The sequence below is a fragment of the Nicotiana tabacum genome, chromosome 12 (genome assembly GCF_000715075.1).
Source record: "Nicotiana tabacum cultivar K326 chromosome 12, ASM71507v2, whole genome shotgun sequence".
Taxonomy (NCBI): domain Eukaryota; kingdom Viridiplantae; phylum Streptophyta; class Magnoliopsida; order Solanales; family Solanaceae; genus Nicotiana; species Nicotiana tabacum.
This window is the reverse complement of record NC_134091.1, coordinates 58851986-58996164: the sequence shown is the minus strand read 5'-3', so window position 1 is coordinate 58996164 and position 144179 is coordinate 58851986. Positions and strand designations below refer to the sequence as shown.

Genomic DNA, 144179 nt, shown 5'->3' with positions numbered 1-144179 from the left:
ACTTGAATGCGAAGGTCACTGGTCCCAAGCCTCCCCGAATGTGACCGCTACTTTGTGAATGCAAAGAACAACATCACCCAGTCCCCAAATCCTTTATCACGAACGCGAGGGTCCTTCCGCGTTCAAGAAGAAGGAAACCAGAACATCACACCAACAATTTTGGACCTAGCTCTGGGTGATCCAAAATGCACCCGAGCCCCCCGAGAGCCCGCCCAAATACACCAACAAGTCCATAACCATATTACGGCCTGTTCGAACTCTCAGAACACGTAAAACAATGACAAAACTAAGAATCACACTCCAAAACCAAATTAAATCAACTTATGAACTTCAAACTTCTCAACTAGCTCCGAACACGTCGAATTATACTTCGACTACTCGGAATAATACCAAATTTTGCATGGAAGTCATAAATTACCATACGGAACTATTCCTAGGCTCAGAATCTTAAACAGAACTCGATAACTCTAAAGTCTACTCCAAACCAAATTTAAATAGAAAACCTTCAATGAACCAACTTCTAACATTAAGCGCCGAAATGCTCCCGGATCACCCAAAACCCGATCCAAACACATGCCCAAGTCCAAAATCATCATACCAATCTATTGGAACCATAAAATCACACTTTCAAGGTTGTTTACTCAAAATGTTGACTCAAGTCAAACTTGGCCATCATAGGCCACTATTAATGAACTAAGTATTCCGATTTTAACCCGAAACCTTTCAAACCTAAACCAACCATCCGACAAGTCATAAAACAGTAAAAGCACATATGGGAGGTATTAATTAGGGGAATAGTGTTCTAGAAAGAAAAATGACCGATCGGGTCGTTACATTCTCCACCTCTTAAAAAAATCTTCATCCTTGAACGAGTCTAGAATCATACCTGGAGTGCTGAATAAGTGCGGATATATGCTCCGCATGTCCTATTCGCTCACCAAAGTCGCTTACTCGATTGGTTGACTCCTCCACTAGACCTTTACCGTAGAAATCTTCTTGGACCTCAACTACCGAACCTGCTTGTCAACAATAGCAATTGGCTCCTCCTCATAACCAAAGCTCTCATTTAGCTAAACCATACTAAAATCTAACACATGCGACCTGTAAGTATGGTACTTCCGGAGCATAGACACATGGAAGACCATATGAACTCCCGATAGACTGGGAGGTAAAGCAAGCTCATAAGTGTAACGACCCGACCGGTCGTTTTGAGAATTTGCATCCTGGTCTTTCAGTGAATTAAGGTCTCGAGCAGTTTTGTATTATGTATTATGATGTGCATGTGTGGTCGAGTTCGGATTTTGGATAATTCAGGATTGTTTTGGAAGAAGAATTCTTGCTTTAGAAGCTTAAGTGGTAAGAGTTGACCGGAGTTTGATTTTTGTGTAGACGACCCTAGAATGGAGTTTTGATGATTCAAATAGCTTTGTATGGTGATTTTGGACTTAGTTCTTAGCTCTGTAAGCTGATTTTTGTGTAGACGACCCTGTAGTTCTATGCGTTTGCGTGGGGAGTAATGCGATCACGAAGTGTATCTGGTGACGCTGAGGAGTTACTCATTACGTTTTCCAGTTGGTCATCGCGTTCGTGAAGCTTGGGAGAATATTGGTCAACGCGTTCACGTTCCTACTGTGGCGATCGCGTAGAGTTAGAGCTGGAGGGGCGTCATGAGATTTGTCTATCGCATTTGTGAGTCTAGAGACACATTCGCATAGTTCAGTTGAGCTGGTGAGTCGCATTTGCGAGCTGCTTATCGCGTTCGCCTAATGTCTTTTGGCAGCTTATGATTTTGTGCTTCACGATCGTGAAGCTTGTTCCGCGATCGCAAAGGGGAACACCTAGGCATCAGATATTAATTTCCAAAATCGAGGGTTTTGTTCCATTTTTTATATTTTGAGCTAGAGACCTCGAACTTGAACGATTTTTGAGGAATTCTTCACCTGTTGGTTTGGGGTAAGTGTTCTCTACCCAAATTTGATTTTATTTTACGATTCCATCTTTATTTTTATCATTAAATTAGTGGTTTGAGATCGGGAAAAATGGGAATTCTATGAAAACTTTCAAAAATATTAAATGATGATTTGAAGGACGAATTGATGTCGAAGCACAGTGTTTGACTTTTTAGTTTTTATTAAAGATCGAAGCTTTATTATCCGTAATTGTTTTCTATGATTCTTATTTATGATATTAAGTTATTTTGGTTAAATTTGAACCGTCCGGAGGTTGTTTCATCCAAGAAGGTCATTTTAGAGTATTGGTCTAGCTTCCTTGAGGTAAGTATCTTGCCTAACTTTATGTGGGGGAACTACCCCGTAGGATTTGAGACGTTTGTGTTATTTGTGTTCTGTAAAAGTCGTGTACGCGAGGTGACGAGTACATACTCGGGCTTATATGTGGAAAATTGACCGGCTTAGACTCTTAGACTTCTGTCATGTGATTATTTGGAATTATTAGCGCATGTTATATCTTTTAAATCGTCATGTCTACTATGACATGCTTTATTTAAAGTTACATGTCACATTCTTTACTTGTCGAGTTTGCTCTTATATGCTTTATTGGGAGTTGTTATCACTTTGTGTCATTATGTGATTTCTTTTAATGTGGAGTTACTCTTAGTTGAAATTTGTCGTCACATGATATCTTTTATTGTCGGGTTTCCCTCATCCATTTAGATGTAGTACTAGTTTGTGTTATCTTTCTCATTGTTAGCCTAATTCATACACTAGAGTCTGAAGTTGTGCCATTCCATGGAAGTACTATTACTATCGAGGTTATCCTTCAATTAATTGGAATTGAAGTTATCGAGAGTCATTAATCTATTCTAATCAAAGTTGTGTTTAAAGATGGGTATTGTTCCTTGTTGATTTACTTATCTGTCATTTTGTTGTTATTCAGATTTTGTATACGTTGTGTTGAGCCGTGAGTTATTTATTATGAAAATATTGATATTGTTGAATCTTTGGAAAGGTTGTGGCCTACGGGCACTTGTGATACGAGTTGATATGTTGTGTTGTTGTGATGATAGCACATGTGATTTTGTTGTGTGGTTTGGTTGTTGTTATGCCAAGAATAAGGGTGGCATTCTACCGTTGTTGTTATGCGATGAATAAGGGTGGTATTTTACCGTTGTTGTTATGCAGAGTATAAGGGTGGCATTTCACCGTTGTTATGTTGGGCATAAGGGTGGCATCTCACTATTGTTGAATGTACGGAGTGATATGGGTGGCTATTGTGTTATTGTCCGGGCGGAGCGATAAGGGTGGCTATTATACAGAGTGATACAGGTGGCTATAGGAGAGATAAGAGTGGCTAATGATAATATCAGGGCGGAGTGATACGGGTGGCTATCAGAGAGATAAGGGTGGAAATGTCAGGTATGATATGTGATGGTCAAAGACATTGTGTTGGTGATTTTCATGTGATGGTGTGTTCTTCCTCGTGTTTTTCATACACCTTACGTGATTTGCTTTGTTGTCTCCATGAACTATTCGATGTATACACCGTAGCATGCCACTTATACTAGCTCAGGAGTTTGAAACTTGACATTTATTGATCATGCCATGTATCCTTGTATTATCTGTTTCCATATTGATATTGAGCCTGTGATCATGCCGGCCGGATTATGATTTGGAGCCTGTGATCATGCCGGCCGGATTATGATTTGGAGCCTGTGATCATGCCGGCCGGATTATGATTTGGAGCCTGTGATCATACCGGGCTGATTGTGATTTGAGCCTGTGATCATGTTGGACAGATTATGAATTGGAGCCTGTGATCATACCGGGCGGATTGTGATTGTGAGCCTGTGACCATGCCGGGTGGATTGTGAATGTGAGCATATGATCATGTCGGGCGGATTGAGATTGTGGCACGTGAGTTGTCCGTACGGTTGTGATGCAAGATGTGGGCACGAGGAGCCGTGAGTATATGATGGTGGGTCGAGACCCGTGACCTGTGACTATGAGATGAGGTACCGTGGAGTGATTTCAATGCGAAACATGTGGTAGAACGACTTGATTAATCGATTGTCCTTTGTGCTTCCTTATTTGATTTTGATGACACTTCACGGTGTTCTTATTATTTTACTGTTTATATCACTTATTGGTTCTTGTTAGCATTTATTGTTTTCCCACTTTCTGTTATTAGTATTATACTTCTATACTGTATATGCTATTTTGTCTAGTGAGAGTCTTGACTTGTAACTCGCCACTACTCCACCGAGGTTAGTGTTGATGCTTACTGGGTATCGACCGTGGTGTTCTCATATTACACTTCTGCACATTGTTTGTGCAGATCCAAGTACTTCAGAATCTGTTGGTTGTTAGATAGCGGATCAGATACTATTTTGGAGACTTCAAGGTATACATGTCGTTACGTTCGCAGGCCTCGCAGTCACCTTCAGAAGTTATTTTTTTTACAATTTATTTCTATTCCTGAACAATTGTACTTAGAGATTTTTTAGTGAACTCAGTAGAGCTTATGACTTGTACTACCGGTTTTGGGATTGTAAGCTTTGTATAGAAATTTCTATTTCATATCTAATAGTTGTTGGTTGAATTTTGCTATTAATTCAGTAAGTGTTAGGCTTACCTAGTCTTAGTGACTAGGTGCCATCACGACATCCTACAGAGGGAAATTGGGGTCGTGACAATAAGCAACCTCCCCAACTCGCCTCAACACCTCAAATGGGCCAAAAAACCTTGGGCTCAACTTTCCCTTCTTCCCGAACCTCATGATACCCTTCATCGCCCGAGACTTTCAAGAGAACCTTCTCGCCCACCATAAATGATAAATCATGCGCCTTCTGATCAGAGTAACTCTTCTGTCTGGACTATGCTGTGCGAAGCCACTCTTGGATCAACTTTACCTTCTCCAAGACATCCTTCACTAAATCGGTGCCATATAACCTAGCCTTGCCGGGATCAAACTATCCGATGGGAGAACAACATCGCCCCATATAAAGCCTCAAATGGAGCCATCTCAATGCTGGACTGATAACTGTTGTTATAAGCAAACTCGGCCAAAGGCAAGAATTGGTCCAACTGCCCTCCGAAGTCAATCACAAACACCCTGAGCATATCCTCTAGAATCTGAACTGCCTGCTCCGACTTCCCGTCGGTCTGCGGATGAAAGGTTATGCTAATCCTTACTCGGGTGTCTAACTCGCTCTGTACTGCTCTCCAGAAATGCGAAGTGGACTGAGGGCCTCTATCTAAAATGATGGAAATAGGCACACCATGAAATCGGACAATCTCCTGAATGTAAATCTGGGCCAATCTCTCTGAAGAGTATGTAGTTACAATTGGAATAAAGTGTGTCGACTTGGTCAGCCTGTCAACAATGACCCAAACAGCATCAAACTTTCTCAATGTACGCGACAACCCAACTACAAAGTCCATAGTGATCTGGTCCCATTTCCACTCCGGTATAACCATCTGCTGGAGTAGGCCACCTTTTCTCTGGTGCTCATACTTATCCTGCTGGAAATTTAGACACCTCGCTACATACTCAACTATGTCCTTCTTCATCCGTCTCCACCAATAATGCTGCCTCAGATCGTGATTCATCTTCGTAGCACCTAGATGAATAGAATACCGAGAAGTGTGTGCCTCCTCTAGAATCTTCTCCCTCAAGCTATCAACATTAGGAACACATAGGTGACCCTGGAGTCGCAGAACACCATTCTCGCCGATAGTAAACTCCTTGACACCACCCTATAGTATCGTCTCTCTAAGAACCAGAAGGTGCGGATCATCGTACAGACAAGCCTTGATCTACTTAAATAATGAAAACTGATCCATAACACATGCAAGAACTCGACTGGGCTCTGAAATATCCAGCCTCACAAGTCTGTTAGCTAAGGACTGAATGTCCAAAGCCAATGGCCTCTCCTCTACTGAAATAAATTCCAAACTACCCATACTCTCGGCCTTTCTGCTCAAGGAATCTGCAACCACATTCGCCTTGTCCGGATGGTAAAGGATGGTAATATCATAGTCCTTTAGTAACTCAAGCCACCTGCACTGCCTCAAATTAAGATCCCTCTGCTTAAATAAATGTTTCAAACTACGATGATCGGTGTAAACTTCACAGGACACCCCATAAAGATAATGCCTCTAGATCTTGAGAGCATGAACTATCGCAGCCAACTCCAAATCATGTATGGGGTAATTCTTCTCGTAGGATTCAGCTGACGTGAAGCATATTCAATAACTCGCTCCTCCTGCATCAATACACAACTTAAGCCAATGCGTGAAGCATCGCAATACACTGTATACATTCCTGAACCGGAAGGCAACACTAACATTGGTGATGTAGTCAATGCTGTCTTGAGCTTCTGAAAGCTCACCTCGCAATCATCGGACCATCGAAACGAAGCACCCTTCTAAGTCTATCTAGTCAAAGGTGCTGCAATAGATAAGAAGCCCTCCACAAACTGACGATAATAACCTACTAACCCCAAGAATCTCTTGATCTCGCTCGCTATAGTAGGATGAGGCCAACTCTGGACTGTCTCGATCTTCCTGGGATGTGCCTTAATACCCTCACCTGACACAACATGTCCCAAGAATGTCACATAATCTAACCAGAACTCGCACTTGGAGAACTTAACATATAGCTTCTGTTCCCGCAACGTCTGAAGCACAACTCCCAAATGTTGCTCATGCTCCTTCATACTACGCGACTAGATTAATATGTCATCAATGAAGACAATGACAAATGAGTCAAGATATGGACTGAACACTGGGTTCATCAAATCCATAAATGTCGCGGGGGCATTGGTCAAGCCGAAAGACATCACTAGAAACTCACAGTGGCCATATCTAGTCCGAAAAGTCGTCTTTGGAACATCTGAAGCACGAATCTTCAGCTGATGAAACCCAGATCTCAAGTCGATCTTAGAGAACACCCTGGCACCCTGCAACTGGTCAAATAAATCATCAATACGCGGCAACGGGTACTTGTTCTTAATGGTAACTTTATTCAACTGGCGGTAATCAATGTACATCCGCGTGCTCCCATCCTTCTTCTTCACAAATAACATCGGTGCACCCCAAGGAGACACACTCGGCCTGATGAACCCCTCCACTAGAAACTCCTCAAGTTGTTCCTTCAACTCTTTCAACTCTTTCCGAGCCATGCGGTATAATAGAATAGAGATAGGCTGGGTACCTTGCACCAAATCAAGACAGAAAACGATATCACGATCTGGTGGCATGCCTGGTAAATTAGAAGAAAACACATCAGAGAACTCCCGCACCACAGGCACTGAATCAATCGTAGGAGTCTCAACAGCAGTATCTCGAACATAATCCAAATAAGCCAAACAACCCTTCTCGACCATATGTCGAGCCTTCAAGAAAGAGATAACCCGACTAGATGCACTGATAGATGAACCCCTCTACTCCAATATAGGCAACTCTGGCATTGCCAAGCTAACAATCTTGGTGTTGCAATCAAGAATGGCATAATATGGAGACAACCAGTCCATGCTCAAGATGACCTCAAAGTCGATCATGTCGAGCAACAGAAGATCCGCTCTGGTCTCACAATCACAGAATATCACAATACAGGACCGGTAAACCCGATCCACAACAATAGAATTTTCCACTAGCATGGACACATATACAGGAGCACCCAAGGACTCACGAGAGATATCTAGATAATGAGAAAATAGATAAGAAAGATATGAAATATGTAGACCCTAGATCAAATAGTACTGAAGCATCCCTACCGCAAACAGAAATAATATCTATAATCACGACATCTGAGGCTACTGCATCTGGTCTGGATGGGAAGGAATATAACCTAGTTGGAGTGCCACCTGATTGGGCTCTACCTCTAGGGAGACCCTACCCACCTGTCCTCTGCCTCTGGTAGGCCGGACGGCCGGTGCGGTAGCTGGTATGATAATCATAAGCTGATAGCCCTGCTGGCCTGGCTGCACTACCTTGCCCCAAAACCTGGGGCAAGATCTCCTCATGTGACCAAGCTCCCCGCACTCATAGCAACCTCTCAGTGTGAAAAATGACTGGCCTTGAGTATAACCCTACGGACCTCAATACTCGCTGGAAGAACCCTGAATAGCCGGTGGATGGTAGGAGCTCTCTGGAATGGCATTGAAATAGGGTCGTACTGGTGCATCCCGAGAAGGTAGTGGTGCTGAATAAGTGGGTCTATTGGACTGAACCCTAAAAAATTGACCTCTGCCCCCAGATGGGGCGATGCTGAATCCTTCAGAATGTCGAGGCTTCTTCTTCCCCATCGTATACAATCGGCTCTGGTTGGGGATACGCTCAATCTGCCTAGCTATCTCCATAACCTGCTCGTAAGGAATCCCCATCTCTACCTATCGGGCTATAGTAACTAGAATACCATAATGCTAGCTCGCAACAAACCTTCGCACTCTCTCTGCATCGATGGGGAGTATCATAAGTGCATGGCGGGACAACTCATAAAACCTCGCCTCGTAATGGGTCACAGACATCTGACCCTGCTGGAGCTGCTCGAACTGACCCCGTAGCTCTTCCCTCTGAGAGGGTGGAATATATCTCTCCATAAAGAGACGTGTGAACTGATCCCAGGTCAAGGGAGGCCAACCCGCTAGTCTGCTAAGAAGATAAGACTGCTCCTATCTACGGGCCCTGCCCTCCAACTTTAATGTGGTGAAGTACACCCCGTTGGACTCCAATACCCTCATGTTGTGTAGCCTATCTCTGCAACGGTCAATAAAATCCTTGGGGTCCTCATGTCGTTCACCGCAAATGATAGGAGGATGTAGTCTGGTCCATCTACCCAACAACTTATGCGGCTCGACGGTCGCATCTAGTCTAGGCTCCGGTATAGCCGCTGCAACTGGCTGGGCTCTGCCCCATAGGTAGGGCACCTGGGGTGTGACATACAGCAGCAGCGTGCCCTGGAGCCTAAGCACTAGGGGTTGGTGTTCCCTCTCCTGCCTGAGATGTGGCTGGGTCCGCTGGAAATAAACCATCCTGCATCATAGAATCCATGAACTGCATCATACGGCCCATGACCTCTTGAAATCCTAGCGCAGACGTGAAATATACCGGGACTGGCTCAACTTCGGGCACCTCGCCCAGCTCTTTAATGACAGGATCCTACACTAGATCCCTGGTGGTACGATGAGAGCAACTCTAGGATGCCCTCATCCTCTAGCAGGAGCTGGAGCTCTCCCCCTGCCTCTACCTCGGCCTCTAGCAACAGGGGGAGCAACTCCTCCACCACCGGGTACATCTACCGCACACGTTCTCATTATCTGTGAGAGATTAAGAGAGAGATACTTAGCACAACATCAATTGCATGATAGGATATGAAAGAAGAGAAGTTTCCTAACATCCTATAGCCTCTCGAAGATAAGTACGGACGTCTCCGCACTGACCTGCGAGACTCTATTAGGACCGCTCATGACTTGTGAAACCTATGTGAACCTTGAGCTCTGATACCAAGTTGTCACGACCCAATTTCCACTGTAGGCCGTGATGGCACCCACCGTCGTCGTTAGGCAAGCGAACAATGAACTACCCATTTTATTTCTCATTTTAATATTTTGAAAGTCTTTGATTTTCATTTAGTAAGAAAACAAATAGTAAGAAAGCGTAGTAATGTAAAGCATAAACCAAACGGGAAATGAAGATAGTGAATTTAATAATCAAAACCCATGAGTGTCTACTAGAATTTCCAAAATCCGGTGTCACAAGTGCACGTGCATCTAGTAGAATATACAAAAATATCTAAGAACTACTGTCTGAAATAAAATAGACGGAAATGATAAAACATAACAAGAGAAGGCTCCGGATGCTGCAGAACGCAGCATGAGAAGCAGCTCATCACTAAGCCTCCGGGTAATGCGAATGCGCGCCTGGACGAACTCCAGATGTACATGCCTCAGAACATGCACAATATGTGCAGAAGTATAGCGTGAGTATATAAACACGTGTATCCAGTAAGTATCTAGTCTAACCTCGAAGAAGTAGTGATGAGGGTTCGACATCAACATTTACTAGTGGGCAATATACATAATGTTCAAGAATATTTAATGGCATGAAATACAACATCAAGAATAGAATAAGAGGCAATAATTAAATGATATTTTAACAAAATAACAATTAAAAGTCCCCAAATATCATATGCAAATCTCAACAAGTAAGGGCTCAACAAGTATTTATAAATTCTCAAGTCATGAAAGACATATCAAGTATAATCGGACTCCGGGTAACAACATGCACGAGTTATGCCGAGGTCGTACGACCCGATCCATAATAATCATGTACATACACTAACGAGGTCGTACGACCTGATCCATGGATGCATCCTATAATATATATAACTATTGACGAGGCATTCTGCCCGATCCACATGAATAGAAAAACTCTTCGGATTACGAATTATGTATTTGCAACTTTAAAGTAAACCCATAAAAGAATATAAATTTTCATCAATGATTAAATATTTCCGCCAAATCTCTAAGGAATGAAGCTCGATTTAACATCATCTTTAACCAAATTTTACTTATTAATTCAAGCAATTAAATTAGCAAATTGAGTTTAAATAGTGCAAGTAATATCATAATAAAGACTTATGTATACGCGGACATAACATGAATTTTTAGCTACGAACGGACTCTCGTCACTTTGTGCTTACGTAGCACCCACAACTAGTAGCAAATAACAAATTTAAATACCTATGGGCTAAATTTCCTCTTACAAGGTTAGGTAAGACACTTACCTCGTTCCCAAGTCCACTTTCCGGTCCGAAAATTACTCTAAAAGCCTCAAATCGGTGCCGATTAATCCAAAATTAGCCAAAGTTAGTACAAACTAATCAATATTTTCTCGAAAGTTCATAATTTAACTATTGGAGTGATTACCCAACCCAATTTGCAATATTCCTAAAATTCACCCCCAGACCCACATGCCCGGATTTTAAAAATTTTTGTAAATAATTGCTACCCATAACCTCAAGAACACTAATATATAATTTTTACTCAATTCCATAACTAATTTCGTGGTCTGATCTCATTTTTATCAAAACCTAGATTTTTCAACAACATACTAAAATTTCTACAATTTTCATGTTAAGATCTACCCATAATCTAGGTATTAAACTCGCATTGTGTAGAATACACTTAACTAAAGATTCTAGGTAAAAATACCTCTCTAAAAGGCTCCAAAATCGGCCAACAAATGAGAGAAATGAACAAAATGCCAAAATCCTGATTTTTATTAAGTCACTGCCCAGGTCTGCCTTCTTCGCAATCGCGGACAAGCCCTCGCGATCACGAAGGAAAAACTCATGAATCTAGGAAAAGGCTTCTTCGCTATCGCGAGAAGACACTCGCGAACGCGATGCACTGAGCCGTCCACTCATCGCGAATGCGTGCCTCCACTCGTGAACGCGAAAGGCAACTGAGTTGTCCAGGCCCAGGTCTTCTACGCGAACGCGACGAGTCAACCGCGAACGCAAAGTCCACTAGTCCCAAGCCTCTACGAACGAGACTCCTACTTTGCTAACACGAAGAACAACATCACCCAGTCCCCAAATCTTACATTGCGAACGCGAGGGTCCTTCCGCATTCGTGAAGTAGGAAACCAGAACATCACACCAGTAGTTTTGGACTTAGCTCCGGGTGGTCCGAAACGCACCCGAGCCCCTCGGGACCCCGCCAACATACACCAACAAGTCCATAACCATAATACGGACATGCTCGAACTCTCGGAATACGTAAAACAATGACGAAACGAAGGATCGCACCCCAAAACCAAATTGAATCAACTTATGAACTTCAAACTTCTCAACTAGCTCCGAACACGTTGAATTATACTTTGACTACTCGGAATAATACTAAATTTTGCGTGAAAGTCATAAATTACCATACGGAACTATTCCTAGGCTCAGAATCTTAAACAGAACTCGATAACTCCAAAGTCTACTCCAAACCAAATTTAAAGAACTAGAAAACCTTCAATGAACCAACTTCCAACATTAAGCGCCGAAATGCTCCCGGATCACCCGAAACCCGATCCGAACACACGCCCAAGTCCAAAATCACCATATGCTATTGGAATGATCAAATCTCGGTTCTGAGGTCATTTACTCAAAATGTTTACTCAAGTCAATCTTGGCCATCATAGGCCACTATTAAGGAACTAAGTGTTTCGATTTCAACCCGAACTCTTCCAAACCTAAAGCAACCATCCCCGCAAGTCATAAAATAATAAAAGTACATATGGAAAGTCTTAATTAGGGGAACGTGGTTATAGAAAGTAAAACGACCAGTCGAGTCGTTACATGATTATAATAATTTATCATCCAAGTACAAACAAAAAGAAGTTCTAAAGAAAAAAAAAGTACCAAACAGAGAGTTTTTTTTTTTTTTTTTTTTGCAAAATAGGTGCTATGGGATGGGAAGGTGTTTGATTAAGCATGTTTCACACTTTAAAATTTCTAGTTTTATAAAAAAAAAAAAAAGGAGGGTCAGTAATCAAAAGGGCTTTTAAACTTTAAATTATCAAAAACTTACTAATGAAATTAAGATTAAGAGTATGTTAATAGTCAAAGAACTGAAGAAGAGTCTCAAACTCTTAGTTGCCAAAGAACTAAAGAAGAGTCTCAAACTCTTAGCTGTCATTGTCGAGATGGTGTCAAAGTAATTGTTGAAGAAGGTTCAGAAGGATTTGTATTTTTCTATTTGTGGAGCGATAAGTTACAATTTGAGGCTTTTAAATTTAAGGGAGGGATTTGAAAAGGAATAAAATTAATTAAATTGACGATTATGTATTAGTAGTAAACTATAATTGAATTCAAAAAAAGAAAAAAGTAAAAAATAAAGTAGTTTGCTATTAAATATAATAGAAAGGAGGAGAAAAAGGAATTACAATAGAAAGAAGGAGAAAAAAGAACTAAAATAAAAAGGAGGAGAAAAAGGAACTAAAATAGAAAGAAGGAGAAGACGCTGAAAACAGATGAAACTAAAGCGCCCCATGCAACCACCTCTGCCATTCGCCTTTTTCGTTTCTGGTGTCGCAAGTAAAATATTTGAGGGGTCGATATATAAGATTTTTGTCGAGGTTAACGGGTTCTGTGATCCCTCAATCCGCAACGTAGGTCCGTCTCTCGGTATTTTAGAATGATTACTTTTAAAAATGCACTAGTTTACAAAATTAGATGGGAAGGTTAGGAGCTATAGCTATCCGCTAATCCATTCTTGACAAATATGATCAGTTATTCGATGAGGCAGCAAATGCGACCAACAGTCATAGGGTATCACTTGTTTGGTAGATGCATAAGCAAAAGAATTCATATTGTCATTACTATAGACTGATTATAAATATGAGTATTTAATTTGCCGATGATTGGTTGTCACAATTAATTAATCAACCACTTTTGTTTTGCAAAATCTTACGAGAGAATGAAAATAAACAAATACATAAGGCAATGAATATATAAGAAGAGCAACAATGGAATAAATCTGATGTCCTCATCTTGATTGGGAGATCCTTCTGTGCTAAGGGTGTACCTAGCTAGGGATAAGGTCATATCTTAATACGACTACTGCTCCATATATGTGCTTCATCCTAAACAGGGGCTGATTCATGATTTAAATTATATGGGTTCAATTTTAAGGTTTTTAACATTGAACCAATTATATTTTTAAAGTTATGGGTTCATATCTATTATTTTTACAATTTTAATAAAATTTTACATACAAATTTTTACTCCGCGTCAAAAGTTATGGGTTCAGTTAAACTCGTAGTCAATAGACTACATCCGCCTCTGATACTAAAATGTTCCTTTATTTAGAATTTTTTTAGTTAGAAGGAGAGAAGGGGGGGAATAAATTTTTTAATTAAGAGAATTGTTTTACAAGATTTTTGACCTTTTCTTTTATACAAGATTTGACTTTGAAGAAAGAAAATAAAAGACATTGCGTAAGGCTATAAAGGAGGCCTAATCTAAGACAATCCACGATTTCTTTCGGCCTCTTTTTTTGGTATATTTATATGTTATTCAGAATTTATTGGTGTGATTAATTCAAAATTGTGTTGCACAGGATTCAACGCTTTCTATATACCAATAGTCTTTTAACCTAAGAAGCTTCCATTTGATATCATTAATTAAGAGCGAAGGAATCTTATCTATCCGTGATTTTTCTTCCAATGAAATTACCGGTAGAATATTTTTCCAATGAAAAACTAAAAAAGCATCTAATCATGTGTTAGGAATTTCTCAATAATGATCCCTGATTCATGAATTTGTAGCTGGCTGATGAACTGCAGACGGAAGGCTGACCAAAACAATGAAATATATAAAATACTAATAATTTTTCAGGTGAGATAAGGAATCAAAGTCTAAATACCATCACTACACTACAAGGAATTTTCACATAGAGACAAAACTTAATGTCCATTTTCATACCGAAATCAGGAGCAGATATCATGTAATTCTATAATTGTCTATATTTTAATGAACTATATAATTGTTTTGTCAAACTCAGCATCTTTATATTCTCTAAAGGGAAGCTTTTGGTTCATTAATTGGGACCTTGACTCTTGCTCTATTAATAAAATAAAATAATTATATTAAGCCAAAAATTCTTTAAGCATTGTAATTTCAGTTTGCATATTCACTTTCTTGGTATCCAACCAAGGATACGATGGATTTAACGAATTCTAACACCATAGCATATTCTTTTAGTGATTTTGTTGTCGTTAATGGTTGATGTATCTAGATGCTCATTGCCACAGTTCATTTTTTTTAATAGAAAAAGATCAAACTTGTCTTTACTCTTACCCTATGATAAAATATCTTATGCCGATGGATCTGTTTTCTGTAATAACCGGTATCTAAACGATAAATGATTAATATCCAAACACTAGATATTTTTATCTAGCTCTTTTTTCCTTTTTGCGAGAAACGAGAAAGTTGTAGAAGTACAACCTGTTTGGATTGTTATTTTTCGTTGATTCATAATATATCATCTGACATTGTATTATTATATATACATATATTATGTGGTGTTAAAATAGTATTTAATAAATTATATATATATTGTTTAATAACATTTCTTGTATGGTCATGACCTATAGTTGGACTTGGATGGCCTAATTACAATTCTATTGCATCCAAACATGGATGACGGGAAGAACAATGAGATGAAAGTGGAGAATATTTTATGGTATGGTGCTCTGCTCTCCTAGTCAAAACCTCCAATCACTTATTTTCAATCCAAAACGGAAAGTTCCCTCAATAACTTGTCTTCCATAACTAGACAAGAATTTCACTTTGAACATTATTCAATCAAGTTTCTTAAGGTTAAGAAAAACTTGTTTGGTATCCGTGTTACTATAATAAATAACGAAATAGTAATCTTTCTGAAATAGTAAATAGAAACAGAAAGTTAGTAGTAATTGAAAGTCGAAATAATATCTGAAAAAATTAATTTCGGAATAAATCGAGCCCACTAAATACACAATGTGTCCTTAAAGAAATTATTCCCCTCAAGTACCCGAGTTACTGGAATATTATCCTCCCAGAATAGAACGATTTAACTCACTGGTGTATTGGTACCAAAAATCATTGTGTCAGCGAACCACTCAACGGTAGTAAATCACACTGAAATAGATTTGTGCAGAAGAAGAAGAAGTCTTGAAGTTCAGAAAATTCATAAGGAATCGGATCACGCACGGATCCGGTTCGGGTTTGATATTTGGCTAATTTAATTTATTTTATAAAATAATTAAAGAAATTTTGTCCAAAAAGATTAACCAATCAATCATTGACCGAAGCCAAAGCCGAAGCCGAAGTCAAGTGACGACGACGGCACGAGACTTGCCTTCTTCTTAATTCTTTAAGAGCTAGAAGAAGAACAATTGTATATATACCCATTAAAAGTCTTTTCTTCCTCTAATATGAGACAATGTCCCTTTGTCAAGGAGAAAAATTTAAATATTTTATTTTTACTCCATTTCCCATTCACTCTTTATTTTGAGTTAACCAAGCTTAAACCCAGCAAAACTTGCATCATACAAGAGCATGGCAAAAATTAACGGATTCCTCTCGCAACACCAATTCTACTTGCTTCATGATCATAATTTTTGTTCTCCTATATATATGGACTCATTCTTGATGAGTCATGTCTGTGAATTCAAATATTGCTTCATCATAATATAGTGGCATATGTCATATAAAATGCATGTGCAGTAGAAGTATTCAGAAGCGGATCTACGATTTAAAGTCTATGTGATTTAACCTTTAAGATTTTTAAAATTGAACACATAATATTTTAAAAATTATGGATTTATACCTACTATTTTTACAATTTTAATAAATAGTTACACATAAAGTTATACTTCGGGTAAGTACTAATGGAGTAATAGAGAATATATTGCATAGCAAATGTATCCAAAAATCATGGGCAATTTTTTTGGTCAAGTTATATATATCTTTTATGTTTTTTAATCCACACCAAACCTCTTCCTTTTCTCTTATCTCCCCCCACCCAACCCCCCGTTTTGGCATCTTTTTCGCTTACTGTTAGCCCCTTCTCCACCCTCCCAAAAGAAAGTCAAAAAAAGAAATAAGAATATTGAGAAAAGTTAGATAATCTCTAGAATTTTCCCCATGTTCATCTAGTTTAACATATTCAAGCTTTTCCAAAACCTCTTCTAAAATAAGGAACAAAAAACTGGTTAGGAGAATTTGGAGATAAAGCCAAATGGATAAGACAATCGATGGAGTTTTCTTAGGTTATTTCGAGGGTGGGGGTGGCGTAGGGGGAGGGCTGCTTGTAGATAATAAAAACAAAAAAAACAATATGGACAGATATTTGTTCCAATAGTATAAGTACTTCTTCGACAAAGATTCTCCATATTCATAGTTGTTAGTAAGATTTCATTGACCAATATTTTCTTGAAATATTAAAAGCATGTACAGCTCACCTATATTTTTCGCCAAAGGCTAATTGACGGAAAAAAACAAAGTGTTCTGGAGATTCTTTTCTCACTTCCTCTATTCAGCTCCTTGTTATATTTCCTGTACTATGTTGTTATTCAATCGGAATATTTTACTTTTTTCTTTGGTAATGGAGCCTTTTTTTTTAAAAGAGAGACTAAAATCAAACAGAGAATCCCAGCCAAAGTTTGCTCAATGGACGGCGACTTCACAAGGGTAATGGCTCGATATGTACGTTGGGCTTTCAGCCATATATTCTTAACACTGGTTTTTTCGTCCGCCACACTCTTTTAAAATTTCGACTATAGATTTCGTGTGCGGGTAAAATCGGGGTAATGTTACCCTCGATTCCCCAATAAGAAAATGGGAGGGAAGCACGGTCCGACGCAACTACAAGCAAGGCCGAAGGATCCCTCGTGTTAGAACTCGGGAGGAGTGAACGATGCATCTGGGATCGGGCACGACAGAATAACGGACCCAGACCAAGAAAAGTATTCGAGACCACGGGAAAAGGAGAAACGGTTGGGTATGACAAGTGAGGAGCTGTAATATTCGCACTCAACCGGATATTACGCTGCAAGTCTCGTCCGGTATCAACTGCGGATCGACATTATCGAAAAAAGAAATTTTTTTTTACCTTATTTAGACTTATATTAGGATTAAAATATCCCTGCTATATAAAAGGGAGAATTTCTTCATTTTAACACACTGTTGAAACGCATATCAAAGAAATAAAAGTTTATTTTTTTCTTCTAGCTATCATTCAAAGTGTTCTTCAACTATTCTCTTCTTTAATTGCAACCGAGCCCATATCGAGGGTCTGATCGAGGTCGAGTTTTCAGTGTTCAACTTAAGACTAGGCTTGATCGTCGCGTTATGATTGGTTTGATCGTTCATTCTCTCTTTGATTTAATTACTTGTTGTTCTTAGATCATTCGTATTGAATTAAATCACGTATCCTTTATACCGCATACAAATTTAATTGTTACTCATTTTTAAGAGTAAACAGTTTGGCGCCCACCGTGGGGAAAAGGATAATAGTATTGATTTGATATGAATCTCTATAACACTCCCTATTTTACACTTGTTCTTTGAAGTTTTGAATTCAGGTTAACCTAAGGATGTCAAATTTTCAGTTTTCTCACTTGAACGTTGACATCGAGTCAGGCCACCATGGCGAGAACAATAACGTGGTACCTAGCAACGATGTGCTCCTACTGATCCCAATGGTGTCCTAGCTGCCGACCTAGTCGACACTAACTCACAGGTTGTCATCAACATCAATCTGCCAACTGACCCTATAAACAACGTTGGTCACCCCAACCATCGGCTCGAGAAGCGCCCGAAGGTGAAGGTGAAGGTGATGGGGTGAGCTTGCAGTTGATTTTCGAAATGTTGCAAGCTGAACAAGCGGCAATAGCGCAGTTGCAAACCCAGAGTCATGCCCCTAACATGGTCGAGCCCGAGCGGACCAGGGAAAACACTCGAAGGGATGAACAAGTTGTCGTGGAACTGGATGAATTCGGGCCCGGGGAAACTTCTGAGGTGATGAAGATGCTCGAAGCATTGACAAAGCGAGTGGAGTCTGGCGATCAAATCCTGGGAGCACCCCCAATATTGAAGGGGTCGGACTCCAAAAAGTTCATTCAGAAGCCTTTCCCCCCGAGCGCGGCACCGAAGCCGATCCCGAAGAGGTTTCGAATGCCAGACATTCCCAAGTATAATAAGACCGCGGATCCAAACGAGCATGTAACCTCCTATACATGCGCAAACTAGGGGAATGACCTGGAAGACGACGATATCGAGTCGGTGTTGTTGAACAAATTTAGGAAAACCTTCTCCAAATGAGCAATGATATGGTATCACAACTTGCCTCCAAATTCAATTGACTCGTTTGCTATGCTTGCAGATGATTTTTTAAAGGCCTATGCCGGTGCCATCAAGGTCGACACGAGGAAGTCGGACCTTTTCAAAGTCAAGCAAAGGGATAACGAGATGCTTAGGGAGTTCGTATCAACGTTCTAGTTGGAACAGATAGATTTGCCCCGATTGCGGATGATTGGGCTGTTCAGGCATTTACTCAAGGGCTCAACCCTCGAAATTCCCTGGCTTCTCAGCAATTAAAGCAAAACTTGGTAGAGTACCCGGCGGTCACATAGGTCGACGTCCATAACAGGTATCAATCAAAGATTAGAGTCGAGGATGATCAGCTTAGGGCCCCTTTGGGGTCTGTTTACCCCAATAGAACAAATGACAGATCTAAGAGAATTATCAATCAGGAGCCAAGGCTATTCCGAGATCGATACCATCCGTACGGTGCAGATCGGATGGGAAACGGATTCGGGCGCCACCCGACAAGGAGCGACAAGAGAAATGATCAAGGACAGAGCAGCTTGGGCCTGTTGAGCAAAAGCGATTTTGACAGGTCGCTCGGGGATAGGGAAGCACCGAGATTATCGGAGTATATGTCACGACCCAAAATTTCACCATAGGCGTCGTGATGGTACTTAGTCTCTAAGACTAGGTAAGTCGATTACAATTTTATTTCGAGCCATTTTAAAAAAAAATATAATTATAACAACCTCCCAAGACTGGTAATACAGAGTCATGAACTCTAACTTAATACATGCAATGATCTCAAGGATCGAATATACAATACTATTCAAATAAGAGTTGATAGTACAATATAATAGAAAGACTCCAAGGGACTACGATGACCAAGCAGTCCTACCTTGAATCCTTGCGATCACACTCTAATATCTACCCGAATCTGATATCTCCAATACCTTGTGTCACACCTCCTTTTTCCCGAAGGGATAGGAGAGTTTTTCCAATTAAAGTGATATTAATCTAAATGGGATTATTCATTTAGTTCAGAGTCACCATTTGGAATATTTTTGTGGTGTCCCAAGTCACCGGTTTATTTTAAATCCCAAATCGAGAAAATTTGACTCTGTTTTACGGTCCACGAACACAACAGACCGGGTAAGAAATTCTGTTAATGCGGAAGAAGGTGTGAGACACTCCTGAGTTTTGTGATTTTAGCACGGTCGCTCAACTATTAATAATTGGCCTAATTATCTGATTTAATACATGTTTAAAACCTATTGTGCATTTTTAACCTTTTAAACCGCTTTTAGTATTTATGGAATTATCTATGGAACAAGTCGCAGTGTCGCGCACTCGTTTGTTTTTGTACATATTGCAAATCGCGCCACGTAAAATGCACCCGCGATTTACAACATGTTTATTTTATTATTATTCGAAGTTGTAAGGTCGAGTCACGTGAAACACACGCTTGAATTGGGGATTTTGTATCATGACTATGCTACGGGAACCGTACCAATAGTCATAATTTATTATTAAACGTGCCTAAAGCAAACTACGGTGTTCATGATTTTTCAAAAAAATTAATTTGAGATTATTAAAGGTCACACAATATAGCTAAGAACTGTTGGAGTCAATATTTGATTTGCGCACATGATTATGTGCGTTCAAATTAATACAAATTAATTCCAGGTAAGGTGTTTGGGCCTCCAATTGAGCCCATCAATATAGGTGATTGAATAAATTGAAAAGTGAATTAAAACAAAGTAAATCTGCTAATTGCAAGAATAGAGGTAATCACTATCAATCATACAATTTGTCAAATTTAGTCATGAATCTCAAAATGACGAAATCCAGGTCTAAGCCTTGATCATTTTGCATAAAAAATAATTACTACTACAATTAAAGTAATCAATAAACTCCTTTTATACAAATCAAAATATTTATGTAAGCATCATTACTAAAGAATCAACACAGTAACCAATTCAGAGCTATGACTAAGTCTTTATACCACCAAATGTCATAAGAAATCTTCCTACTACCTTCAGTAGCCTCCTGCCCTTTTATCTGTTGATAAGAATCAATCTCAAATTTTGAAAATGAGTGGTTTTAAGCTTGAAATGGCCAAATAACACAGCTACAATTCTAATTGAAAACAACACATAGATTATCTTTAGTAGGCATCAAATTTCGATCTACTTCAACATTTTTATATATTTTTGAAACATGGAACAAACTAATAGATCCCATTAAGACAGATGATTATCAATAGCACATAGACTAGTTCATGAATGATTTTGTACTGATTTTACCAGAGAAATTAATGAACATAAATAGTCATTAAAAAAAAGACAAAGATAGAGCAGATAACAATGTAACACAAGGATAAGGTATGGAGTTGAGTATAACCATGAAAACAAATATTCAGATCTTCATTTACAATCTCGAAGAGAATCATAAGTGAGAATTAACATACCTAAAAGCAATAACTAAGCAGCAGTTAATCAAGCAAGGTCTAGGATTCCCAAATTCAACAGCAGCAGGGAAAATCAACAGGATCGAGTCAGCAAACAGCAACTCTAAAGCTTGAAAATCTTTTGACAATCCCAGAAAACTACCACCTAAGTATGCTGAAATTCCAAACATCTTTTCTCCTTCTTCTTTTTTCCTTCTTTATTTTTTTGTATTTTTCAAATCGAAACTTTTGAGAGTATTTTTCCTCAGAAGAAATCAGTATCAGATGAAAAGAAAAGTTTGAAAATTTGTCCAGAAGATGAGTGAAAAATTTGTGTGAGATTGATAGAGTAAGGGAGTGTGTGGATGCAGATGAGCGAATGAAGAAGGAGATGGGTGGCGGCTAGGGTTCTTTGAGTGTGAGGGGTCTATTCTTAGAGAGGAAGAAGGATGCTAGGGTTTCTTGAGGGAAGGAGGTGGGGGGGTCTCTTTCCAAAGAGGATTGGGATTTAGGGGCATTTTAGTGAGGGGTAAAGGGCAATTGGACCAGGCGGGTCGGGTATACGAGTCGTTGGACCGGGTTGCTGGGCTGGGCAAAATTGTGAGGTAAATGGGCTGCTGATAAACTTTTGTCCTAGTTGAGATAAATCTTTTAAACAAAACCTTTCTCTTTTCTTTTCTTTATTTTTCTTGATTTTCTTTTATTTTAAATCCTAACCAAATTAATTAAAACCTAAATTAAGTCCTAAATCAAATCTAATTTGTGTTGAAATTATTTTTGACTTTTTAGGAGTAATTTCCTATGTGGGGCAAACATTAGGTGCTCACAGCTGAGCCTCTTTGCTCGAAAATATGAAGAGTTTTTGGGCAAAGATTAAGTGAGCAATCATGAATAATTTTTGCCCGTTTGATATTCCATGGGAAGCATTTTGAAAAAGTTGATCGAACCTTGCTTCGGAGGTTGCCTACACATCCTTGGTTATAAATGAATCAGGTTAGTGTAGTTCTGGATGTTTTGGTAGCTGGGACTTCCAGGAAGCTGTGATTTCACTGTTGTTGCTGCTGTTTACTGCTTGCTGAGCTTCTTATTACACCAAAGTTAAAATAAAAAAGACTAACTAAGCCTATCAACTATGAGTTACAAGATTCCTATATATGAGTCTTTTAAAGCTTGATCTTGAGTCTTGGCTGGTTCTTCACGCTGACACTGATCCAAATCTTGATGCTTGCTAGCTGCAGGTGCTAGTTCATTCTTCTTCAGCTTTTCGGGTCAAGACGGGACATGCAAAGCTTGTGACTTCAGTCATGTCTTGAGTAATCCATATCTTTTCTCCGCTTATACACTTTGAATTCACTTCTTTTCCTTTTCTTTTATCCATTTTAGACTGAGACTTTTTTTGGTCATCTCGAACTATATGCCCCGAGGTATAACATGGTCATGCACCAAAACAAATAAACGAACGAAATTGTTCTGCCCCAGTTTTTACTAGGAATATTTCGTGAGTTATTTGTAACAAAACTCTACACTACTTGATTATTGAAAGCAATAAAAGGTCGGGAATGGTGTACTAGGAGAAAACAGAGACTAGGGAGTGGAGACGCTATGCTTAAAATAAAAGCAATCAGGGAGTGGAGACCCTATATTGAAAAAACGACTAGGGAGTGGAGACCCTTTGTCGAAAATAAAATCAATTAGGGAGTGGAGACCCTATGTCTAAAATAAAATCAACTAGGGAGTGGAGATCCTATGTTGGAAAAGCGACTAGGGAGTGGAGACCCTATGTCTAAAATAAAATCAACTAGGGAATGGAGAACCTATGTTGAAAAAAAGACTAGGGAGTGGAGACCCTATGTCTAAAATATTATCAACTAGGGAGTAGGGATCCTATGTTGGAAAAGAGACTAGGGAGTGGAACCGCCTCATAGTCTCAAAAGTAAATATGTAGGGAGAACTCCTAAGGGACCGCCTCGTAGTCTCAAAAGTAAATGTGCAGGGAGAACTCCCGAGGAACCGCCTCGTAGTCTCAAAAGTAAATATGCACGGAGAACTCCCGAGGAACCGCCTAACCGCCTCATAGTCTCAAAAGTAAATGTGCAGGGAGAACTTCCCAGGAACCGCCTCGTAGTCTCAAATGCAAATATGCAGGGAGAACTCCCTAGGAACCGCTCGTAGTCTCAAAAGTAAATATACAGCTCAAATCGATAGATACAATAATTAACAGAAAAAATATTTTACAGTTAAGACTGATAAATATCAAGGAAAAAATAGGAAATCAATTAGGCATATTGCACAGAGTTCAAATAAGCAGTTAAAGCACGTAGACATGGGGTATTAGACTGAACAGGATAACTACACATATTGGAATAGCTCAATTAAGACTCAAAAAGAGACTAATATTCATTTAAACGGTATAACTTCCAATTTAAGGAAAAACAGGTTGCTACTCAGTAAAATAAATTGGGTTTTACAACAATAGCCCGTGTACGTATTCGTCACCTCACGTACACGGCTCTCACATATCACAACAGTTTCAAATCCTAAGGGGATTTCTCCCACACAAGGTTAGGCAAGCCACTTACCTCGAACCAATCTCAATCAATTAGTGACAATGCCTTTTCCACGAATATCCGACTCCGAATGGCCCAAATCTAGCCAAAATAAATTACATACCATAAATACAACTATAAGAAATTAATCTAATTAATGAAATCAAGACTTTAACAAAAATTTCAAAATCCGTCCTAAAAGATCGACCCGAGCCCACGTCTCGGAATCGGGCAAAAATTACAAACTCTGAAAGCCCATTCACTCAGGATTCCAACCCTACCAAATTTATCAAAATCTGACCTCAAATGACCACTCAAAACTCAAAATCAAACTCTTCAAATCCCTAGCCTCAAACTCCCAAATTCCACCTTAAATACATACTAACTAGGTGGAAAAATAAATGGGAAGCAAGATTATTGATCAAAAATAAGCACAATACACTTACCTCACGAAATCCCTCAAACATGCTCTCATGAAATCGCCAAACCCGAGCTCAAAATGATGAAAATGAGCAAAAATCGCGAACCCTTGCATTTAAGTGTTCTGTCCAGCATTTCCGCATCTGCGGACCTCTAGTCGCACCTGCGGAAATTCCATCATATGTGCGGAAATGAATTAAAGGGACTGGATCTGCATCGGCGAGCAATGGGTTGCACCTGCGTGCCCACTCCTGCGGAATTCCTCCGCTTCTGCAATCCCTCAAGCCCTAGTCCCTTCCGTTTCTGCGCTCCATCTTTCGCATTTGCGGCTGCGCAGATGCGGTTATACCTCCGCACCTGCGACCTCAGGCCTCTTCCTTCTAAACCGCACCTGCGTCCATTGGCTCGCTTCTGCGGGCTCGCACCTGCGGTCAATGTTGCGCAGGTGCGCTTACACCAGGTACAGCAGCTTCAGCTATTCTTCCAAAACCAAATTTGATTCGTTAACCATCCAAAATCAACCCGAGGCCCTAGGGATCTCAACCAAACATATCCACTAGTCCTAAATCACTATACGGACTTAGTCAAGCCCTCAAATCATATCAAACAATGCTAAAAGTACGAATCACCCTCCAATTCAAACTTAATGAACTTGAAACTTTAAATTTCGACAACTGATGCCGAAGCCTACCAAACCACGTCCGGTTGACCTCAAATTTTGTACACAAATCATAATTGACATTATGGACCTATTCCAACTTTCGAAATCGAAATCCGACCCCGATATCAAAAAGTCCACTACAGGTCAAAATCTCCAAAATTTTGACTTTTACCATTTCAAGCCTAAATCAGCTAGAGATCTCAAAAACACAATTCGGACACGCCCCTAAGTCTAAAATCACCCAACGGAGCTAACAAAACCGACGGAACTCTATTACGGAGTCTTCTTCACACAGTTTGGACTACGGTCAAAATCCTAAAACTTAAGCTTTTATTTTTAGGGACTAAGTGTCCCAAGATACTCCTAAACCAAAAACAAGACCTCCCGGCAAGTCACATAAGCAGAAAAAGGTACGGGGAAAACAATAAACAGGGGATCAGGACTATTACTCTCAAAATGACCGGCCGGGTCATTACAGAACTATTATAACATCTGCCCCAGTTTCACTTTTGGGGGAATTTAGATTTTTATTTTGGTGTGACTGAACCCTAGAGAGAGTCTGCCTACGTATCCTTTCGGAATCAAGTCAAACGTAGTTCAAGGAACATGAACTGTTTTGATTTTTGTTTTGTTTTCTTTTTCTTCTATTTTCTCTTCTTCTTCTTTTTTTCTTTTTCTTCTTTTCTTATTATTTTTTTTCCTTCTTTGTTTTGTTTTTCTTCTTTTTTTTTCTTTCTTGTTTCTTTTTTTTTTAATAACATCTTAGGGTAATCAAAGAAAGGTAACCGACTCAAAAGGGTTAGTAAAAGGGTTAATGATGTTTGGATAGCAAGAATGAAAGCCTTCGTCATCCCAATCAGAGAATATTAATGCCACATCGAGGGTCAAACATAGTACTTTTTGACTGCATCCGCGTTGACAGTTGTTTCAGGGACATTTCCTTTAATGCTTCCTAGGTACAACGCTCTCTTTTGCAGTACTCTCGTTACAATGTATAGACCTTTCCAATTTGGAGCCAATTTTTCATTAGCTTCTTCATGAGGTGGGAGGATACGTCTCAGAATGAGTTGTCCTATTTCAAATTTCATGGGCCGCACTTTCTTGTTGTAGACACGGGCCATTCTTTGTTGGTACAACCACCCGTGGCAAACTACGGCCAATCATTTTTCATCAATCAGTGTCAATTGTTCTAATCAGTTCTTGACCCAATATCCTCAATCTCGGCTTCAACAATGATCCGGAGAGAGGGAATTTCAACTTCTTCCGATTTCATTGGGACTTGGCTTAGGCCTATTGTTCCAATTCTTTGTTTATTTTCTCACAAGCCTTATCTTTAACATATTTTGCTTATTGATTCATTATTTCGAGGTCTGACAACGTTTTAGGATCTAGGCATGAAGTCCGCAAATATGTCATGTTATTAAAATCTACATTAACAGAATTGAAAAGAGAATAAGAAAGGTGACAAAATTAAGAAAAGAGACATTCGTTAACGATGAAATATTAATTTTATTTATTTGATTTTTTAAAGATAGAACGGTTTACATCAGAAAGAAAAGCAGTGAAGTAAAACATCCTGATTAAACCCTAAAATAATCCGGATGCTGAAGAGATAGCAAGACCGGCTACCGAGACTCCCATCTGACAGAGAACCTTTCGGGTTTGGCGTCGTTTTTCGGTTTCTCTTCTGCCTCGACAATGCTACTGTGGCTTTCAATGTTGGATCATCAATTCTTAAACTGCCCTTTTGAGGGTCCAACAGTCCTCTGTATCATGTCCTACTACTCCAGAGTGGTATTCACATCTAGCATCAGCTTAGTGCGAGGGGGACTCGGGGTTTGGCCGGTTCGGGACCACTGGCTGTATCAAACCTAGCATGATTAGCCTTTGGAACAAACTCGAATATGATTCACCAATAGGGGTGAACAGCCTCCTAGAAGGCACTCTTGGCGAGGAATATTTTGTTGGGGATTATAAGGAGCTTGGTATGAACATGCATTTCTGGGAGGTGGAGCTCAGTTTTGTGGATAATGCTGTGGTTGTGGGTAAGGTTGCACGTTCATCACCGCGTATGCAGCATCATGATGAGGGTAACAATGTTGTGGGACCCTAGGAAGTATATATAATTGGTTGAATCACCTGCAGGCCCCCTCGAGCTTGAAGCCATCATGGCTCCCTCTTCTCTCCCGTTTTTGTTTATCAAAATCGCCGAACCATTCACAACAACATGTGATGTGGCCTTAAAGGCAGCATGACTTAAGATTCAGCCCATTTTTAAACCATTTTCGATCATCTCCCCAATTTTGATAGCCTCGGCGAACGGATTACCCATAGCGGACATCATGTTCTGGAATTAGTCCGCCTCTTGGGCCTGTAGGAAGACCATAACCATTTCTTCTTCGTCCATTTGAGGCTTTACCCCGGCGTTTTGCTCTCGCCATTTGACACCATATTCACGGAAACTTTCTGCAGTTTTTTTTGTCAAACTGGACACAAAATTCTCTTTTTGGATTTTTCACTCTTGCTTTCTTTTTTTTTTCGCTATTTATTTTCTTTATTATTTTTGCCACTCTTTTCTTTCTTTTTCTTTCTTCTCTTTTTATTTCTACTCGGTTTATTTGATGGCAATGATCGAATCCGATGAGGATTGCCTACGTATCATGACGCCGCATGAATCAGATTTTACGTAGTTCGGGAAGATCGGGAATAGACTAACCCATTTTTCTTTTTCTTCTTTTTATAAAGATTTAAATATTATTTTTTTGAGTTTTTTTATATTTTTTTTTGGAATTTTGAATTGAATTTTTTTTTAAAAGAAGAAATTTTAAAGAAGGAAGAAAATATTTTGGATTTTGATTTGAAAATTTTTTTATCTCTTTTTTTTAATCGAATGAATGAATTCGGAAAAGAAGAAAAATATTTTTGTATATAGTTTTTCTCTGGATTTTCTAAGGAAAGAATTCCTTAGAAAATATGACTTCGGTTAGTTTTGACACAACAAGAAAATATGAATTTTAAAAATATTGGCTTATTTTGAAATGACTTTTATTTCTCTTTTTGTTTTTCAAAATTTCGGCAGAGTTTCAGGATTTTTCAAATACCTGAATTTTTCAGAATCGGGTAAATTTTCTCTCTCCTACCTCACTCTTGTTTTTTTCTTGATTTTCTTTCCCTACTCTAGAAGCCGGTCAAAATGCAAGCCGAAACAAACAAATGCACAAGTAGCACGTAAAATGTATCAGGATGGTCTTTTAATTTGGGTACACCTGTCCTAAACGGACCCAACCCCTGTGTTGAGTCTCCAAAGTCAAATGCACATGATGCAAACAAATGTACCTACGAGGGATCCGGCATGAGCCTATGTTATTCTAAGTTTAAAAATATGGGTGTATTATTCTAGACCTGGCTTATCCGAGCGTACAATTCGAGCCGGAGGGGGGGGAGGGGAGGGGGTAACGTACCGGGTACCAAAAGGCCATCCGACTTTGTAACTGATCTGATTCTCGTTCTAAATTAGGGTATGACACTATTAGAGAAAAAAATCACGCCAGCGTGCACTTCCCAGAAGATTTAGAAGACTCAGAGAGAAGAAGGGTTCCATAACAGTTTTATATACAGTTCACAGAATATCAAAGCGGTAAAAAGAGACAATTAGCACATTAGGCCCAAACATGTAAAATCAGATAATAACAAAAGCCAAATATGACAGTTATTCTAAGCTCGAATTCTGAACCCTGAACCAGAGATTCTGGGTTCGATCCCCAGCAGAGTAGCTAGAGCTGTCACACCTCTTTTTTCCCGAAGGGATAGGGGAGTTTTTCAGTTAAAGTGACATTAATCGAAATGGGATTATTCATTTACTTCAGACTCACCACTTGGAATATTTTTGTGGTGTCCCAAGTCACCGGTTTGTTTTAAATCCCAAATCGAGAAAATTTGACTCTGTTTTACGGTCCGCGAACACAACAGATCGGGTAAGGAATTTTGTTAACCCGGGAGAAGGTGTGAGGCACTCCCAAGTTCCGTAGTTTTAGCACGATCGCTCAACTATTAATAATTGGCCTAATTATCTGATTTAATACATGTTTAAAACCTATTGTGCATTTTTAACCTTTTAAACCGCTTTTAGTATTTATGAAGTTATTTCTGGAACAAGTCGCAATGTCGCGCACTCGTTTGTTTTTGTACGTATTGCGAATCGCGCCACGTGTAACACATCCGTGATTTACAACATGTTTATTTTATTATTATTCGAAGTTGTAAGGTCGAGTCACGTGAAACGCATGCTGGAATTGAGGATTATGTATCATGACTATGACATGGTAACCGGACCCATAGTCACGATTTATTATTAAACGTGCCTAAAGCAAACTATGATGTTCATGATTTTCCTAAAACAATAATTTGAGATTATTGAAGGTCACGCAATGTGGCTAAGAACTGTTGGAGTCAATATTTGATTTGCACACATGATTATGTGCGTTCAAATTAATGCCAGGTAAGGTGCTTGGGCCCCCAATTGAGCCCATCAATATAGGAGATTGAATAAATTGAAAAGTGAATTTAAAATAAAGTAAATCTGCTAATTGCAAGAATAGAAGTAATCATTATCAATCATACAATTTGTCAAATTTAGTCATGAATCTCAAAATGACGAAATCCAGGCCTAAGCCTTGATCATTTTGCATAAAAAATAGTTACTACTACAATTAAAGTAATCAATAAACTCCTTTTATACAAATCAAAACATTTATGAGCATCATTACTAAAGAATCAACACAGTAACCAATTCAGAGCTATGACTAAGTCCTTATACCACCAAACGTCATAAGAAAACTTCCTACTACCTTTAGTAGCCTCCTGCCCTTTTATCTGTTTATAGGAATCAATCTCAAATTTTGAAAATGAGTGGTTTTAAGCTTGAAATGGCCAAATACCACAACTACCATTCTAATTGAAAACAACACATAGATTAACCTTAGTAGGCATCAAATTTCGATGTACTTCAACATTTTTATACATTTTTAAAACATGGAACAAACTAATAGATTCCATTAAGACAGATGATTATCAATAGCACATAGACTAGTTCATGAATGATTTTTTATTCATTTTACCAGAGAAACAAGTGAACAGAAATAGTCATTAAAAGAAAGACAAAGATAGAGCAGATATGATAATGTAACACAAGGATAAGGCATGGAGTTGAACTAAAATTTCTACAATTTTTATGTTAAGATCTATCATAATCTATGTATTAAACTCGCATTGTGTAGAATACACTTAACTAAACATGCTAGGTGAAAATACCTCTCTAAAAAGCTCCAAAATCGGCCAACAAATGAGAGAAATGAACAAAAGGCCAAAATCCTGATTTTTATTAAGTCACTGCCCAGGTCTGCCTTCTTCGCAATCGCGGACATGCCCTCGTGATCACGAAGGCAAAACTCACGAACCCAGGAAAAGTCTTCTTCGCTATCGCGAGAAGACACTCGCGAACGCGATGCACTGAGCCATCCACTCATCGCGAACGCGTGCCTCCACTCGTGAACGTGAAAGGCAACTGAGTTGTCTAGGCCCAAGCCTTCTACGCGAACGCAACGAGTCAACCGTGAACGCAAATGCCACTGGTCCTAAGCCTCCACGAACGAGACTCCTACTTCGCTAACACGAAGAAAAACATCACCCAGTCCCCAAATCCTACATCGCGAACGTGAGGGTCCTTCCGCATTCATGAAGAAAGAAACCAGAACATCACACCAGCAGTTTTGGACTTAGTTCCGGGTGATCCGAAACGCACCCGAGCCCTTCGGGACACCGCCAAAATGCACCAACAAGTCCATAACCATAATACGGACATGCTCGAACTCTCGGAATACGTAAAATAATGACGAAACTAAAAATCACACCCAAAACCAAATTGAATCAACTTATGAACTTCAAACTTCTCAACTAGCTCTGAACACGTCGAATTATACTTAGACTACTCGGAATAATATCAAATTTTGCGTGGAAGTTATAAATCATCATACGGAACTATTCCTAGGCTCAGAATCTTAAACAGAACTCAATAACTCCAAAGTCTTACCCAAACCAAATTTAAAGAACTGAAAAACCTTCAATGAACCAACTTCTAACATTAAGCACTTAAATGCTCCCGGGTCACCCGAAACCCGATCCGAACACACGCCCAAGTCCAAAATCACCATATGAATCTATTGGAATCATTAAAACTCGGTTCTGAGGTCATTTACTCAAAATGTTGACTCAATTCAATCTTGGCCATCATAGGCCACTATTAAGGAACTAAGTCTTCCGATTTCAACCCGAACCATTCCAAACCTAAACCAACTATCCCCACAAGTCATAAAATAATAAAAGTACATATGAAAAGTCTTAATTAGGGAAACGTGGTTGTAGAAAGTAAAACGACCAGTTGGGTCATTACATGATTATAATGACTTACCATCCAAGTACAAACAAAAAGAGGTTCTAAAGAAAAAGAAAGTACCAAACATAGAGAATTTTATTTTTGCAAAAGAGGTGCTATGGGATGGGAAGGTGTTTGATTAAGCATATTTCATACTTTAAAATTTCTAGTTTTTTAATAATAAAAAAGGGGTCAGTAATCAAAAGGGCTTTTAAACTTTAAATTATCAAAAAATTACTAATGAAATTAAGATTAAGAGTATGTTAATAGTCAAAGAACTGAAGAAGAGCCTCAAACTCATAGTTGCCAAAGAACTAAAGAAGAGTCTCAAACTCTTAGCTACCATTGTCGAGATGGTGTCAAAGTAATTGTTGAAGAAGGTTCAGAAGGATTTGTATTTTTCTATTTGTAGAGCGATAAGTTACAATTTGAGACTTTTAAATTTAAGGGAGGGATTTGGAAAGGAATAAAATTAATTAAATTGACAATTATGTATTAGCAGTAAACTATAATTGAATTCAAAAAAAGAAAAAAAGTAAAAAATAAAGTAGTTTGCTATTAAATATAATAAAAAGGAGGATAAAAAGGAACTATAATAGAAAGGAGGAGAAAAAAAAACTAAAATAGAAAGGTGGAGAAAAAGGAACTTGTCACGACCCCAAATTAACCCTCCGTAAGGTGTCATGATGGCACCTAGTCTTTACGACTAGGTAAGCCTAATGTTGCAAAAAATATAAAGAAATACAACATTTTAAAGATAAAAAATATATTATAAATATCCAAGAGTAGTACCACTCGGCATATACAAAATAATTTTTCAAGACCCGGAATATCACTAGGTCACAAGCTGCTATAATCTATGTAGCTCTATACAAAAGTCTGAAGATAATAAAAAAAAATCTCTAGACGAGGGAGTAGAAGGGGACTCCGAAGATCTGCAGATGCAAGCAGAGGTACCTTGAAGTCTCCTAGAATCAGCAGCAAGTACTAACCACGAGGCTGATAGCTCGCACCTGGATCTGCACACGAAAACATATGCACGGAAGGGCATGAGTACACCACAATAGTACCCAGTAAGTGCCAAGCCTAACCTCGATCGAGTAGTGACGAGGTCAGGTCAAGGCCCTACCGGAGTAAATATAATAAATTAAGCAGTAAAAGATATAAGTAGAATTTACGGTAACACAGTTAAAGAAATTTTCGAAAATTTAACAGTGAAGGGAGCCCTCGGCTCAAAACAAAGTAAACACAGTGAAAAATCTCTCGGGATACCGTCCCGTAGTTTCAAATGAATATGCAGTACATGGGGATCTCCCGGAATACGTCCGTAGTCCCAAAGTAAATATGCAACGCTGGGGGATCTCCCGAAATACGTCCGTAGTCTCAAAGTAAATATGCAGTACAGGGGGATCTCCCGGAATACGTCCGTAGTCCCAAAGTAAATATGCAGTACAGGGGAATCTCTCGGAATACGTCCGTAGTCCCAAAGTAAATATGTAGTACAGGGGGATATCCCGAAATACGTCCGTAGTCCCAATTTAAATATGCAACGCAAGATGAAATGACAGGCATGACATGGAGTTATACAATTTATACTGAGACACAAATAAGGCAAATAAGGACTTAACTGAACATGACGCACAGAATGTCAATTAGGCAGTTAAAACACGTAAGCATGATATCTCTAATGCATGGCTCTGCACAAAAATATGCAGATATGTAGTATGAGTACACCACAGTCGGTACACAGTAAGTATCAAGACTAATATCGGTGTAGTAGTGATAAGGTACAATCAAGACACTCACTAGTCAAATAACCTGTACAATATAGCATACAAAAATAATAGAAAACAAATAGTAGTGATGGCAACAATAATCAACTTGTGACATAAACAGCAAGGCAACAGGAACACCATAAATATTACTCAAACGAACAATAAACACAAGTATAGCCAATTAATCAAGTCCTTCAAAATATATATCTTTAATCTATGAGTTTTTCAAACAAAATTGTTTAGAATGTAATCCGCATAATTAAATATATCTCGAATATAATTCCTTCAAATAAATATCTTACGCATATAATTCTTTCAAATAAATATCTTTCAAATATAATCCTTTCAAGTAAATATCTTTTGAATATAATTCTTTCAAGTAAAAGTCATCATGTGACACCTCATTTAACTTTCATAGTGTGAGAAATATATTCAACATATCACATCGAATAACACGGTAATACCTTCGTGCACTTGTCTCATTCTCACCCGATATATATATATATATATATATATATATATATATATATATATATATATATATATATATATATATATATATATATATATATCAAATAATATTAATGGCAACATCCTTCGTGCATTTATCTCTTTCTCACCGTGCATACATATAATAATACTAACTAGGTGGGAGAGATACCAATAATAATAAAAGAAATAAAGTGGGAAGCACACAGGAAGCAACAATGACTACAAGACACATAGAAAATATAGGCGCACAATAACAGCTCAAGATAAAGGCATGAATGTATACATAACGAAAAGATATCATAATATAATGTATGTCTCTTGTCCTCATCTGCACGGAAACACCCTTCGTGCCATGAACATATGATAATATAGAAATGATGGCACGGGGTCACCCTTCGTGCTTTTACTCTCATCCTCACATGATAGTATAAATGAAATGGCACGACATTATCCTTCGTGCACATTAAGAATGGCACGGCATCACCCTTCGTGCTTTATACTTTTCCTCACATGATAATATAACTGAAATGGCACGGAATCACCCTTCGTGCTTTACACTCTCAAATAGCACGACATCACCCTTCGTGCTTTACACTCTCAAATGGTACGGCATCACCCTTCGTGATTTACAGTCTTTCTTATCAAGCACAAGTATATCATTAACAAGCAAGGTAGGAAGCATAAATAACATGAATGAGAGTATTTAACCGACAACACAATACAATAATTCATATCACAATTTGCCCACCTGCCACAACTAAAATGGACCTTTGGATCATTACACGCTTATGCTCAAAACACCAAACTCTTCCAAAAACTCTTTCCACATAGCTTGTAGTGTATCAACCCTAACCTTTTGTACCTAACTCCAACTGCTAAACGGTTTAAATTTATGAAAACTAAATACAAAGGTCTACAACTTTTATTTTTGGATCATTGCCAAATTCCTTATAGACTATGTGATATAAGCTGTGCAGCAGAAAGTTCTGCGATGCACATTGCCAGGCAAAATAACTGCAGTACTAGGTTTCAGTTAATCGATTATAACATTCGGTACAAATTTTCAAATGATAAATGGTTTACATTTCTGGAAACTATATCAAAGGGCTACAACTTTAATGTTCTGATCATCTCCAAATTCCTTACAGATTACTAGATATAAGCTTCCAAAGTCAGCCCTACGCAACAGAAATTTCTACGATGCACACTGCTATAGCCAAAAATCAGCAGTTAAAAATGGCCTAGAAATGGTCCGAAACTCACTCGAGCCCCTCTAGACACCGTCCGTACATACCAACAAGTCTCAAAATATATTATGGACTTAGTTGAGGCCTCAAATCACATCAAACAACACCGAATTTTGTGTTGAATTCTATATCTTGTGTCGAAACGTATCCAATCAATTCGGAATGACTTCAAATTTTGCCCAAGTCATGAATGACATAATGGAGATTTTCCAATTTTCAGAATTGAATTCCGACCCTGATATCAATAAAGTTAACTCTCGGTTAAACTTTCTAAAAATCATCCATTTTCCAACTTTCATCCTTTCAAGCCAAAATCAATTACGGACTTCCAAATAAATATCCGGACACACTCCTAAGTCCCAAAGTAAATATGCAGTACAGGGGGATATCCCGAAATACGTCTGTAATCCCAATTTAAATATGCAACGCAAGATGAAATGACAGGCATGACATGGAGTTATACAGTTTATACTGGACACAGATAAGGCAAATAAGGACTTAACTGAACATGATGCACAGAATGTCAATTAGGCAGTTAAAACACATAAGCATGATATCTCCAATACATGTCTCTGCACAAAAATATACAGATATGTAGTATGAGTACACCACAGTCGGTACACAGTAAGTATCAAGACTAACATTGGTGGAGTAGTGACAAGGTACAGTCAAGACACTCACTAGTCAAATAACCTATGCAAAATAGCATACAAAAATAATAGAAAACAAATAGCAGTGATGGCAACAATAATCAACTTGTGACATAAACAGCAAGGCAACAGAATCACCCTTCGTGCTTTACACTCTCAAATAGCACGACATCACCCTTCGTGCTTTACACTCTCAAATGGAACGGCATCACCCTTCGTGATTTACACTCTTCCTTATCAAGCACAAGTATATCATTAACAAGCAAGGTAGGAAGCATAAATAACATGAATGAGAGTATTTAACCGACAACACAATACAATAATTCATATCACAATTTGCCCAACTGTCACAACTAAAATGGACCTTTGGATCATTACATGCTTATGCTCAAAACACCAAACTCTTCCAAAAACTCTTTCCACATAGCTTGTAGTGTATCAACTCTAACCTTTTGTACCTAACTCCTAAACGGTTTAAATTTATGAAAACTAAATACAAAGGTCTACAACTTTTATTTTTGGATCATTGCCAAATTCCTTATAGATTATGAGATATAAGCTTCCAAAGTCAGCCATGTGCAGCAGAAAGTTCTGCGATGCACATTGCCAGGCAAAATAACTGCAGTACTAGGTTTCAGTTAATCGATTATAACATTCGGTACAAATTTCCAAATGATGAATGGTTTATATTTCTGGAAACTATATCAAAGGGCTACAACTTTAATGTTCTGATTATCTCCAAATTCCTTACAGATTACGAGATATAAGCTTCCAAAGTCAGCCCTACGCAGCAGAAATTTCTGCGATGCACACTGCTGTAGCCAAAAACCAGCAGTTAAAAATGGCCTAGAAATGGTCCGAAACTCACCCGATCCCCTCTAGACCCCGTCCGTACATACCAACAAGTCTCAAAACATATTATGGACTTAGTTGAGGCCTCAAATCACATCAAACAATACCGAATTGTGTGCCAAATTCTATATCTTGTGCCGAAACGCATCCAATCAATCCGGAATGACTTCAAATTTTGCATGCAAGTCATGAATGATAGAATGGAGATGTTTCAATTTTCAGAATTGAATTCCGACCCTGATATCAATAAAGTCAACTCCCGGTCAAACTTTCTAAAAATCATCCATTTTCCAACTTTCGTCATTTCAAGCCAAAATCAATTACGGACTTCCAAATAAATATTCGGATATACTCCTAAGTCCAAAATCACCATACGAAGCTATTGACACCATCAAAATTCCATTACAGAGTCATTTTCTCAAAAGTCAAACTCCAGTCAAACTTTAGAAATTCAATCTTTATAAAATCAAACCTTTTATTATTTTTTTCAAAAATTAAGGGAAAACATGCTTACGCAGCTCGGAATAACTTCAAATTTTGTAAATAAGTCATAAATATTTTTACGAAGCTGATCGAACTCTCAGAATCCAAATCGGGACCCGGTATCAACAAAAATCCAATTATGGCCAAATTTAAGAATTCTTTAAACCTTTAAATTTCTAGTTTCCGTCAAATGGCGATAATTCAAGCTAGAGACTTCCAAATTTGATTCCGGGCATACGCACAAGTCCCAAATCACGATACGTACCCACTGGAACTGTCAAAATACTAATCCGGATCCGTTTATTCAAAACATTGACCGAAATCAACTCAAATGAGTTTTAAAGGCAAAATTTCACAATTTCTTTGGTTTTTCACATATAATGTTTCGAAAAAAGATACGGATTTCACACGCAAATCGAGAAAGAATGAATGGAGATATTCGAGGTATCAAAATACATAAATGAAGGTTAAAATTAAAAATGGCATATCGAGCCATCACATTCTCCACCTCTAAAACAAACGTTCGTCCTCGAGCGTGGCAAGAATTATTCTGAGGTTATCAAATTGTTGATTTTTCTCTTACACATATACTTGCGGGTGATTATACGTCACCGCAATCGACATACGTCTGACCACACCATCTCAATTGAGATTATTTCCTTTATCCACATTTATAACTTTAAAACCAAATTTCATACACTCCAAATATTTTTAAAAAGTCTAATTTTCATATCTACGCACGGTATTAGCCTCATGCAGAGGTAGCAACTCGTACCTACGCACACATCATACATATGCCCATAACCACATCTCCGGTCTTAATAGTTGTTCATAATCAATTACAACATCATCAATTAACCTTATGTTAACAAAAATCCCGTTTCAAACATTCACCTTACTAACAACGAGACACGAGTCATGAAGACCTCATATTTATTTACCGAAATTAACGAGTCACATTTAACGCCACCTGAGCACTCACATCGTAGGCTAAAACTCAATAATTACAACACGAATATGGCTAAATATGCATAGAAAAACACAAGCAAGAATTATCAAATAAGCCTAACAGGCATGACTCCCCATTAGCACTATAGTACAAATTAAATTTCACAAAGGAAAAATTTAAAACACATAAATTTAACTACAAGGGTCTCATCCTGATATAACTTCGACCGCGGCTTGTAGCCCGGTTTAAACATATCAAATCATATTAAAATGCGAGGATACCGTCCTCAGCTCTGAATCACAAGTAATATGCACATCGTGCCAATCAAAATCTTTCCATTTTCTTCTTTAAAATAATTTCCGTTAAACAAGGTCACAACACATAATGAACCCCCATACCGGTAGCGCATATAATTTATAAATTGTAGTCAGTTATCCGGAAACTACATCAAACTCACCGTAATGAGTAACAGAAAGTCACTTTCAGCCTCACATCTCTTTTTAGTGACTAACATAAAATGATAGACATGGCTATCTCCATAGAATCTCCCAACAGGAGTAAACACATAAATAGATTATAGAATCACGAAGCTCACTCATAAGTGGAGCATAATAGGTAGACTTGCCTCGATACTCAAAACCGAATCAAGTTAAGGAAATTATTCCTTTAAAATAAATCGAGATCGTACTTGTAATGACACCATCTGATGTAGCGACGTCAGTCATACCATAGAAAATATATCAACGGGCCGGGCTTCCACCTCTAGGACGCCCTCTACCCGCATGTCCTCCACCCCGGACACTTTCTAACATCTTGGCAATTTCTACCACTAGCCGAAATGAAGTATCAGCATGTAGCTCCTGAGTCGTACAAAATTTTACGATCATAATGGAGTCCTTTAATGAATCTGTGGACTCGCTCTCTAGTTGTAGGAACCAAAGTACGAGTATGACGGGCTAACTTACCAAACCTGATGGCATATTTTGACACCGTCATGGTGTCCTGACATAAACATTCAAACTCTGTGTACCACGCATCCCGGAGAGTCTGGGGAACAAACTCTTTCAAAAAAATATCTCCGAAAATTGAGCCCATGTTAGTGGTATTGCATCGGCTGGTCCATCCTCTTCATAAACTTGCCACCATTGATACACTGCTCCTGACAGCTAAAATGTAGTAAAGGCAACTCCTCTCACTTCCACAATGCCCATGATATTTTTTTTTCTAGAAATCCCTGGGCATCCTCGGTAACTATGCCACTGAAAGTAGGTGGACTATACCTCTTAAATCTCTCTAGTCTCTTTTGTTCTTCTTTTGATAGCCCCTGGCCTGAACTCAGACTGAACGGGAATAACAGGCTGTACCGGTACTATACCCGAAACCTGACTAATGTGAACTTGTTGCTATGGAGTACGGGTAGTAGGAGTCTGAACTCCTCCCCTAATCTATGATATATTTGGCAAAACGGATATAAATCCTGCCTGAGTCAATGTAGCAAACATGTTCAAGAAATGTGCTAAAGTCTTCTAAAGTGCGGGGGTAACAACAGGTGTCTCTGGTACTTGTCCCCCAACCGGAGCTACTGGAGGCTCCTCAACTGCTACTCTGACAAGTGCTCTAACTACGACACGTGCCCTTCCTCGTCCTCTACCTTGGCTCTATTTCGGCCCCGGCCTTATGCGGCCCTAGTAGAATGCACGGGTGTCTGCTCAGCTGACCCGGTAGCGCACCTCCTCACCATACGTGAGAGAATAGAGATACAAAGGCTCAAACTCCAAAATCAATAAATTCCGCATGACAGGAATGAAAGAAGTTGAAATTTCCTAACAGTTCTGTAGCCTCTCGAAGATAAGTACAAACGTCTCCGTACCGATCCACAAGACACTACTAGACTCGTTCGTTACTCGTAAAAACTATGAACCTAGAGCACTGATACCAACTTTTCACGACCCAAAATCCCACCACATGCGTCGTGATGGCACTTAGTCTCTAAGACTAGGTAAGACGATTGCAATTTCATTTCGAACAATTTTATTTTTAACATATAATTATAACAACCTCCCAAGACTGGTAATACAAAGTCACGAACTCTAACTGAATTCATGCAATGATCTCAAAGATCGAATATACAATACTATTCGAATAAGAGTTGATAGTATAATATAATGGAAAGACTACAAGGGACTGCGATGACCAAGCAGTCCTACCTTGAATCCTTGAGATCACACTCTAATCTTTGCCCGGATCTGATATCTCCAATACCTGGCTCTGCACAAAAATATGTAGATGTGTAGTATGAGTACACCATAGTCGGTACCCAATAAGTATCAAGACTAACATCGGTGGAGTAGTGACAAGGTACAGTCAAGACACTCACTAGTCAAATAACCTGTGCAATATAGCATACAAAAATAATAGAAAATAAATAGCAGTGATGGCAACAATAATCAACTTGTGACATAAACAACAAGGCAACATGAACACCATAAATATTGCTCAAACGAATAATAAACACAAGTACAACTAATTAATCAATTCCTTCAAACTATAAATCTTTTATCTATGAGTTTTTCAAACAAAATTCTTTAGAATGTAATTTGTACAATTAAATATATCCCGAATATACTTCCTTCAAATAAATATCTTACGCATATAATTCTTTCAAATAAATATCTTTCAAATATAATTCTTTAAAGTAAATATCTTTCGAATATAATTCTTTCAAGTAAATATCTTTCGAATATAATTCTTTCAAGTAAAAGTCACCATGTGACACCTCAATTAACTTTCCTGGTATGAGAAATATATTCAACATATCATATCGCATGGACTTGCCTTACTTACTGCTTATATATATATATATATATATATATATATATATATATATATATGTAGATCAAATCAATTGGCACGGCAACACCCTTCGTGCATTTATCTCTTTCTCACCGTGCATACATATAATAGTACCAACTAGGTGGGAGAAATGCCAATAACAATAAAACAAATAAAGTGGGAGGCACACAGAAAGTAACAACGACTACAAGAAACATAAAAAACATAGGTGCACAATAACAGCTCAAGATAAAGGCATGAATGTATACACAACGAAAAGATATCACAATATAATGTATGTCTCTTGTCCTCGCCTACACCGAAACACCCTTCGTGCCATGAACATATGATAATATAAAAATAATGGCACGGCTTCACCGTTCGTACTTTTACTCTCATCCTCACATGATAATATAAATGAAATGGCACAGCATTATCCTTCGTGCACATTAAGCATGGCACGACATCACCCTTCGTGCTTTTTACTTTTTCTCACATGATAATATAACTGAAATGGCACGGCATCACCCTTCGTACTTTACACTCTCAAATGGTACGGTATCACCCTTCGTGCTTTACACTCTTCCTTACCAAGCACATGTATATCATTAACAGGAAAGGTAGGAAGCATAAATAACATCAAGAAAAGTGTTTAAACGACAACACAATACAATAATTCATATCGCAATTTGCCCACCTGCCACAACCAACTCCAAAGATACAACAAAAATCAATTAATTTCAAAGCAAATAGCCCAAGACTCCACACAATGTATATAAAACCTCAGAAACAACAATAGAGATGGAAAAGTAACTCAACATAGGACAACACCTTCTTTAATCCAAATTTGTGATAAATATATTAACGCCTCTTTTTAAGCTTATTTAATTAATTATTTGCAGATGGAAAATCTTTAATGAAATTAATTCCAAGAAATATCAAATCAAAAAACACACGAAATTCACATAAAATCCAAGTGGCAATCAACCCAAATTATCATATAAAATACAAACTCACAAACAAGGAACGAGGCATGACAAATAAAGGATTTACCATGTTCCAATAATTTTTGAATTTAATATATATGGGTGTCTACAAATTTTAAACGATATAAATTGCACATATAAACCAAGTACATACTCGTCGCCTCGCGTACATAGTTTTCAATAAAACAATTTTCAAATAAGACTCAATGCCTAAGGGGTAATTCCCCCACTCAAAGTTAGGCAAGATACTTACCTTTTTGAAGTTATGCTGATATTCCAAAATAGTCTTCTTGCTTGAATTGACCTCCGGACAGCTCAAATCTATCCAAATTGATTGTATAACTTCATTAAAATTCATCGAAAATAATTCCGGATAACAAAATGTCAACTTAAAATTTTGCATTAAAAAGTCAACGCGGGGCTTGCCTCTTAGAACCCGACATAATTTTTATGAAATCCGAACACCCATTACGATACGAGTTCAACCATACCAAATTTATCAAATTTCGATAACGAATCGACCTCCAAATCTTAAATTTTTATTTTTAAAAGATTTTACAAAAATCCTATTTTCGTCCAATTGATTCACTAATAAAAGATGAAAATAATCATGGAATCATGGAATATAATGAAAATCGAGTAGGAAACACTTACCTTAATCCATTTGGTGAAAATCCTCTCAAAATCGCCCAAATTCGAGTTCCCTAGCTCCAAAAATGTTGAAATGAGCTAAAAAATGAAACTGCCTAATAAAAATCCATTTCCAGTCACTAAAAGTCCGTTTTTCGTCATTAAAAGTCCATTTCCTGTCACTAAAGGTTCGCGTCAGAACCTGCTTGCACCAGCAATTTAATATTTTACTAAAAAGGCTCTAACTCCATCATACGAACTCAGAATTTCGACGATTCTTATTTCTATCAGTCACATATAATAATACGAACCTAGTTGTTCAATGGAAACTCAATTCAGAGCTCATTTGCTCAATGCTATACCAATTTCGCTCGTTAAACAATTAACTCATGTTTCGCGCTAAAAACACAATCGCAACTTGATGAAATTAGACCAAACATTGCAGATCATTTCTATAATTCATTATCAAACTCTCGAAAGTCTTGAAATCGAATTTCGATCTCTAAAACTAAAAATGGACCTTTGGATCATTACATGTTTATGCTCAAAATACCAAACTCTTCCAAAAACTCTTTCCATATAGCCTGTAGTGTATCAACCATAACTTTTCGTACCTAACTTTAACTGTCAAACAATTTAAATTTATGAAAACTAAATACAAAGGTCTACAACTTTTATTTTTGGATCATTGCAAAATTCCTTACAGATTACGAGATATAAACTTCCAAAGTTAGCCGTATGCAGTAGAAATTTCTGCGATGCACATTGCCAGGCAAAACAACTGCAGTACCAGGCTTCAGTTAATCAATTATAACATTAGGTACAAATGTCCAAATGATGAATGGTTTACATTTCTGGAAACTATACTAAAAGAGTTACAACTTTAATTTTTTGATCATCTCCAAATTCCTTACAGATTACGAGATATAAGCTTCCAAAATCAGCCCTACGCATCAGAAATTTCTGCGATGCACACTGCTGTAGCCAAAAGCCAGCAGTTAAAAATGGCCTAGAAATGGTCCGAAACTCACCCGAGCCCCTCGGGCCCCCATCCGTACTTATCAACAAGTCTCAAAACATATTATGGACTTAGTTGAGGTCTCAAATCACATCAAACAACACCGAATTTTGTGCTAAATTCTATATCTTGTGCCGAAACGTATCCAATCAATCCGGAATGACTTCAAATTTTGCATGCAAGTCATGAATGACATAATGGAGCTGTTCTAATTTCCAGAATTGAATTCCGACCCTGATATCAATAAAGTCAACTCCCGGTCAAACTTTTTAAAAATCATCCATTTTTTAACTTTCGCCATTTCAAGCCAAAATCAATTATGAGCTTCCAAATAAATATCCAGACACACTCCTAAGTCAAACTTTAGAAATCCAAGCTTTATAAAATCAAACATTTTATTGTTTTTTACAAAAACTAACGGAAAACGTACCTACGCACCTCAGAATAACTTCAAATTTTGTACATAAGTCATAAATATTATTACGAAGCTGATCTAACTCTCGGAATCCAAATCGGGACCCGGTATCAACAAAAATCCAATTATGGCCAAATTTAAGAATTCTTTAAATCTTTAAATTTCTAGTTTCCGTCAAATGGCGATAATTCAAGTTAGGGACTTCGAAATTTAATTCCGGAAATACGCCCAAGTCCCAAATCATGATACGGACCCATCAGAACCATCAAAACACTGATCCAGATTTGTTTGCTCAAAACATTGACCGAAGTCGACTCAAATGAGTTTTAAAGGCAAAATTTCACATTTTCTTTAGTTTTCCACATAAAAGTTTTTGAAAAAAGATACGAATTGCGCATGCAAATCGAGGACGGCTGAATGGAGCTATTCAAGGTCTCGGAATACATAAATGAAGGTTAAAATTAAAAATGACATATCGGGTCATCACAGTATAATTTCAACGTAGATGTTGCAAGTATAGTGTCGGCCATAGGACGCATCAAAGAGACCAAATGGCCTAGACCACTACAGTCCGATACCGCCCAGAGGGATCATAGCTTACTATGTAAATACCACGGTACTCACATTCATAGGACCAAAGATTGTTGGCAACTAAGAGAAGAAGTAGCTTGATTGTTCAACAATGGGCACCTTCGGGAATGCCTAAGCGAACGGGACAAAAACCACTTCAAAAATAGGGACGCCAACAAACATGTCGAATAGGAGGAGCCCCAGAATGTGATCAACATGATCATTGGGGGAGTGGATGTTCCCCAAGGGCCAATGATAAAGCGCACCAAAGATTCTATCACGAGGAAAAAATGCACCCGGGATTATGTCCTAGAAGGGGCCATCTCGTTCAGCAACGAAGACGCCGAGGGCACCATCCAGCCTCACAATGAGGCACTGGTAATATTCGTACTTATAAATAAATCTCGAGTTAAACGTGTGTTGATTGATCCAGGTAGCTCGGCCAACATCATCCGATGGAGGGTCGTATAACAATTAATACTACTAGACCAAATCATACCGGTGGTCCGGGTATTAAATGGATTAAACATGGCATGCGAGACCACGAAGGGTGAGGTGGTAAACACTACCGGGACCACCCAAGAAACAAAGTTCTACGTGATCGAGGGGGATATGAGGCACAACGCCTTGTTTGGAAGGCCATAGGTTGACAGAATGAGAGAGATGCCTTTAACCTTACATTAAACACTGAAATTTCCCACTCAGGAAGGAGTCAAAACAGTATACGAGGAAAGGCCGTCCGCGAAGGAAATGGTCGCTGTCGATGAAGTAATCCCGATGCCCACAGTTTTGACATCAAAAATCAGGTAACTGGCCGAAGAAAAGGGAACTAAAATAGCAATCAATGATACCGACCTCAACCGGGCCGAAAAAATAGGAGGAGTATGTAGCGGGCGAAGAGGATGATTATGGGACCAATGCCAAAATCTGCACAAGAAGTGCAGAGTGTAGTATGAGTACAACTGACCCCATGTACTCTGTAAGTGCCGAGCCTAACCTCGATGAAGTAGTGACGAGACTAAGGCGGGTCACTCACACTACAACCTGTACGCAACATATATATATAATAAAGGCAGAAAAGGAAATGCAGAATAGAATAAAGCAGTAAATTGCAAGAAATAACTACAACTCCAGGAACTAAGCCAACAGCGTTCGGAATTTACCAATCCTTAAGTGCAAAACAGAATACGGTAAAGCTAACACAACTCAGGGAAACATAAACACATAAGTTGTTGCGGCGCGCAACCCGATCCCACCGTACATCTCATATTCCTCCCTTATTTACTCATAATAATATAAACAAAAATGAATATATATAAAAGTGTTGTGGCGCACAACCCTATCCCACCATATCACAATATCACAATCATAGATCACCCTTATACCACCACAACAATCCACCCTTATTACACCTGTTTGCGGCGTGCAACCCGTTCCCACCGTACAATATAGATTCACCCTTATTCCACCTCAATGTATCACCCTTATTTCACCTGTTGTGGCGTTCAACCTGATCCCACCATATCAATATCAAGTACTCAGTACGCACAGTAAATTCACAATTCAAATCACAGAAACCCTTCAAAATTCCTAAATATCAAACCGAAACAAATAGGAAACTTGTACACCATGAAAGTTAGCATAGTAGTACTACACGGCGAGACTAATTCGGAATTTACAACTAAAAGGTATATATAAACCAGCATAACCAAATAGTAGGAGATTATGAAACTATGGAAAGAACTAATATCATGAATATGAGGGCACAATGACTAAGAAGTAGAAGTTAGACATGGGAACACAATTAGGGCATGTAACAATTAAGACAGGGAAAAAGATAATATAAGAAAAGCAGGAAAACAGGAAAAACGGATAATTTGGCGGCGCGTAAGCACTCGTCACCTCACATAGACGCCACTCACATGAAATTAACATGACAAATAGTCTGAGGGTTCCTAATTCCCTCAAGTCAAGGTTAGATACAACACTCACCTCGCTCCAACGACCAAACTCAAAGCTTAACCACGGCTTTTCCTTTCACACAAGCCTCTGAACTAATAGAATCTAGCAAATTACCAACCAAACGATTCAATTTAAGTCTTAGGAACTACCCATGATTGTAAAGAATTCAATTTAGGTCATTATTGAAACAAAGTCAACACCTAGGCCCGCTTGGTCCAAACCCGAAATTTGGACCAAAATCCGATTAGCCATTCACCCCCGAGCCCGGTTATGTAATTTGTTTTGGAATCCGACCTCAATTTGAGGTCTAAATCCGTAATTTACCAAATCCCTAGTTTCTACCCAAAAACTCCAAATTCCACCATGGAAACCTTAGATTTTAGGTTGAAATCTTAGAAAAAGTAGTGAAAGATTGAAAGGAAATAGATTAGAATTACTTACCAATGATTTGGGGAAGAAAGAGTCTTGGAAAAATTGCCTATAAGGTTTTAGGTTTTGAAAATTTGAAGAATGAACCAAAAATCCCATCTAAGTCATATTTTGTTCAGTTGCAGATGTCGCATTTGCGACCCGCCCGCAAATGCGATAAATCCATCGCATTTGCGAAGACTCCCACACCTCTGCAATCATCGCATTTGCGATGAAAAGTTTGCAAATGTGAACACTGACTTGACCGCAAATGCAACCCAATGATCACAAATGCGAAGAATCTCCCTCCCCGGCTCCAATCGCAAATGCGAAGCTTTGTTCGTAAATGCGAACACTGGCCTTCCGCAAATGCAACCTCATGATCGCAAATACGAACCTAGGTTGACCCATGCACACTTCGCAAATGCGAGCCTGACAGAAGATGGAAATGTTCGTAAATGCAAACTCTGATCTCATGCGAGATCAGAGGCCAGTTCCCAGAAATTGCAGACACTAGCAAATGCTCTAAGTCCAATTCACTCCGTAGCCTATCCGAAACTCACCCGAACCCTCGGGCCTCTAAACCAACTATGCACACAAGTCTAAAAACATCATATAAGCTTGCTTGATTGATCAAAAGACCAAAATAACACCTAAAAATACGAATTGAACACCAAATCAAATGAAATATTTTTCAAGAAAACTTAGAAACTTCTATTTTCATAACCGGACGTCCGAATCACGTCAAACCAACTCTGTTTCTCATCAAATTTCACAGACAAGTCAAAAATATGGTATTGGACCTATACCGGGTTTCGGAACAAAAATATGAAACCGTTATCCAAAAAGTCAAACTTTGGTCAAACATTTAAAATTCATTAAGCCTTTAACTTTCAAATTTCGACAAATTTCCGATATCTCAGGCTACGGACTTCCGAATTCGATTCCGGGCATATGCCCAATTCACGATATAGACCCACCGGGACCGTCAAAATACGAATCCGGGTCTGTTTCCTCAAAACGTTAACCGAAGTTAACTAAAGTGGATTTTAAGGCAAAATGTCATATTTTTCTCAGTTTTTAACATAAAAGCTTTCCGGAAAGACGCCCAGACTGCGCACATAAATCGATGAAGGCTAAACACATGATTTTTAAGGCTTCGGATCACAGAATTAGGTTTCAAAACAGGAGATGACCTATCAGGTCATCACATTCTCCACCTCTAAAACAACCATTCGGCCTCGAATGGACATAGAAAAGTACCTGAACTGGTGAAAAGATGGGGATATCTACTCTGCATGCCTGACTCGGACTCCCAAGTAGCTGCCTCAACGGGCAGACCTCTCCACTGCACTCGAACTGAAGGATAACTCTTAGACCTCAGTTGTCGAACCTGTCGGGCTAGAATAGCCGCCGGCTCCTCCTTGTAAGTCAAATCCTTTTCCAACTGGACAAAGCTGAAATCCAATACGTGGGACGGATCGCTGTGATACTTCAAAAGCATGGACACGTGGAATACCGGATGAACTGTTGATAACCCCAGTGGCAACGCAAGCCTGTAAGCCACCTCTCCCACTCTCTCCAAAATCTCAAAAGGTCCAATATACCTAGGGCTCAACTTGCCCTTATGTCGAACCTCATTACACCCTTCATGGGTGATATTCGGAGCAATACTCTCTTCCCGACCATGAATGCAACATCACGAACTCTGCGGTCGGCATAACTCTTTTGCCTGGACTGAGATGTGCGAAGTCGATCCTGAATAATCTTGAACTTATCCAAGGCATCCTGTACTAGGTCTGTACCCAACAACCGAGCCTCCCCCGGCTCAAACTACCCAACTGGCGACCGACACCGCCTACATATAATGCCTCATAGGGAGACATCTGAATGCTCGACTGGTAGCTGTTGTTATAAGCAAACTCTGCAAGGGGCAAGAACTGACCCCACAATCCTCTGAAGTCTATAACACATGCGCGGAGTATATCCTCCAATATATGAATAGTGCGCTCGGATTGTCCGTCCGTCTGAGGATGAAACGCTGTGCTCAACTCAACCCGCGTGCCCAACTCACGCTATAGTGCCCTTCAGAAGTGTGAGGTGAACTGTGTACCTTGGCTAGAAATGATAGACATGGGCAAACCGTGAAGACGGACGATCTCGCGAATATAAATCTCTGCTAACCGCTCCGAAGAATAGGTAACTACTACAGAAATGAAATGCGCTGACTTAGTCAGTCTGTCCATAATGACCCAAATGGCATCGAACTTCCTCTAAGTCCGTGGGAGTCCTACAACGAAATCCATAGTAATGCATTACCACTTCCACTTAGGAATCTCTATCTTCTGAAGCAAACCACCAGGTCTCTGATGCTCATACTTTACTTGCTAACAATTTAAACACCGAGCTACATAAGCAACTATATCCTTCTTTATCCTCTTCCACCAATAATGCTTCCACAAGTCCTGATACATCTTGGTGGCGCCTGGATGAATAGAATACCGGGAACTGTGGGCCTCCTCAAGAATCAACTCACAAATTCCATCCACATTAGGCACACAAACATGACCGTGCATCCTCAAAACTCCGTCATCTCCAATAGTAACTTGCTTGGCACCACTGTGCCGCATTGTGTCCCTAAGGACCAACAAATGAGGGTCGCCATACTATCGATCTCTGATGCGCTCAAACAAAGAAGACCGAGCAATTGTACAAGCTAGAACACGGCTGGGCTCTGAAATATCCAACCTCACAAACTGGTTGGCTAAAGTCTGAACATCTGATGCAAGCAGCCTCTCGCCGACTGGAATGAACGCAAGGCTGCCCATACTCGCTGCCTTTCTACTCAAGGCGTCGGCCACCACATTGGCCTTCCCGAGGTAGTACAAAATAGTCATATCATAGTCTTTCAATAGCTCCAACCACCTCATATGCCTGAAATTGAGATCCTTTTGCTTGAACAAATACTGAAGGCTCCGATGATCCGTGAAAACCTCACACGACACACCGTAAAGATAGTGCCTCCAAATCTTCAACGTATGAACAAAGGCTGCCAACTCTAAGTCATGGACAGGGTAATTCTTCTCATGAACCTTAAACTGCCACGATGCATATGAAATCACCCTGCCCTCCTGCATCAATACCGCACCGAGCCCAACACGGGATGCATCACAATATATCATATAAGATCCTGAACCTGTGGGCAACACTAACACCGGCGCTGTAGTCAAAGCAGTCTTGAGCTTCTGAAATCTCACCTCACACTTGTCTGACCATCTAAACGGGGCACCCTTCTGGGTCAACTTGGTCAATGGGGCTGCTATAGATGAAAACCCCTCCACAAATCGACGGTAATAGCCCGTCAAACCCAAGAAACTCCTTATCTCCGTAGCTGAAGTGGGTCTAGGCCAGTTCTAAACCGCCTCAATATTCTTAGGATCCACTTGAATACCCTCTGCTGATACAATGTGTGCCAAGAAAGCGATAGAATCCAACCAAAACTTGCACTTTGAAAATTTAGCATATAACTGGCTGGCTCTCAGAGTCTGAAGTACATTCCTAAGATGCTGCTCATTCTCCTATCTACTACGGGAGTAAATCAAGATATCATTAATAAACACAGTCAAAAAGGAGTCCAAATAAGGCTTGAACACTCGGTTCATCAAATCAATGAATGTTGCGGGGGCATTTATCAACCCAAAGGACATCACTAGAAACTCATAATGCCCGTATCGAGTCCGAAAAGTTGTCTTAGGGGCATCAGATGCCCTAATCCTCAATTAATGTTAGCCATATCTCAAATCAATCTTTGAAAATACCTTGGCACCCTGAAGCTGATCAAATAAGTTATCAATCCTCAGCAATGGATACTTGTTCTTGATGGTGACATTGTTCAACTGCCGATAATATATGCACATCCTCATCGATCAATCCTTCTTCTTCACAAACAACACAGGTGCACCCCAAGGCGAGACACTAGGTCTAATGAAGCCCTTATCAAGCAAATCTTGCAACTGTTTCTTCAATTCTTTCAACTCTGGCGGGGCCATACGGTATGGTGGAATAGAGATGGGCTGAGTGCCCGGAGCCAAATTAATACAGAAATCAATATCTTTGTCGGGGTGGCATCCCCGGCAGGTCTGCAGAAAACACCTCTGAAAACTCAAGAACAACTGGTACTGAATCCATGGAAGGAACCTCCGCACTAGAATCGCGAACATAAGCCAAATACGCTAGACACCCCTTCTCGACCATACGCTGAGCCTTCACATAAGAGATAACCCTACTGGTAGAATGGCCAGGAGTCCCCGTCCACTCTAATCCAGGCAAACCCGGCAAGGCTAAGGTCATTGTCTTAGTGTGACAATCCAATATAGCTTGATAAGGTGACAACCAATCCATACCCAAGATAACATCAAAATCGACCATATCGAGAAGTAGAAGATCTACACTAGTCTCAAGACTCCCAATGGTGACCACACACGAATGATAAACACAATCTACAACAATAGTATCCCCCACAGGTGTGGACACATACACATGAGCAATCAAAGAATCACGAGGCACAACCAAATATGAAGCAAAATAGGATGACACATAGGAGTAAGTAGAACCCGGATCAAATAGAACTGAAGCATCTCTACTGTAAACTAAAATAGTACGTGTAATAACAACGTCGGATGACTCAGCCTCAAGCCTGGCTGGAAAAGCATAATATCGGCGCTGGGCCCCACCACTCTGAACCACGTCCCCGGGACGGCCTCTAGCTGGTTGGCCTCCACCTCTAACGGCATGACCTCCACCTCTAATAGTCTGGCCTCTCCCTCCGGCTTCCTGACCCCTGCCTCTGGCTAGCTGAGCAGGTGGTGCAACAACTAGTGTTGGAACTATGGCACAAGAACCCTGATGCTGTGGTGGGACGCCTAATAATCTCGGACAGGTCCTCCTAATATGCCTATAACCACCACACTCGAAACATCCATCCTGATACTGTGGCTGCGGAAACTGATACTGACCCGAACGGGTTGGATGACCATGGTAATAACTCTGAATAAGAGGTGCACTGATAGGAGCTAGTGGTGCACTGTAGGCTGGCTGTCCAGAATGAGGCACATAAGGACCACGACTCCCTGAAGCACTGTGGGATACCTGAAGCGCTGAATGAAACGTCCTGGGAGGATGGCCTCTACCAAAAGCACGCTTGCCTCCCAATGAGGTACCGCTGAACTATAATGACCTGGCCGGTCGTTTTGACTATTGCAATCCCGTTCCCTATTTACTACTCAAATTGTGAATTACAATTGTTATTTGGCTTGCCAGAGTAATTGATTTGGGTTCGGTGAGGTTTTGAAATGGTTTGGAGCGCATAGTTCCAAGGTTTAGAATTTAAGTTGAAAAGGTTGACCGGATGTTAACTTATGTGTAACAACCTCGGAGAAATTTTGCTAAGAAAATTAAGGTTTGGTGGTGCCGAGGTAGATCATTGGTTGAACAATGCACCGATGTATAAAGGAAAATTTTATCGGAAATTGGTCGTTTCTGCGACCACTATGCGGTTGCAGAATCACTTTGCGGACCGCATAATGGTCGCAAAGTGGATCAGGAGAGAGGCAAGATTGAGGAAAATCTGCGGTGCACTATGCGACCGCAGACCTGTTTTGTGGTGCATTATGCAACCGCAGAACAAGTATGCGGGCCGCATAATGACCGTAGACCGGGTCAGTAACACCCAGCTTTGTAGGCCAAATTATGCGGCCGTTATGCGGACCGCATACCTGTTATGCGATCGCATAACTGCGTCAGAGCTTCCATTCTTTCTAATTTTTGACCCGACCCAACTTCGATTTATAGCTCTTGAAGCTCATTTTTTAGCCAAAAATCTGATATTTTAGAGAGAGATGAGAGCATTTTAGAGAGAGAAAGTGAAGACTTAGTGATTTATCCATCAATTCTTGTTCAATGTTTGAAGATTTCACAAGGATCTTGCTAGGGCTTCAAAGAGGTAAGAATTTCTTTCCCTAATTCTTCAATTTCGGATTTGGAGTAAAGATGGGTGATTAATAGTATGATTCTTAGGTGTAGTGTATCATATATACATACCAATAAGGTTGTGGAAAGATTGTTAAGTTCAAATGGGTAAGGATTGGGTTGAAAATGGTAGAAATCTTCATAGACTTTAATTGAAGATTTGAGGGTCGAGTTGGTGTCGGATTTTGGTGAAATGTATATGGTTGGACTCGTGGTTGGATGTGCGTTCATATTCTATAACTTTGGTCGAGTTTCGAGACGTGGGCTCTACGGGCGATTTTTGAGTTAATTTCGGGTTTTATTGGAAAAATTAGTATTTCCTTATGGAATTAATTACAATAATTTGTATTGACTGATTCGAATTAATTGTGGCTAGATACGAGGCTTTTGGAGACCAATTCTCGTGGAAAAGGCATAGCGCAATAAATAATTACATGGGTTGAGGTAAATAACAATTATAAATCTGGTCCTGAGGGTATGAAACCCCGAATTTTGGTATCATGTGATTATTTTGGAGGTGGCGCACATGCTAGGTGACGGGCGTGTGAGCGTGCATTGAGGGGATTTTGACTTGGTTCGTCCCGAGAAACTTTAAATTTGAATAATTTATTGTTATCTATATGATCTCTATGTGTTGAAGAAATTTGACTTTAAATCATGTTAGAAAATCATGCTTAGGCTGTGTTATAGTACTGTTGAGACCCGTAGAGGTCGCGTACTTGTTGAATTATTTGCTAATTGATGTCTTGTACTCAGTCATGAGTTTTTTTGCGTATTATACCACAGTCTTTCTGGATATTTGTTGATATACTATGTTATCTTTGTTTGGGCTGATCTTTGTGATCTCTGAGAGCCCGAGAGACTTGAGAGGTTGAGGACTGAGTAAGGCCGAGGTCCTGTCAGTGAGGTAAGGATATTATGGCACGTGAGTTGTCCGTGCAGGATATTATAGCAGGCGAGTTGTCCGTGCAGCACGTGAGTTTTCTGTGCAGATTATGGTGCTTGGGCTATAGGAGCCTCTCCGGAGTCTGTACACACCCCCAGTGAGCGCGAGTACCCATTAAGTGTGAGTGCTGAGGGCTGAGAGCCGAGTGGTTGAGTTGTTATGATAGGTTGAGTGGCTGTTGCCTAAGAGGCTGTACTTGCTTTACATTTGTTGTTGCATTTGGTTGCTATCTGTCATTGTTGTAAAATCTCTGAAAGAATTTATATCCGGATTACTTGGAATTAAAATGTATAAAATTGATTTGACTTGAACTGCCGGATTTGAAAGCATGTCTATTCTCTGCTGGAACGATTGAAAGTGAACTATGACTGTGTAGCTCGTCATTATCTTTAGTTCCTTAGTTATTATTGTTACTTGCTGAGTTGATTGTACTCATACTACACCTTGCACTTCGTGTGCAGATCCAGGTATTCCTGAACATAGCAGGTGTTGATCATTTCACGCAGTTCACTTTCAGGAGATTTTGAGGTAGCTGCCGTGTTCCGCAGACCTTGTCTCTCCTTCTCTATCTCCTTGTTTACTGTATTTGGTCTCAGACTATTATAGACTGTATTTTCTAGACTTGTACTCATATTATATGCTCATGTACTCAGTGACACCAGGTTTTGAGAGTGTTATATCGGAAATTTCTAGATCTTTGGTATTGTATTAAATGTTACGTTTTTAAATTTAAAGGAAATCGTGGGTTATTGATGTTGTCGGCTTGCCTAGTACTGAGATAGGCGCCATCACGATAGGTTAGGATTTTGGATCGTGACAAGTTGGTATCAGAGCATAGGTTACACAGGTCTCACGAGTCATGAGCAGGTTTAGTAGAGTCTTGCGGATCGTTACGGAAACGCATGTACTTATCTTCGAGAGGCTGCAGAAATCGTAGGAAAACTTCACTTTCTTGTGTTCCGTCGTGTGAAATTGTTGATTCCGAAAGCTAAATTTTTGTTATTCTATTCTCTCACAGATGGTGAGAACACGTACTACCGGATCGGACGGTCAGCCACCAATGCCACCAATTAGGGCCGCGAGAGGCCAGGGCCGTGGTAGAGGCCAGGGTCGAGGTAGAGGTCAAGGTGTAGCTCGTACCACAGTTGGAACAGAACCTGTAGTGCCACCAGTTGCTCCAGCTCAGGAGCAGATTCCAGATATAGCTGAGCCGACAGGATCAGCTCAGGCACTAGCTGTGCCCATTGAGATTCTAGGCCTTCAAGAGACTTTGGCCCAGATATTGGCAGCTTGCACTGGTCTAGCTCAGGTGGTTTCGGCTCAGGCCGCACCTGCCACATCTCAGGCCGGGGGAGGTACTCATATCGCTATTGCCCGTACTCCAGACTAGGTAGTACATGGACTTCAGATACCGGGGGCACTACCAGCCCATCCGGTTGTAACTACTCAGGCCCCGGTAGTTCCTATTATGGTAGATGATGAGCAGAGGAGACTTGAGAGATTTGAGAGGCTTCGACCTCCATCTTTTAGCGGTGCTGAGTCAGAGGATGCTCAAGGTTTTCTGGATAAGTATCAGTGGATGCTTCGGACAGTGGGTATTCTAGAGACCAGTGGGGTCTCATTCACTACTTTTCAGTTTTCTGGGGCTGCCTTCAGGTGGTGGGAGTCTTACGAGAGGTGTAGGCCGGTCGGTGCAGCACCCCTTACCTGGAAGCAGTTCTCCGGTCTATTCCTGGAGAAGTTCGTACCTCAGTCCCGCAGAGAGAAGTTGCGCAAACAGTTTGAGCAGCTTCGTCAGGGTGATATGTCCGTGATGCAGTATGAGATGAGATTTTTAGAATTGGCCCGTCATGCTATCTGGTTGATTCCTACAGACAAGGAAAGGATCAAGAGGTTCATAGATGGCCTCACTTTTCAGCTGCGATTACTCATGACTAGAGAGAGTGTCTGGTGCTACTTTCGACGAGGTTGTTGACATTGCTCGTCAGATTGAGATGGTTCACAGCCAGGAGCGGGTTGAAAGGGAGGCTAAGAGGCCTCGTAGTTCCGGTGATTTCAGCGGTGTTCCTTCAGGGGGTCAGTTTTACAGTGGTAGGGGCCATTCTTACAGACACGCTCAGGCGGGTCGTACAGTTCATCGTGGTGCATCAGCTAGCCACGGTGTTTACATTGCTCACTTAGGCTAGTCTTCATTCAGTGCACTACTAGCGTAGAGTTCCCATCAGGCCTTGTCCGGTCAGGCTTCTACAGGTAATTCTTCTGGTTATCAGGAGCAGCAGTTTTGTCAGAGGAGGGGTTGTTTCGAGTGCGGAGAATTGGGTCATTTCAAGAGAGATTGTCCTAGGCTGTTGAGTGGGGCTCCACAGCAGAGTTCTCGACCAACGGCACCAGCAGTTACACCACCCGCCTAACCAGCTCGGGGTGGGAGTCAGGCAACTAGGGGTCGCCCAAAAGGGGGAGGCCGATCATGTGGCGGTCAGGCCTGATTCTATACTTTTCCTGCGAGGCCAGATGTTGTTGCTTCAGATGCAGTTATCACAGGTATTGTTTCAGTGTGCCACAGCGAGGCTTCTATATTATTTGACCCTGGTTCTACTTATTCATATGTATCATCCTATTTTACTCATTATCTGGATATGCCCCGTGAGTCCTTAGTTTCATATGTTAGTGTATCAACACCGGTGGGTGATATTATTACTGCGGACCGTGTGTATTGGTCGTGTGTGGTAACTATTGGGGAATTGGAGACTAGGGTTGATCTTTTATTACTCGGTATGGTTGATTTCGATGTAATCCTGGGTATGGATTGGTTGTCTCCATGTCATGCTATTCTGGACTGTCACGCAAAAAACCGTGACATTGACGATGCCGGGGTTGCCGAAGGTTGAATGGAGGGGTTCTCTAGATCTTGTTCCTAGCAAGGTAATTTCTTATTTGAAGGCCCAACATATGGTTGGAAAGGGATGCTTGTAATATTTTGCCTTTGTGAGAGATGTTGATGCAGATACTCCTATTATTGATTCAGTACCAGTCGTGCGAGACTTTCCAGATATATTTTCTGCAGACCTACCGGGTATGCCACCCGACAGGATATTGATTTTGGTATTAACTAGGTGCAGGGCACTCGGCCCATTTCAAATCCTCCGTATCGTATGGCACCATCTGAGTTAAAAGAATTGATAGAACAACTTCAGGAACTCCTTGAAAAGTGTTTTATTAGGCCTAGTGTGTCATCTTGGGGTGCACCGGTTCTATTTGTGAAAAAGAAAGATGGTACTATGTGGATGTGCATCGATTATAGGCAGTTGAACAAAGTTACAATCAAAAATAAATATCCCTTGCCATGTATTGATGATTTATTTGACCAGTTTCAGGGAGTGAGGGTGTTCTCCAAAATTGATTTGAGATCTCGGTATCACCAGTTGAAAATTCAGGATTCGGATATTCAAAAGACGGCATTCAGAACTCGTTATGGCCACTATGAATTTCTTGTAATGTCTTTTAGGCTAACCAATGCCCTAGCAGCATTCATACACTTGATGAACAGTGTATTTCAATCATATCTTGACTCATTTGTGGTAGTATTTATTGATGATATCCGGGTGTACTCACGTAGTCAGGAGGAGCATGCACGACATTTGAGTATTGTACTACAGAGGCTAAGAGAGGAGAAACTTTATGCCAAATTCTCTAAGTGTGAGTTCTGTCTTTGTTCGTTAGTATTCTTGGGACATATAATGTCCAGTGAAGGAATTAAGGTGGATCCGAAGAAAATAGAAGCAGTTCAGAATTGGCCCAGGCCCTCTTCAGTTACTGAGATTCAGAGTTTTCTCGGCTTGGCCGGTTATTATCGTCGCTTCATGGAAGGATTCTTGTCTATTGCATCGCCTATGACTAAATTAACCCAGAAAGGTACTCAGTTTAGGTGGTCGGATGAATGTGAAAAGAGCTTTCAGAAGCTCAAGACAGCTTTGACTACAACCCCAGTATTGGTGTTGCCTACAGGTTCAGGGTCATATAATGTGACGCGTCGCGTATTGGTCTCGGCGCAGTACTTATGAAATATGGTAGGGTGATTACCTATGCATCCAGATAGTTAAAGGTACATGAGAAGAATTATCCAGTCCACGATCTTGAGTTAGCAGCTATTGTTCATGCCTTAAAAATCTGACGGCATTATTTGTACGGTGTCCAGTGTGAGCTATATACAGATCATCGGAGTCTACAACATTTGTTTAAATAGAAGGATCTTAATTTTGCGGCAGCGAAGATGGTTAGAGTTGCTTAAGGATTATGACATTACCATTCTCTACCACCCCGGAAAGGCCAATGTGGTGGCCGATGCCTTAAGTCGTAAGGCGGAGAGTTTGGGCAGCTTAGCATACTTACCGGTAGTAGAGAGGCCTTTAGCATTGGATGTTCAGGCTTTGGCCAACCAGTTTGTTAGATTGGATGTTTTCGAGCCGAATCGAGTTTTGGCTTGTGTGGTTTCTCGGTCTTCTTTATATGATCGCATCAGAGAGCGCTAGTATGATGATCCCCATCTGCTTGTCCTTAAGGACACGCTTTAGCATGGTGATGCCAAGGAAGTCACTATTGCAGATGACGGTGTATTACGGATGCAGGGTAGGCTATGTGTGCCTAATGTAGATGGTTTGTGCGAGTTGATTCTCCAGGAAAATCACGGTTCGCGGTACTCTATTCATCCAGGCGCCGCAAAAATGTATCAGGATTTGAGGCAGCACTATTGGTGGAGGCGAATGAAGAAAGATATAGTTGGGTTTGTAGCTTGGTGTTTAAATTGTCAACAGGTAAAGTACGATCATCAGAGACCGGGAGGATTACTTGAGAGACTTGAAATTCCAGAGTGGAAATGAGCGTATTACCATGGACTTCGTAGTTGGGCTTCCACGGACATTGAGGAAGTTTGATGCGGTTTGGGTGATTGTAGATCGGTTGACCAAATCCGCGCATTTTTATTCCAGTTGGTACTAATTATCCTTCGGAGCGGTTGGCTGAGATTTATATCCGCGAGATTGTTCGCCTTCACAGTGTACCAGTGTCTATCATTTCAGATCGGGGAACGCAGTTTATATCATAGTTTTGGAGGGCAGTGCAATGAGAATTGGGCACACAGGTTCAGTTGAGTACATCATTTCACCCTCAGACGGATGGACAGTCCGAGCGCACTATTTAGATATTGGAGGATATGCTACGTGCTTGTGTCATTGATTTTGGGGGTTCTTGGGATCAATTTCTGCCACTCGCAGAGTTTGCTTACAATAATAGCTACCAGTCAAGCATTCAGATGGCTCCATATGAAGCTTTATATGGGAGACGGTGTCGGTCTCCGGTGGGTTGGTTTGAGCCGGGTGAGGTTAGACTATTGGGTACTGATTTGGTTTAGGATGCTTTAGAGAAAGTTAAAGTAATTCAGGAACGGCTTCGCACGGCACAGTCTAGGCAGAAGAGTTATGCTGACAGGAAGGTTCGTGATGTTGTTCACATGATTGGGGAGAAGGTTTTGCTCAAGATTTCACCCATGAAGGGTGTGTTGAGAATCGAGAATAAGGGAAAGTTGAGCCCTCGGTATATTGGGCCTTTTGAGATATTTAAGAAAATTGGAGAAGTGGCTTTTGAACTTGCCTTGCCACCCAGTCTATTAGGTGTTCATCCAGTGTTCCATGTATCCAAGCTCCGAAAGTATGTTGGGGATCCGTCTCATATTTTGGATTTCAGTACAATGCAGCTGGACTGTAATTTGACTTATAATGTAGAGCCGGTGGCCATTGTAGACCGGCAGGTTCGAAAGTTTAGATCAAAGAACATAGCTTCAGTGAAGGTGCAGTGGAGAGACCAACCAGTCGGAGAAGCTACTTGGGAGATTGAGCAGAAGATGCGAAGCAAATATCCACATCTATTTGAGACTCCATGTATGATTCTAAGCTCATTCGAGGACGAACATTTGTTTAAGAGGGGAGAATGTAATGACCCGGCCGGTCGTTTTGACTATTGCAATCCCGTTCCCCTATTTACTGCTCAAATTGTGAATTACAATTGTTATTTGGCTTGCCGGGGTAATTGGTTTGGGTTCGGTAAGGTTTTGACATGATTTGGAGTGCTTAGTTCCAAGGTTTAGAATTTAAGTTGAAAAGGTTGAACGGATGTTAACTTATATGTAACGCCCCCGGAGAAATTTTGCTAAGGAAATTAAGGTTTGGTGGTGCCGAGGTAGATAAATTAGTACAAAGATTAAAGAAATTTCTCGAGGCGAGCTTGCTCACCGCGGTTCGGACCTTTTGGGTTGAACAATGCACCGATGTGTAAAGGAAAATTTTGTCGGAAATTGGTCATTTCTGCGACCACTATGCGGTCGCAGAATCACTCTGCGGACCGCATAATGGTCGCAAAGTGGATCAGGAGAAGGGAAAGATTGAGGAAAATCTACGGCACACTATGCGACCGCAGACCTGTTTTGCGGTGCATTATGCGATCGCAGAACAAGTATGCAGGCCGCATAATGACCGCAGACCGGGTCAGTAACGCCCAGCTTTGGAGGCCAAATTATGCGGCCGGTATTCTTTCTAATTTTTGACCCGACCCAACTTCGATTTATAGCCCTTGAAGCTCATTTTTGAACCAAAAATCTGATATTTTAGAGAGAGGTGAGAGAATTTTAGAGAGAGAAAATGAAGACTTAGTGATTTATCCATCAATTCTTGTTCAAGGTTTGAAGATTTCACAAGGATCTTGCTAGGGCTTCAAAATGGTAAGAATTTCTTTCCTTAACTCTTCAATTTCGGATTTGAAATAAAGATGGGTGATTAATAATATGATTCTTAGGTGTAGTGTATCATATATGCATAGCAATAAGGTTGTGGAAAGATTGTTAAGTTCAAATGGGTAAGGATTGGGTTGAAAATGGTAGAAATCTTCATAGACTTTAATTGAAGATTTGAGGGTCGAGTTGGTGTCGGATTTTGGTGAAATGTATATGGTTGGACTCGTGGTTGGATGTGCGTTCATATTCTATAACTTTGGTTGAGTTCCGAGACGTGGGTCCTACGGGTGATTTTTGAGTTAATTTCGGGTTTTATTGGAAAAATTAGTATTTCCTTATGGAATTAATTACAATAATTTGTATTGACTGATTCGAATTAATTGTGGCTAGATACGAGGCTTTCGGAGACCAATTCTCGTGGCAAGGGCATAGCGGAATAAATAATTACACGGGTTGAGGTAAGTAACAATTATAAATCTGGTCCTGAGGGTATGAAATCCCGGATTTTGGTATCATGTGATTATTTTGGAGGTGGCGCACATGCTAGGTGACGGGCGTGTGAGCATGCACCGAGAAGATTGTAACTTGGTCCGTCCCGGAAAACTGTAAAGTTGAATAATTTATTGTTAGCTATATGATCTCTATGTGTTGAATAAATTTGACTATAAATCATGTTATAAAATCATGCTTAGGCTATGTTATAGTACTGTTGAGACCCGTAGAGGTCGCGTACTTGTTGAATTATTTGCTAATTGATGTCTTGTACTCAGTCATGATTTTTCTTGCGTATTATACCTCAGTCTTTCTGGATATTTGTTGATATACTATGTTATCTTTGTTTGGGTGGATCTTTGTAATTTCTAAGAGCCCGAGAGATTTAAGAGGTTGAGGATTGAGTAAGGCCGAGGGCTTGTCGGTGAGGTAAGGATATTATGACACGTGAGTTATCCGTGGAGGATATTATAGCACGTGAGTTTTCCGTGCAGCACGTGAGTTATCCGTGCAGATTATGGCGCTTGGGCTATAGGAGCCCCTCCGGAGTCTGTACACACCCCCAGTGAGCGCGGGTACCTATTGAGTGTGAGTGCTGAGGGCTGAGAGCCGAGTGGTTGAGTTGTTGTGATAAGTTGAATGACTGCTGCCTGAGAGACTGTACTTGCTTTACATTTGTTGTTGCACTTGGTTGCTATCTGTCATTGTTGTAAAATCTCTGAAAGAATTTATATCCGAATTACTTAGAATTGAACTGTATAAAATTGATTTGACTTAAACTGGCGGATTTGAAAGCATGTCTATTCTCTTCTGGAACTATTGAAAGTAAACTATGACTGTGTAGCTCGTCATTATCTTCAGTTCCTTAGTTATTATTGTTACTTGCTGAGTTGGTTGTACTCATACTACACCCTGCACTTCATGTGCAGATCCAGGTGTTCCTGAATATAGCGGGTGTTGATCATTTTGCGCAGTTGACTTTCAGGAGATTTTGAGGTAGCCGACGTGTTCCGCAGACCTTGTCTCTCTTTCTCTATCTCCTTGTTTACTGTATTTGTTCTCAGACTTTTATAGATCGTATTTTCCAGACTTGTACTCACATTAGATGCTCATGTACTCAGTGACACCAGGTTTTGGGAGTGTTGTATCAGAAATTGCTAGATCTTTGGTATTGTATTAAACGTTACGTTTTTAAATTTAAAGGAAATCGTGGGTTATTGATGTTGTCGGCTTGCCTAGTACTGAGATAGGTGCCATCACGACAGGTTAGGATTTTGGGTCGTGACAACCCCCCGGAATGACGTGGTCTCTTGTCAGACCCCTGACATCCCTGAGCAAGAACCATCTCGACTCGCTTGGCGACATTGGCAGCCGCCTGAAAAGAAATCTCACTCCCAGGCTCCTTAGTCATCTGCAATCTGATAGGCTGAGCAAGTCCGTCAAGAAACCTCCTCACCCTCTCTCTCGATAGGAAGCAGAAGAAGATCATGATAGGCCAAATCCACAAAACATGTCTCATACTGGGTAACAGTCATACATCCCTGCTTGAAACACTCGAACTGACGATGATGCTCCTTTATCAATGTGATAGGAAGAAACTTCTCTAGGAAGAGCTGAGAGAACTGGTCCTAAGTAAGAGCAGGCGATCCAGGTGGTCTGGTCAACAAATAATCTCTCTATCATTTCTTGGCGGAACCAGTTATCTGAAATGCAGCAAAATCGACCCCATTGATCTCCACTATACCCATGTTCTATAGCACCTCATGAGAGCTGTCAAGATACTCCTGGGGATCCTCTCAAGAAGCACCACTGAAGTGAACTTGAAAGAGCTTGATAAACCTGTCAAATCTCCATAAAGCCTCAGAAGACATAGCTGACCCATCGACGGCCTGTGCCGCAATAATCGACTGAACTACTTCGATTGGATGAGCTGTTGGAGTCTGATACTGGGGAGCCATCTGATCCGGAGTATGGGTAGCAGGAGTTTGTGCTCCTCCTCCAGCCCGAGAGACAGCTGGTGCCATGAGGAACGCGCCAGTCTAGGCCACACTCTCCATAAGGCCCACTAAATGGACCAAAGCATCCTAAAGCAATAGGGTGGCAATGAACCCCTCCGGGACCTGAGCTGGCCCGACAGAAATAGTCTGGGCTAGAACCTCCTCGTCAATCTCTACCTGAGGCTCCACTGCTGGGGCTGCTGCTCGGGCTCTGGGCTGAGCCCTACCCCTGCCTCGGCCTCTGGCATTGCCTCGGCCTCAAATTCTGCCCCTCGTAGGAGCTTCCACTGAAGGCACTGGCTGCTGCTCAGCTAAAGATGTGGTACGTGTTCTCGCCATCTGCGAGAGAATAAGAGTAGAAGAGTTCAATTAGCATTGATAGAAGAAAAATCGCACGATAGAGAAAAGTAGAAGTTAAATTTGTTCCTAAACTTCATAGCCTCTGGAAGATAAGTACAGACGTCTCCGTACCGATCCTCCAGACTCTACTATGCCTGCTCGTGAATTGTGAGACCTAGGCAACCTAGTGCTCTGATACCAACTTGTCACGACCCGGAATTCCCACCTTTTGGGACCGTGATGGCGCCTAACATTTCACTTGCTAGGCAATCCAACGTTAGAGGATTATTAAGCCAATCATTATGCAATTCAATAAATAACAGCAAATAAGGTAAAACAAATTAAAGCTAGTACGGAATAATATAACAGCCTCAATATTTAGTACAACCCGAATTTGGAGTCACAATTCACAAACTTCTAGGATTTACTACATGTAAAAATCTGAAAGAAATACAACTGTTTGAATGAAAGAAACAGTAAAAAAATAAAAAGATAGACGGGGACTTCAAGGTCTGCGAACTCCCACAGATCTACCTTGAGTCTTCGATGAACTAGTCCGAGTTGCTACGCTTCTCGATCAGTTGGGACCAATGCCAAAATCTGCATAAGAAGTGTAGAGTGTAATATGAGTACAACCGACCCCATGTATTCTGTAAGTGCCGAGCATAACCTCAACGAAGTAGTGACGAGGCTAAGGCGGGTCACTCACACTACACCCTGTACGCAATATATATAATAAAGGAAGAAAAGGAAATGTAGAATAGAATAAAGCAGTAAATTTCAAGAAATAACTACAACTCCAGGAACTAAGCCAACATCATTCGGAATTTACCAATCCTTAAGTTCAAAAGAGAATACCGTAAAGCTAACACAGCTCAGGGAAACAAAAATACATAGGTTGTTACGGCACGCAACCCGATCCTACCGTACATCTCATATTCCTCTCTTATTTCCTCATAATAATATAAATAAAAATGAATATATATAAAAGTATTGCGGCACACAACTCGATCCCACCATATAACAATCATAGATCACCCTTATACCACCACAACAATCCACCCTTATTACACCTGTTGCGGCGTACAACCCGTTCCCACCGTACAGTATAGAATCACCCTTATTCCACCTCAATGTATCACCCTTATTTCACCTGTTGCGGCGTGCAACCCGAGCCCACCATATCAATATCAAGTACTCAGTACGCACAGTAAATTCATAATTCAAATCATAAAAACCCTTCAAAATTCCTAAACATCAAACCGAAACAAATAGGAAACTTGTACATCATGAAAGTTCACATAGTAATACTACACGGCGAGACCAATTCGGAATTTACAACTAAAAGGTACATATAAACTAGTTTAAGTAAATAGTAGGAGATTATAAAACTATGGAAAGAACTAATATCATGAACAGGTGGGAACAATGACTAAAAAGTAGCAGTTAGGCATGGGAACACAATTAGGGCATGTAACAATTAAGACAGGGAAAGAGATAATATAAGAAAAGCGGGAAAACAGGGGAAACGGGTAATATGGCGGTGTATAAGCACTCGTCCCCTCACATATATGCCGCTCATATAAAATTCACACAACAAATAGTTTGGGGGTTCCTAATTCCCTCAAGTCAAGGTTAGACACAATACTTACCTCGCTCCAACGACCAAACTCAAAACTCAACCACGACTTTTCCTTTCACACAAGCCTCCAAACCAATAGAATCTAGCAAATTACCGACCAAACGATTTAATTTAAGCCTTAGGAACTACCTACGATTGTAAAGAATTAAATTTAGGTCATTATTGAAAAAACATCAATAAAAGTCAACACCCGGGCCCGTTTGGTCCAAACCTGAAATTCAGACCAAAACCTGATTACCCATTCACTCCCGAGCCCGATTATATAATTTATTTTGGAATATGATCTCAATTTGAGGTCTAAATCCCCAATTTACCAAATCTCCAATTTACCAAATCCCTAGTTTCTACCCAAAAACCCTCAATTCCACCATGGAAACCTTAGATTTTAGGTTGAAATCTTAGATAAGGTAGTGAAAGATTGAAAGGAAATAGGTTAGAATCACTTACCAACGAGTTGGGGAAGAAAGAGTCTTCGAAAAATTGCCTATAAGGTTTTAGGTTTTGAAAATTTGAAGAATGAACCAAAAATCCCGTCTAAGTCATATTTTGTGCAGTTGCAGATGTCGCATTTGCAACCTGGGCTTCGCAAATGCGAGAAATCCATCGCATTTGCGAAGACTCCCACACCTCTGCAATCATCGCATTTGTGATGAAAAATTCGCAAATGCGAAAACTGACTTGATCGCAAATGCAAAGAATCTCCCTCCCCAGCTCCCATCGCAAATGCAAAGCTTTGTTCGCAAATGCGGACACTGGCCTTCAGCAAATGCAACCTCATGATCACAAATACGAACCTAGGCTGACCCAGTCAAAGTTCGCAAATGCGAGCCTGACAAAAGATAGAAATGTTCGCAAATGCGAACTCTGATCTCGCAAATGTGAGATCAGAGGCCAGTTCCCAGAAATTGTAGACACCAGCAAATGTTCTAAGTCCAATTCACTATGTAGTCTATCTGAAACTCACCCGAGCCCTCGGGTCTCTAAACCAACTATGCACACAAGTCTAAAAATATCATATGAACTTGCTCGCTCGATCAAAAAACCAAAATAACACCTAAAACTATGAATTGAACACCAAATCAAATGAAATGTTTTTCAAGAAAACTTTAAAACTTCTATTTTCACAACCGCACGTCTGAATCACGTTAACCCAATTCCGTTTTTCATCAAATTTTACAGACAAGTCACAAATATAGTATTGGACCTATATCGGGTTCTGAAACAAAAAAACAGACACGTTATCAGAAAAGTCAAACTTTGGTCAAATATTTCAAATTCTTTAAGCCTTTAACTTTCAAATTTTGACAAAGTCTGATATCTCGGGTTAGGGACTTTCAAATTTGATTTCGGGCATACGCCCAAGTCCCAAATCATGATACGGACCCACAGGGACCGCCAAAATACGAATCTGGGTTCATTTTCTCAAAACGTTGACCAAAGTCAACTTAAGTGGATTTTAAGGCAAAATTTTATATTTTTTTCAATTTTTAACATAAAAGCTTTCTGGAAAGACGCCTGGACTGTACACGTAAATCGAGGAAGACTAAAACACAATTTTTAAGGCTTCGGATCATAGAATTAGAATTTAAAACATAAGATGACATATCGGGTCATCGCAGGGCTAAAGAACGTCGGTGCCACGTACCAATGCCTAGTTAACCGGATGTTCAAAAACCAAATATGGAAATCAATGGAGGTTTATATTGACGATATGTTGATTAAGTCCCTTCGATCAGAGGACCATTTGAAATATTTGCAGGAAACCTTCGACATATTAAGGAAGTACAACATGAAGCTAAACCCGGAGAAGTGTACCTTCGGGTTCAGCTCGGGCAAGTTCCTCGGGTTCATGGTATATAATCAGGGAATAGAGATCAACCCAAACAAAATAAAAGCTATAGAACATATAACCATAGTTGACAATATTAAGGCGGTGCAAAGATTGACCGGGCGATAAACGCGTTGAGCCAGTTTATTTCGAGATCGACGGATAAGAGCCATTGGTTTTTCTTGTTATTGAAAATAAAAGAACGACTTCTCTTGGACCCCAGAATACCAAAAAACTTTAGAAGAACTCAAGCTATACCTGTTGAGCCCTCCCCTACTGTACACTCCGAAGGCGGACGGACAACTATACCTCTACTTGGCGGTTTTTGAGGTGGTGGTAAGTGGTGTCCTGGTCCAGAAAGAAGAAGGTACATAATTTCCTATTTATTATGTTAGTAGAACCTTAGAAAATGCCGAAACAAGGTATCCACACTTAGAAAAATTGGCACTCACCTTATTCAGCGCTTCTAGGAAATTAAAATCGTACTTTCAATGCCACCCCATATGTGACGTGACCTCATACCCATTGAGGAATGTCATGCAAAAGCCCGAGGTCTCAGGCCGATTGGCCAAATGGGCCGTAGAAATTAGCGGGTACGATATCGAGTACAAACCTCGAACCGCCATAAAACCTTAGATTTTGGCGGACTTTGTGGCTGACTTTACGCCGTCCTTGGTCCCTGAGGCCGAGAAGGAATTACTGCTCACTTCAAGGATTAACTCGGGGATCTGGACCCTATTCATGGACGGTGCTTCTAATGCGAAATGGTCCGGGCTGGCCATCGTGTTAAAACCACTTATGGGTGACATAATTAGGCAGTCTATTAGAACTGTAAAACTGACTAATAATGAAGTTGAGTATGAGACTATGATTACAGGTCTAGAACTGGATAAGAGCCTGGGGGCCGAAGTGATCGAGGCCAAATGTGACTCCCTCCTTGTCGTAAACCAAGTCAACATGACGTTTGAAGTAAAAGAGGAACGAATGCGGAGATACTTGGATAATTTGCAGGTGACCTTGCACCAATTCAAGTAATGGACTCTACAACACGTACCACGGGATCAAAATAATGAGGCCAATGCATTGGCAAATTTGGGGTCGTCGGTCGACTCAGATGAATTCGACTCCAGGGCAGTAGTACAGCTGATGAACTCGGTAGTAGAAGAATGTCACTCGCCGAGGTGAACTCGATAAGCTTGACTTGGGATTAGAGAAACAAATACATAGACTACCTAAAGAAAGGAAAATTGCCATTGGATCCTAAGGAGTCAAGATCCCTACGCACCAAAGCTGCCTGGTTCAGCTTGGTCGAGGGGAAATTGTTCAGAAGATGCTTTTTCGGGCCACTAGATAGGTGCTTGGGTCCACGGGAGACTGACTACGCCATGAGAGAAGTACACGAGGGCACCGCCTTCAAAGATTAGGTTGAGGGCCTCGTTTGCGACCCGTGCCGTCTCGTTTGGTTTCTCCTTGGCGGTTTGAGCCTCATCGAATAAGGACTCTGTATGAGACGGTGATTCTGTGATGTCAATGACACCGGCGGCTTCCCTCGAAGTAGGGGTAGATTCTCGGGAGGCTGTAGCCACTGGTTTGTCTTCTGGTTCCCGAGCCAAAGTGGAGTCGGCCTTTCGGTCACTTCCCCCGGTCGCCGCCCGCTCTTCTTCATCAATAGCCGGCCCATGGGCGGCCAACTCCAGGTCGTCATCTTCAAGATAGTCCCTGAGCCAGTAGGGGGAATCGGGGTCCGGTATCCTGGACCAGGTACTCTTCTTGTTGCTCTTTCGGCCCGAGAACGCTACCCTCTTCTTCTTGGCTTCAACGTCCGGGGAACTCGTAGACTTCCTCTTTCTTCTCTTTTTCTCCTCCTTCTTCTCTTTTTCTCCTCCTTCTTCGCAGCAGCCTCAGGCTACCCCGAAATGGAGGGTTTATCGGGTGAGGACGAAGCCTCATCCTCGTCCAATGCCCGGAGCTTAGTAGTCTTGGTAAAACCTATGAAAGAAAGAGTGGGATTTAGTGAAAACGATAGTTGAATATGGAAGTAAGTTTGGTCCGGAAAAACACGCACCATGGGAACGGGCCTCCTACTTACCCTTCGAGAGTTTACGCCATTCGCGCTCGAAATACGACATCTGTATGCAGATCCCCTCTTCCCACTCTTTGAAGTGGGGAACTACATTGGGGACTCAGGCAACAGTTGCATGATGGTAGAACAAGGAAATGAAGAAGAACAAAAAATCCAAAAGAAATTCTAAATACTTAAAAAGGAGAAGGACTTACGGGCTAGGTTCCACTTTTCAGGGAATGGCAGGAACTCGGAGGGAATGATATCCTCGGTTTTCACCCAAACGAATCTTCCCTGCCAAGCTCGATCCTTATCTTCGTCGATGCTCGAGAATGGAGCTTTCTTTTCCCGACGAACGGGCTTGATTAATCCCCATCAGAAGATTCGGGGACTGTAAAGACAAAGCAGATGGTCGACGGTAAACCGGGGTGCCTTGGTGTTACTAACAAAGTGGTGGAGGAGGATCGCCATCCTCCAAAAGGACAGGTGAATATGCCCGAGGCAGACCACATACCTTTTGCAAAAGTCGAGGACTATGGGATCCACCAGCGCAAGTGTGAAGGAGTATGTAAAAACACTTAGATACCCCTCCACATATGTGGTGATGTCCTCATCAGGAACGGGGATGACCACATCTTTTCCCTTCCATTTGCAGTCCTCTCGAATTGTAGGGAGCGTGTCCTCAGTGATAGATCATATGTACCTCCATACCTCCTCGCCTCGATCCTGTTGACTGGAAGATTTTTTGACCTTGAAGTCATTTTCTATAGAGCAGCCTCCGGGGATGAAATTCTTCAGGAGAGGTTCCTGGGCCACTTCAGGTACGGCCACTTCAGCATCCGTGGCTGGGTTAGAAGTTGAAGGGACGGTCTGTTGAGGCACGGATTTTGAAGTCTTTGCCATTGAGTTCTGAAAAATATGAATATATGAATGTGAGTATAAAGATTTGAAGATGAGGATAGGTCAAACTTAAAGGTTCAAGGAGGAAGTATGAAGATTTGAAGGTGGAAAGATGAAGATATGAAGATAGGAAGAGCAATGTATGAAGATTTGAAGGAGTTAAATGCAAGTGAAAAGTTCGGGGGTAATTTAAGAAGTTCTAGAATGGGAAAGTAAAAAAGTGAAAAAAGGACCGAATATTTTATAGACAATAGGTAATTAAATCGTTACATTTCGCATTCGAGGACGGTCAACCGGTGGTTGACACGTGTCCGAAGTTAGAACAACGCGGCTGATGGGATGTTTCACTGACCCGTTGATCCGGTTACAGCGTACGAAAGAAGGAACCGAGGTCAATTAATGGCTTCTTGTTGCTTCGATAAATCTGCTCTCCAAAAAGCGAGGGGACTATCTGTGTACGGGTAAAATTGAGGGTAATGTTATCCCCGATTCCCCAATAAGAAAACGAGAGGGAAGCACGGTTCGACGCAACTACAAGCAAGGTCGAAGGATCCCTCATGTCGGAACTCGGAAGGAGCGAACAATGCATCTGGGATCGGACACAGCAAAACAACGAACCCGGACCAAGAAAAGTATTCGGACCACGGGAAAAGGAGAAACGGTTGGGTATGACAAGTGGGGAGCTATAATATTCGCCCTCAACTGGAGATTACGGCGTAAGTCTCATCCGGTATCAACTGCGAATCGACATTTACCGAAAAAAGAAGATTTTTACCTTATCTAGACTTATATTAGGATTGAAATTTCCCAACTTTATAAACGGGAGAATTTCTTCATTTTAACATACTGTTGACATGCATATCAATGCAATAAGTTTTATTTTTATCTTTTAGCTATTATTCAAAGTGTTTTTCAGCTATTCTCTTCTTTAATTGCAACCGAGCTCATATTGAGGGTTCGATCGAGGCCGGGTTTGTAGTGTTCAACTTAAGACCGGGCTTGATCATCACGTTACGATTGGTTTGATCGTTTATTCTCTCTTTGATTTAACTACTTGATGTTCTTAGATCATTCGTATTAAATTAAATCACGTATCCTTTAAAACCGCGTACAAATGTAATTGTTACTCATTTTTAAGGGTAAACAGATTGTATAATTGGTTGTTCTAGACGAAGAATTTGGTAACTCGGAAAAACTTATGTACATACATTATTGTATATGCCTTGATAGTTAAATCAATTTTGTTACTTCATCGTTTGATCGTATATACTATTTTGTTAAACTATTGTTACATTCGTAGACAAGCCCCTTGGACGACGGGGAAATAAACTTACGTCTTTGAAACTTAAAATAACGACGATAAACAATTTCAAATTCAGAATAAACAAAATGAAAATAAATAAACCTTTTGAAGATCAAATTATGCCAAGATTTTGCGAGTGATCAATCATAACGTATTGCAATATTTTACTTAGTGATAACATAGCTAGTTTAAGAGCAACCTTTGTAGATAAAGATTCTCTATAGTAGGTAAAAGAAATATTGCCATTATTCTTTTCGTGAAAAGACGTTAAAGAATTATTAGAACTCTTATCTATGACCTAAAAGAAAATATTGTTGACAAGATTCTAGTTAAACCTATCTCAAGAACATTTTAAATTGGATTTCTCCATTATCAATTTTGAAACCCAATGAAAATATTGGGACTTTATATGTTTGAAGTTAGGAAAGACCCTTGAATCAGTGGCAGATTGTAGTGTTAAAATGTCGGTTTAATTGAATCCATAACTTTTGACGCAAAGTATAATTTATATATAAAATTAATTAATTTTTTAAAAAATTAGTAGATATGAACCTATAACTTTAAAAATATAATGAATTCAATACTAAAACCTTAAATATGAAATCCTAGATCCGCCTCTGCTTTGAAGACTTGGTCAAACCATATTAGATTTGTTTTTCTCAATGTGTAATTATGCATTCCCGTCGTACAACTTGATGTGTTATATTTTTTTTACAACCACAACGGATAATAAATCAAAATCTTCTCCAAATAGTCAGAGAAAACTAGAGTTGAAACTAATAATCATATAGATACGTCCACAACCGTTTGAGTAGTACATATTCAACTGCTCTTTTTGCAACTTTTCTAACGTATTTTCACCACAAATTAAAAGAGCGCGCTGAATATGATTAACAATTGTGTTTAGCGAATGTGTGCAAAGAATCAGGTTCTCAAAGTACTGTTGAAGGTTCTTACAAGACAGTAACTTTTACACAAAGTTACTGCAGTCCGATATTGCTGGAAAGGACTCTTGATACGATAAACACTGTTGCCCAAAAATATTTGCGTGCATATTTGATAGACACGAGTCACAAGATTCGTAGAGTCCTTAGAACTTCAGGATTGTTGGCAAACGAGAGGTTGACTGCATAAAGGACTCCCAAAGATCTCGGAGTACTGGGAAGTTAAATACTTTCCCTATGAACTGTGAAGACTATTCTTTTTGCACGTCAACTGAAGAATGACATACAACATTTCCAGTTCAACACTCAAGTTGATCATCAGTGTGTTCTGAAAGTCAGTGTTCTTCTTGAGTTTGTTAGTTCATGTTTATTAGGAGATTGAGTTGTAATCAAGTTGTCATATGAAATATATTAGTCGGAGTATTTATTGAGTGTGCAAGTTAGAGTAACTTGTAATTCATCCAAGAAGAAGAAGTAGGAGAAGTGTGTGGGTATTGGTTTGCAAGTCTTGTAATCAGTATAATTGACTTATTTGTTTTAGTGAAGTTGAAGTTAAAATCCTACGTGGTAAGTCGTGGTTTTTGCACCTTGAGCTGGGTGATTTTTCACGTAAAAATTATTGTTCTTCTTTTACTGTTTATTTCGTTTACACGTAAGGAGTAAGGCAAACGAAGTTCTTTAGTAATTTAGGAAAAGACTCAAATTAACAAATATAAAAGAATATCTTTTGGCGCGCAGCACGACTCTAGTTTGAAAATCCAACAAAGCTATTTCAAAAACAAAAAAAAAAATATGATCATTAAAAGCTTGCATTGAGTAATTGTGAAGAAAGCGTACTCTGCCATTTGTCAAATGCATGGACTAAAGAAGAATCGATATGCTTTGCATAATTTAAGTAGCTATGCTACTCTCTTAGTAGGCAAGAACAAGATATCTTATTAATAATATATCTGGAAAATAAATTAATAACAGACAAACAAATAAATGAAAGAATATACTGTATACAGCTAGCTATCAATACATGTTCTCCATTAAAAAGATACTTAAAATGTTTGAAATTCAACTTCATTACAACAACAGCTTCCATGTTTCTTGCAGATTTCCCGAACATAATTGATTCTTTCAAACACCTTTTTCAATGTAAGAAGAATATTATGTTACTAATTATACCTCTCCTACTTATTTATTTTTTTCCGGCTAATGAATCATAATACTTCCAAAAGGAAGAAGACATACTTCAGATTTTTATTCTTCTTAACCATTGAAAAATCCCCCTAAACCTTCAACCAAACTCTAATTTTATAAAAGAGGAAAAACGGAGAAAAAACTCAAGTAGCAACAGTATTTGTGAGTATCGAAAAACTTGTTTAAGATAATCTACTGTTGTTTCTGTATGCCCTTTTTTTGTCAAAGAATTATTCACAAATCAGTTTTAATTAGTATCTACTTTGACTTTTTCACTTGCAAAGGTGTAACGTCCCGGTCGATCGTTTTGAGTATTATAGCATCGTTCCCCTATTTACTGCTCAATTTGTGCTTTACAGTTATTATTTGACTTGTTGGGGTAATTGGTTCGGGTCCGGTGAGGTTTCGAAATGAATTGAGACACTTAGTCTCAAGGAGGAAAACTTAAGTTGAAAAGGTTGACCGGATATTGACTTATGTGTAAACAATCACGGAATAGAGTTTTGATGATTCCAATAGCTTCGTATGGTGATTTTGGACTTAGGAGCGTGTCCGGAAAATTATTTGAAAGTCCGTAGTTAAATTAGACTTGAAATGGCTAAAATAGAAATTTAAGTTTGGAAGTTTGACCGGAGAGTTGAGTTTTTGATATCGAGGTCGGAATCCAATTCTGAAAATTGAAATAGGTCTGTTATGTCATTTATGACTTGTGTGCAAAATTTGAGGTCAATCGAACTTGATTTGATAGATTTCGGCATCGAATGTAAAAGTTAAAAATTCTTAGTTTCATTAAGCTTGAATTGGGGTATAATTCGTGGTTTTAGCGTTGTTTGATATGATTTGAGGTTTCGACTAAGTTCGTATGATGTTTTAGGACTTGTTGGTATGTTTGGTTGAGGTCCCGAGGGGTTCGGGTGAGTTTCGGGGTGGTTTCAGACCATTTCTAGGCCATTTTAGCTACTGGTTTTTGGCTACAACAGTGTGCAGTGCGATCGTGTGGAATTGGTCGCGATCGCGGTGGGTAAAATGGGAAAAATTAGCCAGTGAATCGCGATCGCAGAAGGCCTTTCGCGATCGCATAGAGAAAAATCATATTGTTACTTACCCGACTTCGGAAGCTTAAAACTTGTAATTTATAAGGAATTTGGAGATAATCCAAAAATAAAAGTTATAGCCCTTGATATTTACTTTTCAGAAAATCAGACCATTTGTCATTTGGAGTTTTGTACAAAAATTTATGACCAATAAACTACATATTGTCTGAAAAGAATTTGGGAAGTGTAATAGAAGTTTGTGCTTCGCGATCGCGGGGAAATGGTCGTGATCGCATAGAGTAAAAATGCTCTGAAAATTTTTGTGCTTCGCGATCGCGAAGAATTTTTCGCGATCGCATAGCGTAAATGACTGGGTAGCAGATTTAAGTTCTATAAATGGAATTTTTACCGATTTGGAGCTCGTAGAGAGGCGTTTTTCGAGAAATTTTTAAGAAAAACAATGAGGTAAGTGTTCTTAACTCAATTTTGGTCAAATTACCCCAATCTATGGTTGTTTTTAACATTTAATTGATGATTTAAGTTGGAAAATTTTGAAAACCCTGTTGGTTAAATTTGAAAATTTGAGGGTCGAGTTGATGTCGGAATTTGGTAAAATTGGTATGGTTGCACTCGTGGTTGAATGAGTGTTCATATTTTGTAACCTTTGTCAGGTTCTGAGACGTGGGTCCCACGGGCAATGTTTGAGTTAAAGTTCGGATTTTGTTGGAAAATTAGTATTTTCATATGGAATTAATTCCTATATTTTGTATTGGCTGAATCGAATTAATTGTTACTAGATTCGAGGCGTTTGGAGGCCGTTTCGCGAGGCAAAGTCGTAGCAGAATAAAGAATTACACAGTTTGAGGTAAGTAACACTTCTAAACTTGGTTCTTTGGGTATGAATCCCCGAATTTTGTGTTATATCAATTGTTTGGAGGTGACACACATGCTAGATGACGGGCATGTGAGCGTGCACCATAGAAATTGTGACTTAAATAAATTCTGTGGAGTTGTAAAATTAAAGAGTCATGTTATTATCCGCGTATCCTCTACGTGTTAGAGAAAATTGAGCCGAGGCTCGTATTAAAGATCATGTTTATGCTACGTGCCGATATTTTGGGACTCATAGGGCCGTGTTGCTGTTGAATTTATTATTTTAAAATGTACATTTCATACTCAGTCATGCTCATCCATTGCGAGGATATTTGTAGGATCGAGTTGTGCGCCGCAGCAGGCCATATTGGCTTTATATATGTCATTATTATATGGATCGGGCTGCACGCCGCAGCAGGCCTTGTAGGCTTTATTGTTATGGGATCGGACTGCATGCCGCAGTAGGCCATATCGGCTTTATATAGCGCTTGGGCTGAAGGAGCCCCTACGGAGTCTGCACCCCCCGCAGTATGCGAAGATGATCTTATATTTGGGATGGACTTCCCAGGGCATGGAGTTGCCTTATTTGTTTATAATTGTGATGAATTCCCTGGACATGGATCTTGTCCGAATTATTTATATTTGGGAATAATTCTACCCCTGGGCTAGATTGGCCTTATACCATACTGAGTGACTGTGTGTGTGTGTGTGTGTGTGTGTGTGTGTGTGTGTATATATATATATATATATATATATATATATATATATATATATATATATATATATATATATATATATATATATATATATATATGGGATGAATCTTCCCTGGGTTGGATTGGCCATATTCAGTACTGAGTGACTGAGTAGTTGTGATCGTGAGTACACGAGATTTTTCCACTGAGGTGCATCATATATAGCATGTACATAGGCATGTAGATACAGAGACGTCATATTCCTCGTATCATTCAGAATTGATCTATTTTACTTGTACTGAGTTTAACTGTTAAACTTGAAAGCATGCCTATATTTCTGTATTGTTATTTCTGTACTAGACTGTACTTGTGGAGCTCGTCGCTACTTTCAGCCCAAATGTTAGTCTTGTTACTTATTGAGTTGGTTGTACTCATACTACACTCTGCACCTCGTGTGCAGATCCAGGTACTTCCGGACACAACGGTTGCTAGTTTTTCAGAGCTTTATCTGTTGGAGACTATCGAGGTAACTTCTTGACATGTGCAGACCTTGACTCTCTTTTCTTTCAGTTTTTGTACTGTTATATATTTTTAGATAGTGTTTGTATCAGTCTGACTTTGTTGTCATTTAGATGCTCATGAACTTAGTGACACCGGATTTTGGGAGTGTTTTATATCCGTATTTGTGAGATTTTTCTGTTAAATTTAAATATTATCTTTTCAAACTTAAGAGATTATGTGCTTTATTGAGGTTATCGACTTGCCTAGTATTGAGATAGGCGCCATCACGACATGTGAATTTTGGATCGTGACAAAAGCGCATTGGCTAGAAGATTTATTCGGTAAGGTGTGGAATAAACAAAACAATCTCATGGTCTGATATTTTCAAGAATTTATGTGATTTTCTAAAAAACAAAATTTTGCGATTTATTTTCTAATTCACATGTGAGATTTAACACCTATTTATATGTGCCAAGTGGTTTTATGATCCAATACAAATGTGCTTTTAGTTATATATAGCTTTTTTATAAGAGATTAGTGAAATATTCATAACACAAGAGACTAGTAAATAAAATACGTGAGATCTTTACATTAGAGACGAATTCAGGATTTAAATTTAATTCGTTCGACCTTTAGGTTCTTACAATTAAATGCATTATATTTTTTTATTTATGGGTTCAGAATCTAATTTCCTCTCTTTCATTTCTGTTTGGTCATAAATCTAGTTAATTACTAACTACTGCAAGAAAATAAAAAAGATTTTTAAAATCTTGAAATTTAACTTTCTTGTATTTAAGTTGGAAAATCTTATCTTAGAAATTAGAGTAAAAACTCTCATCTTAATTGGCTCTTTAATGGAAAAGAAAAAGGAAAAAACAGACTATCAAAATACAAAATTAATGAAAGTTGGTGGGAAAGCTTTTGTATCCTCTTATGTAGGAACATTTAATATATTTAAAATAATAAAATATTCAAAAATCAAACGAGAAAGTAATTACATTATTTATTCCATCGTACTTAGTAAAATTAGAAACTTATAGCATGTTTGACCAGATTTCTAGGGAGACAAATTAAAGTGCTTACTTATTTATTTAAAAAATGCTTAATTTTTAGATTTAAGGTATGTGGTCAAACTTTTAGGAAAAAAATAGTAAGTGTTTTTGAATAGTAACAAAAGTTGCTTTAGAAGATGAAAAAATAGTTTTCCCCCGAAGCACTTTTGGGACCTTCGCTAAGTATAAATTGTTTGCAAAAGTATTTTAAATTTATTAGCCAAAAAAAATTGTTAATCTCCAAAATTATATTATTGAAAAGCACTTCTGATAAAAAATACTTTTCAAATAATCAAATTCTAAAATTTGGCCAAACAGACTAGAAATGAGCACTCAAGCATAATATAAATTATAAATACGCAGGCATGAACAAAAGTACGTTGTGATTAATGATCGACTTCAAATACTAAGTTCCAAACAATATGGGATCTATATCTTATTACTTACTAGAACAAGACAATTATTTCTCTTGGAAAAGGAATCACAACAATGGTCCATCCTATGCAAATATTTCTCTATCAAAGTGATGGTTTGCAGTTTGCTGGCTATATTCAGTACTAGGAGTCTAGGAGTACTTATTTTAGTCATATAGTGGGAATTTTCGGACAAAAATTCTCATTCGTTATTGGTAAGAAATATAATGTGTTGGTATTATCAGAGTTAGGATTCGGAAATATAATGAATTTCTTTATTATATGCGCATACATTTATTCAATATTTTCATACACATACGTATAGTTCTAATTGAATTGTGGTGCAGTCACACAAATTGTCACTCTCCAAATTCTGCCAAATGTATTATTATTTTCGTTGTTGTTGATGTTTGTACTAATGTTATTATTGTTGTTTATAACGCCTTCAATCTTGTTAATTCATAAAACACGTTCTCTAATTTCCTTGTGAAATAGAACTCCGGATGCCGTTCAATTGCAGTTTTAAACTCTAATATCGATAGATCAAAAGTTCCTTCGCTCGCACCTCGAACGGCTAGGATACTATTTGTCTTATTTGAAGAAATAAAATAGATTATTCAATACGTGTCACATAAAATTATTGCCTACACTATGTCACATAAAATACGTGCGTACATCCTTTTATATAAATATGATATCTATGTAGAGACGTCAGATTAATACTAGGCAGAATATTGTTCAAAGCATCTACGTGTGGATTAGGAAAAAAATTACATCTGATTAAGCTCTATGATATAATCGACAAAAATACCAACCTCATCAAGCCGTCATTATTATATCATAATGAATTTTATCTGTCAAAGTTTTTCACCCCTATTTACCCTCAAAATCGGATAACAATTGAATTTGTAACTGGTTTTAAGGATATGTAGATTAACTTGACACAAAATGATAAATTAGATTGCAATTGAAATAAATTATGGTAAAGTAAATGCAAACCACACGAATTGGGTAATTTCAGCCTTGGAAGGTTAGCCACTCTCGAGCCGAATGTACTTCGATCGACATCAAGACACAGAAGAATAAGAGCTTAAAGAAAATAATGATGTATTACTTTAAAATGCGTGTTACCATCTGCTAAATGAATTATCACACCACCTTTATATAGTAGAGGAGTCATATTTTAGATACAATTCTATAAAAGATAAAAAATCTCTTAATTTGGTGATTGTCAGTTCCTTATTGATATGTGCCGAGATTTCTGGCGTAATATCCGATCGGTCACGGATATTTTGGTCTTCTGTTGGTTATGCTAACAATGTTTCTTCGAGATCGTTCGAAATTTTGGTCGACTCCGGGATCACGGACTCAATGTTCTCGAGGGTAGGCGTTCTGACCCCGGGTTCTAGCCCAATGGGACTTGGATTGATCTTCAGCCCTTTATTGCCAAGTTCCGAGCCTGACCCGCCATGTCGTAGGCGAGCTCGATTTCGACCGTATACAGATAGTTCCCTCATTTTTCGGAGAGTAGACGACGAGAAACGACATGAGCTTCCGATTCTTACTTCGATACCCTGCGACAGAAATGACAAAATAGTTGAAACGTCCCGTCGGTCTAGTCTTAATGGCATTAAATGCTTGTCAGTTGCCGGTCGGCCACTCCCAGATGTGAACCGTCGCTAGAAAACTATAAATACCCCTTCCTTTGTTCATTCAAACTTTACATCCAAGCCTTTTGCCCTCGTGTCTAAAAAATTTCAATACTTCCAAGCACTTATATTCTAGTCACTATGAGATCTTTTATACGAACTTTCATTCGTCTTCATCTCAAACCATCAAGTGTACTCTTTTAACTTCTTCTTTTTCCTTGTTTTTTCTTCATCTTTCAAAGAAATGGTGAAGACTTCAAAATCTATTACCCAAATAGAAACTCCATCTACCTTGCGGCCGGCTACCGAGGAAGTCATCTCGCGTACTGCTGTCGAGGAACCGGTACAGGAACCTCCTCTGAAAAATGTTCATCCCCGGGGAGTGCCTGGTTAATGCTGATTTTAAGGTCGAAAAGCCCTCCTCCGTACCAGGCCGGTGCGATGAGGTCTCGAGGTACATCTGCTCGATCACCGAGGATATTCTCTCTGAAGTCAAAAAGGATTGCAACTGGGTTGACAAACATATGGTGATTCCCGAATCTGACGAAGCCATCATCACCCACATCGAAGGGTTTTTAAGTGTTTTACACTTATTCCTTCACGCTGGGCCCCTTGGACCCGGTTATCATAAACTTTTGCAAAAGATACGAGGTAGCCCTTAGTAAAATTCACCCTTCTTTATGGAGGATCGTAACCCTCCTTCGTTTCTTTGTAAGCAAGATCGAAGGGTGCCCTTTCACTATCGATCACCTCATGCGTTTATACAGTCCCCGACTCTACTAGGGGTGACTGGTCAAGCTTGCGCGTCGGGCCAGTAAAGCCCCGTCCTCAAATATTGATAAAGATCTAGATCGAGGTTGGCTAGGCCATTTCGTTTGAGTGAGGACCTCGGACTTGATCCCGGCCGAGCACGTGTTGTTCCCTGAGAAGTGGAACATGTCACGTTAGTATAATTTTGCTTCGAAGATTTAATTTATCGCTCTTTTCCTTTCTTCTTATCGGTGTTTTGTGGTGGTGCAGCTATTGCTCGAATCCCGAATGCAGTTCCTCGACTCAAGGAGTAGGTTGAGGGCATCGTATTACAAAGGCCTTATTCCGAGCGTTCGTGGCCTGAGCTTTCAAAGGGCCGATAGGAGGCCCGTTCGCACGGTGAGATCTCTTTCATGAGAAATATTTGGTTTCCCTTTTGCATCATTAATTCCTCACTTGTTTTATTTCTTTTTGCAGGTTTATCCAAGGATGTTAAAATGAGGACCCCATCCGGTAGTGATGATTTTCCCACCGAGTCCCCTGCTCCGAGACAGAGTGAAGAGATGAAAATAAAAAGGGCTCCGAGTTCTCCGAGCTTAGAGAAAAAGAAGTCAAGGAGAAGGTTGGTGCGTAAATCCAAAGAAAGCACCAGTGCTCGAGCACTGTCTCCGGATTCACTTTATCGACTGAGGGACGAATCCGAAGGAGAAGGAGAAGCCTTTGATCTGATGGCCAGCATGCCATCGCAGCTAGAAGGGCAAGGGGCCTTCGAACCAGAAGGAGGCGATACCGATTTTCATCAAGTTAGGGAGGTCGAGGAGGAGGCCGAGACCAAAGTTTCCCGGGATATGGGAAATGCCCCGAAGGACGCACTCGGTTTGATAGAGATCACTGAGTCACCCTCATTTACTAAGTCCATGTACAACGAGGCCCAAACAGCTAAAGGATGCCCCAATGAGGGGGCCCATGGAGCAAACGACCCCTTCCACGGCTTTTTTGACGGAGTGGACTCTACGGCTACGGAGGACGTCACCGGGTTGGGCGGCTTAGAGTATCGAGGAAGAGCCCATCTCCGGAGAAAACGGACCTTCCTCGATCCCCAAACTGGTCAATCGATTCCATGCTCCGAGTGTGGATCCTGGCCGGAAGTGATTCATCACTATCTCTCTTTCGGAGGAAGCCCAGGTCCTCTCCGCCCCCGTAGGGGTGGCCAGTTATCTTCGGTTTATGGTGACCGAGGATGATCATGCCAAGATGAACGAGGTGGATGCACCCTATCTGTTCAACAAAGCACAATAGGCGTTAGACCGGGTAACTTCAGATATTCCTCGATGGTTTTCAATTTGTACTTAGGCTATTTTATAGATAACTCTAACATTTTTATTTGTGCTTGTAGGCCTCGGTGCTTCACCACGAGACTTTTCTCCGATACCGAGATGAGCTGAAACAGCTCAAAGCCGAGGTCCGAGGGCTCATTTAGAAGAGAGATGCTTATAAAATTCTCAGCGAGCAGTTTGAAGGGGAGGCTAAGAGCCTCCGAGATGAGCTGGAGGTTGCTCGAAAGGAGCATGCCGATTTGTTCGAGCAGGTAAAAATATTTGAGGTTAGTTACGACGAGCTAGGTTCGGTGAGTAATGGTTGAAATCCGCAGGCCCAATAGAAAATCAACCGGATCGCCCAACTTCGAGCTAAGATAGATGCTGTCAAAGACGAGACCGACGAATAGAGAGGCAGAATGGACTGTCTGGCCTCGAAAAAAGAGGTTGCTCGGGCGCAACTGACATTGGCCGAGGTCCAGCTTTGAGCGGCGAAGGAAAAGGCCGAGGTGCAGGCCAAAAAGGTTGAAGAGCTCCAGTCTCAGCTATGTTCGGCCGCCTCTGATCGAGAAATTATGGCCAAGGAGCTTAAAACGGCTAAGTCAGCGGTCGTGGTGGTTAAAGCCGATGCCAACGAGATGGTGGCCTAATATGAGGCCGATGCCGAGGCAGCCCGGGACCGCTTGAAAGACATTGTTGAATATGAGAAGTGACAGTCATGAAGAGAGGCCCTCGAGGATATTCATGCTCGGGGTTTTGATCTATCACCCGAGATTGAAACTGCTAAGGGGCTCGAGGCCGAGACCAAGAAGTTGGCTTACCCCGAGGAAGAATAAGAAGAAGAAGACTCCGAGGGTTCCGGTGGATCCGGGGGTGGAGAAGACCAGGCTATTTAAACGCCTTTGTAGATGTTTTTGCTTTTTTGTTTTTTGTACTTGTGTACTTTTGTATTTTTTTGTCAAGGCCGTTTGGCTTTTGTAAGGATTTAATGTATATATAATACAAGGCTTCCATTTCCTTTTGATAATTTCTGAGTTTTGTTTTCCTTTGCTTTATTCTTTATGTTTGCAAAGATCGAAGTGCCTTAGCATGAACTATTTAGGTTATGTTCGGAGGTTCGAACAGGCCTTGCCTTTGACATTATTTAGTCTAAGGCATCATGGGGATTTGGTATGACCAGAATATTTCCCAAAAGTACTTATAATATTTTAGATTATAGTTTGTCGAGGGTATCCTTTAGAACCAGTTTAGAAATTTTTCAAGGTCTTGTTTTTTGTTACGGGTCACGAACGTCTCTGAGCCATTTTAATATGGCCGTAGCCTTTTTAGTTCGGGTGTTGCCCAGTGGGCTTATGACCTCGAGTTATCCGGACTTGCCTAAGATAACAATCTCTGAATGGGGATGGCCGTGGCCTTTAAGGTTCGGGCATTGCCTAATAGGTCTTGTGTCCCCGGGCTCCCTTAGTCCGAGCCGTCCGAGTTTATTTTCGAAAGGCAGTCCCCAATTGGAGCGATCGTTTGAACCCGGATAAAGGTGGACCTTGGACTCGATACCTTTAGGGTATCGAATGTAGGAAATTCCTCAAGAGAAATTTTTAAGGGACAGGATATTTATCCGCAAGGTAGAGACTTCTTTTTATTCTTGTGTGTAATAGTTACACATGTGTACAAGCTTTGTGCCAGGGCTCGAGCAGTCTATGTGTGCATGGTTCGTTTGACCGTTTGGCCCTTACAGTAAATCCTATTGATCGAGCCGAGACCATTCAATCATAAAGTTTCTTTCCTTTCTAAAGTCGTTATCCTAGGGTAATGCCCCCTAGTGTTCGGGCCGATCGTAGAGAGGCCTCAAATACTCTTGTCGTGATCTTCGATACCGGTTCGTAACCGGCCTTCAATTCTAAGTTAGCACGATTTACTGTTGCCTCGTTAAAAACCTTGCTGGAAAACCCATTTGGGACAAATCCGGTTCAAGGAAAAAAGAGCGCAACGCGTGCTTTCAGGCCTAAAAATTGTATCGTTGCTTGTTATTACCTGCAAGAGTTAGTTCAAAAATAAAATAAATGAATGGGGTCGTACCTTAGAAGTAATATCATTACAAGTGAGTTATATTCCAGTTGTTCGGTAGTTGCTCGCCGTTCATTGCTCCGAGTTTGTAGGACCCCTTTCCGATGATCTCGATAATTTGATACGGACCTTCCCAGTTCGGCCCCAATTTCCCTTCATTCGCATTTCAGGTGTTTAGTATAATCTTCCTTAATATTAAGTCCCCGACGTTGAAGTGTCAAAGGTTGGACCTTCGATTGTAATATCTCTCGATCCGCTGCTTTTGGGCGGCCATCCGGACAAGGGCGGCTTTGCGCCTCCCATTTAATAGATCCAGGCTTGTATTCATGGCCTCGTCATTTGATTCCTTGGTTGTATATCGGAACCTAAGACTTGGTTCTCCGACTTTGATCGATATTAGAGCTTCAGCGCCATAAACCAGTGAGAACGGGGTGGCCGCGGTACTGGACTTCGAGGTCGTACGGTATGCCCATAAGACTTCGTGTAGGATTTCCTTCCATTTTCCTTTGGCGTTAGTTAACCTCTTTTTGAGGTTCTGGAGTATAGTTTTGTTGGTCCATTCTGCATGTCCGTTCCCACTAGGGTGATAGGGCGTTGATAGGATCCTTTTGATCTTCTAGTCTTCGAGAAACTTGCTTACTTTGCTGCCAATGAATTGTTTCCCATTGTCGCACACGATCTCGGCCGGCATTCCGAACCGACATATGATGTGGTCCCTAATGAAGTCGATGACCTCCTTCTCCCTGACCTTCTCGTATGCCTGGGCTTCCACCCACTTAGAAAAATAGTCAGTCATAAATAATATAAGTTGAGCCTTACCGGGTGCCCATGGAAAGGGGCCAACGATGTCTATTCCCCACTTCATGAATGGCCATGATGACAGAACTGAATGCAGCAGCTCCCCGGGTTGATGAATCATCGGAGCATGTCTTTGACATTCATCACATTTTCGTACGAACTCCTTCACATCGTTTTCCCTATAGATCCAGTAGTAGCCGACTCTGGTTACTTTTTGAACCAATGATTCGGCGCCTGAATGATTTCCATAGGTGCCTTCTTGGATTTCCCTCAGAATGTACTCGGTGTCTCTCGGTCCTAGACATATCGCAAGAAGGCCATCAATTATTCTTCTGAACAAGGTTCCGTCTTCGGACAAAGTAAATCGGGTTGCCTTCGTATGCAGGGCCCTCGATTATTTCGGATATGAGGGTAGTTTTTTGGTCTTCAAATATTCTATATATTTATTTATCCAGTCCCAAGTTAGGCTCGTTGAGTTAATCTCGGCATGACCTTCTTCCACTACCGATCTCATAAGTTGCACAACTGCACCCGAGTTGAACTCGTCGTCCTCGACCGATGATCCTAAGTTAGCAAGGGCATCGGCCTCACTATTTTGATCGCGAGTTACATGATGAAAAGTCCATTCTTTGAACCGATATAATGTTACCTGCAACTTATCCAGGTACCTTTACATTTCGTTCTTCCCTGACCTTGAATGTCCCATTAACTTGGTTCACCATGAGGAGGGAGTCGCACTTGGCTTCGATCACCTCTGTCCCAAGTTTTTGGCTAGTTCGAGATCTACAATCATGGCCTCATATTCGGCCTCGTTGTTAGTCAATTTCACAGTCCTAATAGATTGTCTAACTACATTGCCTGTTGGTGGCTTCAACACGATGCCAAGTCCGGACCCTTTTGCGTTCGAGGCACTGTCCGTAAAGAGGGTCCAGATCCCCGAAGACGTCCCCGAGTTCACCAACAAATCTCTTTCGACATCGGGTATTAGGGCCGGCATAAATTCGGCCACGAAGTCCGCCATTATTTGAGATTTAATGGTGGTCCGGGGTCGATATTCAATATCGTACCCGCTGATCTCCACGGCCCATTTGGCCAACCGTCCCAAGATCTCGGGTTTATGCATTATATTTCGTAATGGGTAAGTAGTTACAACACATATAAGATGACATTAAAAATATGGTTTCAGCTTCCTAGAGGCGCTTAGCAAAGCGAGCGCCAATATTTCTAGGTGAGGGTACCCAGTTTCAGCTTCACCTAGGGTCGTGCTAACATAGTAAATTGGAAATTATGTACCTTGCTTTTCCCGAACCAGGACTCCACTTACTGCTATCTCCGATACTGCTAAGTACATGTATAGTTGTTCGTCTGTCTTTGGCGTGTGAAGCAGCGGTGGGCTCCAGAGATACCGCTTGAGTTCCTCCAAGGCCTGTTGGCACTCCGGGTCCATGAGAAGTTATTCTTCTTCTTTAATAGTGAGAAGAATCGGTGGCTCTTATCGGAGGACCTCGAGATGAATCGCCCCAGGGAGGCTATTTGCCCGGTTAATCTTTGTACGACCTTCACGTTGTCCACAATCGTGATATCTTCGATGGCTTTGATCTTGTTGGGGTTGATCTCGATTCCCCGGTTGGATACCATGAATCCGAGGAATTTACCTGACCCAACTCCAAATGCACATTTCTCCGGGTTCAGCTTCATATTGTATTTCTTCAATATGCTGAAGGTTTCCTATAAATAATTTAAATGGTCCTCTGCTCGCAGGGACTTAACTAATATATCGTCAATGTAAACCTCCATTGATTTTTCTATTTGTTCCTCGAACACCCAGTTTACTAGGCATTGGTAAGTGCCACCGATATTTTTTAATCCAAATGGCATCACATTATAGCAGTATGTGCCTTATTTAGTGTTGAAAGAGGTTTTTTCCTGATCACACGGATTCATCCATATTTGGTTGTACCCGGAGTAGGCATCGAGAAAATTGAAGATCTCATGGCCGGCCGTGGCATCGATCATGCGATCGATGTTGGGCAAAAGAAGGAGTCCTTGGGACATGCCTTATTCAAATCCTTATAATTTACACACATTCTCAAATTATTCTCTTTTTTAGGGACTACCACTACGTTCGCTAACCAATCCGGGTATTTAACCTCCCGAATTGACCCTATTTTAAGGAGTTTATATACATCGTCCTTGATGAAAGCATGTTTGACCTCGGACTGGTGCATCCTCTTCTGCTTGATCGGATGGAACTTCGGGTCCAGGCTTAGCTTGTGAGTGGTTATTTCTGGCGGGATCCCTGTCATATCAAGGTGGGACCAAGCGAAACAATCTATGTTAGCTATAAGAAATTGAATGAGTTTTTTTCTGAGCTCGGGACTTAACCCCGTGCCCAGGTATACCTTACGGTCGGGTAGATGCTCAATCAATATGACCTATTCCACCTCCCCGACCGTCGATTTAGTGGTGTCAGAATCATCGGGGGCTATAAAAGACCTGGGAACCCCGTAATCATCGTCTTCATCAGTCCCCTATTTCTCCGGTTGGGTCGGAGATGGTGTCGGTAGTTGCTATTTAGCTTCTTGCTTTGTGATCGAACTCGGCCCCTTTGACGTTGCAAGTGCGGATAATGGAATCACCTCTTCGACTGCAAACATCTCCTTTGCAGCTGGTTGTTCTCTGTAGATTGTTTTAATCCCACTTGGTGTTGGGAATTTTAACACTTGGTGTAGAGTCGAGAGCAGCGCCCTCATATTGTGGACCCATAGCCTCCCGAACAAAGCGTTGTACCTCATGTCTCCTTCGATCACATAATACTTAGTTTCCTGGATGGTCCCGGTGGTATTCACCGGTAATGTTATCTCCCCCTTAGTGGTTTCACATGCCTTGTTGAATCCGTTCAGAATCCGGACTGCAGGCACGATTTGATCTTGTAGACCGAGCTATTCCACGACCCTCGATCGGATGATGTTGGCCGAGCTACCTGGATCAATTAACACACGCTTAACTCGAGATTTATTTATGAGTACAGATATTACCAGTGCATCATTGTGGGGCTGCATGATCCCTTTCGCGTCCTCATCGTTGAAAGACAAGGTTCTTTCCGGTATGTAATCTCGAGTCCGTTTTTCCCTTGTGATGGATACTTTGGTGCGCTTCAACATCGGCCCCTGAGTGACATCGACCCCACCGATGATCATGTTAATGATGTGTTGAGGTTCTTCTTATTCGGGCTGTTTGTTAGAATCCCAATTCCTGAAGTGATTCTTGGCTCGGTCGCTCAGGAATTCTCGAAGATGCCCATTGTTGAACAGTCGGGCTACTTCCTCTCTCAACTGTCGGCAATCCTCCGTTCTTTAGCAGTGAGTGCCATGATATTTACACATCTGGTTAGGATCCCTTTGGGTTGGATCAGATTGTAGAGGTCGAGGCCATTTGGTGTCCTTGATGCGTCCGATAGCTGATACAATGGCAGCATCATCGATGTTAAAGTTGTATTCCGATAACCCCGGTGTTTCCTTAGGCCCGATAGGCCTGTCGAAACCGTTCTTGCCCATGAGTCCCCGGTTACTTTGACCTCAATCACTTTTCCTTTAACTTTTTATGGTATTTCTCCCGGATCTGTTACTTCTTCGATCCCCATTGTACGGTTGATAACGATCCCTGCTTGGTTTCGGTTCATGATCAATGTCCCTCTTGGCTCTATCGATAGCTCTGACGGGATAAACAAATCCCGAAGGGGCCCCAAGTTGATCATCTTCAACTCTGATTTTTGATTGATACCGGTTATGCACATCGACCCAAGTAACGGCCAAATATTCTATCAGGTTTTGTTTCAACTGCTGTGAAGCCACCGAGCTTCAAACATTGAGTCCCTCAGTGAAAGATTGAACGGCCCAATTGTTCGCAACCGGGGGTAAGTTCATTCTCTCCACTTGAAATCGGGACACAAACTCTCTGAGCATTTCATTATCCCTCTGTTTTACTTTGAAGAGGTCTGACTTCCTGATCTCGACCTTGATAGCTCCGGCATGTGCTTTTACGAAGGAATCTGCAAGCATAACAAACGAGTCAATAGAATTAGGAGGTAGGTTATAGTACCATATCATGGCTCCATTTGACAGGGTTTCTCCGAACTTCTTCAATAAGACAAACTCGATCTCATCATCCTCCAAGTCGTTCCCTTTGATGGCACAAGTGTAGGAGGTTACATGCTCATTTGGGTCGATCATCCCATTGTACTTAGGAATCTCGGGCATGCGGAACTTCTTAGGGATCGGCTTTGGAGCTACGCTCGGAGGAAATGGTTTTTGTACGAACTTCTTGGAATCCAGGCCTTTAAATATTGGTAGTGCTCCTGTGATTTGGTCGACCCTGGAGTTGTAGGTTTCCACCTTTTTGTCATTAGCTTTGATTTTCTTCTCCCCTAATTCTACCTGTTTGGTCAGTCCCTGATTTGTTTTCATTCGACCTCTCTACGAACGGTTCATCCCTGCAGGTGACTTCCTGGGATGAATCGGGTTCAACTCTGCTCGGTGCGCGACTTTGGTTCTGTAACTAAGCTATCGCCGCCTGTTGAGCCTGCAACATTTCGAAGATCACTCGTAGACTGATCCCGTCTCCTCCAATATTTTGTGTATTTTGAGCTGTCGATCGGGTTCCACCACGGATGTTATTCTCAGGGTCAATAGGCAGGTTTGTGTCTATAGCCACATGTGAATTAGCATCAATTGGGTCTGCGACCGAAATTCTGATGGGATCAACGAGCGGTACCTCGTCACCGGGCGCTATGTTATTTTCACCGTGATGACCAGACTCGTTGTCAACATATAAGGGTGTTGATTGGGAGTTCGATATTTTGAGTTTAATCCTGAAATTAGAGACACTTCAAAGAATAAGTGAGTGTTATGGAGATTTGTATCAAAATAATCACTATTATCCTTAGCCCCACGGTGGGCGCCAAACTGTTTACCCTCAAAATCGGATAACAATTAAATTTGTAAGTGATTTTAAGGATACGTAGATTAACTTGACACAAAACGATGAATTAGATTGCAATCGAAATAAATGATGGTAAAGTAAATGCAAACCACACGAATTGGGTAATTTCAGCCTTGGAAGGTTAGCCACCCTCGGGCCGAATGTACTTCGATCGATATCAAGACACAGAAGAATAAGAGCTTAAAGAGAATAATGATGTATTGCTTTAGAATGCGTGTTACCATCTGCTAAATGAATTATCAGACCCCCTTTATATAGTAGAGGAATCCTATTTTAGGTACAATTCTATATAAGGTAAAAAAATCTCTTGATTTGGTGATTGTCGGTTCCTTATTGATACGTGCCGAGATTTCCGCCGTAATATCCGACCGGTCACGAATATTTCGGTCTTCTATTGGTTATGCTAACAATGTTTCTTCGAGCTCGTTCGTGGTTATGGTCGACTCCGGGATCACAGACACAATGTTCTCGAGGTTAGGCGTTCTGACCCCGGGTTCTAGTCCGGTGGGACTTAGAGTCAATTTTCTGCCCTTTATTGCCAAGTTCCGAGCCTGACCCACCATGTCGTAGGCGAGCTCGATTTCGACTGTATACATCCCTTTCATTAGTTTAGGACTTTCAGCAATCATACATATTAAACTTTCAATTTGACTTCAAACAAAATTTGAATAGAACACTTCAAAGAAAAAAAAAAAGATTGATATTTTTGTTGTTTTCTGAAACGCAGACGCCCCTCGCATTTCACAAGAATTATAGAATAAGTAAAGTTGCAATAAAATGGAATCTATTTGAAGGAGAGGGAGGAGGAGGAGGGGGAATATATGAATAAAATTCACAGATAATGACAACTTTAATTAAGGTGGACTGCAACTAATATCTTAGACTATATGATAAGATTAGTTAACGTGGGATAAGGCCAAAAAAGCAGTTCTTGTCCATAAAAATGGAAAACCCAACCCCAAAAATTATTAAGGCATTTGGTAGAAAGCATCTAGAAGGAGGAGGAAATGTGTCTTCTTGCTAATTATACAAAAGACTTGTCTTTATGAGGACGGTAGGTTAGATATATAATTTGTTTCAGTTGTTTTTTTGTCTGTTTCAAGTTAGCATCTTTCTTGCTTTCCGAACAACCAAAAGTAAGCAAAACAGAAAAATTAAAACATCACCATGATACATACGTGTAGGGAGTGGATGAGATCTCTTAAACTCTCAAATCTCAATTGCAGGTTCGAATTCGAGCTTTGAGAGGGGAAAAAAAACTCGTTGTAGGATGTCGTACTTTTTTTCCGCTTTACATAACACATATTCAACTTAATCGGATCAGTAATTTCGAATATCAAATAGTTAATAAAAAATAAAAGATAGCATATATAAGCCTGCTCATATTGAAAGACAATTCACAAAGAATAAATGGTAAAAGAAAATAATATGAAGGGAAAAACAAATTACAGTTTGATCTTGATATTGAACACTTTATTTTTCCAACAAAAAGATACCCTTCAATCCTTTGTATTAATTAAAAAAAAAATTGATTATTACAATCGAGTACTCTTTATATAGCTGCCCATTGTCCTACTACTATTGTCACAAAATGACAAGAAAGAATTTTCCAAGATAATTTAATCCCCATCTTACATTTTCCCCTTATATAAAGCTGCCTTTTGGTCCTCCTATAAAACGGCCCCTCTCTCATCTCTTATCAATATACAAACAAGCAAAGATGGGAGATATTGTTGATCATGAGGAAGAATTGTTGTGTCTTAGACTTGCTATAGTAACAAATTCATGTTGTGAGAGGAAAAAGATCAAGAAGAGGAAGAGGAGGGAATTAGCTTTCATCAACAATTGGGATTTGAATGAAAGTAATTATTGTGAAGGAAAAATATTTAGGCTTTTGGAGTTGAGAGAAGCCATGCTAAAAATAGATGTAAAGAAAAAGGGTAGTGTGGTTGAAGATGGAAAAGGGCTTCATCTAATCCATTCATTGCTTATTTCTGCCACAGCAGTTGATGAAAATAGCATTGATTCAGCTGTGGAAAATCTTCAGGAATTATACCAAAATGTTTCCTTACTTGGAGATTCTGTCCAAAGGGTTGCTGCCTATTTTGCTGATGGATTAATAGCGAGGCTATTAACGCGAAATTCGCCTTTTTATGACATGATAATAAAGCTTCCTACACAAGAAGAAGAGTTCTTGGCTTTCACTGAATTCTACAAGGTCTCTCCTTTTTACCAATTTGCTCATTTCACATCTAACCAAGCCATTCTTGAAGCATTTGAAAAAGAAGAAAATACCAACAATGGATTCTTGCATGTTATTGACTTTGCCATATCCTATGGATTCCAATGGCCTTCTCTTATTCAATCTCTCTCTGAAAATGCAACCACATCTAATAGAATCTCTCTCAAGATCACTGGCTATGGAAAAACAATCGATGAATTGAGAGAAACCGAGACAAGGCTTGTCAGTTTTGCAAAGGGTTTTCGAAATTTATCTTTTGAGTTTCAAGGGATTTTAAGTGGATCGAAACTTAGTAACCTAACAAAAAGGAAGAATGAAACATTAGCTGTAAATTTTATCTTTCATTTGAACTCATTAAGCAGTTATTCCAAGATCTCCTACACGTTGAAAGAAGTCCATAGCCTTTGCCCTTCAATTGTCACCATAGTGGAACAAGAAGGATGCAAAAGCCCTCAAAATTTCTTGCCAAGATTCATGGAGTCATTGCATTATTTTGCAGCCATGTTCGACTCATTGGATGATTGCTTACCAATTGATAGTATTGAAAGATTGAGCATTGAAAAAAACCATCTTGGGAAAGAGATCAAGAATGTGTTGAACTATGAAAAAAATAACAATTTCTTATCAAGATATGAGCAAATGGAGACATGGAAAGGAAGAATGGAAAGCCATGGATTTTTAGGACTTCCATTAAGTTCTAAGAATATAATGCAAGCAAAGTTACTTTTGAAAATCAGAAGTCATTCTTCCCCAATACAACTTGATGGAGGAAATGGAGGGTTTAGGATATTTGAAACGGAAGATCCAAGAGCTATTTCTCTAGCATGGCAAGATAGGTCTATTGTAACTGCATCTGCATGGCATTGTGTACTGTAGAAACTATTCTAACATTATTATTCAAATTTTTTTCCTTCACTATGAAAAAATATATTGGAACTTCCTATGAAATATATTCTTCTCCTTTTGGCTGAATACATATACGGAGACACCTAAGTTGCCATGATTTTTTATTTAGATACCTCAAGTAAACTTTTTTCCGATTAAACACCAGTAATAGATCCAAAGTGTACCAATCAGACATATTTCGCTAACAATAATATGATTGATAGCGTGAATTGCATCATATAAAATATTCTTTGGCTTGATGTTCCTGGCTGTAAATAATATAAAGATTGTGCTAAGTTTACCACCTTTAATTATTTACCAACTTGGAAATTTGATTATGGGCATAAGATAATATATATGGTGAATAATGAGAACATGAGAACAATACTTTTTATAACACTCAAAATATGAAAATAATTTCATGTAAAGCATATCTCAGATCTCAATATGATCATCAACAAATGACCTGTGATTTTTGTTGAATTGTGTTACCTCATTTAAAAATTTAAGTTCTTTTTTGCTTGAAGGCGAAATATTATTATTATGCAGGAAATTAAAGAAAGTTATTACATTCCGGTCTTAACGAAGCAGTCCCTAGTATGTCTTTGCGAAAAGTAGAGAAAGCAAATAAAGGTGGTTCACTCCAGAAGTGGTCTTCACACTCACCGTTAGTATGTGAGTTATAGCTGCTCTCAAACTGCGCCACTGTGTGCGCCACTTGGTTTCCTTCACATTAGACATGCCTAACATCCGGATGGCCCAGTGCGTTGAGTAGGAACTTGTAATCATGAAGAAAATTAGCATTAGCTTTGTTGTGAAGTTTGTCTTGTAATAGGTAGAGTAATACCTGGCAATCTGTTTCCACTATAATCGATATTCGATTTTTTGTGAAAGGAAATTCCAATCCTTTTAGTAGGGAAAGAATTTCTCCTTCGATGGGTGATGAGACCATTATGTGACAGGAGAATCCATCAATCCATTTTCTTTCAGAATCTCTGATGATTCCACCTGCTCCTCCAATGTTGAAGTTTTTTGGTGTGCACCATCTATATTGAGTTTATAAATATTTTGTGGTGGGGATGTCCATTTTATTGGGATTTTTGTGGTTAAATTTTTTTTGAAGTTATGGTTTGTTAGGAAGAGGTACTCTATTACGTGCGTAACTATTTTTAGGCTGTCAATTTTGGTTGAGCAGTTGCTGAAATAGTTATGATTATGGTTGAGCCAAATATGCCAAAGGATAATTGGGGTGATAACAGCCAAATGTATTGATGTGTTATTGGGTAGGAGGATGCTCGTAGTGGAGGTACAAGCATCTTTTATCTAATCTAGTTGGTTTGAGGTTGGGGTGGTGATGTTTAACTCTACCCATATTGTACTGTTCAGGAAAATGAAAGAATAAGTGGTTTGTGTTTTCCTCTGTCCCACAATATTTGTAGGAGTTACATTTGATTATTTTCCCTTGGCTTAGGACAGCTGTAGTAGGTAGACATTGATGTACGTACTAATAGCCATAGGAATGTTTTGAGTTTGATGTGGCATGGTGCTTTCCATATACAGAAATGGTGAAAGGGTTCATGAGATTAGGTTGCCTCTATGAGCCTAATGAAAAGGCTATATGCAGATGTTGTTGTGAAGTTCCCATCTTCTATTTCTTTCCAAAAGAATGAGTCATTTAAGTTTTCAGAGAACGAAATATATGTTTGTGTTACAAGGTCAGAGATCGTATTTGGTAGGTTGTATGGAAGAGCTTCTAGGTTCCAATTTTTATTAGTAATAATGTAGTTACTTTTTTTATTTTTATCTTCCTTTCCTAATGGCCCCTCGATTAGTTCCCTTAGGGTGTGTTTTTCAATAACCCATCTATCATCCCAAATACTTATCTGGCTCGTATTTTTAACATTCCAAGCGATGCCTTTGGAGAAGAATGAATAAGTTTTTGTAGTGCTTTTTCAGATATAGGAATCATTTGTTTTGCAAACCATAGGATTCATTCTTGGAGTGTTAAGGTATTTACCCTTTTATTATTTTAGCCCGTAGAGATTTAAGATTGGAGAGGTATCTCCATAGTAGACTTGATAGGAGTGCGATATTTTTCCCTTTTGCTTTGTACAGCCCAAGGCCTCCCTCATACTTAGGAGATGTTACCTTGTTTTAATTGATATGATGGATTTTTCGGTGGTCCGTGGTAGAACCCCATAGGAACTTTCTCTGAATGCGATCAATATTGTTTTTAGTCTTTGCTGGAAGAAAGTTTATTTGCATGGAATGGGTGGGAATGGTTGACAGAGTCGATTGTTTAAGCGTTAATCTCCCAGATAAGGTTAGTAGTTTTGCTTTCCATCCTTTTAGTCTAATATTTATCCTGTCAAGTATGAATTGATAATCCAAGCTTTTTGATTGTAAGTTGGTAATTGGAAATCATAGGTATTTTCCCACATTATTTTTTATCTTAATGATTAGTGTATTGGCCAGCGATGTTTGGTTTGTAATCGATACATTTGAGGAAAAAAGATTGATGGAAAATGAAGTTAAATATGTTTATGATAAAAGTTGCACTTGCATTGTCTGCCTCGGAGAAAAGTATAAGGTCATCCGCGAATAGGAGGTGGGATATGGCTGGGCCATTCTGGCTTATTTTAATGGGTTTTCAGTTCAAAATATCTACTTCATAATCAATGCAATGTGTTAGGGATTGCATACAGATGATGAATAGGTACAGAGATAGTGGGTCTCCATGTCGGATGCCTCTTGATGGTTCAAAGAATTCTGTAGGTTTACCATTCGCTATGATTGAAGTTGTTGTGATAGATATGTAATTCTTAATAAGCGTTATTAGGCCTTGTGAAAAATTTAATGCGTGCAATGAGCTCATGACGAATGACCATTCAAGACGGTCAAAAGCCTTTTCAAGATCAATTTTAAGCATCATCTTCCCAGTCCTCCCCGTACAATTCCTGAAAGAGTGGATTGCTTCTTGGATAATTATTGCATTGTCAATTGCTCTCCTTCCTAGAATAAAAATAAATTGATTAGGAATAATAATTTTATTGAGAAAGGGGCGAATACGCTTTACAATAATTTTTGTTATAGTTTTATAGATGGTGTTACAAAGGATGATGGGCCTATATTGAAAAATATTTTATGGGTATTTGACTTTGGGAATAAGAGTTACATAGGTACTGTTTATTTCAGCTGGTATTACTAAGGCAGCGAAGACTTGTGTACACGTATCTATGATAGCTAAGTTTGTGTCAGACCATTATTTCTAGAAGAAAATTGGGCGGATGCCATCCGGACCTAGTGCCTTTAGTGGTTTAAAGAATTTTATAGCTTTATTGATTTTCGTGACCGAAAGAGGTCTAATAAGTGCTTCTTTATCCTGATCAGTTAGGATGTTGAGTAGGCTTGGGTTAGGTGCTATAGTATATGTACATGAATATAGTTCAATTGTGTAGATGTTTGAGAAATGTTTAATAATAATATCATGTATTCCCTGGGGCTCAAAAGTCCAATTACCAATTGTGCATTTAGCCCTAGTATCCTATTTTTCCTACTCTTCTAGATAGCGGATATATGGAATAATTTTATGTTGGCATCCCCGTCATTTATCCACTGAACTCTTGATTTTAATTTCCAAAAATTTTGTTCATTTTGGAGAATTAAGTTATATTCATGGATAGGATTATTTTCAAGATAATAGTGAAATTGGGTTTTATTTTGTGGGTGCATGTTTTGGAGCCCCAGAATTTGTGCAAGAAGAGTTTTCTTTCTTTTAAAAATATTTTCAAATGTGGATCTGTTCCATTCTTCCACGTGTTCTATGAAGGAGGAAATGGCGTTTGAGTATTTTGTATTATTATTCCAATATTGCTTAACTATATTTGGGAAAAGTGGGTGACTAATCCACATTATTTCAAAGCACAAAATGTTTGTTGGTTTACTAATATTTTTTAACAGACTTAGCAGTAGTGGACAGTGGTCCGAATATGTACGTGGCATGTCTGTGACAGTGGCATCCGGGAACATTTCCACCCAGTCCAATTTTCTAAGAAATCTGTCCAATCTTTCAAAGATTTGTTGCTGCTGTTTTTTCCTTTTATTTGTCCTTGTCAATCATATCAATAGCATCAAGACAATTTAAAAAGGTAGTACTTCTATTACTGTTTATGGGCCTACCTCCATACTTTTCGGAGGCGGTTGTGACTTCATTAAAGTCTCAACATAATAGCCACAGGTAGGTATTATTTTTAGCAACTATTTGCAGATTATTTCATAGAATATTTTTGTTTATTAATAAAGTGGTGGTATAAATTAAGGAAACTAGCCAAGGTTTTGAAGTTCTATTGACCTGGATGTTTGCATGGATCTCCTGCTCAGTAACTGCTACTGGATCCATCTCCAACTCTTCATGTTTTCACATTAGTACGACTTCACCTGAGTAGCCATCTGTGCTAATTTCAAACAAGTCGGTGAAACTAATAATTCCATGAGCTCATAGTGGCTCTGCGCATTTCAGTGAGGTAGATGATTGATGAATTGTTCCAGTCGATAATGTATTTGAAGTTGTGCCGGAAATCTTGGTTGTTTCATCCCCTGGAGTTCCGAAGGAGGATCTTCATTTTGGGTTCATTGGTTATACGTGAGCTCCCAGTCGGGGCCAGTGACATGCGCAGGTGCATAACTAGTGGATGATCCACCCCGTTGTGTACTGGCAATGACAAGTCTTCCTCCATCAGTGTTGGCAGAACCAGTGCTGCATATTTGTGGATAATCAAGAAAGGGTAGGTGCGGATGTTCACTTCTATTCGAAGCACATTTTTTGGAACTGTGATGAAGTAACATTTTTCTCTGTTTTCGTGGAGTGTGGTCGACACTAATTCCCGTAGTGTGATTTGTTGCATCCTTTGATCTAGGATTCTTGGTGCTTGCACTTCTGTGTTCATTAGGATGATTATATCTGTTTTCGGATTCAAATGGGACAATGGCTCCACTGGTAGTGCCTCCGGCTCTATGTCCAGATTTTCCGACAGTGCTAGCTCCTCCATTTCCGGTGATGAGAGCAACAGGGTGTTTGGTGAGGGTGTATGAACTAGTTGTTCCTCCTGTACCTGATGGGTCTCATGTACCTGTATTGGCTGGTAGTATCCCTGAACTTGTGGTGGTTGTTGCGTGGCTGTGTTCAGATGGTTTACCATCTCCATCGCGACTATTTCCAGGTTGTGCATTATTTCCATTCGTATTTACGTGTTGGGCCCCCAGTCCTGTATCTGCTCGATGAGGTCCTATGTGTTCTCCAACAAGAACTGAGCATGCTAGTGTATCCCCACTACATCAAACCATGGAGTTGGTGGTGGGTGGTGCAGGACTAAAAGCATTGTGGGTTGTTACAGTATTGTAATGGGACTTGGTATTGGACTACTATTGTTTAAACAAAGTAGTTGGTTGTTTGGGTGTGGCTGTGTTGACATGAAAAGTGTTAGTTATTGTCTCTGTTGTGGCGTGGGTGGTGGTGGTTATGGTGGTTGGAGCGGTGGTAGTAATGGCGATACATTTTCAATGAGTGGGAGAGTGGGAACGTGGTCTGTGAAAGAGAGTATGGTAGGGGAGATTATGGGGGTGACCGGATGGTAGGGGAGATTACTTGGGGTTTTGGCTTGTGGGGTTGAGTTAAGAGATGGTGATTGATGGGGTGTGTGATAGGTTTGATGGGATTTGGTAGTGACAAGTGTAGGGTGGGTAGTAGGAAGGGAGTAGGTTTCATAGTGGGAAGTGATTTCATGCATGGTAGGCTTCTTAGGAGTAGTGTTCAGGGTATTATCATTATTTTTAGTACTGTGTATTTTATTATTTTTCCCGATTTGGTAATATGCTTGTGTCCTTGGGATCCCTTATTTGCTCCTTTGTCGTGCCTATTTTGGGGTGTTGTTGTCAGTGATTTTGTAGGTGCGACAATATCATTAGTTGTAAAGGATTTTTTTGCTTCTGGCACAGTTGGTGAGCAGTTAGTTGTTGAAGCCGAAAATAGGAACGGATGTGTTTTTTGTTATTGGTGATGTCGTTGTTGATGGGGTTGTAGTGTCATGTTTGCCATTTCTTTTGTTCTGGTAGTCTGTTTTCTAGATCCAATTGACTTAGGATAGAGAATTGATTTTGTTGGGTATAACTAGTTGACCCTTTAGAGGTGGTAGAGGTGGCAAAACCTGTTTGTTTCTTGGTCCCCGAGATTGGGGTAAGTATAGGGGTGGATGGTCTAGAATTTGAGCTAGTAGGGGGCAAATTAGTGTTTCTATTTGATATTTTTGCTTTTTTTCCTAATTTGTTTTCTTTTAATTTATCTTTTTTTTTCGACAGGAAGTTCTCTTTGATTTTTTTCCTTCCTTTTTTTCTTCCTTTTCTTTGTTTCTTTTTTCCATTTTTTTTCTTTTTCAGTAGTTTCTTTTTCTAAATTTTGTGAATAATGAGTTGTAGTGGTGTAGATTTTATGTGAGTATGATACCGTCTTCCACTGTTCATTTACCGTGTCGGATGTAGAGTTGTCTTTCATCTTTGTGAATGTTGGATTCTTATTCTGACATTGATATAAGTTGTGTCCCAGGCATCCGCATATTGTACATGGTGGATAGGTGTCTTCATAGTGGATATCCTGTAGATGTTTCCCGATCATGACATTCGTTGGTAGCGATTTTCCTAGGGGTGCCAGAATACACAAGCGTGCATAACGTCCCCTTTGTCATGTTCGTAGTGCAGTTGGCAATCTTTAAAGCATCCCCAATCATTTCGCCAATTGTTTTCAGTATTTCAAAGTCATAGTATTCAGTGGGTAATTTCTGAAGGCGTATCCATATTGTGGAGAAATTAATATGGTTTGCGTTGGAATTAAATTTCGGTGCCCATTTCCTGATACTAAGGTATTGTGAGCCAATAAACCAGGATCCGTTATTGATGGCTCTTTGGTAGTGGTCATGGGATGAGAATCAGATCATGTAGTAGTCATTACCTAAATCGATGAGGTTTATGGGTTCTGATGAATTCTAGAGTTTTGGATTTTTATGCATAATAAGTTGTAGCCCATACGTTTTCCCAATTGTTTGATGATTAAGGATTGTTTCTAGGGTTTTGTCCGCTATTGTAATGGGTATGAAGTTAGGTTGGTTTGATGGGTTGTCTTTTTCCTCTTCTAAACTTAGGTTGCTAAAAATTGTGCAATCAAAATTCATGGGAAAAGAAGTTTGTTTTTGGGTTACTGTATCTCTATAACCAACCCGTGTCTCCATAAATGTGTCACAATTGTTTGGTCTGTACATACTACGTGAAAGCAGGTCTTCTTCTTCATTGGTTAGAGTGCCTTCTTCCATTCGTTGGCTTTGTGGTTTGGTGAAAGGTGACTTTTGCAGTGATCTTGTAGTGAGTTATTTAAATGGTTGATTGATTGATTTCTGTTTCTCTCTAGTTTCTAGAGAGAAGTCAGAGCACTTCTCTATATAACATGATGAGCAACTTTATTGATCTTAAAACATTTTAAGTTGTTATACAATACTTTTAATTGATTTTGGTTTATAAGTACTCAGCTTATTAGTATTTTTTATATTTACTATATGTATAGATAAGCCAAAATGTGCTTATAAACTTATCTAAACACCCTCATAGTATACCTTTATCACGACCCAAAATACCAACCAATCGGGATCGTGATAGCGTCTAACACCGCTTGGTAGGCAAGCAATCACAACAAGATAATGCAAAGAAAAGCAATAAATATTTGATAACTAAACGAATAACATCACTTAAAGCAACTATGTGATAACATAATAAGTTCTAAAACCAATAACTAACATAAACCACCCCAAGATTTGGTGTCACAAGTACATGAGCTTCTAAATCCAACTAAATACAAGGTTCTAAAAGAAATACAACACTATCTAAAATAAAATGAAAATAGTACAATGAAAATAAGAAATTGACTCTAAGGCCTGCGAACGGGATACGGCTCTACACAGGAAGTGTAAAAGTGTAGTATGAGTACAATCGACCCCGTATACTCAGTAAGTGTTGAGTCTAATACCGATGAGGTAGTGATGAGGCTAAGACAAGACACCTACTAAAAACATGTGCACTTATATACATAAAGCAACAGAATAACAAATAAAGCATCAAAAGTAACAACAGGGTAAGGACATGTAGAAAGGGACAATAAGCGAAAACAATAAGAATCACTAAGTAAACCCGTATCAAAGTAATCATCGAAACCATCAAATAAAGTTTCCATTTCAATTACCAAGTCAAAGCAATAAAATCAACAAATTGTGCGGCATCACCCTTCGTGCTTTTACTCTCACCCTCACCATATATCATAAATGCAAGTGCACGACATAACCCTCCGTGCTTTTACATTCATCCTCACATGATCATAATAAAATGCATATTCATGTCATCATCCTTTATTCTTTAACTCTCATCCTAATATGATCATAATAAAATACATTTGCACGACATCAGCCTTCGTGCTTTACTCTCATCCTTACATGATCATAATAAAATGCATATGCACGGCATCACCCTTCATGATTTTAACCTCACATTCACTCAATCAATGATATCAATATGCAAATGAGGCATGAAAACACCCTTTATGCTCTTCACTCTTCCTCACCAAGCAACAACAACACGAATATCAAGAAAGGTGGGAAGCAAATACACTTCATCAATCGTATTGAATTCCACTCGTCATACAAGAGTCTTTTCACAATTAGAGCCAACAACTAATCACATGTTCCACACTCTCAACACCCAATATCTCAACAATTCTATAAAAGAAATAACTTGAAAGTGACAAGTCAAAGAATAAGCGATCTATCTAAGGCATGGAAGGCATATTAAATGAAATAACATGGTACAATTAAGGCAAATTTTACCCGTATGCTTATCCCATGTCCAACGCATAAGCACTCATCACCTCGCATATATGTCATCCCCAACACAAAGTTCACATAGCAAATAGACTCGATTATACCTTAATTTCCTCAAATGAAAGTTAACCATGACCCTTACCTCTTTACACAAACAAATCAACATTCAACCACTGATTTTCCTTTCAAACAAGCCACTAACCCAACCGAATCTAGCCAATTATCATTCAAACAATTCAAAATAAGCTTTAGAAACTATCCACGAATGAAAAAGGTTTAATTTTGATCATATTTAAAAAAGTCAATAAAAGTCAATTCCGGACGCGCTTGGTCAAAATTCGAGATTCGGACCAAATCACGATTGTCCATTCACTCCCGAGACCGATTATGTGATTTGTTTCAAAATCTTACCTCAATTTGAGGTTTAAATATTAATTTTATAAAATCCCTAAATTCTACCCAAAATCCTAATCTCTACCTTGAAAGGTATAGATTTGGTGTTAAAAATTCATGAAAAGTAGTTGAAATTGATTGAAAACTAGTTAAAGATGCTTACCAATGAATTTGGGAAGAAAAAGCTCTCAAGAAATTACCTCTATGGAGTCTAGGGTTGAAAAATGGTGTAAAATGAGCTAAGTCCCATTTTTTCCAACTTTTACCCAGTTGCAGATATTGCAATTGCGAACTCTTGTTCGCAATTGCGATGTTCGCAAAAGCGAACAACCTCTGTGCCCCCTGATGTCGCATTTGCGACCCAATACTTCACATTTGCGCCACCTATCGCAAAAGTGGTCATGAATTCGCATTTGCGAAGCCCTCTATCCAGCCTCTCAGTCGCAAAAGCGACAGTTAGGTTACGAAAGCGAACCCCAGCCATATGTAAATGCGACCATTTTTTTGCATTTGCGAAGAATGCCTTCCCATCCCATATTTCGTATATGCAGGCCTGACATCGCAAATGTGAGACTCACAATTGCAATCAGGTCTTCGCAAATGCGAGACCTGCAACATAACATCAGCAACTACTGAGCAGCAGTTCCAAACTCAACTCTAGCTTATCTGAAACTCACCCGAGCTTCTCGAGATCCAATCCGAACATTCGCACAAGTATACTAAAATCATACGGACTCGCTCGCTAGCTCAAATCATCATAATAACATTAATTATCAAGAATCGATCATCAAAACTCAGTTTCCATTCATGTATCTAGGGTGCCCCATCTTCTACACTAGAAGAAGGAAAGACTATTATCAAGATCTTATCAAAAAGGCGAAGGCTAAGCTACATGCTTGGAAAGGGAAGCTATTATCATCTGGAGGAAAAACAACACTAATCACCAGTGTTCTTCAAAGTATGCCAGTGTACCTACTCTCAGTACTGGATCCACCTCAAAACATTCTGAAACACCTACACAAAATATTTGCCAGATTCTTTTGGAGTACTAAGGAAGAAGGGACGAGCAGGCATTGGGCATGTTGGCAAAAGCTATGTACTCCTAAAGAAGAAGGAGGCCTTGGATTTATATCATTAAATGATGTATCAAAGTTATTATTTGCGAAGCTGTGGTGGAGATTTAGGACTGCAAAATTTTTGTGGTCGAACTACATGTGGAATAAGTACTGCAAAAAAGAGATACCTACTGAAGTACAATTCAAACAAGGATCCCATGTGTGGAAACATATGCTGAATGCAAGGGAACAAGTAGAGCATGAGATACTATGGGAGATGAAAAGTGGCACAACAAATATTTGGCATGAAAATTAAACTGGGTTGGGAGCTCTGTATCTTGTCCTACCTCCAGACTTCAGTATTGAGAAGAACTTACAAGAGGTGGCAGAACTGAGGCAAGGAAGAGAATGGAATGGCATACTAATTGACCAGAATTTCCCAGAAGACATTGCTGAACATATAAAAAAGATCCATTATGACAGTAGAGAGGAGCAGTAGGATAAACCATATTGGATGCCAACTTCATCAGGCAAGTTTACTATCAATAGTGCTTGGCAAATCTTGAGGCATCGAGTAAATCCAAATCAGGAATTTAGAAAAATGTGGACAAAAGGACTATCATTCAAGATATCATTCTTTTTATGGAGACTGTGGAGACACAAACTGTCAACTGATGACTTATGGAGGAAATATGGATACATATGTGTTTCCAGATGTTGGTGCTGTCAACATCCCTAAGAAGAGACATATGAACATATTTTCTGACAAGCAACACATCAGCAAAGGTATGGAAATAGTTTTATGGCAGCTGCAGGCATTACTGAACCAGTAATACAAGTGAAGCAAGTGGTACGATCATGGTGGAATGCAAAATGTTGTCCAAAATTGCAACCTTTGTTTCAAGCAACACCAACTATCATTACATGGGAATTGTGGAAAAAGAGAAACACAGGAAAGTATGGAGGAACAATATCAACAAATAGAGTAATACATGAAGTCAACAAGACACTTCATTACTTGGCAAAGACAAGGTATCCATGGCTAACAAACATACCTGCTTTGTCACCAGATATGATCCAATTCATTGAAGCATACAAGCCAATACTGATCACCAAGAGAGTTAACTGGCAACCTCCTCATGTAGGCTGGTATAAGTGTTAACACTGATGGAGCCTCGAAAGGAAACCTAGCGCCTAGCTTAATTAGATTTTGTGTTAGAGATGAGGCTGGAGATCTAGTGTATGCAAAGTCAGTCGACATAGGTGTGACCACAAATGTTGTAGTTGAAGAACAAGCAATACTCAAGGGACTGGAATACTGTGTTACACACGAGAATCACCCACTGATATTGGATATTGACTCATTGACTTTGAAGAAAGTCATAGAAGGGGAATGGGACTCACCCTAGTGTATAAGTGCAGAAGTCCAGAAAATTAAGGAGATGAAAAATCATTTCAATGTGATTCTTCAACATATATTCAGAGAAGGCAGTACTCTCGCAGATTTTATTGCTAACATAGTATTTTCTGGTGCAGGTACAAATCAATTCCTCTCTTTCTCTAAACTGCCCAGTATAGGGAGGAGAATATTAAATCTTGACAAGCTACAAACTCCTAACATAAGGGTTAGGATTGCAAAAAGGATAGCTCCAGATTAATGAATTAGTACATCTGTGTACTAATGTTAAATACAATGGCTTCTCTAAGATATCAAACACAAGATAGTCCCTGCAGTTATTCATCAGTTACTCATCCTCAAGCTTGCATTACTGGTGTAACAGAAATGGTCTTGGCAGCTTTATTACACTGATTAAGCTGGAAATCTTTAGACAGATTATTTAACATATGGTGTTGTATCACCTACCAGTGGTATTAGTATTGTATAATGCTCATTCTGGGAAATGTATAGCACCACAAGGGAAGAAACTGTAACATTTGTTCCGGTTTATGGATCTACTGTTTAGTGCAACTGATTGTCTTTTGCTGGAATTCTTATTTTCAATCGAAGATGGCCAAGTTATTGTGGGATAAAGGCGGTGGGTAATCTACCAGTCGACTAGTCACAACAATTGGAAAGACAAAGGTCTCAAAGTGTTTGCACACCCCATCATAAGTTTGGACAACAACAACAATTGGAGGTGTACGTTAGCGATTCAAGTTGGCCTAATCCTTTTGGTACATAAAACATGGTGCTTGGTGAGAGAGTTTGAGGTGATACACTGAGGTTTTGCACTTGGCTAGAGGATACAAACATCACCTTCGACTGGAACATGTTCAAGTCAAACTTTTGTAATAGCTATATTACATTATTTTTCCTACTTTCATTTGCATTTTTACATACATTGTATTAACTGGATTCCTATTTTGGATTATTATTAATATATTCACCACAAGGCATCAAGCCGAGTGGCATATTTTCTTAAAACAAAAACTCAAAATTTCAACTTTGAAACTCATTTTTTTAGCTTTTCACATAACGCACTGAAATGCGCTTGAGTCGCCTTGGACTCCAACCAAACACGCGTACAAGTGCAGAAACATCATCCAAACCTACCAGAATCATCAAAATAACGATCCGAGTTCATTTACCAAGAATATAGACCGTGGTCAACTCTAGCCTAAGTTTAAGTCAAAAATTATATTTTTTTCAAAATTTCACATAAAAGCTTTCCGAAAAACGATACAGACCACACACGTAAGTCATATAACATCAAATGGAGATATGAGAGGCCTCATAACACATAAATTAAGTCTAGTACTCAAAACAACCTATCGAGTCGTCACATTCTCCACCTCTAAAAAAATGTTTGTCCTCAAACGAACATAGAAAAGTACCTGGTGGTAAAAATATCTGGGTATCTACTCCGCATATTAGAATCGGACTCCCATGTAGCCTCGTTGATCGGCTGACCCCTTCATTCAACTTTCACATAAGGAAAACTCTTAGACCTCAACTTTCAAACCTTCTAATCTAGAATAACCACCGGCTCTTCCTCATAGATCAAATTCTCATCAAGCTGCATCGTGCTGAATTCTAAAATATGTGACATATCTTCATGGTACTTATGAAGCATGGAAATGTGAAATACTGGATGTACCCCTACTAGGCTAGGAGGCAATGCAAGCCTATAAGAAACCTCTCCAACTCTTTCCAAGATCTCAAATAGGCCAAACAACGCGGGCTCAACTTGCCCTTTTTCCCAAACCACATCACGCCCTTCATAGGTGACACTTGGAGAAGAACCTTCTCACTTTCCATGTAGGACACATCTCGAACCATCCGGTCTGCATAACTCTTTTTCCCGAACTAAGCTATATGAAGTCGCTCCTAAATCACCTTAACCTTTTCCAAAGCATCACGAACCAAATCAGTGCCCAACAATCTGGCCTCACCGGACTTAAACCAACCAATTGGCGAACGATATCGCCTCCCATACAAGACCTCATACGGAGCCATTTAGAAGCTCGACTGATAGTTATTATTGTAAGTGAACTCTGCTAGAGGTAAAAACTGGTCCCACTGACCCCCAAAATCCATAGAGCATGCTAGCAATATGTCCTCCAATGTTTGAATAGTGCGGTCGGACTATTCGTCCATCTGAGGATAAAACACGATACTCAGCTCGACCCATGTGTCCAACTTATGCTGCACGGCTCTCCAAAAATACAATGAGAACTGCGCACCTAGGTCAAAAATGATGGAAATGGGCACACCGTACCGGTGGATAATCTCCTAGATGTAAATATGGGCCAATTGCTCTGAAGAGTAGGACGTCATCACCAGAATAAAGTATGCAGACTTAGTCAACCGGTCCATAATAACCCAAACTGCAATATATTTCCTCAAGGTCCCTGGCAAGCCTACCACAAAATCTATAGTGATGCGCTTCTACTTCCACTCCGGTATCTCCAATCTCTAAGTCAACCTACCCAGTTTCTGATGCTCATACTTCACCTGTTGACAATTCAAACACAGAGAGACATGATTGACAATACCTTTCTTCATTCTCTGCCACCAATAGTGTTGTTTCAAGTCATAGTACATCTTCGTGACACCAGGGTGAATATAATATCGCGAATTGTGAGCCTCCTCAAGGATCAACTCTCTCAACCCATCAACATTTGGAAAACAAATCCGGCCCTGAAGTCGCATGACACCATCATCTCCAATCACAACCTCCTTAGCACCACCCTGTTGCACCGTGTCTTTCAACACCAACAAGTGAGGAACATCAAACTGGCGAGCCTTGATACGCTCCAACAACGATGAATGTGACATAACACAAGCAAGAACTCGTCTAGGCTCCGAAATATCCAAACTCTCGAACTGATTGGCCAAGGCCTGAACATCCATGGCTAATGGACTCTCCACTGCCGGTAAATATGCCAAACTAACCAGGCTCTCTACCTTCCTACTCAATGCATCGACCACTGCATTAGCCTTCCCCTGATGATATAGCATGGTGACATCATAGTCTTTCAATAACTCTAACTATCTCTGCTACCACAAATTACGGTCATCCTACTTGAACATGTGCTGGAGACTCTGATGGTCGGTATAGAACTCACATGGAGGCCATACAAATAGTGCCTCCAAATTTTTAGCGCGTGAACAATGGCTGCCAACTCTAAATCATGCACATGGTAATTCTTCTCATGAACCTTCAACTGCCGAGATGCATAGGCAATCACCCTACCGTCCTGCATCAACACTGCGCCAAGCCCAATACGTGATGCATCATATTACACAGTGTAAGGTCCCAAACCTGGAGACGACACTAACACTGGGGTTGTAGTCAATGCAGTCTTGAGCTTCTGAAAGCTCACCTCACACTCATCGGACAATATGAAAAAAAAAGCACCCATCTAGGTCAACTTGTCAATGAGGCTGATATAGATGAAAATCCCTCCACGAACCGGCAATAATAACCCACCAAACCCAAGAAGCTCCGAGTCTTTGTAGCTAAAGTAGGTCTAGGCTAGTTCTGAACTACCTCAATTTTCTTAGTATCCACTTTAATGCCCTCAAAAGACATAACATGGCCAAAAAGGGCAACCTAGTCTAACCAGAACTCACACTTCAAAAACATGGCATATAACTGACGATCCTTCAAAGTCTGAAGTACGATCCATAGGTGTTGCTCATTCTCCCCTCGATTTCGGAAGAAAACAAAATATCGTCAATGAAGACGATTATGGAGGAACCCAAATAAGATTTGAACACCAGGTTCATCAAATCCATAAAGGCTATTGGGGCATTAGTCAAGCCAAATGACATCACCAAGAACTTGTAATGACCATATCGACTCCTAAAAGCTGTCTTAGGGACATCCGATGCCCTAATCTTCACCTAATGGTAGTCTGATTTCAAATCAATCTTGGAAAACACCTTGGCACCTTGAAACTGGTCAAATACATCATCAATCCTAAGAAATGGATACTTGTTCTTGATGGTGACTTTGTTCAACTATCGATAGTCTATGCACATCCTTATCGATCCATCGTTTCTTTTTACAAACAACATCGGTGCACCCCAAAGCGAGTCACTGGGCCTAATGAAGACCTTATGAAGCAAGTCTTGCAATTGTTCCTTCAATATGTTCAACTCAACTGGGGCCATACCGTATGGTGGAATAGAAATATGTTGAGTGCTTGGAACTAAGTCAATGCAAAAGTCAATATCTTTGTTGGGTTGCATACTCGACAAGTCTGTCGAAAACACCTCTGGGAACTCTCTCACCACCGGAACTGAATCCATGGAAGGCACCTCGGATTTAGGATCACATATATAGGCAAAATACGCCAAACACCCTTTCTTGACCATACGCTGAGCCTTCACATATGAAATGAACTTGCTAGTGGTGCGACCAGGAGTCCATCTCTACTCCATTCGAGGCAACCCCGGCATGGCTAATGTAACAGTCTTGGCATAGCAATTCAATATAGTGTGTTATGGTGACAACCAATCCATGCTTAAAATCACATCAAAATCTACCATATTAAGTAATAGAAGGTCAATCTTAGTCTCATAATAGAATCCCCAATGGGCGTAGACACATAAATAGGAGCACTCAAATAATTACGAGACATATCCAAATATAAAGCAAAATAGGATAACACATACAAAAAATTGGAAACGAGATCAATTAAAACTGATGCATCTCTATGGAAAACCGGAACAACATATGTGATGATTGCATCATATGACTCCGCCTCTTGGTTGAAATGCATAAAACCAGGATGAGCCCCTCCAATATGACCTCCACCTCTTAGAAGGCCCCTCACTGACTGGCCGCCACCTCTAGCTATCTGATCTCCACCCCTGTTGCCTGACCCCTACCTCTATCTAGATGCGTGTGTGGTGGATAAACTGGTGCCATAATCATGACACGAGTACCGTGATATGGCATGTTGCTCTACTATCTAGGGAAAAATATCGCGATATGACTCGGATCCTCGCTAGTATAACAGGCCTTCGATTGATGTTACTGCTGACCTTTGAACTGGCCTTGTCAACCTGAATAACCACCATGATAACTCTGAATCAGAGATGCACTAACCAGAGCTTAAGAAGCACCTTATGCTAACTACTTAGGATGAGACCCATAAGAACCACGACTACCCGAAGTACCATGTGATACCTAAAGCGCTGACTGAACTGACTTGATGGGATAGAATCTATCAAATAAACTCCTGCCTCCAGATGCAGCACCACTGAAACCACCAAAATGATGAGGTCTCTTCTTAGATACCGCCTCTCTACCCTGGCCATGAATCCTCTTGATCCGCGTAGCGATCTCCACAACTCGAGTGAAAGAAATATCATCATGAGTCTCTCTGTCCATCTGTAGCTTGATGCCATAAGTAATACCATCAATAAATCTCTGCACCCTCTCCCTCCCACTAGGGATCAGGATAGTTCCATAGCATGATAAATCCATAAATCTGGTCTCATACTAGGTAATGGTCATGCTACCCTGCTGGAGGCTCTCGAACTAACTGCACTAGTACTCTCTCTGAGTGAATGGGATGAACTTCTCCAAGAATAGCTGTGAGAACTGTGCCCAAGTGAGAGGAGGTGAACCAGCTGTTCTACCCGAAGATACTCCTGCCACCACCTCTAGGCAGAGCCATGCATCTGAAACACTGCAAAGTCTACTTTGTTAGATTTCACTATATCCAGGTTGCGCAATATCTCATGGCAATGGTCCAAGAAATCTTGGGGGTCCTCAAAAGATGTACCACCAAAGTGAGTGAGAAACAAATTGGTGAACTTGTCTAGCCTCTTTAGCCTCTCAGAGAACATCGCGGGTCCCTCCCTAGACTATATAGCAATAACAGGTTGAACTGCTCCAACTGGTGGAACTGCCAGAGTCTGATATCCATGAGCCATCTGCTCTGGAATGTGAGTAGAGAGATTTGGGCTTCTCCTCCAGCCTGACAAATAGTTGGTGCATATGGAACACACCGACCTAGGCCACACTCTCTCCATAAGGCCAACCAAGCAGACTAAGACATCCTGAAGTACTGGGGTAGCAATGAACCCCTTTGGGACCTTAGGTGGTCCAACCAGCACGGTCGGAATAGGGATTTCCTCCTCCTACTCAATCCGAGGCTCTGTAATAGGTGCTGATGTGAGTGCTCTAGGTTGAGCTCTACCTCTTCCTATGACTCTACATCGGCCCCGACCTCTACCCATTGGTAGTAGCTATATCCTGGGGCTCCGACTCCTGATCAGCTACTAACGGAGTACATCTCCTCACCATCCATGAGAGAATATGAATAAAATAATTCAAATTCAGTGATAGAATAAATTCACACGATAGAGAAATAATGAAGGTGAAATTTCCTAGAGTCTTATAGCCTCTAGAAGATAAGTACAGACGTCTCCGTACCGATCCTCAAGACTCTATTGAGCTTGTTCATTAATCGTGAGAACTAGGCAACCTAGTGCTCTGATACCAACTTGTCACGACCCTTAATCCCAACCAATTAGGGTCATGATGGTGCTTAACACCGCCCGCTAGGCAAGCCAACACAACTAGATAATGCGAAAAGAAAAGCAATAAATATTTAACAGCTAAACAAATAACATAATGTAAAGTAACTCTATGATAACATAATAAGTTCTAAAACCAATAACTAACGTAAACCACCCAAAGATTTGGTGCCACAAGTACATGAGCTTCTAAATCCAACTAAATACAGGGTTCTAAAAGAAATACAACACTGTTCGAAACAAAATAGAAACAGTACAACAAAAATAGTAAAGTGACTCTTAGGCCTGCGAAAAAGATGCAGCTCTACCTTGAATCACTGTCTGGTATCCACTAAGTACCTCTTGGGACTATGCTGGTACCAATGTCTAAATCTGCACAAGAAGTGTAGAAGTATAGTATGAGTACAACCGACCTTATGTACTTAGTAAGTGTCGAGCCTAACTCCGACGAGGTAGTGATGAGGCTAAGATAAGACACCTACTAAAACAATGTACAATTATATACATAAAGCAACAGAATAATAAATAAATCATCAAAAGTAACAATAGGGTAGGGACATGTAGGAAGGGATAATAAGCGGAAACAATAAGTAAGAATCACTAAGTAAACCCCTTTCAAAGCAAGCACCGAAACCATCAAATCAGGTTTCCATTTTAATTACCAAGTCAAAGTAATAAAATTGACAAGTTACGCGACATCACCCTTCGTGATTTTACTCCCATCCTCACCATATATCATAAATGTAAGTGCACTGTATCACCCTTTGTGCTTTTACTCTCATCTTCACATGAACATAATAAAATGCATATGCACGACATCATCATTTGCATTTTTACTGTCATCTTCACATGATCACTATAAAATGCATATGCATGGCATCACCCTTCATGCTTTTACTCTCATCCTCACATAATTATAATAAAATGCACATGCACGGCATCACCCTTCATGCTTTAAACTCTCATGATAAATAAGTATGTGCACGACATCACGCTTCATGCTTTTATCCTCACATTCACTCAATCAAGGATATCAATATGCAAATGAGGCACGACAACACCGTTCGTGCTCTTCACTTTTCCTCACCAAGCAACAACAACAACACAAATATCAAGCAAGGTGGGAAGCAAATACACTTCAACAATAGTATTGAATTCCACTCGTCATACAAGAGTCTTTCCAAAATTAGAGCCAACAACTAATCACAGGTTCTACACTCTCAACACCGAATATCTTAACAATTCAATATAAGAAACAACTTGAAAGCGACGAGTCAAAGAATAAGCGATCTATCTAAGGCATGGAAGGCATAATAAATGAATTAACATGGCACAATTAAGGCAAATTCCACCTGCATGCTTATCCCATGGCCAACGCATATGCACTCATCACCCCACATATATGCCGCCCCAACACAAAGTTCACATAGCAAATAGACTTGATTCTTTCTTAATTCCCTCAAATCAAAGTTAACCACGACACTTACCTTTTTTCGCTATCAACAATCAACCACGGCTTTTCCTTTCAGAAAATACTTCAAACCAATCAAATCTAGCCAATTATTGTTCAAAAAATTCAAAATAAGCTTTAGAAACTACCCACGAATGAAAAAGGTTCAATTTGGATCATATTTGAAAAAGACAACAAAAGTCAATCCGGGGCTCGCTTGGTCAAAATCCAAGATTCGAACCAAATCCCGATTATCCATTCACCCTCGAGTCCGGTTATGTGATTTATTTTGAAATCTGACCTCAATTTGAGGTCTAAATCTCAATTTTATAAATTTCCTAAATTTTACCCAAAATCCCTAATTTCTACCTTTAAATTCATAGATATGATGTTAGAAATTCATGAAAAGTAGTTGAAATTGATTGAAAACTAGTTAAAGATACTTACTAATGAATTTGGAAGGAAAAACCTCTCACGAAATCGCCTTTATGGAGTCTAGGCTTGAAAAATAATGTATAATGAGCGAAGTCCCGTTTTCCTAACTTTTACCCAACTGCTGATGTCGCAATTGCGAACTCTTGTTCGCAATTGCAATGTTCGCAAAAGCGATAAACCTATGTGCCCCCTGATTTTGCATTTTCAACCCAATACTTTGCATTTGCAAAGTCCCACCTATCGCAAAAGCAGTTCTGCCTTCACATTTACGAAGCCCTCTATCCAGCCACTTAGTCACAAAAGCAACACTTAGGTCGCAAAAAGCGAACCCCACCCATCCGCAAATGTGACCATTTTTTCACATTTGCGAAGAATGCTTACATATCCTATATTTTGCATTTGCGAGCCTGGTATAGTAAATACAAGGTTCGCAATTGCAATGCGGTCTTCTGTAATGACCCGACGAGACCTTGAATAGATCCACTTTTTGTATTATGACTCGCGCGTGCAGTCGATTATTATTTTTTAGAATTTGGAGTTGATTTCGAAGAATAATTCTCAATTCAGAAGGTTTAAGTTGGAAGAGTTGACCAAGGTTGGAATTTTGAGTAAACAATCTCGGAATCGAGATTTTAAGGTTCCTATAGGTTCGTAAGGTAATTTCAGACTTAGGCGTATGTTCGACATGAGTATCGGATTCTTCAGGAGCGATTCGACGCTTATTATCAAAGTTCGCATGTTGAAGGTTTTGAATTAGGTAAGTTTGACTTAGAGTGGACTTTGGTGTTATTGGATGTAGGGTGGTGTTCCGGGACCTTGGATAGGTTCACTTAGTGGATTGGAGCTTGTGTGTAAAGTTTAGTCATGATCTGGAACGTCTAAGTTTGATTCGGACGCGTTCGGCGAAGTTTGAAGGTTTGAAAGTTAAAAGAAGGATTTTGATCAACGATTAATGGTTTTGATGTTATTTGTAGAGTTTCAAGTCTTTGAATAAATTTGGGAAGGTATTGGAACTGGTTGGTATGGTTGAACGGGGTCGCAGGGGCCTCGGGTGTGATTCGGGATAGTTTCGAAACAAGTTGGGCTATTTTGCTGCTGGTGGTTGCTGGTACTAGTATTGTGCTTTGCGAATGTGGTGGGAGGCACGCGTTCGTGATGAAGGAAATTGTGGGCTGCTATTTTGTTCTTTGCAATCACAATAGGGGAGTCATGACCGTAGACAAGGAACAGAGGGCCATGGGTATTTTGTTCTACGTGAACGCGACAAAGGAGTCATGAACGTGAGGATTTAGAGCTGGGTAGATTGCCCTTTGCCAATGCAGAGGGGAGACCTCGAACGCGAATGAGGGCTCTTGTCTGGGGAGACATTTTTCCATCGCGAATGCGATTGGCCTTATGCGAACGACATAGGTTTGGAGGGTGATGCTCCGCGATTGAGAGTGGATGTCCGCGATTGCGATGAAGTAAGTTTGGGCAGTGTCACATTTTGGGGTGATTTTGAAGGGTATTTTTCATCATTCATTACAAAGTATGTGATTCCTACTCATTTGTGAGGTAAATACATGGATTATATATGGATCTGGACGTAAATATTTGTACAAATTGTGGGATTTTGGAAGAAAATCCAAAAATAATATTTTTGTGTTTTGACCATGGAATTGACACTAAATTATATATTTGAGTTCGTGGTGCTATGGGTAATATTTATCTTCGAAATATTTTAGAATTCGGGCATGTAGGGCTGGGGGTTGACTTTTCGTGTGGAGTTGGGAAATTATTTCTAATTGTTAAATTAGGAGTCTCTGGGTATATTTTGATTGGTTTGCATGTTCTTTGATTAATTTTGGATCATTTGGCATTGGTGTGAGGTGTTAGAGAGGCGTTGGAGCCGGCTATTGAATTTCAGAGCGAGGTAAGTCTCTTGTCTAACCTTATGGGGGAAATTTACCCCGAAAGTGCTATATTTGTTATGTGCTACATGTTATGGGAGCTACGCATATATGAGCTAACAAGTGTCCATGCATATGCTAGAATTCCTAATTATATCTGTGTAGACTTAAACTCATGCCATGCTTTAATTGTATTATTTGATTTGTTCATGCCTGTTTAAATGCCTTAATTTTACATTTTAGCATGAGAATATACTTTTCTAAAGCATCAGACTTGCTATTTTAGATACTTGACGAGCTACTTGATTTTTAGTAGAAATTATACTTCCTTTTTACGGACTTCCTCCGCGTTGTGCGTATTCGTCCAAAAAGTTTCTTGAATTTCATGAATCACACGTATATTTATGAATGGGGCCAGTGACCCCTCAAAATTTCATATTCTTATAGGATGGGGATGAACGCCTCAGCAGTATTCTTATGGGATAGGGCTGAAAGCCTCAGTAGTACTCTTATGGGATCGGGGCGTTCGTCTCGACAATAATATATAACACACTCTTATGGGATCGAGTCATTCACCTAGGCAGTATCATATAATATATTCTTATGGGATCGGGTCGAATGCTAAGATAGGATATTGTACCACCACTCTTATAGGATCGGATATTTCGCCTCAGCAAAATCATGCGTAATATTTGATAAGGAGTCAGCGTACTTATGATCCCTTCTGACTTGAGATGTGACATTTTATCTGGTATTGACTATTATCTATTCCATTCGAGGTGGTATCCGATATTTGAGGACTTCGTATTTACCCTTCTGTTGAGGATCGCATTATGCACATATATCTGTTTTGTTGCTTTTACCTACTATGCCTCATACCTGTCTACTCTTATTGTACTTTCATTATTGGACCAATATTAAGTGTTAATGTCGACCCCACATTACTACTTCTTTGAGGATAGGGTGTTGAGGAGACTTTGTGGTGAGCTGCATTTCCATGTTACGATCTGCAGCACACGGAGTCCCCATCTTGTTCATTTACAATATCCTGTCTATCTCATATTATAGATAGATGTTTTATTAGTATTGTACTTCCTAGTAGACGCTTATGCACTTTTGACACCCGGATTTGGGGATTTAGATTCTTGTTCTGGTTGTATTCTTTTATAACATTAGTATTTATATTTTGGCTATGCTCGAGCATTTAAAATAATATCAGTATGTTCTATGAAAACGAACGATTACAGTTATTTATATCATTATTTTTTTGGGAATGCATTTTGAATTATCTAACGATGATTGATTTATTTGTTGGCTTGCTTAACGGCACTGTTGGGTGCCATCACGTCCTATGGTGGGAATTGGGTCGTGATAGCTTGGTATCAGAGCACTAGGTTCACTTTGGTCTTATGAGTCATAAGAAAGTCAAGTAGACTCTTACGGATCGGTATGGAGACATTTGTACTTATCTTGGGGAGGCTACATGGTTCTTAGGAGAACATCCCTTTCTTGATTCCTTGTTGTGCGATTTGATTTTGTTGAAGCCTATGTCTTCAGCTCCCTCCTACTCATACGATCACGATGTGGGGAAATTGATATCAATTGGGAATCGAGGAGTTATGGTGGTTCTACAAGTGTGGTGTAGGATACTTTCCCTGCATTATCAGGGCACACTACTATCATTGCCATGTGGAAGGGTGTTCGATCATTTCGGTCGGTATTGGTGCTGCCCATGATTTTGGGATGCATTATGATGTTTCTCACATTGTTGTCGCACAGTGTTGATGGGAACGGTAGGGTGTTTACTTACGTGTTGCGGCAATGAATGCTTCACGAAGAGGATTATTCAGTTCGTGATTGGAAGATTCGGTATTTAATTCCAGTACATGAGAGGCAATTGGGCTATGATGTTTAGGATTTGGTTGACGGAGTACCGAGATTTGATATCTCTGAAATTGGCGGAATTATTGTTTGTGTTATTGTGTCTTCGTCCTTGTTTTAACACATTAAGGCTCGTCAGTAGGATGATCTCTATTTGTTTGCTTTTGAGGGATGGCGTTGCGAAGTGGTACCTAAGAAACGGTTATTGAAAATGACAGTGTATTGCGACTTCAGAGTCGAATCAGTGTTTCCAGTGTTGATGGTTCGAGGAGATGATTCTTGAGGTGGCTTCTTTACTTAAGAGGTTCGAATGTGACGAAAAGAGTTTTCTTGAAAGGTAGAGAAACGTGGATGCTTGATTATCGTTTAGGGATGCAATATGACTTTGAGTTTTAAATGTATTGTTGGACATTCAGTTGATGTTAATGGAATGAACAGATTCTTACGGGTGGAGGATAAGTTTGGACCTAGAGAAATTGACTAATTTTATAGTGGGTGTAACTATGGCAATGTCGTTGGAAAGGGATGTCGATATGAGACTGGATTGGTGGAACTATCTCAAGTGAGAAGGTTAGGGGTTGCATGATTTCTTATAAGGTTCATATGAAGGGTTTGCCTCTTTACCCAATGGGAGGCATGTACTACGATGTGGGTCTTGATCGCTTGAGGGAGATGTCACGACTGTCATGAGGTCGAGTGTGCATTTAGAGCTGATAATTTGGGATGTATTATACTTAGCGCAACATGGTCTTAGGAGAATACAAATGAGTAACGGTGTGAGATCATAGTAGATGAGGAGGAGAAGTCATTGTAGGTTCTTGGGTTACGTGATCATGGCTTAAAGCCAAGTGATGGAGTCTACTGTCGGTGATTGGGCCACGTGGTCATGTGTCTTTGCAGTTTTTGGATTTTGGTACATCAGTGGATTAGTTATGACTGAGGAAGAGGACATCAGGAGTAATTCGAGCAAGGAATCTGATGGATATGTGCTACATATAGCCTTATCCATTCATGTGGAACGAGTCAGATTTTACACTTCTTTGTGAATGTGATGTGCAAGGGAAGGGATTCATTCAGTTGCTTATTTTGGAGTGTCCGTGTGCCAACAGAGCACTGGTTGTTTGGCCACCTATTCGGGACTAGCTTAGAGTGGGCGACACTCAACAATAGTTCCAATGGGTTCAAGACTTAAAGTGTGGTGCGTATATTTTTTTGAGTTTGTTGTGTAGCTAAGGATAGAGTATTATAGTATCTCTATGTTACTGTCGGGTCTGCGCCGAAATGCTAGAGATATGGAAGAAACAATTTTGGATTCGCAAAATGGTCTCATCGGAATGCGCATATCAGTTGGAGGTGTTATTGAGTGGAGAAGGGGCATATACAATGGCTTATGAGTATTGAGATGACATGGTCCGGTGATGTGGGATCACTCAGGATGATTGTTGATTAAGGTCCATTATATACTGGGAAGAGAAGTGTTACTTTGAAAGCAGGTCAAGGGGAAATCCGAAGAAGTTGGGTCTGTATAGTAGTGGCTTGGATCAATAGGGTAAGGAAAATGATTTGTTCCTTCGGTATGATAAGGCCTTACAGGTTTTTCGTGGCAATGGTTATGGATTGGAAGTTTTCGTAATTTGGTGATTTAGAGGTATTCTATTCTGATGGATTTGTTATGTGCAAATGGGTCCGGAAAGAGTTATGACAGTTTAGACTACGACTTGAGGTATGCGTCTTGTACGGTTATGTGAAGTTGGTTGCGTTTTGTGATTTCTCTTCTGAATTGAGTTAAGTGAAAGGTTTTAGGCGATGATGTGTTATTCTACTAGTGGTTCAGGAGTTATGATGAAATTCTTGTACTCTCGCAGAATAGCATGATAAGTGCAGTAAGAGGTGTGGAATTGAGATTGAGGGTTCAAGGTTGCGGTTCAGTTTTGACAAGGATATCACGAGCTCCCAGAAGAGTTTCAAATGTTCAGGGTATACTGGCGCTACTTTCGTTTTGCCAAAGAATGGTGTGTTCTGTGGAAGAGGCATTGTGTATTGATTTGTGAATGCTTGACTAGAACTACAGGAACAACATGGTTAGTAGTTGGTGATGTTCAAATTTTGTCACTTGGTGTGGAAAGTTGTGCGAGTATCTCCCGTGGGATGATTATGTAGGTCAGACGTGTCAGTCATTTAAGTAGTAGAGATTGAGGTCAGGTATGAAGATTCAGGTACTATCGCAAATTGGAGAATTTATGTTTGAGAGACGCACTATTCCTTTGGTTGCAGATTGTGGAAGTTCGTTCAGGATTTGATGGTTGTTTGTATATGTCATGAATAGGGTCATTGTGGACCTTGAAAGGATACTTACCTATTTTGGTATGTTTGAAATCGTTTAGAGGTGCATTGGCGAGCCTAATGTGAAGGTATATTATGCACCAGATCAGATATGTTTATACAACACAACATTTGTCTATGGACTAGTCTTCGGGGGTGGTGGATGTTATTCCTGCCATCATCTATTTTATGAGTTACTCTTTTATGCTAGGTGGGTATGACACAACTTGATTATTCACATGTGTGTTGTGGTCCTGTGTAGGCTGATGGTGTTATATTAGCAAGATGGCTCTCGAGATGTTGGTGTTTTATTGCACCTTAGTCGTGCTTGGCCCTTTGTAGTGCATAATGCTATCTGTTTACCAGGGTTATGTTTATGCACTTAACGTACTTATGGTTGATATATGTGTGTCTAGTAAGTATGAGCATTTTGGATCGATGGGTATTTCCAAGCAGATTGTGATGTTTGGATCAGGTGGCATGCCGCCACGTGTATTATGTTTGGATCGGGTGGTACACCTTCACAAGAATCATGTTTGGATCAGGTGGCACGCTGTCATGGGTATCATATGTGGATCGGGTTGCACGCCGTAATGGTGAGATGTTATGTATGATTCCTTATACTATTTTGTGTGTTTTACTTCTCATTGTAAGATCGATTCGTAGTATTTTGTTCAGTGGTTATATATGTCACGCGTGTTGGATAGTTTTATACTTGGGTTTCCTTTCCTTATTGGTCATATTTGAGTTGTGACTTATTGGGTGCACGGATCGCGTCGTATGAGGTTTTAGATGGTGTCGGATGTGGCTTGTCGGCCGAGAAGCTTGTACTGGGTGAGACAAGGTTATTGGACCTGTAATCAGCACAATCAGATTTGTATAATGTATGTTTGGAGGGGAAATATCACTAATCAGTTTAAAATGCGGCAATGGTTCATGTCGAACGGGTGAACTCCAGGATTTGTTGGTTTGACGGGTGGTTATGAGTTTCTACACATCTCTTTCATCGTTGCAGTATTGCGGGGGTCTGGAGTAGGATTTTATGTGTCATGAGGCATATTGCCGGTACCGGGTTCAAATATTGCAGCTATTGTGGTCGGAAGATATTACTATGGGCATATGAATTATGTGGTGGCATTGTGTGGTTACAACATGGGTGTATGATTATGTTTTTTTAGCTTGTCGAGATTGATACGGTGTATGTATGCTAGAATCAGACCTTATAGAAAATTCCGGATGTTAGAATTTGATTCTAAGGCTTGTGGGCTAAGGTAGCAGGAAGGATCTTCAGTCGGGGTTGAGAAAATGTGCTCATATGGATTGTGGTGTCACAGGTAGGTGCACGAGGTGTTACTCAATGGTTTTGGCAACTTTGGAACGACTCTTGGCCCGTTCGAGGACACACATATGTTTAAGTGGGGGAGAATGTAACGATCCCACCGATCGTTTTGAGCTTTAGCATGTCGTTCGGCGGTTTGAGACCTTTAGTAGCTCATGTAGTCCGTTTTGATTTTTGAGAAGTTCGAAGTCGATTTGGAAGAATAATTCTCGATTCAGAAGCTTTAAGATGGAAGAGTTGACCAAGGTTTGAATTTTGAGTAAACGACTTCGAAATTGGGATTAGAAGGTTCCTATAGGTTCGTAAGGTGATTTTGGACTTGCACGTATGTTCGGGTTGAGTATCGGATGGTCCGGGAGTGATTCAGCGCTTATTATTTGAAGTTTACATTTTGAAGGTTTTGAATTAGCTAAGTTTGACATAGAGTGGACTTTGGTGTTATCGGACTCCGGGTGGTGTTATGTCACCTCGGATAGGTTCACTTAGTGGATTGGAGCTTGTGTGTAAAGTTTGCTCGTGATTCGGAAGGTCAAAGTGTGATTTGGACGCCTTCGACAAAGTTTGAAGGTTTGAAAGTTAAAAGAAGGATTTTGATTGATGATTCATGGTTGTGATGTTATTCGTGTTGTTCTGAGCCTTTGAATAAGTTTGGATAAGGTATTGGGACTGGTTGGTATGATTGGACGAGGTCTAGGGGGCCTTGGGTGTGATTCGAGGTGGTTTCGGACCAAGTTGAGGTGTTTTGCTGCTGCTGGTGTTTTGCTTCGCGAACACGGTGGGAGGCACGTGTTCGAGATGAGGGAAATTGTGGGCTGCTATTTTGTGCTTCGTGATCGCTACAGGGGAGTTGCAATCGTGAAGAAGAAACGGAGGGCCTGAGGTATTTTGTTCTATGTGAACACGATGGAGGAGTCGAGAATGCGAGGAGTTGGAGCTGGGTAGATTGCCCTTGGTGAACGCCGAGGGGAGGCCGCGAATGCGAAGGAGGGTTTGTGATTGGGGAGACATTTGGCAATCGCGAACATGGTTGGCCCTACGTGAACGCGTAGGTTTAGAGGTTGATGCTCCGCGATCACGAGTGGATGTCCACGATCGCGATGAAGGAAATTTGGGCAATGGCAGATTTGGCTTCCGCGATCACGAGGGAGCTTCCGCGGTCATAAAGAAGGATGCATGGGCAGTGTATAAGAAAGCAAATCAGGACTTGGCTCATTTTATCTCATTCTCTTATTGGAGCCAATTTTTGGGGAGATTTTAAAGGGGCTTTTCATCATCTATCATAAGGTAAGTGATTCCTACTCATTTGTGAGCTAAATACATGGATTATATATGGAATTGAATATGAAAATTTGTAGAAATTGTGGGATTTTTGAAGAAAACCTAGAAAAGATATTGTTGAATTTTGACCATGGAATTGGACATGGAATTAGGAATAAATTATATATTTGAGTTCGTGGTGCTATGGGTGATATTTATCTTCAAAAAATTTCAAAATTCGAGTACGTGGGCCTGAGGGTTGAATTTGTTGACTTTTTGTATGGAGTTGGGAAATTATTTGTAATTGTTAAATTAGGAGTCTTTGGGTATATTTTGATTGGTTTGCACACTTTTTGATTAGTTTCGGATCGTTTGGCATTAGTTTGAGGTGTTAGAGAGGCGTTTGATTCGACTATTGGATTTTGGAGTGAGGTAAGTCTCCTGTCTAACCTTGTGAGGAGGAATTTAATCCAGAAGCGCTATATTTGTTATGTGCTACGTGTTATAGGAAATACGCACGTATGAGGTGACGAGTGTCCGTGTGTGTTCTAGAACTTCCGCTTATGTCCGAGTAGACGTAGACTCAAGCCATGCAACTTAGACTCAATGCATGCTTTAATTGTATTATTTTAGTTATTCTTGCATGTTTAAATGCCTTAATTTATATTTTAGCCTAAGACTAGACTTGCGTAAAGTATCAGAGTTGCTATTTTAGATACTTGAGGAGCTACTTAATTTGTAGTAAATATTATACTTCCTTTTTACGGATGTCCTCTGCGTTGTGCGTATTCGTCCGAAAGTTTTCTTAAATTTCATGACTCACACGTATATTCGTGAGTGGGGCCAGTAACCCCTCAAAGTTTCATATTCTTATGGGATCGAGCTGAACGCCTCAGCAGTATTCGTATGGGATCGGGATGAACGCCTCAACAGTACTCTTGTGGGATCGGTCCGTTTGTCTCGGTAGTTATATGTAACACGCTCTTATGGGATCCGGCTGTTTGCCTCGATAATATCATGTAATTTATTCTTATGGGATCAGGCCATACGCCACGACAGGATATTGTACTACCACTCTTATAGGATCGGGTCGTTCGCCTATGTAGAATCATGCGTAATATTCGATAAGGAGTCAGCGTACTTATGATCCCTTCTGGCTTGAGATGTGACATTTTATCTGGAGTTAACCTTTATGTATTCCATTCGAGGTAGTATCTGATATTTGAGGACTTCGTATTTACCCAATTGTTGAGGATCGTATGATACACATATATTTGTTTCGTTGCTTTTACCTGCTATACTTCATACCTGTCTACTTTTATTGTACTTTGATTATTGGACTACTAGTAAGTATCGATGTCGATCCCTCGTCACTACTTCTTCGAGGTTAGGCTAGATACTTACTGGGTACGTGTTGATTCACATACTCATACTACACTTTTGCACTAACTATGCAGGTACTAAGACAGGTACATTTTAAATGGTCATCATGGTGCAGCTGCTGAGGAGACTTTGTGGTGAGCTGCATTTTCATGTTACAATCCGCAGCACACGGAGTTCCCGTCTTATTCATTTACTATATCCTGTCCATCTTATATTCTAGGAAAATATTGTATTAGTATTGTACTTCCTAGTAGATGCTGATGCACTTGTGACACCGCGTTTTGGGGATTTAGATTCTTGTTCTTGGTTTTATTTTGTTATGACATCAGGATTTATATTTTGGCTATGTTCAAGGATTTAAAATAATATCAGTATTTTCTATGAAAAAGAACGATTCCGGTTATTGATCTCATTATTTGCTTCGGAATGTGTTTTGAATTATCTAACGGCGAGTTGATTTCTTTGTTGGCTTGTCTAACGGCAGCGTTGGTCACCATCACTTCCTATGGTAGGAATTGGGTCTTGACATCTTCGCAAATGCGAGACCTGCAACATAACACCAGCAACTGTTGAGCATCAACAGTTCCAAACTCAACTCTAACACATCTGAAACCCACTCGAGCCCCTCGGGCTCCAATTCGAACATGATCACAAGTATAATAACATTATATGAACTCGCTCGCTAACTCAAATCATCAAAATAATATCAATTATCAAGAATCGATCATCAAAACTCAAAATTTCCACTTTGAAACTCTTTCTTTTTTTAACTTTTCACATAATGCGCCAAAACGCGCTTGGGTCACCCGAGACCCCAACCAAATATGCGTAAAAGTCCAAAAGTTCATACGAACCTACAGGATTCGTCAAAATACCGATCCAAGGTCGTTTACCAAAAATATTGACCGTGGTCAACTCTAGGCTCATTTTAAGTCAAAAATCATATTTTCTTTAAAATTTCACATAAAAACTTTCTGAATAATGACACGGATCACACATGCAAGTCACATAACATTAAATGGAGCTATGAGAGGTATCGGAACATAGAAATTAAGGCTAGTACTCAAAATGACCTATTGGGTCGTTACACCTTTATTACACTTAACTAGGAAATCAACTTGCGCTTCTCGTGGTGAAATATTTATTTGAATGAAGTTAGTTATAAAAAAATATATATTATTAAAATATATAACCAATTACATAATATAAGTCATATAACTTCTATGCCACAATCTCAAGCAAATTGTAAAAAAGTACAAACAAATTATAAAACATATGTCTAATAAAAAAAATAAAACAACATCAAATCTAAATAAATGAGGTAATGCTTAACTTTTTGTTGTTTTACATTGAAAAGTGCTTTCAATTGGAGAGGAAAAAAGGCATGCAACCCAAGTTTTTTTTCCTTCACTTCCTATTTAAATGTTATTCATAGAAATACTGTCACGACCCAATTCCCACTATAGATCGTGATGGTGTCTAACGTCGTCATTAGGCAAGACAATGTTGAACTATAAACTTAATTATTTATTTTATTATTTTTATAATCGTGAGTTTTATTAAATAAGTAAAATCAATGTGGAGAAAACCATGGCGATACAAAATTTTAATTAAACATGAAAAGTTAATGGTGACAATATTAGGCAGAACCATAACATCTAATAAAAACTCCCAAAACGTGATGTCACAAGTGCATGAGTATATACGAGGAAGTACCATACTAATACAATATGTATATTAAATTTAAAATAGATAGGACAACATAAATGTACATGATGGACACTCCATGTGCTACGGATCGTAACATGGAATACAACTCACCGTAAACTCCACTCAAAAGCTGCGCCCATACGCCCAAATGACCTCTGATATACCTGCACAATCAGTGTAGAAGTGTAGCATGAGTATGTAAATTAATGCGTACCCGATAAGTATCTAGCCTAACCGCGGAGAAGTAGTGACGAGGGGTCGACATCGACACTTACTAGTGGTCCAATAAATCTGTAGAATAGATTATAAATAGATATGAAATACGACATAAATAATGAGGTAAGAAATGTAACTAATAAAATCCCCCAACATAATGGCAGTATAAATTTCTCAAATCTCACGTATTATCTCATACAGATAAGAAATATCAAGAGATACCTCAAGAAGATAAGGAATATCTTGTAAAAGTCAAGTCTCAATTAAAAGGGAAATCTCATGAATATTCGGACTCCTAGCGATATTACATACGCGTTATGCCGAGGTCGTACGATCCAATCCATAATAGTCATGTATACACACTGCCAAGATCGTACGGCCCGATCCATGGAGGCATCTCAAATATACTGCCAAGGCATTCAACCTGATCCCCAAGAAGAGAATAAACTTATTGAATTACGGGCCACATATTTGCAACACAAGAACAGGAACATAAAGTAAGCATAACTTTTACAAAAATCAGATATCCCGCCAAACAACTCAAGGTAATGAGGTTCTACCTAACATGACTTCATTTATAAATTTTACGTAATTAATCTAACAAGTTGAGTTCAGGTAATACAAATATTGCATGATAAAGTCCTAACCCGGACATAAATATAGTTTTTGCTACGTACAGACTCTCGTCACCTCATGCGTTCGTGGCTCCCAAAACAAGTAGCACATAACAAATATTATACCTATGGGGTAACTCCCCCTCACAAGGTTAGACAGGAGACTTACCTCGCTTCGAAATCCGATAACCGGCTCAAATGCCTCTGTAACACCTCAAACCGATGCCAAACGATCCGAAACTAATCAAACAATGTGCAACCCAATCAAAATATGCTCCAACACTCGTAATTTAACAATTTATAATAATTCCAACTTCCCTTGAAAGTCAACAAAGTCAACCCCTGGGCCCATGTGCCCAGATTCCAAATTTTTTTGAAGATAAACATTACCCATAACACCACGAACTCAAATATATAATCTATTCCTAATTTCATGGTCAAAACTAAAATATATCATTTCTAGGTTTTCATCCAAACTCCCACAATTTCTACTAATATTCATGTTAGAATCCATATATAACTCATGTATTTAGCTCACAATGTGTAAAACTCACGTACCTTGTGATGAATGATGAAAAATCCACTCTAAATCGCTACAAAACCGGCTTCAATGGAAGAAATGAGATGAAATTAGCCAACGATTTTTGCAAAGTTATACACTGCCCAGGTGACCCTTCATCGCGAATGCGGCATGTCCCTCACGTTCGCAAAGCACATCCAGCTCCTGCTCCAAGATCCTTCTTCGGGAATGCGAGAGAAGGCTCGGGAACGCGATGCCTTACCAGGCCTGATCATCGCGAACGCGGCCTCTCCTTCGCGAACGCGAAGACCTTTTCCTCGAACCTAGCCTTAACTACGCGAATGCGACGCCCTTGTCAACGCGATGAACCTCTGCTAACGCATAGCACAAATTCCCAGCAGCCACAATTCTTTCTTTGCGTTCGCAAAGAACAACACCAGAAACCAGCACCAGCAGCAGTAAAACATAGAGAAATGATCTAAAACTATCCTGAAACGCACCCGAGGCCCCCGGGACTGCGTTCAATCACACCAACAAGTCCCAATACCTCATCCAAACTTATTCAAAGGCTCAAAACATCACGAATAATATCAAAACAATGAATCGATGATCAAAACCTTCTCTTAACTTTCAAATCATTCAAACTTTGCCGAACACGTCCGAAACACACTTAAACATTCCGAAATGACGCCAGATTTTACGTACAAGCCACACATCATAATACAAACCTATTTCAAGAATCAGAATCCTAAATGGGCATCGATAAAATCAAAATTCAATTCAATTCAAACTTAGGAAATTCTAAAACCTTCAAAATGTCAACTTTCCATATTAAGCGCCGAAATGCTCCCAGACTATCCGATACTCAACCCGAACATACGCCCAAATCCAAAATCATCATATGAACCTATTGGAACCTTCAAATCCTGATTTCGGGATCGTTTACTCAAAAATCAAACCTTGATCAACTCTTCCAACTTAATGCTTCCGAATTGATTATTATTCTTCCAAGTTAACTCTCAATTCCTCGAAAATTGAAACCACCACACGCGAAAGTCATAATACATAAGGTGAAGCAACTCAAGGCCTCTAACCGCCGAATGACACGCTAGAGATCAAAACGACCGGTCAGGTCATTACAAATACATAATATTATAAATAAAAGCATTTATTAGTGATAGTAATTAGAAGTAAATATTAATCATGATTAGCAACTTTTGGTATTGTTATTTAAATTTTGTTCATAAGTAATACTAATATTATAGGTTACTTATTAGTAACTGTATTTGGACAATTTTTGAAATCTCTACACGAAAGTAAACAAAAAAGTAGGAAAAATGCAAATAACTTAGCAAAAATAAATGCATTTATTTTAGAAGTCATGCCAACTTATATTTCATTATGCTTTTTTTTACCTCTACAGAATTTCTTAGTGATTTTAATAATTACCTCCTTAGGTATTTTATTTATTAACATAGAACAATTATTACTTTTTTTAATCTATTGTTTTCACAACTGGCAGAACAAACGAGAACAAAAAATTTCTTACACCGGAAATTATAAGAATTGAGCTTCTATTTCAGCATGCATTAATGGCTAGAGTTTCTTTTCGAAAAAAGAAAGCACCCATGTATACTTCCAAGTTGGCACCATCTCCATACCATCAGATTTCTATTATGACCATTATAAGTTGAAAAAAATAATATGCAAACTAATACTCCATAGAATGACAATTCAACTATAAAAGTTCAAACAACAATTCAGATTAAAGAAAAAGTGTAAAATAATGGAATAACAAACAACATCCTCTTCTCCAATTTACTAGTGACTCCATCTCCAATTTACTTCAGCATCACAATCGCGAAGACTTTCACCTATACTAGCATTTTTATTGCTTCCATGGGGAATGTAGAAGAAGAAGCTCGACACACTACCAAAAAATAGCAGGATTGCGAACGAAATTTTACGACCGGAAAAAGTAGTCAGAAATTTTCGTCTGTTTCGATCGAAAACGTAGGAAAAATATTTATTATAATTTTTTAAAATCCTTTCAGCTACATTTTCGATAATATTAGAAGCAACGTTTGGCGCAAAAATCCGAAAAATTAACTTCTGACTGATTCAGTCGGTACCTAAAGTTAAATATTTTTGTTTGACAGTTTGCCGAAACAGACGCAATTTTTTTTTTTTACAAAAAGTCAGATATTTTGTTTGACCGTTTGCGACTGAAACAAACGCAATTTTTTTTTATTAAAAAAAGTTAGATATTTGTTTTCATTTGCCATCAAAAATAGTTTTTAAAACCAAACCCTCGACCCCTATTCTTTCTTTGTTCTCTTTTCTATCCTTCTCAATCTATCGTCACTCTCAGCTCCGTTCGCTAACGACCTCCACTCTTTGCCGGAAAGGTTAGTGTAATGATCTGATCGGTCATTTTGAACATTTGCATTACGTTTGATAGTTTGAGGGCTTGAGTATCTTCGTATGATGTATTATGACTTGTGGTTATTGTCGGTTTTGTATTTCGGATAACTCGGGATTGATTTGGAAAAATAATTTTCAACTAGGAAGCTTTAAGTTCGAAGAGTTGACCAAGTTTGAATTTTGTGTATTTGACCCCAGATCGGAGTTTTGATGGCTCTGTTAGGTCAGGATGGTAATTTTGAACTTGGGCATATGCCGAGGTTCGCATTTAGAGGCTTCTAGAAGGTTTAAGCCAAAACTTGCGAAAGTTGGCGATTTGAAGGTTTGGAATGTTCTTAAGTTTGAACGGGAGTTGAATTTATTAATATCGAGTTAGAGTTTTGGTTCTGGAAGTTGGAATAGGTGTCACGACCCAAATTTTTATTCGTAAGATGTCGTGATGGCACCGCTTCTGCGAGCAAAGGGCCGCACCTGCGCGCCCACTTCTGCGGAGAAACTTCCGCTTCTACGATCAACAGGCCTCCCTGGCCTTTCCGCTTTTGCGCTCCATCTTCCGCAGAAGCGACTCCGCTCATGCGGTCTTCACATTGCTTCTGCGATCACAGGCCATTTCCTTCCGGACCACACCTGCTCCCCAAAGCTCGCTTCTGCGAGCTCGCACCTGCGATGGGGACTCCGCATGTGCGATTACACCAACTGATGCCCAACTTTAGCAATTCACTAAACTCCAAAGTTGGTCCGTTAACCACTCGGAATCTACCCGAGACCCCTGGGACCTCAACCAAATATATCAACAAGTCCTAAAATACGATACAAACTTAGTCGAGCCTTCAAATCATATCAAACAACATCAAAAACATGAATCGCACCCCAATTCAAGCTTAATGAACTTAAAAACTTTAAACTTCTACAACCGATGCCGAAACCTATCAAATCAGGTCCGATTGACCCTAAATTTTGCACACGTGTCATAATTGATATTACGGATCTACTCCAACTTTCGGAAATGGAATTCGACCTCGATTTCAAAAATTTCACTCTCGGTCAAACTTCTTAAAATCCAGCTTTCGCCATTTCAAGACTAATTCAACTACAGACCTTCAAATCACAATCCGGACACGCTCCTAAGTCCAAAAGCATCCAACGGAGCTAACAGAACTATCAAAACTCCATTTCGGAGTCATTTACCCATAAGTCAACATTCGATCAACCATTTCAACTTATGCTTCCAACCTTGAGACTAAGTGTCTCAATTCACTCTGAAATCCTTCCGGACCCGAACCGACTAAAACGGTAAGCCACGTAAGCATAAAATGAAACAAAGGAAGTAGTAGATAGGGGATCAGAGCTAATACTCTCAAAAAGATCGGTCGGTTCATTACAATAGGTTTGTTATGTCATTCAGAACTTGTGTGCAAAATTTGAAATAAAAGTTGATTTGATATGGTTCGACACGCGTTTTGGAAGTTAAAAGTTCATTAAGTTTGATTTGAGGTGAGATTCATGGTTTTGATATTGTTATGTATGATTTTAGGCATCAAGTAGGTCCGCATTATATTTTGGAACTTGTTGGTATGTTCTGACGGGGGCTCGGGTGAGCTTCGAATGAGTTTCGGATCATTTCATATTGTTAGGCGGACCTGGTTCTGGTGTATCGCATCTGCGCATGTTGGAGCATAGATGCAGATCCACTTCTGCAATATTTGAGTCACTTTTGTGATGTTGTGGCATGGTCAGGTGTTCTTCTTCCGTGGGTTAGGGAGCGTAGGTGCGAGGTTGCATCTGCGGATGTGTTATCGTAGATGTGGGATTGAGGCTCCGGGTGGGTGTCTTCTTCTTCAGACGTGTTTTTGCTTCTACGATGTCGCAGATGAGGATTAGTTTTGCGCAGATGCGGTTAGAGGTCAGGCAAGTGAAAGTAGCAGATGTGAGATTCTTCTCGCAAATACGAGAACGCTTGTGCGCTATTTTGTTTGCAAATGCGGAAATCCCTGGGCAGATTTTATATATATCAAGGGCTTGGTTATTTCATCATATTTCGGGATCTAGAGCTTGGTTTTGGGCTATTTTGGAGAGCATTTTCATCACATGTATTGGGATAAATATTTTTTACTCGGTTTGATTATATTACATGATTCCATCTTTGCTTTTGGCATTTTTATTATGAATTTACAAGAAAAATTGGGTTTTGTTTGTCTAAACTTTCCCTAAAGTGTATAATTGGGTTTCGAGCATCGATTCAGAGTCGAATTTGAGTGAAATTAGTATGGTTGGACTCATATTTGAATGGGTAGTCGAAATTTATAAGTTTTGTCGGGTTCCAGGATGCAAGCACGGGTTGACATTTTGGTTGACTTTGAGTATTTGATTAAAGATTCGACCTTTATTATTTGGGTTTGTTTCCTATGGCATTATTTGATATTTTTGAGTTGCTTTTGTCTAGTTTCGAGCCGTTCGGAGGTTGATTCACACGGGATGGCATTTCTAGAGTATTGTTTGACTTGTTCGAGGTATGTAACACATCTAAACTTGTATTTGAGGGTAAATATCCCAGAGAACTATGATATTTGAGATGGGTTGGGGTGACGTACGTGCTAGGTGACGGGCGTATGTGCGTGTACCGAGGTGTTCATGATCGGGCTAGTTCTTAGTCTATCATATGTCTTATTTTTCTATCATGTTTCTTTGATATCATGTTTTCTTCACTTATATGACTACGTGAGATATTACTCCTGCTAGATATCATGTTTAGGCTATCTGCTTAACTGTTTGAGACGTGATAGAGCTATCATTGCCATGTTGAGCTATTTTCCTTAGCCGTAGTCATATTGTTCAGTCATGATAGTTATATATGCATGTTATGTTTCTGTATCTGTGCATTCTTGATATGCTATCTCACAAGTAATTGGTGTCTTTGTACGTGACATGAGTTTGAGCCATATTTGAGGCACATTGTGGTATTCCGTGTTATATAATTGGATTATATTTCTGTGTTGTGTTGACATGTGGAGACTTGAGCTGATTGATGATTGATGTGGGCCGTAGAGCCATGTTATGAGTTATGTTGAGATCAGGTTGCACACCACAATGGTTATATTAATATTGAGGTGGCGTGTATACCAGGCCCCATATTAGGCTAAGTGTTACTGATTTTTAGGCTACATGTGCACCAGGCCCCACGATTGGGGTATGTGATTATGATTAGCTCTTGGGCAGGATCCGCCCCTTTGGAGTCTAACATACCAACATTGGGGCGTTGATGTAACGACCAGGTCAGTCATTTTGAGTATTTTAGCCCCGTTCTCCTATTTATTGCCTCCTCTATGTTATATTATGGTTATGTGACTTGCCGGGGTAGTTGGTTTTGGTTTCGGGTGAGTTTTAGAGTAAAATGGGACACTTAGTCCCAAAGTTGGAAGCTTAAGTTGAAAGAGTTGACCGGAGTTTGACTTTTGTGTAGAGGACTCCAGAATGAACGTTTGTGTATCCCCATTCATTCTTGAATTGAGACTCCTTGTTTTTCTGTTCTAGTTTCATTCTATGCATTCATGAAGGTTCTACCGCGATCGCGTAGAGTCCTCATGGATGGATGGAGTTATACTTTTTGCATTCGCAAAGTAAGGGATGCGATCATGATGGTTGAGGAGTTTGTGCATCGTGAACGCGTGCATGGGATCGTGTTCACTTATAACGAAGGAGAGGCATCGGGGTGGCACGTGATGTTCTTCGCATTTGCATGGCCTGAAACGCGATCGCGTAAGCTGAGAAAGGCCGGTCACCACGTTAGCGACTAAGTTCACACGATCGCGAATGAGGTTTTGTGAGCTGGGAGGATTTGTTCTCTGCGATCGTGAGTGCCTGTCCGCGATCGCGTAATGCAATAACTAGGCAGCATTATATTATTTCCAAATCGAGGGCTTTGTTTCATTTTTCATCTTTTGAGCTATAGACCTCGGTTTTAGGCTATTTTTGAAGAGGTTTTCAAGGAGTTGATTGGGGTAAGTGATTTAAAGTTGGATTTGATTATTATACATGAATTCATCATTGTTTTTACCATTTAATTAGTGTTTTGGGTTGGAAACTTTGGGAAAATTTGTGAAAACTCCATAAGCTATATTTTGAGGATTCGAAAGGCGATTTGAGGTCATATTTGAATAATTTTAGTATGGTTGGACTCGTTATTGAATGGGTGTTCGAATTTTGTAAGTTTGGTCGGTTCCGAGATGAGGGTCGGGGTTAACTTTTGAGTTAACTTTTTGTTTTTCTTTAAAAATTGTAACTTTTTTATCCGGAATAGTTTCATATGGTTTATATTTATGGTATAAAGTTATTTTGGCTAGAGTCAAGCTGCTCGGAATTGTATATTCGTGGAAAAGGGCCTACTAGTGGATTGAGTTAGCGTGTTTTGAAGTATGTGTCTTGCCTAACTTTGTGGGGGGGAATTACCCCTTAGGATTGATGTTGCTTTGTGTTAATTGTGGTACGTGAAAGCCGTGTACGCAAGGTGACGAGTGGGTACACGGGCTAAATGTGATAAATAACCGATTTAAGCTAAGTAGATTCTTTTTCATGCCTTTAATTGAGTTGTCATAACATGTTATATTCATCATCGTTAATCTATCTACATGTTTCACTTGACATTGTTAATACTTGTTTCATCTCGTACTTGTTATTTGCTCTTACATGCTTAGTTGAATTTACTGCTTTTCTCATTTCCTTGTTAAATACTTAACAGTTGAGTTACCTTACTTGAAGTTGTTATTTCTTGGAACATCTTATTGTTGAGTTTTGGTGTTGAAGTTGTAAAAGTTGTGATCACATTGAGGCAAAGTTGCAAATTGTTGAAATACCATTCTTGTTGAGTTATTCACTTTCGATTGCTATTGTTGAGACTCTTGTACATATTGTGGTTGAGCTATGGGCTATTTATTGTGGAAATATTATTATTGTTAACTTATTTGGCAAGTTATGGTATTGGGCACTTGAGGTGTGATCTGTGATATGTTCTGACATTGATACACATGCGGTGGTATAAGGATAGGGGTTGATACGCATGCAGTGAGATAAGGTAGGCTTGATAAGTATGTTTCTAGTAGGAGAACTACCTGAAGCCACGCAGTGTGATAAGGTGGCTAAAACCAAGTAGTTATTTTGGGGAAATGATTTTCAAAACTAAATGTAAGGCTTTCGTGGTGATATAAGAAAATATTGTGATTTGATTGTGAAATGAGACTACGAGGTTGTACCTCGATTGTGATTCTTATTGCTATATTTCATTCACATCACTTGTGTTTTGTCTGCATCATTTCCTTGGCAATTTATTATGTGTTTCTCCCGTGATGTCTTAATTGCCTTAACTTCAGTGTAGTTATTCTTGTTGTATTTATTCATTGTATCATTTCCATTGTTTCCACTATTATAATATGCTATACATGTTCAGTTTCTTTATTTATTCTAGTAGGTGTCATGACCTGACCTCGTCACTACTCTACCAAGGTTAGGCTTGATACTTACTGGGTACCGTTGCGGTGTACTCATACTACGCTTGTGCACATATTTTTGTGTAGATTCAGGTACTTCATAACAGCCTAGGCATCCATGAGTTGAGCTTGGATCGGAGACTTCAAGGTATGCTTGCCGGCGTTCGAAGGCCTCAGAGTCACTCTCTATCTTAGTTTCTATTACATAGTCCTATTATAGATGCTGATGTATTAGGGATGTTTCAGAATACTCGTGTAGATATTATGACTCGGTCTCACTAGATTTTGGGTGTTACTTTCAGTTGTATTATGGAGTCCTTTTATGATAGCTATTGGTTTAAATTAGAAGTTTTATTATTATTTTCGTTAATTCTTCATGTATGTCAGTCTTACCAAGTCTTAGAGACTAGGTTCCATCATGACATCCTACGGAGGGAGATTGTGGTTGTGACAAGTTAGTATCAGAGCTCTAGGTTAATAGGTGTTACGAGTCATAAGCAAGTTTAGTAGAGTCTTGCGGATCGGTACAGAGATATATGTACTTAAATTCGAGAGGCTATGGATCTGTTAGGAAACTTCACCTCTTTGATTCCTTATCGTGCAAATTTGTTGACTTCGAAATTCTGAATCTTTGTCTTTCTATTATCTCACAGATGATGAGGACATATATCGCTGCATCTGACGATCAGACACCCGCGCCCCCTGCTAGGCCGAGGAGGGGCACGTGGTGCAGCCAGAGCACCTACCCGAGTTACGATAGAGGAGCCACTAGTAGCTCCAGTTTGGGGCAGGCACCTGAAGCGCTTGTTTCTACCCCTGCACTTCAGGAGACCCTCGCATAATTCTTGAGCATGTTTGGTACTCTAGCTCAGGCAGGTTGATTCCACTTGCACCAGCCACATCTCATGCGGGGGGAGGAGCTTAGACTCCCACGGCATGTACCCTAGAGCAGCGGGTACATGTTTACTAGATCCCAGAGGTTATACCAGTACAGTCGGTTGTTCCAGTTCAGCCGGAGGTTATGGCAACAACATCTGAGGAGGAGGAGGAGCTTAGACTTGAGAGGTACAAGAAGTACCACCCTTCTACTTTCAGCAGCCTAGCTACAGAGGATGCACAGGGTTTTCTAGAGAAGTGTCATTGTATTCTCCGCACCACGGGTATACTGGAGATGTGCGGGGTTGCTTTTACTACATTCCAGCTGTTGGGACCAGCGTATTAGTGGTGGAGGGCTTATGATAAAGGTAGCAGAATCGAATCAGCTTCACTCACATGGGCTCAATTTTTAGAGATGTTCTAAAGAGAGTTTGTTCCTCAGAGCCTTCGGGATGCATGGCGTGCGAAGTTTGAGCAACTATACCAGGGTACAATGACTGTGTCAGAGTATGCTGTCAGATTCAGTGAGTTGTCCAGACATGCAACTGCCTTGGTTTCCACAATCAGATAGCGAGTCCGTCGATTTATCGAGGGGCTCAACTATAGTATTAGATTCAGCATGGATCGAGAGTTAGAGACGGATACCCCATATCAGCAAGCGGTAGAGATCACATAGATATTGGAAGGTATGCGGGGCCGGGAGAGAGAGTGCATAGAGGCCAAGAGGCCTCAAGATTCTGGCAGATATAGTGGTGCCCGTGCCCTAGTTGCAGCCCGTCATGGTAGAGGCTATCTGAGTCGTCCAGTTCATTTAGCACTTCCAGCTTCTAGTGGTACTCCGGATACTCCCAGGTCTCAGGTTTCCTATTATGAACTGCCACGGTCTAATGCACCTCCTGCACGAAGTGCTTTTAATGGTCAGTCCAATCAACTAGGCCCGAGCCATATTCAGCAGCCACATCCTCCAAGAGCGCGTTTTGAGTATGGTGATACTCGTCATATGGTGAGGGACTGCCCCAGACTCAGGAGGGGTGTACCTCCACCGACTACTCAAGCTCCACGTATTCCACAGGGTCCCTAGACTTCTCAGGTCGTGGTTACTACTCATGTTGCCGATCCACCTATACACCCAATTAGGGGTGGAGGTCAGGCGGGTAGGGGTCGCCCTAGAGGGGGAGGCCATGCCAGATTTTATGCTTTTCTGGGTAGGACAGAGGCGGTTGCATCAAATGTAGTTATCACAGGTATTGTTCCGATTTTTCATAGAGATGCATCAATCTTTTTTTATCCAGGCTCCATTTATTCATATGTATCATCTTAATTTGCTCCGTATTTGGGTATATCTCGTGATTCTTTGAATTCTCCTGTTTATGTGTCCATGCCTGTGGGAAATTCTATTATTGTTGAATGTGTGTATCGGTCGTGTTTAGTTGTTATTGGTGGTTTCGAGACCAGAGTTGATCTATTATTTCTCAGTATGGTAGACTTTGATGTTATCTTAGGCATGGATGGGTTGTCTCACTATCATGCTATTCGTGATTTTCATGCAAAGACGGTGACTTTGGCTATGCCAGGTTTACCGCAGTTGAAGTTGAAGGGTACTTTGGATTATGTTCCTAGCAGGGTTGTGTCTTTCCTTAAGGCACAACGGATGGTTGTGAAGGGGTGTGATGCATATCTAGCCTTTGTGAGAGATGTCAGTGTTGATACTCATACCGTTGAGTCAATTCTGGTAGTGAGAGACTACCCAGATGTATTTCTGGCATATCTTCTGGGTATGCTGCCCGATAGAGATATTGATTTTGGTATTGACTTATTGCTGGGCACTCAACCCATTTCCATTCCATCATATCGTATGGCCCCAACGGAGTTGAAGGAGTTAAAGGAAAAGTTGTAAAAGTTGCTTGACAAGGGTTTCATTCGGCCTAGTGTGTCACCTTGGGATGCTCTGATTTTATTTGAAAAGAAGAAGGATGGTTCTATGCGCATGTGTATTGACTATAGGCAGTTGAACAAGGTCATAGTGAAAAATAGGTACACATTGCCACGCATTGATCACTTATTTCAAGACTCTATATAGTCACTACGAGTTCCTTGTGATGTCATTTGGGCTGACCAATGCCCCAGTAGCATTCATGCACCTAATGAACAGTGTATTTCAGCCCTATCTTGATTCATTCGCCATTGTATTTATTGACGAAATCTTGGTGTATTCCCGCAGCCGGGAGGATCATGAGCAGGATTTAAGGATTGTTCTCCAGACCTTGAGAGAAAAGAAGTTGTATGCAAAATTTTCAAAGTGTGAATTTTGGCTTGATTCAGTGGCATTTTTGGTCATGCGGTGTCAAGTGAGGGATCAAGGTAGATTCGAAGAAGATTGAAGCAGTGCAGAGTTGGTCCAGACTCTGTCTTCAGCTACCGAGATCCAGAATTTTCTTGGTTTGGCTGGGTATTACCATAGTTTCATAGAGGGTTTCTCATCTATTGTTGCACCTATGACCACATTGACCCAGAAGGGTGCTCCTTTTAGATTGTCCGAGGAGTGTAAGGAGAGCTTTCAAAAGCTCAAAACTGCTTTGACTACAGCCTCAGTATTGGTGTTGCCTATGGGTTTGGAGTCTTACATGTACTGTGATACGTCACGTATTGGCCTGAGAGCGGTGTTGATGCAAGACGGTAGTGTGATTGTCTACGCGTCTAGACAACTAAAGGTCCATGAGAAGAATTATCCTATCCACGACTTGGAATTAGCAGCTATTGTTCATGCCTTGAAGATTTGGCGGCACTTTTTGTATAGTGTCCCATGTGAGGTCTATACCGACTACCGGAATCTACAATATCTATTCAAACAGAAGGATCTTAACTTGCGGTAGAGGAGATGGTTAGAGTTTCTTAAGTACTATGATATCGCTATTCTATATCATCCCGAGAAAGACAATGTGGTGGCCGATGCCTTGTGTCAAAAGGCAGAGAGCTTGGGCAGTTTAGCATATCTACCGGCAGTGAAGAGGCCATTAGCATTGGATGTTCAGGCCTTGGCTAACCAATTTCAGAGTCCAATTGGGTTCTGGATTGCGTGGTTTCTCAGTCTTCTTTATATGATCGCATCAGAGAGCATCAATATGACGGCCCACATTTGCGCGTCCTTAAGGACACTGTACAACACAGTGATGCCAATGAGGCTTCTATCGGAGATGACGGTGTGTTGCGGATGTAGGGCCGATTATGTATGCCTAATGTGGATGGGTTATGTGATTTGATTCTTCATGAGGCACATAGTTCGCAGTACTCCATTCATCCGGGTGCCACTAAGATGTATCAGGATTTGAGGCAGCACTATTGGTGGAGGAGAATGAAAAAGACATAGTGGAGTATGTAGCTTGGTGCCTAAATTGTCAGCAAGTGAAGTATGAACATCAATAACTAGGTGGTTTGCTTCAGAGGCTTGAGATTCTAGAGTGGAAATGGGAGCGTGTTACCATGGACTTCATTGTTGGGCTTTCACGGACTCGGAAGAAATTTGACGGTGTATGGGTGATTGTGGACAGATTGACCAAGTCAGCTCATTTCATTCCGGTGGTGACTACCTATTCTTTAGAGCAACTAGCTCAGGTCTATATCCGTGAGATTGTCCGACTTTATGGCATGCCGGTATCTATCATCTCTGATCGGGGAACGTAGTTTACATCGCGCTTCTGGAGAGTCGTACAATGTGAGTTAGGCACACTAGTTGAGTTGGGTACAACATTAAACCCCCAAGTGGACGGACAGTCCGAGCGCAACATTCAGATATTGGAGGATATGCTTCGTGCCTGTGTTATGGAGTTTGGGGGTTCTTAGGATCAGTTCTTGCCGCTTGGGGAGTTTGCCTACAACAACAGCTACCAATCGAGTATTCAGATGGCTCCTTATGAGGCCCTATATGGGAGACAATGTCATTCCCCAATTGGTTTGTTTGAGCCGGGAGAGGCTAAGTTATTAGGCATGGATTTGGTCCGAGATGCCTTGGAGAAGGTCAAGTTGATCCAGGATCGGCTTCGTACAGCCCAATCTAGACATAAGAGTTATACAGATTGGAAGATTAATGATGTTGCATTTATGGTTGGAGAGCGGGTCTTGCTCCACGTTTTGCAAGTGAAGGGTGTTATGAGGTTCGGGAAGAAGGGCAAGTTGAGCCCTAGGTATATCAGACCTTTTGAGATTCTTGAGAGGATTGGTGAGGTGGCCTACAAGCTCGCATTGCCACCTAGTCTATCTGCAGTTCATCCGGTATGTTTCTATGCTCTGGAAGTGTCACATTGATTCATCCCATGTGTTAGATATCACCTCAGTCCAATTTGACAAGGATTTGTCTTATGTTGAGGAGTCGGTGGCCATCTTGGACAGGAAGGTTCGAATGTTGAGGTCAAAGAGCATTGCTTCATTAAAGGTTCAGTGGAGAGGTCAACCAATCAAGAAGGCAACTTAGGATACCGAGCATGATATGCATATCCATTATCCTCATCTTTTCACCACTTTAGGTATGTCTCTATACTCGTTCAAGGATGAACGTTTAATTTAGGAGGGGGAGGATGTAATGACCCGGCCGATCATTTTGAGTATTTTAGCCCTGTCCCCCTATTTATTGCCTCCTCTATGTTATATTGTGGTTATGTGACTTGTCGGGGTGATTGGTTTTGGTTTCGGGTGAGTTTCATAGTGAAATGGGAACTTAGTCCCAAAGTTGGAAACTTAAGTTGAAAGAGTTGACCAGAGTTTAACATTTGTGTAGACGACTCTGGAATGGAGTTTTGACAGTTTTGAGCTCTGTATGGTGATTTTGGACTTAGGAGCGTGTCTGGATATTAATTTGGATATCCGTAGGTCGTTTCAATTTGAATTGGTGAAAGTTAAAAAGTTGAGGTTTTGAGGGTTGAGAAGATTGACCGGAATTGACTTTATTGATATCGGGTTAGGATTTCGGTTCTAGAAGTTAGAATAGGTTTGTTATGTCAATTATGACTTGTGTGCAAAATTTGAGGTCAATTGGAGTTGGTTTGGTATGTTTCGACATTAGTTTTAGAAGTTAGAAATTCATAAGTTTATTAGGCTTGAATCAATGTGTGATTCGTGGTTTTAGTGTTGTTTGATGTGATTTGAGGCTTCGAGCGAGTTCGTATCATGTTTTACGACCTATTGGTATGTTCGAACGGGGTCCCGGGGTCCTCGGATATGTATCGGATTGAGTTCGGACCATTCGTTCTTGAATTGAGACTGCTGGTTTTTCTGTTCTGGTTTCCTTCTATGCATTCGAGAAGGTTCTCCCGCGATCGCATAGAGTCCTCAGGGACAGATGGAGTTTTAATCTTCGTGTCCGCGATGTCAGGGATGAGATCGCGATGGTTGAGGAGTTTGTGCTTCGCGAACGCGTTCGTGGGATCGCGTTCGCGTATAAGGAAGGAGAGGCAGTGGGGTGGCACGCGATGCTCTTCTTGTTCGCGTGGCCTGGAATGCGATTGCATAAGTTGAGTAAGGCTAGTCACCACATTTGGGACTGAGTTCACGCGATCACGGATGAGGTTTTGTGAGCTAGGACGATTTATTCTCCGCGATCGCGAGTGCTTGTCCGCGATCACGTAAGGTAATAACTAGGCAGCAATATATTATTTCCAAATAGAGGGCTTTGTTCCATTTTTCATCTTTTGAGCTAGAAACCTCGGTTTTGGGTGATTCTTTAAGAGGTTTTCAAGGAGTTGATTGGGGGAAGTGATTTAAACTCGGATTCTATTATTATACATAAATCCATCATTGTTTTTACCATTTAATTAGTGCTTTGGGTTGGAAAAATTGGGAAAATTTGTGAAAACTCCATAAGCTTTATTTTGAGGATTTGAAAGGCGATTTGAGGTCAGATTTGAATAATTTTAGTATGATTGAACTCGTTATTGAATGGGTGTTCGAATTTTTTAAGTTTGGTCGGGTTCCAAGACGTGGGCCCGTGGTTAACTTTTGAGTTAACTTTTTGTTTTTCTTTAAAGATTGCAACTTTATTGTCCGGAATAGTTTACTATGGTTTATATTTATTGTATAAAGTAATTTTGGCTAGATTCGAGCCATTCGGAGTTGGATATTCGCGAAAAATGGCTTACTAGTGGATTGAGTTAGCGTGCTTTGAGATATGAGTCCTGCCTAACTTTGTGTGGGTGAATTATCCCTTAGGATTGATATTGTTTTGTGTTAATTGTGGTACGTGAAAGTCGTGTACGTAAGGTGATGCGTGGGTACACGAGATAAATATGGTAAATAACTGGTTTAAGCTATGTAGATTCTTTTTCATACCTTTAATTGAATTGTCATAACATGTTATATTCATCATCGTTAATCTATCCTTATATGTTTCACTTGACATTGTTAATACTTGTTTCATCTCTTACTTTTTATTTGCTCTTACATGCTTAGCTGAATTTACTATTTTTCTCATTTCCTTGTTAAATACTTAACTGTTGAGTTACCTTACTTGAAGTTGTTGTTTCTTGGAACATCTTATTGTTGAGTTTTGGTGTTGAATTTATAAAAGTCGTGATCACATTGAGGCAAAGTTGTAAATTGTTGAAATACCATTCTTGTTGAGCTATTCACCTTCGGTTTCTATTGTTGAGACTCTTGTACATATCGTGGTTGAGCCATGGGCTATTTATTGTGAAAATATTATTATTGTTGACTTCTTTGGCAAGTTGTAGTATTGGGCACTTGAGGTGTAATATGTGATATGTTGTGATATTGATACGCATGTGGTGGTATAAGGATTGGGGTTGAAACGCATGCGGTGAGATAAGGTGGGCTTGATACGCGTGTTGCTAGTAGGGGAACTACTTGAAGCCACGCGGTGTGATAAGGTAGGCTAAAACGCTGGTAGCTATTTCGGAAAAATGATTATAAAAACTAAATGCAAGGCTCCCGCGGTGGTATAAGGAAAGATCGTGATTTTGATTGTGAATAAGACTGCGAGGCGGTACCTCGGTAGTGATTCGTGTTGCTATCTTTCATTTGCATCACTTGAGTTAGTCTGCATCATTTCCTTGGCATTCTTGTTATGTGACCTTATATATAGAAACTGACCGGTTTAGACTCTTAGGTTCCATATATGCATTTAATTGAAGTTAGCATATCATGTTATATCTTCTATTGTCGAGTTCACCCTTACATGCTTTAATTGAAGTTGATATTACATGTTACCTCTTTCACTGTTGAGTTATTCTTATTTGAAATCGTTATCACGTGTTATCAATTTCATTGTTGAGTTATTCTTATTTAAAGTCATTGTTACATGTTATCTCTTTCATTGTTGAGCTTATTCTTTCGTTTCATTCTGTTGTTGTACTTCTTGTGTTGATTTACTTCCCGTACTCCTGTATTGTTGTTGTTGTACTCAGTGTTATTAAGCCGTGTGCTACGTATTGTTGTTGTGACGACCCGGCCGATCGTCTTGTATATTATAGCCTCATTCCCCTGTTTATTGCTTATTTTATGTTTAGTTGTGGTCATGACTTGCCGAGGTGGTTGGTTTGGTTCCGGAGATGTTTCGGAATGAATTTGGACACTTAGACCCAATGTTAAAAGCTTAGGTTGAAAGGTTGACCGGATATTGACTTTTATGTAAACGACTCCGGAATGGATTTTTGAGGGTTCCGATAGATTCATATGGTGATTTTGGACTTAGGCGTATGTCTGAATTTGGATTTGGAGGTCCGTAGGTCGTTTTGGCTTGAATTGGCGAAAGTTGGAAAGTTGAAGGTTTGGAAGGTTGAGAATTTTAACAGAGAGTTGACTTTGTTGATACCAGGCTCGGATTTTGATTTCGGAAGTTAGAATAGGTTCGTTGTGTTATTTATAACTTGTGTAAAAATTTGAGGTCAATCGGAGTTAGTTTGATATGTTTCAGCATTAGTTTTATAAGTTGGAAGTTCAATAGTTCATTAGGCTTAAATTGGGGTGCGATTCGTGATTTCAATATTGTTTGATATGATTTGAGGCTTCGACTAATTTTGTGTCGTATTTTAGGACTTGCTGGTATGTTTGGATGGGGTCCCGGAGGCCTCGATTGTGTTTCGGATCAAGTTCAGACTCATTTTGGACTTTGTTGGATTGCTAATATCTGGGCTTCTGGTTTCCTCTTTCGCGATCGTGTTAAGAGGGATGCGGTCGCGTAGAGTCTTTTCTGGAAGCTAGGCATTTGTTCTATGCATTCATGAGGTTGTGGTCGCAATTGCGGAGTTCTGGGATTTTTTGGTACGCAAATATGGGTGTATAGATGCATTCGCGAAGAAGGTAGGAGAGGTTTGTGCTTTTCAGACGCGTTGTTCTTCGAGGTCGCGTGAGGCTGTCCGCGTAGCGTAGGTTAGAAGGATTGGTCACCGCATTCGTGACCTTGAGGGTGCGTTCGTGTAGAAGGGTTTTTGGTCACTGAAGATTTTGTTCTTCGAGATCGCGTGGAATTTTCTACGATCGCAATGTGTAATCACTGGGCAGCAGCTTTAAAATTCCAAATCGAGGGTTAGAGTATTATTTTCACATTTTGAGTTGGAGAACTTGGTTTTGGGGGATTTTGGAGGGAATTTTCACATCTTGGATCGGGGTAAGTGTTTTTTATTCGGATTCATCATTATTCCATGATTATATCTTTGTTTTAGCATTTAATTAGTGAATTAAAGTGAAAAAATGGGGGAATTTGTGGAAACTTTGGAAAAATAAAAAATGCAGGTCTGAAGGTCTATTTGTGAGGATGATTTTGATATGATTGGACTCGTATGTGAATGGGTGTTCGGATTTTTTGAATTTTATCGGGTTCCGAGATGTGGGCCCGGGGTAGATTTTTTATTTTGGTTCAAGATCTTAGCTTTATCATTTGGAATCAATTACTATAGCTTTTATTGATAGTATTACGTTATTCTTTACTAGATCCGAGCCTTTTGGAGGTTGATACGCACGGGAAGGGCTTGTTAAGGGAGTAATTTGGCTTGCTTGAGGTGTGTATTTTATCTAAACTTGGACGCATGGTTGTGTTTTTACAAGTTCTTGAGTTTCAATGTAAATTTCATACATTTTGATGTCTGATTTGTGGTTCTAGATATTATTTTGGTGTTTTGATCATGCGAGCGATTTTATATAATGTTATTAGACTTGTGTGGATGATTGGTGTGGAGCCCCGGGGGCTCGGGTGAGTTTCAGACGCGTTTCGGAGTGTTTGGAAGAGTTTCAGTTGGATTTTGGATTGATGCTTCAGGTCTCACAAATGCGAGATACTGTTTGCATTTGCGAGGAAGGGATTGAATTTGTGAGGTGGGATGGGAACAGACTAGTTCGCATATGCGAACATTTTGTTCGCTTTTTCGATGGGGGAGCTGGGCAGGCATGATCACATTTTCGATCACATGATCGCTTTTGCGAAGGGCCTGACTTCACAAATTTGAAGTCAGGGTCGTATTTGCGATATTTCCTGGGTTCATCAGTCGCCGCATTTGTGATGGTTTATCCTCATTTGCGAGGTTTCATAGTTGTGAACCCTGTGTCGCAATTGAGACATATGCACCTGAACAAAAGTGCTAGGCAGATGGGATTTGGCTTTATTTTTTATATTTTGGAATCCTAGAATCGGTATGAGGCAATTTGGAGAGGGGATTTTTGCATACAATCATTGGGTAAGTGATTTTGATCAATTTTCAATTATATTACATGATTTTATATGAGATT

The 144179-nt window shown here is 40.0% G+C and overlaps 1 protein-coding gene across 1 annotated transcript; it reads left to right on the top strand.

The window, feature by feature from the left end:
* The first annotated feature begins 90856 nt into the window (after positions 1–90856).
* On the top strand, positions 90857–92389 carry LOC107807703 (GRAS family protein RAM1-like). Its single transcript, XM_016632140.2, has one exon. The coding sequence runs from the start codon at positions 90892–90894 to the stop codon at positions 92287–92289; it is 1398 nt and encodes a 465-aa protein (XP_016487626.1). The 5' UTR covers positions 90857–90891; the 3' UTR covers positions 92290–92389.
* Positions 92390–144179: the final 51790 nt, after the last annotated feature.

Bases quoted from the DNA above. Each gene is read 5' to 3' on its own strand.
- LOC107807703 (XM_016632140.2), top strand. From the start codon at position 90,892: ATGGGAGATATTGTTGATCATGAGGAAGAATTGTTGTGTCTTAGACTT.